Here is a 138,736-nt window from a genome sequence, read left to right as displayed (position 1 = left end):
AAAAAAAAAAATATATATATATATATAATATAATATTTCTTCAGAACTGTTATGCCATGTTACTAACAATGTATTAAAAAAAAATCCTGTTTTTTCCTCACACTTTTACTAACACTGTATATTCTCAGTCTTGTAAATCTTTGCCTGTTTCACAAATAGTGACATTATTGTTTTAATTTTTATTTATTTAATAGTTAATGAGGTGGAATCCCTCTTATTAGCCATTTGTGGCAGGACTTCATGAAATTGGTAATTTCCCTTGCTCATTTTTCTTTTTTTATTGAAGTATAGTTGATTTACAATATTGCGTTAGTTTCAGATGTGCAGCAAAGTGATTCAGTTATACATTACATATATATTTTTTCAGATTATTTTCCATTATAGGTTATTACAAGATACTGATATTGTTCCCTTTGTTATACAGTAAATTCTTATTGCTTATCTATTTTATATACAGCAGTTTGTTAATCCCAGATCCCTAATTTATACCTCCTCCTTTTCCCTTTGGTAATCATAAGTTTGTTTTCTATGTCTGTGAGTTTGTTTCTGTTTTGTATATAGATTCATTTGTATCATATTTTAGATTCCACATATAAGTGATATCATATAATATTTATCTTTCTCTGACATACTTCAATTAGTATGATATTCTCTAGGTCCATCCATGTTGCTGCAAATGGCAATATTTCATTCTTTTTTATGGCTGGTTTCAGATTCCATTGTATATATACACCACATCTTCTTAAACCAGTCATCTGTTGATGGGCATTTGGGTTGTTTCCATGTCTTAGCTATTGTAAATAGTGCTGCTATGAAAATTGGGGTGCATGCATTGTTTCAAGTTAGAGTTTTTGTCTTTTCTGGATATATGCCTAGGAGTGGGATTGCTGGATCATACAGTAGCTCTATTTTTAGTTTTTTAAGGAACCTCCATACTGTTCTCCAGACAATACTACAATTGGGAGGGTTATGCCTCCAGCTTTGTTCGTTTTCCTCAGGATTGCTTTGATAATTCTGGGTCTTTTCTGGTTCCATATATATTTTAGGATTATTTATTCTAGTTTTGTGAAAACTTTCATGGGTAATTTGATAGGGGTTGCATTAAATTTGCAGATTGCTTTGAGTAGTATGGCTATTTTAACGATATTAATTCTTCCAGTCCAAGAGCATGGGATATATTTCCATTTCTTTGCATCATTTTCAATTTCCTTTATCAACACTTTATAGTTTTCAGTGTATCGTTCTATCAGCACCTTGGTTAGGTTTATTCCTAGTTATTTTTTGACACCATTTTAAATGGGAATTTTTTTCAATTTCTATTTCTGATTTTTCATTGTTAATGTAAAGAAATGTAACAGATTTCTGTATATTAATCTTGTATCCTGCTACCTTGCTGAATTCATTTATTAGTTCTAATAGTTTTTGTGTAGAGTCTTTAGGGTTTTCTATATAGAGGATCATGTCACCTGCATATAATGATAATTTTACCTCTTCCTTTCTGATTTAGATAACTTTTCTTTTTCTTGTGTGATTGCTGTGACTAGGATACCCAGTATTAAATTGAATAGAAGTGGTGAGAGTGGGCATCCTTGTCTTGTCCCAGAATTTGGTGGGAGGGCTTTTAGCTTTTTACCATTGAGTATAATGTTGGCTATGGGTTTGTCATAAGTAGCCTTTATTATGTTGAGATATGTTCTCTCTATGCCCAGTTTGGTGAAGAGATTTTATCATGAATTGATGTTGAATTTTATCAAATGCTTTTTCTGCATCTATTGAGATGATCATGTGGTTTCTGTCTTTTCTTTTGTTGATGTGGTGTATCACATTGATTAATTTGCATCTGTTGAGCCATTCTTGCAATCCTGGAATGAATTCAACTTGATAATGATGTGGTGTATGATCCTTTTTATGTATTGTTGGATTTGGTTTGCTAATATTTTATTGAGGATTTTGCATTTATATCCATCAAATATATTGGCCTGTAATGTTCTCATTTTTGTAATGTCTTTGTCTGGATTTGATATCAGGGTGATAGTGGCTTCATAGAATGACTTTGGGAGTGTTTCCTTCCTCTTCAATCTTTTGCAATAGTTTGGGAAGGATAGGTATAAGTTCTTTGTATGTTTGGTAGAATTCCCCAGTGAAGCTATCCAGTCCTGGACTTTTTTTTGCAGGGAGTTGGGTTTTGCTTCGTTTTTTGTCAGCAGTGCCACATTATAGTGGGATGGGTTCTCAGTTCCCTGACCAGGGACTGAACCTGGGTCATGGTAGTGAAAGCTCAGAATCCTAACTACTAGGCCACCAGTGAACTCCCTTGCAGGGAGTTTTATTATTATTATTATTACAGTTTCTATTTTACTTCTAGTGATAGGTCTATTCAAATGATCTTTTTCTTCTTGACTCAATTTTGGTGGGCTGTATGTTTCTTGAAACTTGTCCATTCCTTCTAGATTGTCCAATTTGTTGGCATATAACTGTTCAGAGTATTTTCTTATGATTTTTTAAATTTCCGTGGTATCAGTTGTTATTTCTCTTCTTTCATTTCTTATTTTGTTTGTCTTTTCTTGGTGAGCCTGGCTAGAGATTTGTTGATTTTGTTTATCCTTTCAAAAACCAGCTCTTGGTTTTATTGATCCTTTCTATTTTTTATCTCTATTTTATTTATTTTCTCTTTGATCTTTATTAATTCCTTCCTTCTGCTGACTTTGTTCTTTTTCTAATTCTTTTAGGTGGTAGGTTAGGTTGTTTATTTGAGGATCTTTTCTTGCTTCTTGAGGAGGGCCTGTCTTGCTATAAACTTCCCTCTTAGAACCGCTTTTACTACATTCCATAGATTTTGTAAGGTTGTGTTTTCTTTGTCATTTGTCTCTGAGTATTTTCTGCTTTCCTCTTTGATTTCACTGTTGACCCATTGGTTTTTTAGTAGCATGTTATTTAGTCTCCATGTGATCTTTTATTTCCCGCTTTTCTTTCTGTGGTTGATTTCTAGTTTCATACTGTTATGGTCAGAAAAGATGCTTGAAATAATTTTTATCCTCTTAAATTTGCTGAGGATTGATTTGTGTCCTAATATGTGCTCTATCCTAGAGAATGTTCCATGCATGCTCGAAAGGAACGTGTATTCTGGTTTTTTGGACATGGTGTCCTATAGATATCAAGTCCAACTGTTCTAATGTGTCATTTAGGATCTCTGTTACCTTATTGATTTTCTGTCTGGAATATCTGTCCATTGATGTCAGTGCAGTGTGAAAGTCTCCTACTATTATTGTATTCCTGTCAATTACTCCCTTTTTGTCTGTTAGTATTTTTTTAATATATTTAGGTGCTCCTACCTTGCTCATTTTTCTACTGGGTTATTTTTCCTTTTCTTAGTGATTTATGAATTAAAATATAGATAGATATCATGTATATTTTATATATTATAGATTGTAAATGTTATAAGAATTATAAATATTTCTTAATTTATTTCTCATTTGTCTTTTAATTTTGTTTATTATGGCTTTTGCTATATAGACGTTTTTGTCTTTTTATATAGGCAAATCTGTATGTCTTTTATGCTTTCTGGGTTTATTTCATAATTATCAGAAATTTCTTACTCTAATATGAAATTATTCTCCAATATTTTCTTCTTTGATTAATGTTTTATACTTTTAAAATTTTAATCCATTATAATTTATTTTTGTGTTGTATAAGGCAGGAATCTAATTTTGTTATCAAACATGCAATTGTTTCAAGACCACTTACTTAAATGTATTTTTCTTCACTAAATAAAGCAATGCCATTTTCATATACTAAATTCACATAATTTCAACTTACAAAGGGCCTTCAATATATTACCACACATAATAGTCACCATATGAAACATGTGTTTCCATTCATTCATTAAGAAAATGTTTACTAAGCACACTTTACACATGCAGGGAAACACTTACATTTACCAGTTTATTGTAAAAGGATATGAAAAATGACAGAGATGAACATTCAGATAGAAGAGATTGTAGGGTAGTCTCATGGGAAGGGACATGGAGCTTCCATGCCCTCTCTGGGAACCCCACTGTCCAAGAACCTCTGTGTGTTCACCAACTCAGAAGCTCTCTGAACCCCATACTTTTGGGACTTTCGGCGGAGGGGGGAATAACTCTACTTCCAGCCCCCTTTCCCCCTCTGGACAATGAAAGGTGGGGCTGAAAGTTCTAAGCTACTAATCATGGCTTGGTCCTTCTTGTGATCAGCCCCCATGCAGGAGACCACCAAGAGTCACATAATTAGAACAAAAGACATTCCTATCTGCCAAGAAATTCCAAGGGATTTAGGAGCTCTGTGTCAAGAACTAGAGTCAAAGAACAAATATTAGAACAAAAGATGCTCCTAGTGCTCTTTCACTTAGGAAATTACAAGGGTTTTAGGAGCTCTGTGCCAGAAATCAGGGCAGAAATCAATCCATACATTCTATTCTTTGTGTTTATCACATAAAAACAAAGTTGAGAGGGTGCATCCAATTGAATGGTCCTAGGTAGGATGAAATTCTCTTAGAGAAATAAAAAGGGAAAATATATTCTGTATTTTGTAAATCATTGTGGTCTCTCCCATGTAATCAGTTATAAAGGTACATTTAAATCATAAGCAAAATTCACACATAAAATTGTACGATAATTATTACCAAAATCTTTAACTAGAAAAGACAATGTATACAAGTTTTACAAATGCAAATAGCATGAGTATTATATTGCTTCACTCAATAAAATGAAAATGATTATTTTAAACAATGGGGAAGGGGAAAATGATCAGTGTTAAAGTGAAAAAAATGTTATACATTTCTGACTTAGATATGAATTAACAACGCTTTTCCTACTGAAAAGCCCCAAGGAAACTTATAGGATCTAATAAATCTTGTCAATGGTTGAGGTGCATATATGGAAATACAAATTTGGACCCAACAGTGATTTTGCTGTGCATTCAACTAGAAAACTAAAATTGTATTTATTCCATTAGTACATTAGGTACCTTTGGAAAATGCACCTAATTTTTCATAGGCCATTCAACTAAAAATAAATTTATATCTTCCTGAGAGAAAATAAAACAAAATAGGAATATATTCATTTAAGAATATAGCTAGATAAACTAAAACAGAGATAGTTATATGTATACTTAACCAATGATGACATAGAAAAATCCATCAAAACACATGCTGTAAAATCCCATGCCACTAGAGAAAGAGCACATTTCACTGTCACCATAACTCCCAGTGTCTGAAGGTTTTATCTCCATGACAATGAGAGCTTGAAATCAACTTGCTCTAAAGCATTGATTGCGTGTGCTGATGCTACAGCTCTCCAAGGACAATTTTTCCAAAACGTTGAAGAGTAACACAAAATAATCTATTAGACAATTTGCATTGTATTTGGGATTCCTCAGTAATGAAAAACTGCTCACCGAGCAAATGCTGGAGCCCAGAGTTTGGGTGATTGGTTTAGAAACTCCCAGACTCTTGGGAGGAAATATGTAGTATGTGAGTGTGCTGCAGCGCACAATTAACCCTGCAGGAGGCCCCGTAGACAGTTTCAAGATCTTGCATCCAGTTAGCACATAAAGTGATGTCGATTAAAGCATAAAGGTGCATCGTCTCAGTAAGACTGCAGATTTTTATGACCATTACAATAACACTGGCAACATTACTTCTGCTTTTTAATGATTTCACACCCATGAAATTCAAATAGAGTACGATTTTTACCTTAGAGCACCCTATTCATGAAAAGGGCCCCTGCTGCTTCATTGTCTTTTTTCTAGTTTATTAAAAATTTATTTAACAGGGCAGTACAAATGGAAAAATTATTCATGAGATCCAGGAATATTTAATGCTCACTCTTTCAGTGTCTCCCTTTATGCCCAGAGGAACAATTCTCACAAATGTGGTCCAGCGACACTGGGAGTCCCTGACACCCTTTCAAGGGATTCCAAAGCAACTTCATAACAATACCAAGACGTTATTTTCCTTTTTCACACTCATCCGCTCAGGTGTACACAGTGGAGTTTTCCAGACACTATGTGACATGTAATATCACGATAGTCTAAATGCAAAGCAGATATGAGAATCCAGCTGCCTTCTATTAAGCCAGTTACTTTTTTAAAATTATGAAAATGTAAACCAATGTTGCCCTTCTCAATAATTCTTTTTGGAAAGTATAGTTAATTTTCATAATATGTGACAACATGGATAAACCTTGAGGACATTATGCTAGGTGAAATAAGCCAGTCACAGAGGGATGAATACCATATGACTCCACTTATTTGAGGTTTCTAAAATACTCAAATTCATAGAATCAAAGAAAGAAATGGTGATTGCCAAAGGCTGGGGACAGGAGGATATGGGGAGCTACTAGTAACTGAGTCCAGAGTTTTAGTTCAGCAAGATGAATAAGTTCTAGAGATCTGTTGTATGACACTATCTATGATCTACATTAGTATACTGTACACTGAAAACTGTGTTAAGACGCTAGATCTCCTGTTAATTGTTCTTCCCATAATAAAATAAAATTTAAATAATTAAGAAAAAATAGAATAAACACTAATAAACAAACAAATCAATAACTAAAAGCAATGAAGGAGTGTAGGTCCTACCAAATATTTAAACATATCATGAGACTACAATCATAACAGATTTTTAGTGAGGGAATCAAGCCCCGTATTAATGTAAATATACAAGCAGGAATTTGGTGTACAAAACTGGTGTATATTTCAATTATATGTGGAGAAATAATCACTTATCAAGCAAAAAATAATTTTAAGAATAAATACACTATTTTTGTTAACATGCAACAGGTTTATTATTGCTATTTTTAAATGGCTATTATTTAAATTCTCATAGGTATAACCACATAAACAAAAGCTCTTTGGTGTCCTGAATAATTTTTAAGAGTGTAAATGTGTCTTGAGATCAAAAACTTCGAAAACTGCTAGCCTAGGATTTATTAAAATAGCTGACTCTGGGCTGCGTCTGTTATTTTGTTCATCATCACTGAGAACAAATTCCCAAAACAGGTGGTGGGAAGAAACTAGGCTTCTGCGTCAGGTAAAACTAATGTCAAATTCTGGTTTTGGTATTACTGGCTGACTTCATGCGAATCATTTAACCTCTCTGAACCATAGTCACTTCATCTAAAACAGAGGTGATATTATCAAACTATTTCCCACAAGAAATTTGCCAATTACAAAAGAAAAAAAAAAAAGGTACGTTTACAGGAGACACCACCTTCTGCAAGGAAGACGCCACCTCATCCAAGTGATCAAGGATGACACATCAACATCACATACTCTACCCGATGTGATACGCTGAGGACATGTCACTTCTATGTTAGTCTTGTCCAGAATGTGCAACCTCAATCTAACTGAAAAAACATCAGACAAACCCACAGTAAGAGATATGCTACAAAGTAAGTGACCATTACTTATCAAAAGTACCAAGGTCAGGAAAGAGGCTGATAAACTGAGGGCTGTCACAGATTGAGGGAGATGAAGGAGACACAACAATAAATACCTTTGGGGAGGGGGGGACTGGTAAAACTGGAATAAGATTAGTATTTAGTTAACAGTATTGTTACTTTTCCGGGTTTTTATTACTGTACTTTGACTAAGTAAGATGTTAACTTTAGGGGAGCTGAGTGAAGGGGATACAGAAACTCACTGTACTATTTTTTGCAAGTTTTCTGTATGTCTAAAATTATTTCAGAATAAACAGTTAAAAAGTAAAGTAATCAAACGGAAGCAATCATGTCTTCCATATAGCACTGTATGGGTTTAGAGGTAACCAGTGTAAAATGTTTTCCACCGCACCTTGCCTACAAATGGAGGTTTTTATTTTCATTCTTTTTTGTTCAGTAGTGATATGCTTTATTTTTTTCCCCTGTGACAATTCATCTTTATTTTATGTTTTTAGCATTTGTTGCAAAGCTGGTCTGGTGGTACTGAATTCTCTTAGCTTTTGCTTGTCTGTAAAGCTTTTGATTTCTCTGTCAACTCTGAATGAGAGCCTTGCTGGGTTGAGTATTCTTGGTTGTAGGTTCTTCCCTTTCATCACTTTTAATATAACATGCCACTCCCTTCTAGCCTGCAGAGTTTCTGCTGAAAAATCAGCTGATAACCTTATGGGAGTTCCCTTATATGTTATTTGTTGTTTTTCCCTTGCTGCTTTTAATATTTTTTCTTTGCCTTTATATATTTTTTAATTTATTTATTTTTGTTTTTTTGGCTGTGCTGGGTCTTCATTGCCATGCACAGGCTTTCTCTAGCTGCGGCAAGTGGGGGCTACTCTTTGTTGTGGTGCGTGGGCTTCTCATTTCAGTGGCTTCTCTCGTTGCGGAGCGTGGGCTCTAGGCATGCAGCTTCAATAGTTGTGGCTCACAGGCTCTAGAGCACAGGCTCAGTAGTTGTGGCTTATGGGCTTATTTGCGCTGCAGCACAGGTATCTTCCCAGACCAGGACTTGAACCCGTGTCCCCTGCATTGGCAGGTGGATTCTTAACCACTGTGCCACCAGGGAAGCCCTGTCTTTAATTTTTGTCAATTTGATTACTATGTGTCTTGGCATGATCTTCTTTGGGTTTATCCTGCCTGGAACTCTCTGCAGTTCCTGGAGGTGGGTGACTGTTTCCTTTCCCATGTTAGGGAAGTTTTCAGCTATTACCTCTTCACATATTTTCTCAGGCCCTTTCTCTCTCTCTTCTCCTTCTGGGACCCCTATAATGCAATGTTGTCCCAGATATCTCTTAGACTGTCTTCATTTCTTTTCATTCTTTTTTCTTTATTCTGTTCCGTGGCAGTGATTTCCACTATTCTCTCTTCCAGGTCAATTATTTGTTCATATGCCTCAGTTATTCTGTTACTGCTTCCTTCTAATGTATTTTTCATTTCAGTTATTGTATTGTTCATCTCTGTTTGTTTGTTCTTTAGTTCTTCTAGGTCTTTGTTAAACATTTCTTGTGTCTTCTCAATCCTTGCCTCTATACTTTTTCTGAGATCTTTGGGATCATCTTCACAGTCATTATTCTAAATTCTTTTTCCAGTAGGTTGCCTATCTCCACATTACTTAGTTGTTCTTCTGGGGTTTTATCTTGTTCCTTCATCTGAGACATATTCCTCTGCCATATCATTCTGTCTAACTTTCTGTGATTGTGGTTTCCATTCTGCAAGCTGCAGGACTGTAGTTCTTCTTGCTTCTGTTGTCTGACTTCTAGTGGATGAGGCTGTCTAAGAGGCTTTTGCAAGTTTCCTGATGCGAGGGACTGGTTCCTGCCCACTGGTGGGTAAAGCTGAGTCTTGTCCCTCTGATGGGCAGGGCTGTGCTCAGGAAGACTTTTACCAGCTTTACCAGCTAATGGGTGGGGCTGTGTTCCAGCCTTGTTGGTTTTCTGGCCTGAGGCATCCCAGTACTGTAGCCTACAGGTTATAGGGTGGGGCTAATGGCAGCCTCTGGGAGGGCTCACGCCAATGAGTACTCCCCATACCTGCCACTGCCAATGTCTGTTCCTGCCATGAGCCACAGCTGCCTCCCTGCCTCTGCAGGAGACCCTCAAATACTAACAGGTAGGTCTGACCCAGTCTCTTATGAGGTCACTGCTTTTATCCCCTGGGTCCTGGTGTGCATGGAACCTTGTGTGTGCCCTAGAAGAATGGAGCTTCTGCTTTCCCCAGCTTTCAAAGCCAGATTCTCTGGGGACTCCTCCTCCCATTGCCATACCCCCAGGCTGGGAAGGTTGACGTGGGGCTCAGGACTTTCACTCCTGAAAAGTGTTGGAACTTCTGTGGTATAATTGTTTTCCAGTTTGTGGGTTACCCACCCAGCAGGTGTGGGATTTGATTTTATCACGATTGCGATCCTCCTACTGTCTTGTGGCTTCTTCTTGCCTTTGGATGTAGGGTATCTTTTTTGGTAGGTTCCAGTGTTTTTTCGTCAAGGCTGTTCAGCAGTTGGTTGTGATTTTGGTGTCTACCTAAGAAGGGGTGAGCTCAAGTCCTTCCACTCTGCCATCTTGAGCTAATCCCCTTTACTTTTTAAATTTTTATTTTATATTGAGTATAGCTAATTTACAATGTTGTGTTAGTTTCAGGTGTACAGCAAAGTGATTTAGTTATACATATGCACATATCAATTATTTTTCAGATTCTTTTCCCATATAGGTTATTACAGAGTATTGAGTAGAGTTCTCTGTGCTCTACAGTAGGTCCTTGTTGATTATCTATTTTATATATAGTAGTGTGTATACGTTAATCCCAACCTCCTAATTTACCCCTCCCCCCCCCCACCCTTCCACTTTGGTAACCAGAAGTTTGTTTTCTAAGTCTGTGAGCCTGTTTCTGTTTTGTAAATAAGTTCATTTGTATTATTTTTTTAGATTCCACATATAAGTGATATCAAATGGTATTTATCTTCCTCTTTCTGACTTACTTTACTTAGTATGATAATCTCTAGGTCCATCCATGTTGCTGCAAATGGCATCATTTCATTCTTTTTCATGGCTGAGTAATGTTCCATCATATATATGTACCACATCTTCTTTACCCATTCATCTGTTGATAGATATTTAGGTTGCTTCCATATCTTGGCTATTGTGAATAATGAGTGCTGCAATGAACATTGGGGTGCAAATATCTCTTCAAAGTATGGTTTTCTCCGGATATATGCCCAGGAGTGGGACTGCTGGATCATATGGTAGCTCTACTTTTAGTTTTTTAAGCAACTTCCACATTGTTCTCCATAGTGGCTGCACCAATTTACATTCCCACCAACAGTGTAGGAGGGTTCCCTTTTCTCCACAACATTTATTGTCCGTAGACTTTTTGATGGTAGCCATTCTGACCGGAGTGAGGTGATGCCTCATTGTAGTTTTGATTTGCATTTCTCTAATAATTAGCAATGTTGAGCATTTTTTCAAGTGATCTTTGGCCATCTGGATGTCTTCTTTGGAGAAATGTCTATTTAGGTCTTCTGCCCATTTTTTGATTGGGTTATTTGTTTTTCTGATATTGAGCTGCATGAGCTTTTTGTGTATTTATTTTCATTCTTCTGCTCAAAACCTTTCAGTGGACTTCCATCCTTTTGTGAGAAAAGTTTCTATTTCTTAGTCTAACATACTCAAGATTCGACATAGCCTGACTCCAAATTATATTTATAATTTTAACTAGTTTTTTATTGTGGTAAACTAACATAAAGTTTACATTTGTAAGTGTACAGTTCAGTGGTATGAAGTACATTCACGCTGTTGTGCAAACCATCACCACCATCTACCTCCAGAGCTTTTTAATCTCCCCAAACTGAAACTCTCTATGCTTTAAACAATAACTCCCTATCCCCCTCTACCCCAGCCCTTGGCTACCACCATCTACATTCTGTCTCTATGAATTTGACCGCTCTAGGTCACTCATATAAGTGGAATCATGCAATTTTTGTCCTTTTGTGTCTGGCTCATTTACTTAGTATGTCTAACCCTGTATGACCGTGTATCCCATAATCTGACTTCATCCCCCTCTGCCCCACTCCTCACAACCTCCCTCCAGCCCACTGGCCCTGCTGCTCCTTGAAGACGCCTGGCAGACTCTTGCCTTGGACTTTGCACTTGATGCCTCCTCTACCGGAAACACTCATGCCCAAGACGCCGAATGGCCCACTCACCCACTTTCTTCAAGTCTTTATTCAAAACTCAACATTGTGGCCCATCTAAAATGTCACCCCCTCCCTGAAGCTTCCTTTCCCCCTTCTTGCATCATTTGTCCTCTTGAGTACCCATCACTTTCTCACGTGCTACCTGTTTTACATATTTATCTTGTTTACTGTCCATGCCACACACCCCTCACTGCATATATGTTCCACAAAGGCCAGAATATAATGGCACTATGAAGGTACAAAGATAATGGCAATAGGAAATTCCTAAAAGGAGGAATTCCAGAATTCCTAAAAGAAAGCCCAGAAAGAAGGGAGGAAAAGTAGTTTTGAAGTTATTTTTTCAGAACAGATAAGGCAACAGCTTTTGAAGCTCAGGGAAGCAAACTGCCACTTAAGAAAATAAAGTATATTATAATAAATCTTTCAGAGGAAAAGAAGCACTACTGGCTAGTTTTTTGATCACTGTAAAAAACAAAATTTCAGTAACATAGGAATTGAAATAAAATGGATATTGTTTAGGCCACACAAGCACCTTGGAGATAGTAACTCACAAAGCACACTTCTACATTCTAGGCTATGTATCGATAATAAACAGACCATCACCCAGCAACACATAAGAAACACACCTACTGTGGTGGCATCCCAGGCCAGCTCTCTGCTGGCCGCACCATCAAGCCTCTATCTGCCTATCGAGGCCTCATGAACTCAGGTTTTGGTGACCTGCTCCACAGATGTCACTAATGACTCTTAACGATTTCACCTGACCCTTCATCTCTAATTAAATCCTATTTCCTCTTTAGTCTTGTGTAATCTGCTGTTGGAACACTCCTGATTCATTGATATGACCCACTGGTTGGAAGGGAATTATTAGATAAAGTCTGAAAGACCTCCACGGCCTTCGCTTGCCATACATTTCATCTGAGGAAAGATAACAGTCTCTCAGACCTGGGCCTTGATGTGATCTGGAGATGATACCATCACCAAACACCTGTAATAACATTGTCTCCTTAGTGGAAAGCTGTCACAACACAGAGGAGAAACCTCTGGAGTGAAAGAGTTATGGGCTTGGGGCTGGATCCCATTTCAAGTTCAAAACCTCTATCTTTACCTGTTTGCATTTCAGTGTCCTCAGCTATAAAAAAGGGTCGCTAATAGGTGTTGTCAGTATTTGAGAATTTCAGCAAACTGATCCTTCCTCCCTAGTAAGAACTAGAAAATGGGCAATAGAGAATTTTTTGTGAGTTTGATTTTTAGAGAACTGAAATATAAGATCAACATTTAATAACTGTAGTGATCACTGAAACAGGCTTCTCACCAGAATTACCTGTGGAACTTTAAAAACAATTTAGGTGCACAGCTTTTATGCTCGGGCAGTGCTGTCCAATGGGAATTTCTGTAATGACGAAACATTCTAGAAATGTGCGGTCCAGCACAGGAGCCACTAACCTCATGGGACTCTTAAAGCACCACCTCCCCGTTTTATTGAGATATAAAAGACGTAAAATATTATATTAGTTTAAGCAGTTGAAGTGTGACTAATGTGATTGAGGAACAGATTTTAAATTTTTATTTACTTCTAATTATTAAAATTTAAATAACCACATGGGCTAGTGGTTATCAAACTGGACAGCATGGTTTTGGACAAATTCTTCTGAGTGTGCACTCCTCAAACCAGCAGCAGCCATGTCACCAGGGAACTTGTTAGAAATGCGGACTCTTGGGCCCTGTCCCAGACCTGTTGAATCAGAAGCTCGGGGGTGGGGTCCCACCCTGGTGTGCTGGTGAGGGTTTAATGAAAGAGAAGCACTGATTAGTAGCATTTGCCAATGCTCCTGGTGTAAATACTCAGCATAGCAGATTTCAGGCAATTACTGGACGAAAGATTGGCTGGAGAGGTACCCATGAGCTCTGAGAGCCCAGGCAGGCTAGCTCCTGCATGCCACCAAGCCAGCAATCTGCATTTTAACAAGCTCTCCAGGTGGTTCTGATGTTCGGTTGAGAATCACTGATGTAAACCAGAGCCTAAGAAGACAGAGACGACGGCATTTGTGTTTTACATTTTTCATGAAGGATTTCAGTGAGCAGCCTATTTGGAAAGCCTGACTCAGAATACATACGAGCAAGGGCACTTGACTTAAGGAACCAGGTGGCCTCCTCAGCCTCCTGTGCGTGAGGCAGCCTGACACAGACTATTAAGACCTGCTCCCTCCTGAGCGTGGAGAAGCCTGTGCCTCGGCCCCTCAGATGGAGGGTCACAGCCAGCCTGCCTTCCCTTCCCTTCAAGCGGCCATTCCAAACCCCCCACCTTCTGATATGATGAGCGACATCACAGGCATAGCCCACTCTAGGGGCAGACCCAAGGTGTAAGCAACCCTGGCCCTCTAACCACAGCTTCTGCTTTACTCTCCCACTTAAAAAGAGGATTGAGAATTGAGAATCATATTATTTCTAGGACAATCTAGAATTTTTACTTTAAGAAAATATCTTACAAATTTCAGAAAATATCTGAAGATACCTTATAGTTGTTTGGACATACAATAGTCCAAAAACACTGTTTTGAACAAGCTACTATGTCACATCTAGGACATACATGCCCTTCTTTAAAATAAATATGGCCTGCCTATCTCACCAGATTTGTGGTAAGAATTAAATGATTTAACTATGCACATAAAATCGTATCTGGAATATTCTAATTCCATGTGCATCCAGCCCTAGGGAGGCAAAATCATACATTCATTAGAAATGAGCACAGGCTCTTCCCTAGTTTAGCAATCTATGCTATGGAAAAGCAGACTGCTGAAATTCCTTTATATTCTAACTAAAGGAGAAAATAATAGAATTCAGAGCAACTTGTCTAAAACCAGGAGGTCACTCATACATACAACCTCCGAGGTAGAGTACAGAACAAATCCCTGTGATTCAGAAAATCTCCCTCATTTCATTACAAACCCAGAGCAGAGAGTTCCATTAAAATAACTGCATGTGGGCTTCCCTGGTGGCGCAGTGGTTGAGAGTCTGCCTGCCGATGCAGGGGACACAGGTTCGTGCCCCGGTCCGGGAGGATCCCACATGCCGCGGAGCGGCTGGCCCCGTGAGCCATGGCTGCTGAGCCTGCACGTCTGGAGCCTGTGCTCCACAACGGGAGAGGCCACAACAGTGAGAGGCCCACGTACCACAAAAAAGTAAAATTAAATTAAAAAATAACTGCATGCGTTACTTGACTATTTCATTGCAAAAGTCATATAGTTATGCCTACCAAGCTCTTTATTTTGATCTACTGAGTTTGGCCTAAATCCCAAATGAGACTACAGTGGAAAAAAGAATGTATATTCTTGTCCTTATTATGCTCCTTAGCACAAAATATTTTTACATTTATAATGTTTTTAGAGAAAATAGCTAGAAATTTTAGCTGCCAGTTTACAGGCTCAGGATGGCTGGCAAAGGAGCATCTTTTAAAGCAGTAACTTTGTCCTAGGTTCTGCTTCCTGGTATAACAACGGCACTCCTGACCCGTGAACAGGAGAACACACATATCTGTAGAGACTCAGCTTTGGCTCTGAGGGCTGCCTATGGTCTTGACAAAGAAGGTAATTTTTCGTGGTGCTAAACTAACTGGTCCAGATGGACATAATTAAGGCCATAATTTGACTGGGGGAACTAATGAGCCTGAGTCATTTTACATTTCCCATATGCAAAAACTAGAGCAAAAAAAGTATTGTATTCCAAATCATACTTAATTCATAGAGTGAAGGTGCTTATAAACTATAATCAGAAGGTCTCCTCGGTGGTTAAAAACTGAATTATCTCATCACCAATTGCAAAGGTTTTATGTGGAACTTGAGAAAATACTGCAACTTGCTTTGACGTGGTATGTTTTCAGTAAGAGATTGTTGTGTGCTTTCTATGTTTCATGTACTATGCCAAGTTCTTTGTGTATCATCTAATTTATTCCTCACTTAACCCCCAAAGATTGGGTATTACTATTACTCCCATTATATGGATGAGAAAGCTGAGGCTTGGAAATATAAATTTTTTGCCCAAGTTCATACAGCTGGTAAATGACAGAAGCGGGGAAAAGATAAGGTCTGGCTCCAAACCTCTTTCAATACACTCATGGCTTCCAGTCCAGTGGAGTTTGGTGAAATATCTGTGGTTATTCCAGAAGTTTCAGTCACTCTTACTTTGAACATATTGGAGGTAAGTTACTTGAAGTTAGAGAAAATTATTGAATTATAGGCTGTTTATGCAAATACTATTGTTTGTCATCTCAAGCATATGGATGACTCAGATGAACTACTGCTGTGGCATCTATGGAGAGTGTCTCTCAGCTCTCCTCCCACAAACTTGCTGCTTAGCTGCATGCAGCACATGCAGCGGGCTGCCAGACTCCACCTGCAGCATCTTGGGGTCCTGCTGAGCGCTGGAGCTGGTGGCGATGGTAAGGCACAACAATTCTGCCCAACACAAGATTCCTCTATGGGAAATCTTTGATCTAGAAGTTCCCCATCTGGCTGATGGAGGCTGTCTCAGAACCTTAATGAAGTCTGAAGCTCTTTCTAACCCCTCCCTCCTTCCTGCTCACCTTTCCCAGGTGTCAGACCTGCATCACAGACTCTCTCTGCCTACTGCTGATCCCCTTCCATTTTTCTTCCAGCAGACGTTACCCTCAATACATCTCTTGTACTTCTGCCTCAGTCTTGGGGTCTGTTTCCCAGAGGACCTGACCCACCAACCATGAAAAGTATTTTCATATGGGGGCCTGACCAAACCTGCTATTAAAAAAGAAAGAGTAATCCACCAACAAATGTCTGCTCAAACTGTCACACGTAAAGTTTACCATGGATTCCATGGGGAGACTAAGGGGATGCATACAAGAGATGTGTGCCCCTGTGACACAGACTATGCTTCCCCAAATCCCGTCATTCCTGCTAATGAGAATACACTCAGCAAATATGTTAAAGAGTCTGAGAGAATTACCTTATGGTGATGTGACCACTTTTATTAAACTAAATACTGATCTATTATTATTGTAGAAGAAGAAACCATATTTTTGGCACTGTTGGTGGCTTCTGTGAGAGATTACTTAAATGTAGGAGTATCTATAAAGAAAGAGGAAAAGGCTAGGCTACTTAAAAAGCAGACATGGAGGATTTCTATTCCCAGGTCTCCAAAACGCCTCCTTTATTTTTCATCTTTCCAGTATCCATCTGGGAAAATTAGATTACAATCTCCCTTAAGAAGAAGGAGACAAAAATTATAGGTGAACACCAATGCACACAAATTAGCCTCTTCTGGTAACTTGTTATTCTACTGTTTGCCCAATTGAATTAATCTGTGCAAGAAATGTATACTGTTTATGACAAAAAGCATTAGTGTTCTTATAGGATTTTCCCCCTAGAGTTAGTCATTCATTCAACAAATATTTACCAAGCATCAACTCAGAGCCAGTCAGCATGTCCACAAGTGAGAATAAAAAGATAAACCATATAGCACAGGGAACTATATTCAATATCTTGTAACAAACTATAATGGAAACGAATCTGAAAAACAATATATATGTATACATACACACACACACACACACTCACACACACTTGTAACTGCATCACTTTGCTGTACACCTGAAATGTTGTAAATCAACTACAATCTTCTAAAAAGTCATGGAAATACAAAAAAAAACTGAAAGATGAACCAGAAGGCATGGTCTACACGCTCACTGAGCTTAGAGCCTAGCCCAGTGCTCTTCAAACTTTAACGTGCAGGGGGGACCTTGAAGATGGCGGAAGAGTAAGACGCGGAGATCGCCTTCCTCCCCACGGATACACCAGAAATACATCCACACGTGGAACAACTCCTACAGAACTCCTACTGAAGGCTGGCAGAAGACCTCAGACCTCCCAAAAGGCAAGAAACTCCCCACGTAACTGGGTAGGGCAAAAGAAAAAACAGAGACAAAAGAATAAGGACGGCACCTGCACCAGTGTAAAAAAAAAAAAAAAAAAAACTTTAACGTGCAGATGAATCACTGGGATTTTGCATCTTCTGATCCAGCAAGTCTAGGATGGGGTCTAAGATTCAGCATTTCTTACAGGTCCTCAGGACGGCAGTGATATGAGTGCAGAAACCATGCTTTAAGTAGTGAGGGACCGGCTTACTAGCTCTCAGCTGCGGGGCTGTGACACATTCCTGTATGTGAATGCCTTTCAGGGGTATCATCAAATGTGAATCAATGAATATTGTCAATACAATAGAAAACATATACTCTCACCAGGATACCTACTGGGTGGAATTTTGAGCTGAGATCAATAAAATGTAGGTGTATGATTTACTGAATAAAAAGTAGGAGGCAAGGTATGGAATGACATCAGGATGGTGCCAAAGAACGCTGGCATTCCCAGGAGCAGGTGTGAACATAGCCTATGAACACGACTGCACAGCCAGGGCACTGGCCCATGTTCTTCATCAACAACACAAAGCTCAATTTAAAGCATTTAAATTTTTTCCCCAAACGTGCTTTTTCTTAACCAGTAGTCACTTTCTAGCCCTCTCAAGTACACCACTAAAATTTCTCATCCAGGACACCATAAACACACAAAGGTTAGCCTTGTTCAAAATGTGTAATCTCACAAATAAAAGGAGGCCAAATGTATAATTAGAGGCCACATGTCATAAGCAACTGCTTGAGCAAACTGTCAAATTATATCTTAAAATGGGGTTGTGGGAAGGTGGAAGGTAGAGGGAAAGAAGGGAGTTAATTTAATTCTAAGCTGTTTGAAGCCAGGAAAACAGGCCACATGGAGTTAAGCTGGGGAGAGGAGTTGGGTTTGCTCATTTTTCCTAGATTCAAAAAAGAAAATTAATCTGAGATATAAAAAGAGTAAAGGCACTTTGATCTCTACAACCCCAAACTTCCAGGTGCAAAATGTAATGAAAGATAGCAGGCATCTTAAAATCATCTACAATTCTGTACTTAGCCGGCTCATCTTTAATAGTAAGAGGAAACTCCCATTAATAATTTAAAGGAGCCATGCCAGAAAATGTAACCCAAACAAGTCCAGAGTTAGCAGGAAAGGATGGTCAAGGTCAGCTGTGAAGTGGAGTGTGTAGGGTCACACTACACATTCATGATTCGTATGACATGCATTCTGACACATGGATGCCAATGCACAGAACGGCAAGGGGAATTTACAAAGACCCCATCCTGCAACCTCAGAAACGAGTCCAGCTGGGGAGCTCTAAATGCTGACAACATCACGAACATTCTGAAGACAAACATGGAAAAATGGGTTTTTTAAGAGTAAGTCAAATTCATATTACTGCTCACACACAGAGATACTACTTTGAAACATGACAATCATTTTGGATATTTTTGTAGATTTCCTATTTTTCTATTTTGAAATTTCTTTTTTAGAAGCAAGAGAAAAAGAGAAGTCAAAGGAAAATGCTGCTAGTCATGAGTGACAAAAGGAACTAGATACTGCTGTAGTTCCTTGCCAGAAAGGTTTCATCATTGTTTTTTTTTTTTTTCTGGATATGTTATTTCACTTGAAAAAAATGAAAGTTCGACAAGCGAATCTAGAGCTGATAGTGAGGAGGCCCTCACTGCCACAAAACAGAACAGAACGCCCCTTTACAAAGATCGGAGAGGACAAATTTAAATGCCTATTACAAATAGCTAAATTTAAGTCTGGCCTTAACACCAAAGCAGAATATTTCAATCACTTAAACAAAAACTTAGCATATGAGTCAAAGACACTCATGTGACTGGAAGTAGGCACTGTCCAGTATTGCTGTGTTTGTTTCCTGTGGCCTCTTAGCTGCCCTTGGGCATCATCACAATGCTCTCCAGGGTGGTGTGCAGGAGGCCTGAGCACAACTGTGTTAACTGCATGCATGGAAAACAATTTCAATGACTAAAGGAAAACCACACCATGGTATGTCCAAAATGCTGTCTGGAGCACATATTATATGAGGTTTTAGTCTATTATATTTTGTGTCTATCTTACCTTAAAGCCATGATGGATGCTTATTTAATTTTCTGCTTAATTGATTCATTCCAAACCTGAACCATGATAGGGCAGGGCAAAAAAGAAACAAAAACAGATGCTCTCTGCTCTACCAGCAGAACCCTTAGGTTAATAACTACTGTCTAATTTATGTTTAGCTAAGGGGTGGATCATGGAATCCACATACAGCTTTCCCAGGTGAGAACATTATTTTGAGAATGTTATTTTGAGAGGTCCATGTTGTGGGGGCTGATTTTCCTCTTATTTCTATTATGCCTTCTTAGGACACAACAGTGAAGTAGCTGATTGGGCAGGTGTTATTCTGCATCCACTTCAATTTTTCAATTGGTATATAATCTTTCAAATTTCAACCAGAGGTAACTACCCAGCTTATCATGCAAACGAAGCACTCTGAGTTATTAAATATGCCTCAGGGTGGGGAATGAGCACATCTTCATTCGATATTAGCTTCATTCTAATTATCCTCTAGAGCTCAGAAAATTAGGGAGTGACTGCAAGGGCCTGTTCCTGGGAGTAAATGTGAGAGTCAGTAGGAAACACAAATGTAACTCAGTGGAATACATGACAAATATGAAACAAACCACCATCAATTTATATTCATCAATCAAGTCTCTAAGATGGTTAGAGCTCTGGAAGTGATGGGACATCTGGAAACATGGACATGGCCTCCAGCACGTGGTCGTCTTTTCCGAGGGCTGACAAGGCAAGCAGACCCAGCAGCGTCTCTGTCTTGGGTGGGTTTGGAGTCTGGGCTGTTATGTTTTGTTCTGTTATCTCAGGCTGCTTTTGTGGGTCCTAGGTCCTCTTAGACCTATTGGTATGGGTCCCCAACCACACCAACATAAGCCCTCCAATCCAAAAGACTGAGAGAGTAGCCAAGGGATTCCAGCTCCTCATCTTCTCACTTCCTGAGAGAAGACCCCAAACTCTATTAACACTCCTTGTGGAAGACAATGCTGCTCGCTTGACATTAGAAGAAAACCCCATCATCATTTTCTGGACTAAAGACTCTGTGCCCCAGATAACATCTAGAGATCCTCCTGATTGCCTTCTAGCTCCACAACTTCAGGCCAGTCTATCAGCCATTCATTAGCTAAAATGTAGGCTAATAGGCATTACTCATGCTTCCTTTTTCCTTTTTTTTTTTCTGGATATTTTATCAATATATTTTTTAATTCATCAACCTTACTGAGGTATAATTTATGGAAAATAAAATGTACTCATTTAAAGTATAGAGTTCAATAAGTTTTGACAAATATATACATCTGGGTAACCAGCACCACAAGAGGCTCCTTGTGTACTTTTGGAGTCGATTTCCAACACCACGATCCCCAGGCAACAATTGGCCTCATTTCTATCACTAGAGATAAGTGCTGCTAGTTCTAGAACTTCATAGAAATACATAGATAAACACATATCCACATATATAAAAATATTCCCACGCATCCTCTCTTGTACAATATTTATATGTAAACATATTCCATAGGAATTCTTTTGTTTGTGGCTTCTGTCTCTCAGCAAAGTGTTTTGATATTTACCCACACTTGTGTGTACTGATAGTTTGCTTCTTTTCATTGCTCAGTATTGCACTGTATGGATAAACTACAAGTTTGTTTATCCGTTCACCTGTTGATTGACACGACTTGTTTATACTTTTTGGTACTATAAATACAACTGCTAAGAACATTTGTGTTCAGATCTTCTTGTAGACATGTTTTCATTTCTCTTGGTGACTATCTAGAAGTGGAATAGCAGTAAGTAAACATTTTCTTTTTTTAAATTAAAACAATAAAAATATATCATTGTCTGACAGAGTTCAAATCACCTTAACATTTAAAGGGAAGAGATGGCACCATAAGTCATACGCCAGCCTACAACTAAAAAAGGGCATGTGGGCTTCCTACGAGCAAGCAAATTACGACCCCCTTGAGGTCTAAGCTTTCTCTGAGCACAGTGAGGGGCTCAGGACTTGCTCAAGGAGTGGCTTAAAAGGAAATTAAGTGACAGCTGGCCAGGCTCTGGGTGGGCAGCCAAGACCGACACCAGTGCAGCCTCTGCATTATGAGAGCCAGGCTCTGGGTGGGTTTGGGGCCCCTGAGTCCCAGGCTATTATTCCAGCTTTGCAAGAAATGCTATTCTGAAACTCAGCTGTGAGTTGCTAAAAATAAGGCTAGAGCGTAATGAAGCTCCTGGCAAAAATTAATGTGCAAGTAATCATCAACATTACATATAAGGAGTTAAATAGGAATAATTTCTTCAACATTCCAGTCATGCTTTCTCATTTGATTATAATGGTTATCCATGACTTCAGCTAGATTAAATCAGCTGTTGTCAACTAAATGCATATCAGATGTAAATAATGTCTCACCCTGTCTTGTTTCTCTGCAACTAACTCCTCAATCCCAGAGGCAATTTCCCAATTCAGCATCTAAAACTGATTAAACATTTGCTGCAGGAGCCTAAAAAAAATGATTGTGTAATTTTATTTTACATATACAAGCTAGATGAAAAATAAATTACAACTTCCTCTGGGTGCTGAAAGTTTGGAGTCAAAACTTGTATAAGGCAAAGAAAATGGGGGTTATAATTAACCACTTCAGAGTTCATCAACAAATTAAAGTTTCCTGTCTCAAAGTTTCATGATGAAGCTATGAGGTCACTAACCATCTTGCAATTACCCACCATCTAACCAATCAGCAACCCAAAGGCTACATTTCATAGTTCTTCATAGTCTCCCTTTTCAATTTAATATTTAAGAAAGAATAGAAATTAGAAAATATGAATTTACAGAGAGGAAAAAATAAGGGAAATGTTTAAAGTATTTTACAAGGCATTTGGCCCACCTAAAACTATGTGTTTTTGGCTCTCACAGCTTATAATGGGCATCTAAGTAGTTTCCTCACGGTGTGAACAAGGTGAGCAAAGGAGTGGATTGGCCCACTTCCAGTTTGGCTGGTAACTCAACACATGGTCTGCCATACCAAAACCTCCTGACAGAAGACAAAGGGCAAGGTAAGGAGGATGCCAACCTGAGAATCCCGGCAGCTCTGTGGTCAGAGATAGCTTAGGAGTAACTTGCACTAGAAAGCAGGAACTTTGGAGTCCTTGAGCAAATTACCTACTGTCTTTGGCTTCTCGTCTGTGAAATAAGTACCCTTTCCTATCTGAAATCTGGAGGCTGGGCCCAGGCCTCTCGGTCCTAGGCCACCCACTAAATTCCCTGTCCTGGGGCTTCCTCTTTCTAGATGGCGATGGCCCTCCAGCAGTGCACAGGCCGTCCATATCGGTGCTACTCAAAGGCCTGCCTAGCCCTTGGTTTTATAGCCTTGGAAAGGAAGGCCCAGGGGACAGTTCTACATTTCCAAATTTTACCTTTGGAAAATAACAAATAATGTATTAAAGAAATACCTGGGGACTTCCCTGGTGGTCCAGTGGTTGGGAGTCCACCTTCCAATGCAGGGGACGCAGGTTCCATCCCTGGTCAGGGAACTAGGATCCCACATGCCATGGGGAAACTGGGCCCACGTACCACAATTACTGAGCCTGTGTGTTCTAGAGCCCAAGCACCACAACTAGAGAGAAGCCTGCGCCCTGCAATGAAGAGCCCGCCTGCCTCAACGAAAAGATTCTGCATGCCACAACTAAGATCCTACGTGCTGCAACTAAGACCCAATGCAGACAAATAAATAAATAAATAAAAGAAATACCTGAAAAGAATCTAAATGCAAATCCATCTGATACACATATTTGTCTGCCAGTAACACCCATTACCAGATGGCTTCCAAAACACCATTTCAAAAGTTGGCAAATGGCAACCTGAAGAGCATCAGGTCCTAGTCTCCTCACAGCTGAAGAAGGCAGCACGAGCTCTAACAGCTCCATCAGGAAGACATCGAATGCAAATTTGGGCTGAGATGACCAGCCAAATCCAAGTTTCACTACCTCCATTCTTGGGAAAGAGAACTCAGCTGCTGCCAAAGAGAGTTCCAGCCATGAGGATGCACCTCAAGACATTCACCCACAAGGAGAGTGAGGCTACCACACCCCTCCGCCATCCCCCCCTCCCCAGGCCCACCGCAGCAGGGACACGCAGCCTCTGACAGCTGAGTCTCCTGAAGCACTTCCTGACGTCCTGGCTGCCTCTGACTGCCTCACAGACTAGGGCTCATCCAGCGAACCTCTCTCTTCACTTGGAATGAGACTCGAATTGCGGTCTGACAGTCCTCTCAGCCTTTCCTAGCTCCTTTCCTAACTCCTTTTATGCAGACATTTCCCCTAATAATATCCTTGCACTTTTAGTCCCGTCTTGGCATCTGCTTCTCAGAGGTCGAGACAACATGTCATTCATCCACACATTCATTCACTCAGAGAATGTTCACTGAGTGCCTATGATGTTCCTAACACTTGTCAGCGGCCCTACAGGACTTCAAGGTCCCACGTTCCCAGCCCTGCCCCTCAGAGTCATGAACTGCTTCCCTCTCTTTGGTTTTTACCACGTGCTGGGCATGGAGCTGAGAGCATGTCACAGGCCTTAGCTAATTTGCTTTATTCTTGTTTCATGGTAAAGGAAACTGAGACCTAGACAGATTGTTGCCAGGGTCTTCCCTGATAGGGCCAGCTTTTTTACTCTAAAACTCATGTTTGATAACATTAGGCTATGACATATCTCCCCAGTTTGGCTGACAGCTCTGAGCACTTTTTTTCTGGTTCATGAGGTCCAGGGAAACAACTTACTTCAGAGCATTCACAGTCTTACACATGTTAGTAGTGATGCTGTTTAACTCATGTAGAAGCGGAGGTCCCTCATCCGGTGCGAGTTTCCAGCTCATCTTTGCTATGACAAAGAAGACAAGAGAGGATGGACAAAGCCCTCGGCTTCTCTTCTCTTCACCACCACAGCCCAGCTCTGGCAAACTGATGGAAGGTGGCCACATACACCCAAGGCTTGTCCCAGAGGCCAGCCAGGCTCACTGGAGGGTCAGCCCCACCAACACACATGTCATCCAAGAGCAGCCTTCTGCAGGCTAATGCAAACTTATACCGTGATCTCCAAGGTCAGCTACAGTGTCCTCTACACTTGATCCAAGTGTGCCAAGGTCCAGGGAAGGAATGGGCTGAGACTCAGGCAGGTTCTCTGAAGCTGGGTCATCAAATTCCTTGCAGAAGGTAATGAACAATTCATGAGAAGCTGATCAGAGGAAACAGCATTACCACAAATGAAACAATATTCTTGTTTAGAAGATGACTTAGAAACAAAAGCCCACCTAATCCTTTCCCTTAAACATGATAACATTTTCAAATCTCAAGAAGGCAGCTTGGAATGAGAGGAACAGCTCTGAATTAACTCGGCAGGTGACCTTGGGCAAATCATATAACCTCCCTTGGCCTGAGTGTCAGGGTCATGGTGAGGGTGAGGCGGGCAGGATGTCCAGCCCTACTCAGCTTCCTCATCTCAAGACTAGAGGTGCTGGCTTCAATAATGTCTTATAAAGCTCTCCTCCAGCTTTAAAAGCTCTGTGATTCTATGAATTTCAATTTCCTAAAAGAAAGAGATCTAAGAGGTGACATGAAAGAGTTTCCACTTCAAAAAAATAAAAGTTAAACTTCTCAAATGTTTCAATAGGCATGTCAACTAATCACTCTGTGTGTGTGTGTGTGCATATGTGTGTGTGTGTGTGTGTGTGTGTGTGTGTGTGTGTGTTTGCCACCCAGAGCTAATGCTGAATTGACCTGTTTTCCTGGGTAAATGGCTTTCATGGAGAACTATTCCAAGAGCATCTTCTTATCAAAAGGAGAAAGTTCAAACTAATCTTAAATGAACAAGTAAAACATAGCTGTGCTACACCGTGATGTGGCATCTGTGGAAATACAGTCATAAAATATTTTTAAGAAGTCCATTTTTTGTACTGTATAATAATTGTTGCAGGAGGTGAAACTTGCTCCAAATTTCAAAGGGTCACTGATAGTGCAAAAAGCAGAGACTGCATGAAATGTGCCTCTGTGTGCACTTCAGAAATTATTTGACAACAAGTATTTAGACGTTCAGTTGACTTTGATTTTCTGAGGTTCTCTTTGAAGAGAACAGAATTGTTATAATTGCTTCTCTTAGAAGGAGCAAGACTTGATCTGCTCTTTGATCCCCAGGACTGTTTCACATTTGGAGGCCTGATCTGCCACACAATTTTCACAGAAACCATCACACCTGCATACACCCCAGGATAAAAGAAAGACTGGGCTTAGTGTGTGCATCGTGGTATCTAGTTGTTTTAAGCTACCATCCTTTAAAGAAATGGTGCCAACATGATTCCACAGTCAACTACGCTTCAAGATTTCAAAGCCCAAATTCAGTGGAGCAGAAAATTCCTTCCAGTGTATAAGGCCCCATCAGTCAGGTTCTGAAAAACAAAGCAAGCCACCCTCCTAAACGCCTCAAAGAATTGTTAAAACATTTAAGAGGTGACACAGCCAGCCTGTCTCTCCCCTAACTGTGTTTCTATCTCCTACAACTGCTTTTGAAATATAATGAGGTTTGCTTCAGCCAGCCAGACAGAAGGAAGAGGACTAAAGAACAGAGCCCCAGTGAGAGGAGGAAGAAATTCAACCACAAATGTGCATCTGGGCAAAGATGGGAATGTGTGCCTCTTCCTTCTTTCCTTCTTAATCATGTTTTTCTTTAGCCTCTTGCATCCAATTAATCCAGCTTATTTCTCACATTGTATTTCATCATTTTCAGCTCACTGATGCCCTTCCATGAGATGTCTAGACCCTTCAGTCCATCTGCAAAGTATCAGCTCCCCCTCCTTGGTTCTCTGAATATATTAGGCCTGCCTCACTCCTGTGCCTGTGAATGTGATCAGACGGGTCTCCTCTCTGCCTGGCCTCCTCTCTCCAACCTCCTCCAGGGGTAACAAGAAAGCCTTCCCTCAGGTTGCCCCTCCTTTTCTTCAATTCCCATTAAATGCTCTTTTTCCCTAAAGAGATTATAGGAAGATCCGCTCATCATGGCTTTTCCAGATCCTCCTTCATCTGAAGCTGCTTTCAAGAACCCCAATTTCTGTCCATTACTAATCAGTGTGCGGTCCTGGCCCAGCAGCATAGGAATCACCAGGGAGTTTGTTAGAAATGCAGCATCCCAGGACCCATCCCAGACCAGCCAAATCAGAATCTACATTTCAACAAGACCAAGAGGTGATTCAGGTACATTTTGAAGTTTGAGAAGCATTGCTAGAAAACATAAGAATTTGGAGAAGGGCTAGTAGACTGAGGTCAAAGACAGTTCTCCTGAAGAGGCAGTGACATTTGAAAGAGAGAAAGTGGGATGCTACTGATGGGTCAGAGGGAAATGGTTGATGTAACTGCACAAAGGAGGGTGAGAGGCCTGTGGTGCTGAACAACGCTGCGCACTGGGCAGAGTCAGCCCAGGGAGTGTCTTCTCTTCAAGAGCCAGGGGCTGCCTGGAGCACTTCCTGCCTACATCAATATGCAACTTAGGAAACTTGCTTCTGGAAAGCTCAGAACCAAAGATGTTGGTGATACTGAATCTTACACGACCAAAGAATGAACCACCATCTCTGGTCAAGACAGCAGCAGGCACCTCCCTCCTGCCTTTGCTCCTTGCTGATGGAGGGGGGTGGAATTGGGAGAAACTAGGCAGACACTGTGGAGGTTATGAGTTCGGACTTCATAAAATCTCTGTGAAATCCTCACTTTCCTCATTTGAACTGGGCCAAGATCTGGACTCCCATGTTCTGTAGGATAATATAGAGCTAATAAAATCTTAAGTGACTAGGATCCCCCAAGGGCCCTAATTTATAGAAGGGACAAGACCTCATACAGTGTTGTTGCTTCACACTAATAGTAATCATATTGGAAATGAAAAAGAACACAGAAATGATTACTTTTAAGGCCAATGAAGAAAAGCAAAGAAGTTAAGTAAGTTGTCAGACAGTAAAATGTAAGATCGTACTTGAAACTACATTTTTATTTGCCATATGCTAACTTTAAGAATAAAGTTATTTAGGCTTTATAAAACAAAATATTATCATGTCTGTACTTCTCAATTTCCAATCTCTGGGGGTAAAATCCCTCAGAAGCAGGGGACCCTGAGCATTCCAAAAAAATATCCTGGTTTTTATCAGCTGATTAAACAAGTATTTTACATATATTAACAAATGCAGAATTCTTATCATCATGCCAGACTCTTGTTGGGGATGTGCGGGAATCTGCAGTCTCAGTCCTGAGGGGAAGATGACCTACCTCCACAAGTCATCATTTCAGGGCCTCAAAAGTATCTGGGGAGCTGAAGGAGGGTGCTCAGTGTTTGCAGGGGGCTTGGTGGTGTCAAGACCCTTCCCCGAGTAGGGGTCTGACACTGCTGCCCCTCAGCTGGCAACTTCTCCACCCTAAGGTTCTGTGAGCAGGAACCATCCCACCCCTACACCTCTGAGGCCAGCCTCCCTGGGAGTAAGAGATGGTGGAGAACAGGGGTTGGGATGGAGCAGCCTCAGCACCCACATACTGTCTGCTAAAGGGCCTGATGGACAGAGACTCCTAAGGTCAATGTAGGCTGGGCCCCCATCTGCTCCAACTTTGGGTTTTCAGAACTCTAAAGCATTCCCAACCACTAAGTAATTGAGAAAAGTGGATCACCAATCAGAGGGAGGCAGAAAACAACGTTCCCATGCTCTGCCTTGTCTGCGAGCGAGCTCTGCCCAGGGCTCCGGCACACCCCAGGGTGCAGAGCCCTGTGATTACTGAGCTACAGTAGAATGAGGATCATCCCCACAGCCTCAGGGGCTTGGTTCTTCCTGCTAAAGGAAAGAATCTCCCTCAGATACAGGGATGGCCAATGAACAAATAACCAGAATTTGAGGCAATAAAGTTTTCCATAAGAAGGACTCCTTCCCAAATTGTTTTTACCAAAGAGCTAGGAGGTTGGTGTTGATGTCTATTATCCAAATACAACCCTGAAGAAAGACTACCTTAAGTATCAAAGTCCACACCAAGGTCAATGAAGATATTTTTAACCATTAGGGGATGGTATTTAGAGGCTTGGGATGCAGAGGACATGAATTTGGGGTGCATTTCATGTGAGTCTGCAACCCTATTATTGGATATGTATGATAATTCTCCAAAGTTTGAAAGGGGTTATTAACACAACGCACGATGATATGGATGGGCGACAGAAAATAAAGAGGGAAAGAACGAAAAGTAAGACAGAAAAAGAACAGTGGACTAAAGAAGTAAAGCAACAATAGCACGGCTGAAATTCAAAATTAGATAGACACACATTTGCTCTGCAAAGTCATACTTTTAACTCTTCAGTTGTTCATTCGATGCAGATTAAGTCATCCTTACACAGCAGGCACTTGGTACAGCTGCTTTGAATTAGTGCCATCACTAATTGTTGGCCTACGTTCTAAAACAAATCCCAGTCCAGCCTGGAATTGGGCAGAGTTGGTCTGGATGCTTTTTTTCCCTACCTTGTCCCTTTTACTACCCAACTGGCCCCATGAATCTGAAGAATCTGAGGCAAGAAAAGGTCTTTTGTAAAATTTAAAACAGAAGCGCACTCACGTGGAGCACATCCACAGTCAGCTGCTGCAAGTTCCGAGATCTCAGTTCTTGCATTTGTTTGTTGTTTTCTTCATATTTTTCTTCCAAAAGCTTTCTGCATAAAGTGAACATAGAAAAAGAGCTGCAATTTGCTAAAACCACATCTACGTTACACAAGTGTGATCCCTGTTTCAAAAGGCAGACTGGGGTGTAGGGCAGCCAGGCCTGTGGTCTCTCCCTTATCACGTGAGTGCGGTGCAGCCCCACTCAATTTTCCTTTAGAGCACGCAGGATGCTGGCTCTTTGTTCACCCTCAAGAACCCAGAACTCAGGGGAAGAGGGTGGTGCCATTCCTGTGTGCTCTCGGCCTGTGCTGACAAAGGACAGGAGTGTGTCTCTGATGCTCAGGAGAGAGCCCAACACATATGAATAACTGGGTAACAAACCCATAGATGTGGAAAACAGACCTGCATTTCAAAGAATTTATGGAAAAGAATATGAGAGGCACTGTGAAGGGGAATTTTTCTCAGACATTTTCTGTTTCCTCTACAATAGAAGAGTTGAATTTAATAGACCTGCTATTAAACTGGAGGAAAGATTTGAGTTCTTGTGATTATTTGTATGCTAATTTATACTTAGATTTCTTGAAAAATCACTGAATATCCCTATAGTCAAATTTTCTTGTCTATTACGTGGGTACATTATAACCCTCATGACAATGGGGTCATTTTCTACCTAAAACACATGACCTTTCTCAAATCCTAGAAACAATAATCAAAACCACTCCAATGCAATTCATTCATAAAATCAAGAACAAACTTATTTAAAAACCATTGCCTTTAATAACAAAAATACTAAATGCCATGAGGTAGATCTATGACTTTTTTACATATTAAAAATAGTTTTAATTTGAAAAATAAATTGTAATGTGCAAGTTGTTAAATTGCCTTTTTAATCTGTTCCTGTCAGAGATTTAATTTTCCTTTCACCCTCAACCAATGACATGAACCATGGTACCCTGGAAATATTGCCATTCCTGAGGTGTTAGAAATAGATCTGGGACTGTGAGTTGATGCAACAGTCCAAACAACTTTCTTGACTATATTTCTTCAGCAAAATCCACACCTAGTGGTGTACTGGTTTGCACATATCTTCCAACTGAACACTGAATGATATCACATTGGACAGATTTGAGTTTCAGGTCTTTTTTTGTCCCTCTAATTCTTTGTTGGGGCTTCTAAGCCACCAAAAAATTGGCAGAGGAAGAAAGAAGAAGAAAAATTAGGCAATTGGGTCACATACCAGCTGAAAAATCAGTCTTTGAGAAATTGGGAGTCTTGGGCTCTTTGGAACCCCCTTTTCATGTGTAAACTCTAAACACTTGTGATCTCTCACACCAGCAGCATGCCCAGAGCAGACTGTGAAGGGCTTTACCTGACAAAACAGAGTTGTTTCCAGGCTCCTTCCTAAAGCCAGCAATTTTCTGCAGGTACACAGCAGCCAGGGCTCTGGGCAGAGGGGTTTAGCAAACACCTGGGGAGTGTGGACAGAATAGTGAGGCCACCTTATCACCCCCTCACGGTGCTGTGTACAGAAGGTGTCAACAACAAAGAGGCTTCGTCTGGAGGCTGACCTTATATTTTCATTCCTAATAACCTCCCTGATATTCAATCCTTCTTTTCACACAAGACTGAAAGCCTGCTATTAATAGTGCCTGGCATCCAATAACCATCTATGGCTCAATAACCATCTTTTGAGGGAATGAGTGAATGAATAAATGAATAAACTGATAAATATGTGCATTTTCTTGTTGTGGTTTTTGCTTTTCTTCAGCAAGTTCCTCTAGAGCCCTGGGAAGCAGCCCAGGGCTCAGGGCACTAAGGGAAGGTCACTTACTTTAGCTTCCTGGCCTCCTCATCAGCTGCCTGGACCTTCCTCAGCCGCATCCTCTCTCTTGGTGTCATTTTCTGTACCTCAGACAGCGCCCACAGGGTCTGCAGGTGGATTTTTTCTGCCTATAGATAATAAAGGTTCCCATGTGCAACCCATCCCAAACATGCTCAGAAAAATTAAACAAGTATTTTACAGAAGTATCATTACACTACTGAGAAGGGAAAAGCATCTCAAGACATGCCAAGTGAAAACTAATAAACTCTGGGTAGGTAATTAGCCAAGAAGGACTGTGGTTAATTGGCAATATTTTTTAAACTAGATTTTTGTTTAAAAGCAAATTATGTACTTTGCAAATTTCTGCTCATTTCATTGCCTATGACTGCTTTTCATAGTGCAAGACAAATTAGGATCTTGGCCATTAAGGAGTAAATAGACTGGCAGACTAATTCAACCATGTGGATAAGACACAATTTTGGAATTAGGCAGGGTTTGAATCCCATCTCTACCACTCATTAGCTCTGTAGCCTTGGGCAAGTTACTGAATTTCTCTGAACCCCAATTTTCTCATCCATAAAGAATGGGCTACCCTGAGTATTATATGAGATAATGTATGTACAGTGCCTGACATATAAAAGTATCCCAAAATGATAGTATTATAATAGCTAAAAGTTATTGAATATGCCTTATCTTCTAGGCTTCATACAGTAGGTATTTTTATGGCAGCATGGCATAGTGATTAATTGCACAGTTAAGAACATTCTCTAGGTTCAAATCCTAGCTCCAGGCTACATGCTGTATGCCTTTGGGCAAGTTACTTGACCTCTCTATGATTGTTTAAATAATAATAATAATAGTACCTACTTTGTAGGGTTGTTGTGAGTTTAAATGAGTTAATTCATGCAAAGAGCTTATAGCAGAGCAAAGCATATGGTCATTACCCCTGAAAATGTTAGCCAATATTATTCGAGAGCCTCTTTCTTCAGTTAAAGAAATGTGCTTCCATTAACCATGTATTGAAAGGTCTGCAACCACATTCTCAATGGCATTTGCTTCTGTGCCTGGCTTGGTTAGGGCCCAATAGCGGAATGCCTTTTGCACTCAACTCCCTCCTTAAGAAACACTGTGAGGCGGGGACGGGGAGGGAGGATAAAAATCCCCAAGCACAAGTAAAACAGTTTTGTGATAAAAATCAACTTGTATGTAATCCACTGATAAATATTATAAACATGTCAAAATACATATATTTGTTAAATAAAAAACATTCAAGTTTTAAAATGTGTATAAGATGACCCCACTTACATTAAAATATATGTACACAGGAAAAAAAAAAAAAAAGAAAAGAAACACTATGAGGGCTTCCCTGGTGGCGCAGTGGTTGAGAGTCCTCCTGCCGATGCAGGGGACACGGGTTCATGCCCTGGTCCTGGAAGATCCCACATGCCGCGGCGCAGCTGGGCCCGTAAGCCATGGCCGCTGAGCCTGTACATCCGGAGCCTGCGCTCCGCAACGGGAGAGGCCACAACAGTGAGAGGTCCGCGTACCACAAAAAAAAACTGTAATGACCTCTGTAGGCAGTTCTCATCCCTCTAGAATACAGTTCAGACCAGAGCCTCCAGGGGCCATGCAGTTTTCAGGAATACACATGCTTTATTTTGTAAAACCAGATAGAGCCCCTCAAAACAGTCATAGATCTTGAAAATAACAGTGACGATTTGAAATCAATATCTCATAATGTGAAAGATCACCCGAAGAACTGGATTCAAGCACACTATAATTGTAAGCACAGTCAGGCAAACTGTTTCAAAACTGCAGTGCAAAATGATAGCTAAAGTTATTCCAGTATTTTAAAAATAAGATACCTACTACTCTCACATATCTTGTTAATAAAATAAAATGAGAAGTTCCAGGCATTCCTGAAAAAAATAGGTAGTAACCCAAGAAAACTAGGTTATAGGGGCATGCCTAAAGATGTATCTCCTGAGTTGCAGGGTATTTTAACTGGATATCATGCATTAAACAAAGACTGAATACCTTTGATGGACCAGTTCCCTCAGTTTGAAAGTGGGGATGGAAAACAAACACGGCACAGTTGAGAAACCACTGGACTGGGGGTTAGAGAAGCATATTTGTGTAATTTGGCCTTGAAGATCAAGCTGATGAGGGCTACCATTCTCACTTCACTGCCCTGCACAGCTCTGGGAGGGACTGTCATTCTCATTGGAACAAAATTAAATAACATTTCTTCAGCAAAATTATAGATTTGGTCTTATCAGTGGTGCCCCCTGGAGTTGTGCAGTACACAGCCTGCACAGCTGTACATGGCTGTTCTGACATAACCTAGTATTCTGGGCTCTTGTAAGCTATGGCATAGAAATTTTGAATAGGTAGGAGAGACAAATGAGATCAGGAAAAAATTATGGCTCTTTGTGAAACACACATTCTCTAGTTCTTATGTATATCTCAAGAAAGTAAATTTTGGCTTATTTTCAATTGTCCCAGGACTCTACAGTGTCAGCTTTTCAATAGATACTCTGCCAGTTCCTGTTAAACAACCAACGTGTGAAAGCCATTTATGCTTAATCTGAATGTTCATTAGCATAAATATCACTAAACGTTTGAGAGATGAATTTCTCTATATACTTACAATGCAACTGCAGAGCTACCCTGCAGATCTGTAAGCTGTGCAGAGGTTTAAACTTTTATGATTTCAATTTACTACCACCTGGGGCGAAGGACTTTGGCACGTCAAGTTACTGAAGCTCCTTAATTTCTTGGCAAGACTTAAGTGAATTCTAGGATACTCCATGCTGTCAGCTTAGCACTAATATTTTTTAAGACAAATGCATTTAACATTTACACTCAGTGGGCTTTTTAAAAACAAAGCAATTACTTACACAACATTAATTATATAAGCTGCCTCCTTCTGACGATTCAAATTCTTGTCTTCCAGGGTCATTTCCGAACATTGGCACATCAGGTGCTGAAAAAAAGAACAGCCGTAACATACCTTAAAGACTCCTCAGGGATGAAGAGGCATAAAATGACCAGTAGCCTTTTCTGATGTGTAGTACTACTGAGGCTTGAAATCAAACCCACTGGTAACTATTTTTCCTTCTGTAACAGGTCTAAAACATTACACAGCAGCTCCTGTGGGGTCAGGCTCCTGTCCATCTTTCCAACTTCATATTGCTCTGCCTGCTCTCTTGCTCCCGGTCACCCAGCCACAGGCAGGCCTTCCCTCAGCTCCAAGAACACACAGTTCTCTCCCACCTCAGGGACTGTAGTGGAGGATGTCTCTGCTCCCAGTGAAACCGAACAGGACCCTGTGAGGCTCCTGGGCACGAAAGCCTTTCTGTGTCCCCTATTTGTAGGGAATAGGCTTCAGCCTCCATGACTTTCCCTGAGTTCCAAAGGGTAGGTTCAAACAGTTGCTAATCAATGAAGGGAGGGAATGCAGAGAGAAGGGAGGAGCAGTTAAGAAACAATAGTGCAGCCTTGGGACAGGGTCCTGGTTCTGCCTCAAAGGATACACATAACAATACCTTTGAGTTCTTCTGCAGAACTAAAACCCCCAACAAATGGAGGATGTTAACTACTTGATGAAGCATTCTTCATTCTAGAGAGAAAGTCAGAGTTTGATAACCTGGAGAACCACAGAAGCTCATCAGGAGACCACCTGAGGCCAGATTAAAGGCCCTGCACACACCCTGATCCTTAACAGCAACCCTACCCTTGAACCACTGCTATAAAACTCCTCACCAAATCCCCCTGAGTTGGAACACACAGCTTTGAGGGCATGGGTCTTCTGTGTCCCCCTTTACCTGACAAAGCAATAAGCTATTCTTTTCTACTTCACCCAAAACTTTGTCTCCAAGATTTGATTCATCACTGGTGCACAGAGGCTGAGTTTCAGCATCACCAAGGTCAGGACTAGGGTGAGACAAGCAAGGCACTCACCTTAGGTACAAATTTAAGGGGCATAAAAAACTCAGTAACCAAGATAAATAATATTTTAATGCAGTATTATTTTAAAAATCAACATTAATGACAAAAAGCCTTGGAGAATACAATAGCAAAAGTTTAAAAAGCGACAAGACCCGGTCCTGAACTTGCACCATTCTACCTCAGTTTCTAACCGAGCTGAACTTAGGTCTGCTCGCCAGCAAAGCCAATTTAATGATACCAGGTTGTGGCGAAGGAAAGTACAGCGTTTATTACAGGGCACCAAGCAAGAAGAATGGGTAGCTAATGTTCAAAAGACCAGAACTCCCTGATAGCTTTCAGGGAAAGGTCTTTAAAAGCAACATTTGGGGTGAGGGTTGCAGCTCATGGACTTTCTTCAGATTGGTTGGTGCTGAGGTAACAAGGTGGTGTTTTGGGAATCTTAATCATCAATCTCTGGTTCCAACCAGTCTGGGGTCTACATGCTGGTTTTCATCATATAGTCACCACCTGGGTAGGGGTCCTAGTTTCTGCAGAACAACTCAAACATATGAATTAGATTATTATATATATCCCTTGGGGAGGAACTAGCATTCTGTTTTATCACTGAACTGTTGTTGAGGCTATCATTACTTTTCTTGCTTGACTGCTTTTCTTTTGTTTCTACATTCCCTCAATTCTCTAATTAGTAACTACCTGAGTCTGTTTCTTGGAACTCAGGAAAGTCTTAGGAGACTAAAGCCTTTTTCTACAAACAGTGGACACTGTTTCAAGAAACAGTGGACATGGAGGGACTTTTATACCTGAGACGGCTCTGCAGGGTCCTGCTTGGTTTTAGCTCCACTTTCATCCTAGCCCCATTGGATCCTGTCCTTGAACGTTTGATATTTTGTTACTATGGACTTTTTTTTAGCATTACTTTTGATTTTTTTAAAAAACACTACATTGCAACATTATTTATCTGGATTACTGAGTTTTTGGTGTCCTCTTTAATTTTGCACCAGGGAAAATGCCTCATTTGTCTCACCCTAGTCCCAGGGGATCTATTGGATGCCTTTTGACTTTTTTGTTTGTTTTTTTGCTCACACACCCTTCATGGTGGTTTTGATCCCAACAACCAGCCTCTTTTCAGAAGTCTGCCCTCAGGCAAGTGGAGAGCTATACTCAGGGAGAGCTGAAAGCACCAGGGACCTCCCACCACTTCCTCCTCTTGTCCTGCTTATCCCGTCTTTAGTGCTTCCCCCTCCAGGGGACATCACCTAAGTCAGAGTTTTGTACGAGCCACTCCCTGTGATCACAACCCTCTCCCTCAGGCTCTTTGTAGGGCACGCTGCTTCTCACCATCTCACTGATGTCACAATGTCACCTGCTCCTTCTCTGACCACCAAAGCCCTTCCCTTCCCTTATTTCACAGCATGCTATATTTCTTCCTAGTTCTTCTGATAGTTTACAATTATTTTATTTACTTGCTTACATTTTCTTGGTTACTGGGTCCTCTTACTAGCAGCCAAGCTTCAAAAAGACAGGAGCCATATCTATTCCTATCATTTTGGCACCCCCCAGTGTCAGTACAGTGCCAGAGCTCAACTCATGACTGCACATCAAGTCAGCATCCCTGTTTCCTGTGCCTGAGAACTGGACACTGATGAAAAGGTGTGCCCATTTGTGAAGGTGAATGGCTGCTCTGTGGGTCCACTTAAAACTATTCATAAAAATTAAAGGAAATCTGCCCAAGGGATTTGTATTGTAAAAGCCTATGAAGTCTAAAAACAAGGAAACAAACAAACAAAAAAACATCCTGAGAGGACACCATTTGCTTTTTGCTTACCATTAAAGGCAGATTCTCTGAATTGAAATTTTTAATCTACAGGAAAACAAAATAAACTCAGCTAATCAATAAAAAGTATTAGTAGGATACAAAATAAGGAATGGAATAATAAAGGCCCAATGAAACCCCCAGATTTTGTATCATTAGTAGTACATTCTTGCACTAGCAGGGATACACGTACAAAGGTAAGAGGTAGAGGTAAGATTTGTAAGCCAAGAGCTCTAAGGGTGGATGCTGCAGTTAGGCAAAAAATCACAATCCAAACTTCTCACATCTGGGGCACCAGGGAGCTGGAGTTCACACACCTTCCTTGGCAGAGATTGCCTACTAATAATTTCCCCCAACTTTTAAAAAAAACCTTGTTTCTCCTTTCTGACTGATTCTTACTGCATCTTATTCCCACAGCACATCTACAAGTCCTAGAAGGTATATAAATGCTAATATGTGCTTCCAGGTATCCCTTTCATTTTAAATACCTGTAGTTGTTCAGCAATGTAAGGAATTTTTAAAATTTCTATAGCAAATGGTCTCAATGAAGGACTCTTATTCAACATGCTGTAATGTTTAAAAAGAAAATTATTGTTCAAATGAACTAAAATATAAGTACAATTTAAAATTGCTTCTGCAGCAATACATTTCTTTCCGTACCTTTCCATGATGGCATTAAGCTGTCTTGGGTATCTCTCAGGGAGAGAAGGAGTGTCGCCTTCAACAATTTTTAAAACGATGGATAAGAAACTGGAGCCAGTGAATGCATGATTCATACAGCACATCTCATACAAAATGCATGCCAGAGACCTGAAGACACAAAGAATTTGAATGAGGAATAAATGTCCTCTTTTAAATTTGATCATCATACAAAACCTCAGATGTGTTAAGGCATTGGTTGTGAGGCACTAACATACACTTTATTTTCTATTTAGATACATGTTTACTAAAAAAAAAGGAAAAAGTGAAAAAAGAAAGCACAAAATGTAAGTCTGAATGAACACTTTTTGTCAGAGGAGAGCAAACAATCCAACAGGAATATGCCTACACATAGTAGGGACTCAATAAATATTTGATGAAGGTAGTAAGAAATTTTTGAATCAACCTCTTTGAAGGAAAAGTAAAATGCAGGTAAATATTGTCTTCCTAAGGCAGTTCAATTAATGTTATATATGCAAAATAAAATTTAAATTTATTAGCCTAGCCTTCCCTCTAATGTGTATCCAAGCATTCTGAAAAGGAAGCTGGCATCTTTATTAGTTTTCTAAATAGAATCCATTTGCAAGTAGAGTGGGAGAGTGGCTGCCTGCAGCACTCATTAATGTGTATAATTCTCCCTTCAGGAGTATGAAACAATATTAAAGTTCTAGATCAGTCCAACACTAATTTGTGTTAACTATGCAAATCAGTCATCTCTAAACTAGCAGAAAAATCTTTTAAATAATCTACATCATTAAGAAAACCAAGGAGAAATTTCTGCCTGAACTGAGTGTTAAGAAAGAACTTTTCTCCTGAATATGGGTTATTTTTATCTTCTAGCTATTCTGAATTATATAACTAGCCAGGTCTCCCTTTTCTTATTATTTGCTTGAAAGATCAGAAATAAATTTGCCGTTGACCTTGTGTAAGCTGTGTTTTATATAACTTCAAACACTGTCCTGTTTTCTCATGAAAGGCAAGATATATATCAATACATACATACATGAATACCATCATTTTAACCATTTTGTGGGTGTTCAAGAAAATTCTGGATATATACACTGAAAGCGTTTCTGTTCCAGTAAATAATAATAACACTAAAAATTTCAAACGGATTGGTACTTTACATATTACAAAGCACTTTCATATATATCTCAACAGAGCATCATAACTTCCCAGTGTCATGGAGCCAATATTATATTTTTCCCATTTTATACATGATGAAACTGGCTCAGAGAAGTTAAGTGACTTGGCCAAGGTCACACAAGTGGCCCTGATTGACTCTTGAGTTATGTATTTTTCTTTCCAAATCCGAGACTATTTCCATTATAGAATGCTAGAAAGAGGCAGACATTAGGAGAAATCTCACGATATTGACTAGAACACCAAGATCAATGTCAACCTTATAAATTATGAAAATTATTTGAAGCTCAATAAATTTTCATCCATCCGTAAGACTATTAAATGGTATTTGGTATAGTAGCACATATTTAGATTTCTATACCCAGAAAAACAATTTCCTTCAAATAAAGGTGAAATAAAGACATTTTTAGACCAAGAAAAACTGAGAGAACTCATGCCAGCAGGAAAGCACTAAAATCCTAAAAGGGAATTCTTCCAAAAGAAGAAAGATGATCCCAGACAGAAACAAGGAATGAAAGAAGGAATGAAGAGCACTGGAAAAAGTAATTTTCTGAATATGTTTAAATCAACATTAACTCTATAAAACTTAACTATCTTATGGGATTTAAAATTATGTGGAATAACATTTCATGACAAAAATAATGCAAAAGACAGAAGAGGGTAAATGGAGTTAAAGTATCATAAGGTCATAATATTACTGGGAAAGTGGTAAAAGCAGTAATTTTTACTAGACTGTAATAAGTCAAGAATGCATGTTATAACTGCTAGGATTACCACCAAAAAAATAGTAAAATAATGTATAACTGAAAAGAATAAAACTAACAAGTTACTAGAGAGAAAAAATATCAAATAACAAAATTCAAATTTAAAAAAAGCAAGAGGGACTTCCCTGGGGGCGAGTGGTTAAGAATCCAACTGCCAATGCAGGGGACATGGATTTGAGCCCTAGTCCAGGAAGATCCCACATGTCGCGGAGCAACTGATGCCTGTGCACAACTACTGAGCCTGTGCTCTAGAGCCTGTGAGCCACAACTACTGAGTCTGTGTACCACAGCTACTGAAGTCCATGTGCCTAGAGCCTGTGCTCCACAACAAGTGAAGCCGTAATGAGAAGCCTGCGCACCACAACAGAGTAGCCCCCGCTCACCACAACTAGAGAAGGCCCGCGAGCAGCGATGAAGACCCAACACAGCCAAAAATAAATAAATAAATTTATTTTAAAAATAAAAAAAATTTAAAAAGCAAGAAAGGACAGAAAAAGGAACATAAAACGAGTGGTATGTGAAGACTAAAAAAGAAGACAAATTGTCATTAAGCATTTCAACATGATTGTATACATTAAAAAGGTCAAAAGACATTACAAGCTATTAGAATTCACAATTGAATTTAGCAAGTTGTTGGATACAAAGGTCGTTTCTATAAGCCTGCAGTAAACACATTTTAAAAACAAAATTAAAAATGTCATTTACATTAACATCACAAAATGTCAAATATGTAGGAATAAATCAAACGTAAGATGTGCAAGACCCTACACTGTAACCTCAGTACATTACCGAGAGAAACTAAAGAAGATCTAAAGAAAAGAAAAAAAAATAGGGAGGGATAGATCCACACTCTTGGATTGGAAGGTTCAATTTATGAAGATGTCCATTTTTCCAAGAACGATCTAGTGCAATATTGATTCAAATCCTAGCACACTTTTTTGTGGGAGTTGACAAGCTGATTCTAAAGTTTACATGGAAATGCAAAGGGACAAGGGTAGCCAAGGCAACTGAAGAAGAACAAATTTGGAGGTCTTGTATTACCAAACAGCAAGATTTATTATGAAGTTTCATTTCTTATGAAAGTATGATATTGGCGAGGAAGAAAAAATAGACCAGTGGAACAAAATAGAGGGCTCAAAAACAGATCTGCATGTATTCAATCACTTGACTAATGCAAAGATGAACTGCACTGTGGTAGAGGAAAAGAGGATCTTTTTAATAAATTATGCTAGGCCAATTGAATAACCATATGGAAAATATTGTATATTGACTCCTGTCTCACATCATACACATGCACAAAAATCAATTATAGGTGGATCTAACTGAAAGATAAAATCATAAAATTTTTAAGAGAAAACAGGTACATGTCTTCCTGATCTTGGCATAAGCAAAGATTTTTTAAATAAAATGCAAAAAGCACTAACAATAAAGTTAGGGACTGATAAGATGGACTTCATTAAAATTATAAACTTCTGTTCACAAAAAAACACCATTTGGAAAGTAAAAATGAAGATACAGAGTGGGAAAAGATATTTGCAATTCAAATATCCATCTAAGACTGGTATCCAAAAAATTCCATAAATCAAACAATCAATCTTCTACAAATCAATAAGAAAAAGGAGAGAATCCAAGAGAAAAATGGCCAAAAGATTTGAAGAGACACTAAATGACCCCAAGTCATGAGATGTTTAACATTATTAGTCATTAGGGAAATCAAAATTAAAACCACAGTGCACAGTCATCAGAATGGCTAAAATGAAAAAGGCAATTATCAAGTCAGTACCTGTTAGGTTTCGAAAGAGTTTTCTTGAAAAGAAGAAAGGGTAGGGCTATACACTAATATAATCATCAGATTGAACCAAATACTTTTACCTGTGTGGGTATGTATAAAATATTTGTGTGCTGTGAACTGCCCCAATATACTTCTTATTTCCCCAGAGAAGAGTCTAATTCTAACTTCAAGAAGTTTTCTTATACTGACACAATATAGAGCTACAAAGGACTATCAAGATTTGCTAATTCCAAATTCTCACTGTATTGATGAGAAACCAAAGTTCAGAGAGAGGGAAGGACTTTGCCTGGAAAGGTGTCATGTTAGAACAGCTTGTTTGATACTGGTACTAGTTCTCATTCAATATTTCTTAAAAATGTTTTCTAAAAAATTTATATTGACTACCCCCTGCTATATAATCTATTGTATAGGTAATAATTTGAACACTGAAAAAAAATACATTAAATTCATAGGTCCAAGAGGTAGAGGCTATCCAGGCACCCACACATACTCTTCTGAGGATGTCACTCAGCCTTGTGGGCTCTTAGTCTTCTTCAGGACTTGAGCTGAAGCAGAACAAAGCCAGACAATCTCTCCTGGCTCTGCCAGGTCTGAACAGTTAGATGGGAGCAATGATCCCTGACCCAGGACACTTTGAGCTGTCTTGGGAGCAGACTTTTATATTGTTTCCACCCATAATACAAATGGCAACAATAACAACGATAATAATAATGAAAATGATAGCTGAAATTTTAATGATGGTCTTTATTATAAGCCAGGCACCCTGTTCTATGTTCCCTACATACTCAAACTAATTTAATCATCCTCACAACAGTCCTAATGAAGTATGAACTATTATTATCATTCCCATTTTCGAGATGAGGAAACCCTAAAACTGGGTAAATTGTTCAAGGTTCCATACTGAGTGGGTGGTAGGGCTAGTACCGCAACATAGGCTGTCTGGCTCTAGAGACAGAAACTCTATGCTGACTCTTAGTGCTGTACCAATCAGAGCATTTCAGGTCCTTAAAGATGTCCTTCAGTAGGAAATCTTGGCTAGCCCTGAGAGAAGCCTTTCAGGCAGAGGTTGACTTCCCTGATTTCAGGTCCCATCTGGAACCATAATCCACCATCAAAGATCCCTGGGGCTTTAGACAAGCCATGCAGTGTATCAGACCCCAGCAAATATAGAAAACACAGACAACTAGATGTTCTGGGGCAGAAGGAAAGGAAGGCAGGCAAGTTTGGCCTTTGCTTTTCTGTTGCTTGGCAGGGAAAGAGGGTTAGTGGTCTATTAAGCACAGTGAGTTGATTACAAAGTCAAACCCTAGTTTTATGGAGACATAATTCTACCTGAGTCATACTTGATGAATATATTGAGGATTATAAAAAGATGTGGAATTATCTGGCTAGACAGACTACAGAACAATTAGATCTAGAGAACAACTCAGTAATCAATTTTGATGCAAAACTATTCTTTTTTGGAAATCCTCTCAGCTACACTGAAGGCATGCTGCTTTCCATTTACCTATTTTATTTTGATCTACTGATATTTGCTGGGCTGGAGCACATGGAAAAGACTTCATTTATTACCCAGTAACTTGTGGAAAGGGACCTGCTATGGTCCCAGTGCACATGCCTGGCATGGGAGCCAGTAACTGAAATATGAGACAATCTGGTTGTAGAAACTACCATGACACTTGGAGCAAAAGATTTTTTGATTATCCTGTACCAGTTTTACAATCTATTTTCTATGAATACTTTTTATTCTAATAACTATATGTCTGTGTATCTGTATGTCTATGTTTTAATTTTCTCCAGTTTCTAACCAGGCATTTCTACATGGGAATAATTACATTATCTCAAGCTCATCACTTCTATCCTTTTTGAAGACTTTTCTCTTATTTGACTCCCAGGTCTTAAATATGGCAATGCAAGAGCAGGGAAGGGTGGGGGGCCGGGAGACTAATTGAAAAAAACAAAAGGTATATTTAACTTAGAAGTCTGTAATTTGCATTCCTTTCTTTTTCCAAGATAGAGCCAACTGTGAAGAAGTAAGCAAATAAATCCCTGAGGGGGTGAATGTGGCAGTGAAAGGGAAAACTGGGATCAGGTGAGAGCGAAACAAATTATACCTGAATTCCATAAACTTGCCATCTGTCCAAGTTCAACAGAACTGCCCAGTGGATTTCTGAAGCACAGATTGATAATAAATTGCAAATTTAACTCCGACTTTGTCTTGTCTCAAGGTAATTAAATTTACCCTTTGAAACCTGCCCTGACTCTGCAAAGAGAAACTTACCACACAGTGGTGCATGACTCTGGTTAGGGCAATTTTATTGATCTTCTAGATAATATTTTTACTTGATGTAATCCTAACATATCCATCTAGAAAAGAGTATACATAATTCATGCAGGCGAATAAATAGAGTAATAGAAATTTAATACAAGAGTAGCAGGCTTTGCTTTAGTGTGTTACCCTAAATAAAAGTCTTTACCGTGGTAATGTTGAATATCAACAAAAACTCAGTCTAGATATGATAAACAACACTGAGCTGCTTGAACAAATTTTAAGAAGCATATTATGTTAATAACTAATGTTTATTAAGGGCCCATCACATCCCAGAACCTCTATCAGTTCTTCACAAGCTTTCATACGCATACAACAAATCTACCAAGGAATTTGTTAGAATGCTGATTCTGAGTATTTGGGGGGAAATGGTGGTTACACTGGAGCATAGTTTCTGTATCTTCCTTGAATCCCCATGTAAAACAGAGCAGCTAGATAGAAAAACTATAATCCAGGGCCAACATTTTCAACAAAGTTAGGTGACAATGTGTCTCCTTGAAACTCAAGGTACAAGTACATGGAGACAAACCACAATTACCACATGACCTGCACAATATCAGCATCTGTGTGAGAAGAAGCAGAGAGAGTCAATGGAGTGATTGAAGGACCCAACAGTAGAAGACCCTCAAAACAGTCAACAGGTACTCACTGAAAAGCACAGGAGGCCAATCTAAGAACAGCAGCTAAAACTCATAGGAGTTCTGCCCAATCCAAAAGCAGGGTGAATGCAAGAAAACCTTAGGGTAAGGCCTGAAGGGGCTGGAGCAGAATAGCTCAGGACTATCCAGTAGAACTTTCTGCAATGATGGAAATGTTTTGAATTTCTGACTACAATAACCACTAGCCACATGTGGCTATTGACCACTTAAAACATGGCTAATGTGTCTGAGGAATGGAATTTTTTAAAAAGTATTTAAAAGGAAAAGTGAATGCAGGTGCGCTCACCCCTTTTTACAAGAACACTGGAATCACAACTAACTGCTGAACAACCATTGATTAAAAAAACGCTGGAACCTACCATAAAAGACACCCAACATCCAAAGACAAAGGAACAGCCACAAAAAGATGGTAGGAGGGGCACAATCGCAATAAAATCAAATCCCATACCCGCCAGGTGGGTTACCCACAAACTGGAAAACAGTTATACCCCAGCTCTCCCACTGGCGTGAAAGTTCTGAGCCCTATGTCAGGCTTCCCAGCCTGTGGGCCCGGCAATGGGAGGAGAATTCCCAGAGAATCTGGCTTTGAAGGCCTGTGGGATTTGACTGCAGGACTTCCACAGGACTGGGGGAAACAGAAACTCCACTCTTGGAGGGCACACACAAGGTCTTGTATGCACCAGGACCAAGGGAAAAAACAGTGACCCCATAAGAGACTTGGCCTACCTGCTCAGCAGACCTACCTGCTAGTATTAGACAGTCTCCTGCAGAGGCAAGAGGTGGCTGTAGCTCACAGCAGAGACAAATACATTGGCAGCAGCAGTTCTAGGAAGTATCCATTGGTGTGAGCCCTCCTGGAGGCTGCCATTAGCCCCAAAAAACAGCCTGTAGGCTCCAGTGCTGGGACACCTCAGGCCAAACAAGAAAGAGGGAGGGAACACAGCCCCACCCATAAGCAGACAGGGGATTAAAGTTTTACTGTGCACAGCCCTGCCCACCAGGGACAAGACCCAGCTCTACCCACCACCAGTCCCTCCCATCAGGAAGCTTGCATAAGCCTCTTGGATAGCCTCATCGACCAGAGGGCAGACAGCAAAAGCAAGAAGAACTACAATCCTGCAGCCTGTGGAACAGAAACCACAATCACAGAAAGTTAGAAAGAATCAAATGGCAGAAGAATATGTCCCAGATGAAGGAACAAGCTAAAACCCCAGAAAAACAATTAAGTGAAGTGGAGATAGGCAACCTTCCAGAAAAAGGATTCAGAATAATGATAGTGAAGATGATCCAGGATCTTGGAAAAAGAATGGAAGCAAGGATTGAGAAGGTGTAAGGAATGTTTAACAAAGACCTAGAAAACTAAAGAACAAACAAACAGAGATGAGCAATACAATAACTGAAATTAAAAATACACTAGAAGGAATCAATAGTAGAATAACTGAAGCAGAGGAATGAATAAGGGACCTGGAAGATAGAATGGTGGAAATCACTGCCATGGAACAGAATAAAGAAAAAAGAATGAAAAGAAATGAAGACAGTCTAAGAGATTTCTGGGACAACATTAAATGCACCAACATTTGCATTATAGGCATCCCAGAAGGAGAAGAGAGAGAGAATGGACCTGAGAAAATATGTGAAGAGATAATAGCTGAAAACTTCCCTAACATGGGAAAGGAAACAGTCAATCAAGTCCAGGAGTGCAGAGAGTCCCAGGCAGCATAAACCCAAGGAGGAACACACCGAGACACATAGTAATCAAATTGACAAAAATCAAAGACAAGGAAAAAATATTAAAAGCAACAAGAGAAAAATGGCAAATAACATACAAGGGAACTCCCATAAGGTTATCAGCTGATTTCTCAGCAGAAATTCTGCAGGCCAAAAGGGAGTGGCATGTTATACTTAAAGTGATGAAAAGGAAGTCTCTACCCAGCAAGGCTCTCATTCAGATTTGACAGAAAAATCAAAAGCTTTACAGACAAGCAAAAGCTAAGAGAATTCAGCACCACCAAACAATGTCTAATGTCTAAAGGAAGTTCTCTAGGCAGGGAAAGAGACCAGCAACTTAAAACAACCTTGCACATATATAGACTGTTATATCGAAACCTCATGGGAACAGCAAACCCAAAAACTACAATAGATACAGACACAAAAAAGAAAAAGCAACCCGAAAACCATACTAAAGATGGTCTTCAAACCACAAGAGAAGAGAACAAAAGAGAAAGGGAAGAAAAAAGACTTACAAAACCAAACCCAAAACAATTTAAAAAATGGCAATAGGAACGTACATATCAATAATTACCTTAAATGTATATGGATTAAATACTCCAACCAAAAGACATAGACTGGCTGAATGGATACAAAAACAAGACCCATATATATGATACCTACAAGAGACCAACATCAGACCTAGAGACACACACAGACTGAAACTGAGGGGATGGAGGAAGGTATTCCATGCAAATGGAAATCAAATGAAAGCTGGAGTAGCACTACTTATATCAGACAAAATAGACTTTAAAATAAAGACTGTTACAAGAGACAAGGAAGGACACTACATAATGAGCAAGGGATCAATCCAAGAAGAAGATACAACAATTGTAAATATATATGCACCCGACATAGGAACACCTCAATATATAAGACAAATACTACCAGCCACAAAGGGAGAAATCAACAGTAACACAGTAATAGGAGGGGACTTTAACACCACACTTTCATCAATGGACAGATCATCCAGAGAGAAAATCAATAAGGAAACACAGAACTTAAATGACACATTTGATCAGATGAACTTAATTGATATTTATACAGCAATCCATCCAAAAGCAGCAGAATACACATTCTTCTCATTTGCACATGGAACAATCTCCAGTATTGACCACATCCTGGGCCAAAAAGCAAGCCTCAGTAAATTTAAGAAAATTAAAATCATATCAAGCATCTTTTCTGACCACAATGCCATGAGATTAGAAATAAACTACAAGAAAAAAAAACTGTAAAAAAAAAAAGAAAACACAAACACGTAGAGGCTAAACAATATGCTACTAAACAACCAATGGATCATTGAAGAAACCAAAGAGGAAATCAAAAAATACCTAGAGACAAATGAAAATGAAAGCACAATGATTCAAAACCTGTGGGATGCAGCAAAAGCAGTTCTAAGAGGGAAGTTTATAGAAAGACAATATTACCTCAGGAAATAAGAAAATGTCAAATAAACGACCTAACTTTACACCTAAAGCAACTAGAGAAAGAAGAACAAACAAAACCCAAAGTTAGCAGAAGGAAAGAAATCATAAAGGTCAGAGCAGAAATAAGTGAAAAAGAGACAAAACAATAGCAAAGATCAATGAAACTAAAAGCTGATTCTCTGAAGAGATAAACAAAGTTGATAAACCTTTAGCCAGACACATCAAGAAAAATGGGAGAGAGCTTAAATCAGCAAAATTAGAAATGAAAAAGGAGGTGTTACAACTGACACCATAGAAATACAAAGGATCATAAGAGACTACTAAAAGCAACTGTATGCCAATAAAAGGGACAACCTGGAAGAAATGGACAAATTCTTACAAAGGTACAATCTCCCAAGACTGAACTAGGAAGAAATAGAAAATATGAACAGATCAATCACAAGCACTGAAACTGTGATTAAAAAACTCCCAACAAACAAAAGGCCAGGACCTGATGGCTTCATAGGCAAATTCTATCAAACATTTAGAGACGAGCAAACATCTATCCTTCTGAAACTGTTCCAAAAATTTGCAGAGGAAGGAAAACTCCCAAACTCCTTCTGTGAGGCCACCAACACATTTGGTATTCTATGAGGATACCAAAACCAGACAAAGATACTACAAAAAAAGAAAATTAGAGACCAATATCACTGATGAATAGAGATGAAAACATCCTCAGCAAAATAATAGCAATCCAAATCAACAATATATTAAAAGGATCATACACCATGATCAAGTGGGATTTATCCCAGAGATGCAAGGATTTTTTGATACCTGCAAATCAATCACTGTGATACACCACACCAACAAACTGAAAAATAAAAACCATATGATCATCTCAATAGATGCAGAAAAAGCTTTTGACAAAATTCAACACCCATTTATGATAAAAATTCTCCAGAAAGTAGGTATAAAGGAAACCTACCTCAACATAATAAAGGCCATATATGACAAACCTACAGCTAACATCATACTCAATGGTGAAAAGCTGAAAGCATTTCCTCTAAGATCAGGAACAAACAAGGATGTCCAGTCTCACCACTTTTATTCAACATAGTTTTGGAAGTCCTAGCTATGGCAATCAGAGAAGAAAAAGAAATAAAAGGAATACAAATTGGAAAAGAAGAAGTAAAACTGTCACTGTTTGCAGATGACATGATACTACACATAGAAAATCCTAAAGACACTACCAGAAAACTACTGGAACTCATCAATGAATTTGGTCAAGTTGCAGGTTACAAAATTAATACACAGAAGTGCATTTCTATACACTAACAATGAAAGATCAGAAAGAGAAATTCAAGAAACAATCCCATTTACCATCACATCAAAAAGAATAAAATACCTAAGAATAAACCTACCTAAGGAGACAAAAGCCTGTAATCCAAAAACTATAAGACGCTGATGAAAGAAATTGAAGACAACACAAGCAGATGGAAAGATATACCATGTTCTTGGATTGGAAGAATCAATATTGTCAAAATGACTATACTACCCAAGGAAATCTACAGATTCAATGCAATCCCTATCAAATTACGAATGGCATTTTTCACAGAACAAAATATCTTAAAATTTGTGTAGAGGGGCTTCCCTGGTGGCACAGTGGTTGAGAGTCCGCCTGCCGATGCAGGGGACATGGGTTCATGCCCCGGTCCGGGAAGATCCCTCATGCCGTGGAGTAGCTGGGTCCGTGAGCCATGGCCGCTGAGCCTGCGCATCCTGAGCCTGTGCTCTGCAACAGGAGAGGCCACAACAGTGAGAGGCCCGCGTACCGCAAAAAAATAAACAAATAAAATAAAATTTGTATAGGGACACAAAAGACCCCGAATAGCCAAAACAATCCTGAGAAATAAAAATGGAGCTGAAGGAATCAGGCTCCCTGGCTTCAGACTGTACTACCAAGCTACAGTCATCAAAATAGTACAGTACTGGCCCCAAAATAGAAATACAGATCAGTGGAACAGGATAGAAAGCCCAGAAATAAATCCATGTTCCTATGGTCAACTAATCTACGACAAAGGAGGCAAGAGTAAACAATGGTGGAAAGACAGTCTCTTCAATAAATGGTGCTGGGAAAACTGGACAGGTACAAGTAAAAAAATGAAATTAGAACATTCTTTAGCACCATACACAAAAATAAGTTCAAAATGGATTAAAGACCTAAATGTCAGACCAGACACTATAAAACTCTTAGAGGAAAACATAGGCAGAACACTCTGACATAAATTGCAGCAATATCTTTTTTGACCCACCTCTCAGAGTAATGGAAGTAAAAACAAAAATAAACAAGTGGGACCTAATTATACTTAAAAGTTTTGCACAGCAAAGGAAACCATAAACAAAATGAAAAGAAGAGAAAATATTTGCAAATGATGTGACCAAGAAGGGATTAGTCTCCAAAATTTACAAACAGCTCATGTGGCTTAATATCCTCAAATCAAACAACCCAATCAAAATATGGGCAGAAGACCTGAATAGATATTTCTCCAAAGAAGACATACAGATGGCCAAGAGGCAAATGAAAAGATGTTCAACATCACTAATTATTAGAAAAATGTAAATCAAAACTACAGTGAGATATCACCTCACACCAGTCAAAATGGCTATCATCAAAAAATCCACAAACAGTAAATGCTGGAGAGGGTGTGGAGAGAAGAGAACCCTCCTACACTGTTGGTGGGAATATAAATTGGTACAGCCACTATGGAGAACAGTATGAGGGTCCCTTAAAAAACTAAAAATAGAGCTACCATATGATCTGGCAATCCCACTCTTGGGCATATATGCAGAGAAAAACATGGTTCGAAAGGATACATGCACCCCAATGTTCATTGCAGCACTGCTTACAATAGTCAGGACATGGAAGCAACCTAAATGTCCATCTACAGAGGAATGGATAAAGAAGATGTGGTACATACATACAATGGAATATTACTCAGCCATTAAAAAGAGTGAAATAATGCCTTTTGCAGCAACATGGATGGACCTAGAGACTGTCATACTGAGTGAAGTAAGTCAGACAGAGAAATATTGTATGTTACTGCTCATATGTGGAATCTTAAAAAAAGATACAAATGAACTTATTTACAAAACAGAAACAGACTCACAGACTTACAGAATGAACTCATGTTTCCCAGGGGAGAAGGTGGGGGGAGAGATAGTTAAAGAGTTTGGCATTGATTTGTACACACTGCTATATTTAAAATGGATAACCAACAAGAACCTACCGTATAGCACAGGGAACTCTGCTCAATATTATGTAACAAGCTAAATAGGAAAATAATTTGAAAAAGAGTAGATACATGTATATGTATAACTGAATCACTTTGCTGTATACCTGAAACTAACACAACATTGTTAATCGGCTATACTCCAATATAAAATAAAAAGTTTAAAAAAATCCAAACTGAAAAAAAAAAAAAAGTGAATGCAATCCTTCTGCTATATCATCCCAACATTCTACCATGTTTTGCGGGAGAGTCATAAAATTTTAGAAACAAAGTTTGGGTGAATTTCAGATCCTGCTCATATCAGCTCTTTCTAATTACTTTCTTCCCCAATTGAGCTTTACAACGTCTGAAGGAAGGTCAGCTCTTCGCCCTTCCCCATGGTGGTCCCATGCCCTCCACACCCTAAGCATCTGGCCACAGAAGAACTGAGGACAAGACCAACAGCAGGGGTAGAGAGAAGGCAAGGAAGATCACAAGGGGGCAGAGGGTAAATAAAAGGGAAAGATTTTTTGCATCTTTAGCTATCCTTGGGGACATGGTCATAGACTCCATACAAACCATAAAGTCTGGGAAATAAACATGGACAGTGTTCAAAGCTGGGTCGAGAAGCGGGTTGGCAACAATGATGAAAGCATCTTTCCACCACCAACTGTTACTAACTCAGCCCCCCACTGAACAGAGGCTGGATGTGGCAACAGCATGCGTTGCTCATGTGGCATAAGAGACTTCACACTTTGGAATCTAAAAAAAAAGGTACAAATGAACTTATTTACAGAGAAACAGAGTTTCAGATATAGAAAACAAATTTATGGTTACCAGAGGGTAAGTGGGGGGAGGGATAAATTGGGAGATTGGGATTGACATATACACACTACTATACATAAAATAGATAATAAGAACCTGCTGTATAGCACAGGGAACTCTACTTAATACTCTGTAATGGCCTATATGGAAAAAATAATCTAAAAAAGAGTATATATATATCTATATCTATATCTATATATATGTGTATATATATATATAGCTGATTCACTTTACTGTACACCTGAAACTAACACAACATTGTAAATCAACTATAGTCCAATAAAAAATTTTTTTTTAAGATACTTTACACTTTGAGTGAACAGCTTTCATCACCTTTGATAGTCTCTGGAGGCTCTTTTAAGATGGACAGAGCCTCAGAAGTAGCAGAATACCCCAAATTAACAGAAGGCCTGCCTTTCTCCCATTTTTCTCCACCAGACTTTTCCCCATTCCCGTCTGTTTTCTGTCGCAGAGTTTGGTATCACTATAAGACAATCTCTCCTGGTAGATTGCCTACTCGTTGCAAATACCCCTTCCCCTTCCTTCTCCTGGTGGGTGGGCTTCCTTCCTTGTTGATATTGGGGTTGGCCACATGACTTCCCCAGTCTCTGGTGTGAGATATGAAGGGGAAGCTTCACATGCAGGTGCAGATATAGCACAGCCCCTGCTCTCTGTCTTAGCACTAGGCAGGCTCATTCCAGACCAGGACACAGCCTGAGTCCTGGACCTGGGGCACGGGAGCAGAAGCAGAGCAGACTTGCAACCTGGAACAAAGGCTCAGGTAACCTGCAGTCCTCATGTAACGTGAAAATGAAATACATTTTATAAGTACCAGAGATTTTTGGAGCTCTTTGTTATTTCAGCAAAGCTGACTTATATACCATCCCCTTGTTTAACAGCTATCAGCAGCTTCTCATCCCACAGAAGGTAAAGTCCAAGCTCCTTTGCATGGCTCCATGGCTCATTCACCACGTGAACACTGACTGCCTCCTTAGCCTCGTGTATTTATTGCCACACCTGCTCTGCCACACACACGCACGCGCACACACACACACACACACACACACACACACTTCGTCCTCAGCTAGTCGGAGGACACAGAGCATTACTACACTTCCATGTCATTACAGTGCTCCCAGGGGCTTTCAGGAGTCAGAGAAGGCCCAGGTCACTTGCAACTACTTTCAAATTCTCAGTATATTTTCTAAAATGAAAAAATACCAAAAAAGAGTTTCAAAAATTATGATATATTATGAAAATTTTACATTTACTAGATTAACACCTTTAATATATATAAACTCATTTGGATATAACTGCAAACACATACATTTGAGGCCCATTGTGAGGGAGAAGGCTGAGGGGAAATGGCTCTTTGGGCCAGCCTTTTTCCCTGCACAGTCCACCCCTCCCCCCACAGTGAGCATCCCCTACTGTCAGTCATGGGCACTGGATCTTTCTTCCTGAAACGCATTTTGTCAAACTTTTCTCCATCCTTTCCCATGCTAAGCAGCATTATCCACACTCTGAGACTGTAGCTGATGCTCTGCACCCTCACCCTAGCAGTGAATCACTCACTCCTTTATACACCAGAGCCACATACACACTCCTTGTATTGCACTATAACAACATATGGCAATTTGTTTATGTCTGCCAATCTTTTGAGGACAAAGACCAGAACTTACACGTCTTTTTTTTTTTAATTGGAGTATAATTTCTTTACAATGTTGTGTTAGTTTCTGCTGTACAGTGAAGTGAATCAGCTATATGTATACATATATCCCCTCCCTCTTGGACCTCCCCCACCCCATCCCACCCATCTAGGTCATCACAGAGCACCGAGGTGAGATCCCTGGTGCTCTACAGCAGGTTTCCACTAGCTATCTATTTTACACATGGTAGTGTATATATGTCAAACCTAATCCCCCAATTCGTCCCACCCTCCCCTTCCCCCCCAGGTTCACATGTCCATTCTCTATGTTTGTGAAGAACTTACACGTCTTGATGTTTCTTTCTTTCTGAGAACAACCCACAGGCAAGAGGTAAACTGGCTTTCTGGGTGGAAAGGTACACCCTGATTTGTAGCATTTATTGATTTCTGTGGGGTTGAGAAGAGATGTGGATAGCAGAGCCTTGCGAGCTGGTCTGAGCTGGCTGCCACATGCTGCTGAGTTATGTGAGTGATGGAGAGATGGTGCTGGAGTCAGAAGGTGGTCCAGGGCTGGGATGAGCAGGAGAAGGGAAGCCAAGAGGAGTGGAGGGAGAGTCTGAGGCACATGCAAAAGCTGCTGGTCCATCTCTCAACTGAGGCCCAGGTTCTTGGGATCCATCCATCAAATGCACCTGTAAGGAGAGTACCAGACTGCTTTCCTGGCACAAGAAGTGTGGCCTCCTCTCCAGCCATTTCTTGAACTTCTTAAGATAAAGAAAATGAACAGTGCCAGCTTGTCACAATGGAGATCCAGACTACAGGCTGTGTCTCAACTCTATTTATTTTCCTCCTGACAAAGCCCAGTTCTACTCACTGCTATAAATAATAAAGCACCTCAAAACTTAGTGTCTTAAAACAACAATAGTCAATAATTTTGCTCATGAATCTATTCTCTCAGAAATTGACAAGGAGGCCTTGAATCTTCTCCCCATGGCATTTGCTGGGCAACCTCATTTGAGGCTGGAAGATCCATTTCCAAGTCACTCACATGATTGGCTGATTGGTGTTGGCCATTATGCAGAAGCTCAGCCAGGGCTAAAGCCCAGAGGTCTCGATTCCTTCCACACTGTACTCCCAGTGTGCTACACAGACTTCCTCACAACACCATAGTTGAATTCCAAGAGCAAGGATCTCAAGGGAATCAGACAGAAGCGTTGTCAACTTTTTATGACCTAGACTCAGAAGGCACATAGTAATAATTTTGCCATAATCGCAGTCTTACCCAGATTAAAGGGGTTTATTCACTAGGTGAATAAACAAGCAAATAATAACAAGTCCCAGAGAGGTGGGGGAGTGGGGAGAGTAAGTGTCCAGAGTTGCTCCAATATATCATCTAAAATGTCCAGTTTTCACCAATTATGAGACATGCAAAGAAACAGGAATGAATGATCCATACGTGGGGAAAAACAGCAGGCAACATAAACTAACTGAGAGAGCTCAGATGTCAGATCTAACAGAAAAGGATTTCCAAGCAGTCATTTTAAATATGTTCAATGAACTAAAGGAAACTATTTAAAGAAGTAAAGTATGATAAAATGTCACATCAAATGGAGAATATCAGTAAACAGAGAGAAATTACTTTAAAACTCAAGTAGAAATTCTGGAGTTGAAAAGTACAATAACTAAAACAAAAAATTCCCCAGAAGGGCTCAACAGTAGATTTTAACTAGCAGAATAAAGAATCAGTGAACTTGAAGACAGACTGACAGATATTATGCAATCTGAAGAACAGAGAGAAAAATGAAGAAAAATGATCATTGCATCAGAGCATGTGGGAAACCAGAAAACACACCAGCATACACACAGTGGGAAGACCAGAAAGATAGGAAAGAGGGAAAAGAGGAGAAAAAAATACTCAAAAAAAGGAGGGCTGAAAACCTCCCAAGTCTGATCAAGTTTGATGAAATATGTTAATTTACATGTCCAAGAATCTCAACTAACCCCAGGTAGGATAAATGTAAATCCACACCTAGTTACATCAGGTAAAAATGCTGAAAGACAAAGAGAAAATCTTCAGAGAAAACATTAAGGTCTTGGTTGAATAAACTATTGTGTCCAGGAATAGAATGCTATGCAAACATTTAGATGATATGTATATATATTTTGTTGCTACAGAGCAATGTTCTATTTTGCTAAATTAAAAAGAAACAGGTTATAAAATTATACACAGTGTGATTTTTTTTTTTTTTTGGAGTAACAAATAAACTTAGATAGGTACATGAAGAATTTAGCACATTAAATGTCAATCACGGAGTAAGCGCTCCACAGAGGGTAGCTATTCCTGGTTCTTTTGCTGCTGTTGTATTATGCCCTTTTAAAAATCCACCAGGCCAGACTAACATTATCTGCAGAGTTTGTATCAATCATTTCATGCTCATCATTGGAAAAATATATTAATACTCAAATTTACTGCTGCTGACTTAAGTGTTTCCCTACCTCAGCTTCTGCTGAGTGAAAATAATGATGCCAGTGCTCACTCTCCAAGAAGCCTCACACCCCAGGAAGTTGAAGCTGTCCAACAGCTTGCTCTGAACCCACACAGGAAATGCCCAGAACATGGGCAGGTGAGAGCTTGCTTCCCCGAGAGGCAGCTGATGGGGCTGCTGGCTGCCAGCTACTCGAGGTCCCACATTAGCTACAGAACCTGCTGTCAGGTTGGCCTGTTTCTCCCTTTTCCTAAATCCTTCACCAGAAAACAAGCTTGTTTTCCTCTCTACCCCCTTACCCTGTCAACCCTGGGAATGCTCTTCTGTGAGGATACTTTCTTAGTCCTGGCAGACCAGGCAGGTGCTGGTTCCTCTTTGTTTTCTTCCACCTGAAGCTAAGCCTTGTCTAACATTTCCATCCAAGGTCACTACACCCTGACTCCAATGCTGGGTGTGAACTAGACTCCTCCAGTGTCCCCTACCCAGCCAACTATCATACCAGACCCCTGAACAAAACTTTGAGAGCATCCCATTATACTTTCCCCACCACCATTAACTCCACTTAAATCACCCAAAGAATGTATGGCCATCTGGTGACCTCTCACAGCATGACAAATAAGGCCAACAATGAATAGTCTGTTTCCTTTCTGCTTACAGTACCATTATTCCAATAATATTGTCATTGTCCTTTATTTGTTTCTCCTACAAGAATAATAAGTTCTAACTATTCATAGTTTAAACCAATTTAAAGAACTAGTCTAGGAACCCAACTCATATATTATATTTTTCCTTTGGGGGGAAAAAGATGTTCAGCAATAGCTTATACAAATCAGCCATGTTCAAAGTATTGTCCTCAGTGAACCTAATTATCCTAACTTTCCAAATAATTGTTTATAAACTTTTAGAACCTAACCCAGTTTTAAGAAAGGGACTTCCTGTACTTGATTGCTGTAAATAAATGAATCCCAAAAGTTTTAAGCAGGTTGAAGAAGGAGGACAAAGTTACATATGGGCGAGTATTAACAGATGAAAATATAGTTAGTATTATAACAATTCTTCTTCTTTAAGCATTATAAATAAATACGTACAGCCATTAATGCTAAAGCAAAACACCTGTCAATTATTCATAAGTGTTTCCAATCCTAAGACAATATTCCACAGTAACAGATGTTACACGCTGAGATTCAGGGGAAAAATTCTCAACCCCATTCAATCTAAATTTTCTAAGAGTGTCTCCGAAAGATGACTCACTACACTTATATATCTGTCACTATAATTTATATTTCTCTGTTATTCTTTCCACTTTAGGTTCAACAGTAGACATTTCATTACCAGATACGCCCATTTTCATTTGGATACAACCAAGGTAATTACTAAATTCATAATAAGGTGGTTATTCGGGGTCATGATGATGATAAATCCTTGCCGAGAACTTTCTGAGTAGTTGGTAATCTCTGCAAGGAGAGCTGACCTAATGCTTGCAAAAATATATAAAAATTCTCCTGCATTTCTATATTTGGGAGATGTTGGCTTTTTAAAGTTTTGCCTGAGTCCCATTTTTGTAAGCCTAAAACATTATAGCAATATTGTTTGATATTCCTATGACTCTTCATGCAATACTAGGAACAGTTTTAGGTTTTTTTTTTAAAGAAGTAAGACAGACACAACTGAAACAAAAGACTCTATGCCCTCCTCTCTGTGGGCTCCTTTGCCTTGGTTTTCTAGGTGACGTCCATCCGATTTGGCAAGCAAATATAGACACCTGTCAAAAGGAGTCAGCTTTCTTGCTATACATAATTCCAAAGACTTAAATGATGAGCTTCATAAAATTAACTTACTCTTCATTCAAATGACATGATGTAACATCTTCCTGAGATACCATGTAAACTTAATCATGAAGAAATTTTATATTTAAATTATTTTTAAATGTCCATAATAATAATAATAAAAATAAGTGTGAAGAGATATTTAGGTATGTTACCTCAAATTCAATCCAAAGCCCAAGACTAGTTTTTCTCTAACTGGAGAAAAGTACACCAAAAAGAGGAAGAAGATTTTTCCTGAGGGTCAGGGATCCTATCACTTTTGATTTTATATGCTAAGGGCTATTGAACAGCCATGGGCAAATAGTAGATGTTCAATGAAGCGAAGTTTAAAGAAACTCATTCATCTGAACATACCTTGAGGGTTTTGTCTGGTTTTTGTTTTCCTTTTTGGAGGGAATCAGGGAACGTCGTGATTGAGAAAAGATGATAGGTGAATTGGAAAAGACCACCAGATTAGAAACTAGTTAACAATGAAAAAAACCACTGAAGAACCTAGAAATGTATAATCCCAAGAGTGATTGAAGGCACAGGATGGATAGGGATCTGCCCCAGCCAGACCTAATCGTGACAGTGTTCTCTCCCACTTGGGAGGGACCAGAGCAAGAACAGGAGTAATGACCTTGTTGAAAATCCCAAGGCATAACTCCTGCTGTGCTTATTTTTCCCTAACCAGAGAAAAAGTAATTTTCTACTTTATCTTCTTTAGAACAATGAAGCAGACACAATATTTCACACTGCTCATCTTTGAAAGCTCAGAACTACTTAAGTTGATTTGCATACAATAATTATTTACTTAATTAACAAGTTCTCAGCTAAATTGTCCTTTCAACCCTTAACAAGTTGAAAATTATATAAGATTCTCCTTCAAAGGAAAGGAAAATTTCCCCAATTAGGATCTATTGCTATCAACAGAATACAATTTTCCACATGGCTTTTTGCACTGAGATTTAAACTGATTCCCCAATGAGGAAGCAGAAATTCCTTTGGAAAAGAGCTCAAAGAAGCTGAGAAATCTCAAATGTATCTATCACCGAAAACCCAGAATTTTTTTTAATTTAAGTTGATCCTTAAAGCTAATATCTTTAGTAAAAACTCTTAAAAGCAACAAGAAGACAAAAAATAAAGGTAAGCTATATATTCCCCACAGAGGTGGAAGTTAACCTTAAAAAAAATAAAGCAGTGTTTAGAATTACAAATGCTTTATGTAATAGACTAGCAGAAACATATCAAAATTTAATGTTTATGATACATTAGGAACTTTCCTTCGTGGTTCAAGAAGAAAAAATCCAAACCAAGCATTTAATCTATGAATAAAGAGAATTTTTGAAATCAATTTAATGGAATATATCAAGTTTCTAATCCAAAAGACCTTCTTTTACACTGCTTACAGAATAACTAATATTTGAAAAGGATAAAGTGAGTGGACGTAGTAAGTAAATGAGCCTAAAATCAAAATGCACTGTCTCTCAGGGTAGCAAATGAATAAGGAGCCTGGACCAGCCCATGCCCACTCACCAGATATCCGACTTTGTGTCATAACCTTTGTGTTTCAGAGCCTCTGGGCTCATATAATGGGGAGTTCCAGTAAAAGTGGTGGCTAGATCACAGGATCCCATTAAGAGTCGAGAAACTCCAAAATCCCCTTGAAATAATAATTGTTTTTTATGAATACTTTAAATCACAAAAATCAGTACTGTACTAGAAATTAACAACTGTCGAATTTGACCATTTTAATATGCAATGATTCATACCATTTTAAAGGGAAAGAAAAGTCACACATTTTAAATTATACAATACTGGTGAATAGCTTTAAAAATAAAAGCCTTATAGGAGAAAGAAGACTTTGAAAACAGGAAAGTGAATTATGTAAGCTAAAACTTTATTTCCTGGAATTATGGAAAACCAGCAACTTGAAACAAAAAGCTATTTCAAGTCTGAATAACAACAAACAGAATGATTCTGGAAGCACTGAATATTATGACTTGCAATTTTATCTGGGTGGGGGGGAGAGTTTGTTCTTCATTTACAATAAAGAAATTTCAAACAAAAAACCTGAGATTTTTCAAGAACATGACTATAAAAATTTGAATCTATCAGCTTCAGTATACTTGTCTAATTAGTTGCAAGCTTTTATGATTCCCCCTCTAAGAACACCTACATAAGATCAAACAATCCAGTAACTGTTGTGAGTGTGGGTACAGTTCTAAAGGAGAACTAACTATATCGACATTTTAATTATCTGTGATAACTGTTAATTACCTGTGATAAAATAAGTAGGGGAGTGGGAAAGCTGTAGTAATCAAACTAGTAAAACAAGTCTAATCATTTATTAATGGTTAACGCATGGCATGGAATAGGAACTCAAAAGATATTTGTTGAATCTATCTAATATGTAGCAAATGTTTTATACCTCAGTTTATATCAGGTAATCAGAAACAAAATAACTGTTTTTTTTGTTGTTGGGCACAACCAATCAAGAGCAAAAATTTAGTAAGTTTGAATAAACCAGTGATTATTCTAACACTTTTAGGTACTTTATACTCCAATTTGATATACTAATAACATCTAGAATATACTCTCTCATAGAATACATATTCTTAAAATCTTACCAATTTTAAGTAGATTATTTTTCAGAAATATATTCTTTGATTTCAAGTCTCGATGGAAGTACCCTCCTACAAAAGGAAAAAAGGATATACAATTTCATGCAAATATAAAATTTTAAAATCCAAATATAAATAACATATATGAGTGAATGTGAAGTGATTCACACATAAATATACACTCCCAGAGATATATCTTTAAATGTTTAAAAGCTTCAAAGCCACAACATTTTCTAATTTCACTGAGAAAATCAGAGTTTTAAAACAAAGGTTTTAAAGACAGAGAAACATGTAGTTGAGAGAAGGGTGATGTACTTCCAACTATTTCAATAGGCCAGATTTTATTGTGTTTTAGTAGCATAATCTACATTGTACTATATCCAGTAACCATACACCCAATTCACAGAGGAGTTATCACAAAGCTTTATAATCTATTATATACTATATATAATCTATTACATGCATATATATCTTTATATTTATAATATATATATTATAATCCAAATGTTCACATTTTATATATATGTGGAAATAATGTTGATGATGATATTTAATAATAGATAACACTTAAGTTTTACTGTAACCCAGCAATGTAAATTATGTCAGTTAAGACTTTCATTTCTGAAATTATGAAAAATTAGACAACTTGAAAACTTTGCCTAAAAAAACACCCAGAAATGTTGAATAAAGTATGTAAGTCTCTTCACATATAACACAACTGAACCCCCAAGAAAATGAGGCAAATCCTTTGGGATTATACAAAAAGAAAACTGAAAATCAGAGGGAGCAATAGGTGCTGATGTCTCAGCAGCCCGAGGAACTCAGAACTCACAGCAACCAAGACCTTGAGGCCATGTAATGTGGAGAGTTGGAACTAATATAAACACCTAAAGTCAGAATCCTATATGCAGTCCATATCTTAAGTGAAAATATGACCCAAGAAACATTCACTCACAGGTAAACAAAATGGAGGAAAAAAATCTCTCCCTTCATATTTTGCAACCATGTCTCTCTGCTCACATTTGGAATTCAAATATGCAGTAGCTGTATGGCTTAAGACATCCCAAACCAAGAAATTAACATAAAAATTGGTTCTCAGCTGTTAATACCCTCTTGAGGCATCTGGCAGAAGCAAATGTAAACTGAATCAGCAGATAATATATAATAAAACTATACTTCAAAACAAATCAAGACAGTATGGTACTGGCCCAAAAACAGAATTATAGGTTGATGGTACAGGATAGAAAGCCCAGAGATAAACCCACACACATATGGTCAACTAATTTATGACAAAGGAAGCAAGAACATACAGTGGAGAAAAGACAGCCTCTTCAATAAGTGGTGCTGGTAAAACTAGACAGCTACATGTAAAAGAATGAAATTAGAACACTACCTAACTCCATACACAAAAATAAACTCCAAATGGATTAAAGACCTAAATATAAGACCGAACACTATAAAACTCTGAGAGGAAAACACACTTTGACATAAACCACAGCAAGATCTTTTTTGACCCACCTCCTAGAGTAATGGAAATAAAAATAAACAAATGGGACCTAGCTAAACTTAAAAGCTTTTGCAGAGCAAGGGAAACCATAAACAAGATGAAAAGACAACCCTCAGAATGGGAGAAAATATTTGCAAATGAAGCAATGGACAAAGGATTAATCTCCAAAATATACAAACAGCTCATGGAGCTCAATATCAAAAAAACAAACAACCCAATTAAAAAATGGGCAGAAGACCTAAATAGACATTTTACCAAAGAAGACATACAGATGGCCAAGAGGCACATGAAAAGCTGCTCAACATCACTGATTATTAGAGAAATGCAAATCAAAACTACGAGGTATCACCTCACACTGGTCAGAATAGCCATCAACAAAATCTCTACAAACAGTAAATGCTGGAGAGGGTGTGGAGAAACAGGAACCCTTTTGCACTGTTGGTGGGAATGTAAATTGATGCAGCCACTATGGAGAACAGTATAGAGGTTCCTTAAGAAACTAAAAATAGAACTACCATGTGACCCAGAAATCCCACTACTGGGCATATACCCTGAGAAAACCATAATTCAAAAAGAGACATGTACCTCAATGTTCATTGCAGCACTATTTACAATAGCCAGGACATGGAAACAACTTAATGTCCAACAATAGGTGAATGGATAAAGAGGATGTGGATATGAAATTCAAATATGCAGTAGCTGTATGGATGTGGAATTACTCAGCCATAAAACGGAACGAAATTTGGTCATTTGTAGAGATGTGGATGGACCTAGAGTCTGTCATACAGAGTGAAGTAAGCCAGAAAGAGAAAAATAAATATCATATATATGTGGAATCTAGAAAATGATATAGAGGAACCTATTTGTAGGACAGGAATAGAGACGTAGACGTAGAGAATGAACATGTGGACAAAGGGGGGAAGGGGAGGGTGGGATGAATTGGGAGATTAGGTTTGACATAAATACACTACCATGTATTTAGTGTATTTATGTCAAATAGATAGTTAGGGGGAACCTGCTGTAGAGCACAGGGAGCTCAGCTCAGTGTTCTGTGATGACCTAGATGGGTGGCATGGGGGGTGGGGGTGGGAGTGGGCAGCAGAAACTAACACAACATTGTAAAGCAATTGTACTCCAATAAAACAAATAAATAAACCCCTGAGAATTTCAAATAACTTAATAGGATATAAACTATAAAATAAGTATATTTCAAATGATTAAAATAATAAAGAATAGAAAACACGAGATAGAAACAGAATATTATCAAAAAAAAAGATGATGCTGATTTGAGAAACAACCAAATAGAATATCTCAGGGGAAAATGTGACCATTGAAATAAAAAACTCAAGATTAAGACCTCAGCTTCCAACTATGATGAAGTAAGCTTATACACTAAATCGCCCACCTTCCACAGTTGTATCGAGACTACTACAAAATTTAAACAACGTAAAATTTGGGTAAATTTTTTTAACAGCTCTTTGAAGATATCAGAGATCAGTCAAGGTGAACAAAGGCAGGCAGCACTTGAGGGGCCAAAACCTAAAAGAAAAGAGATGCACTGAGATGAGCAAGCACTTCCCACTATGTTTTTGTCTCAGGCATTTGGCAGAAGCAGAGTGTCGTGGCCCAGAGCTTCCAGCAGTTTCACTGGGGATGGAAAACAAAATCTGTAGTTCAGAGATACAAAAGGCAACCAGGACTCGAGGGGCAAATTTTCCAGAGAAAAGGGAACAAAAGAGAAGTAAGTCTGACATTCTGAATAGATTTTATCCTGAGGCATTTGCTGAATCCTAAGCTGTTCCGGGGCAAGACATTCAGGAGAAAGCAGCTGCTAAGAGGTAAAAAACTAAGCAGAGTTTTCAGTAGACTCACAAAGCTGAGGAGGGGTCTTGGTAAATAACTAAAGCCTTCAGCTGAAAACCCTGAACACTGGAAATAAAGGCAAACTGGAAATAGACCAGCCCTCACAAACCTAGCCTTAAACTATCTCAGTCCTAAATGGATCAAGGTGATCTGCATCTACTACCAGCCAGCAAAAAAAATCAAATCCTCTCCAGAGGAAGATAATATCATCCAACATCTCTACACTATTTTACATATATTGTCCAACATTCACTCAAAAACTACAGGCCTGCCAAGAGACAAGACCAAATGACCAAAAACAAAACAAACAAAAACAAACAAATAAAAAAGAAACAAATCCTTATGTGATCCACCTACTGGAATTATTGGACAAGGATTTTAAAGTAACTATGATATGTTCAAGGAAATAAATGACACAATGAGAAAACTAGATTCTATAAACAATTTTTTAAAAGAACTGAATGGAAATTCTAGAATTGAAACAAATATAATTAAAATTAAGAATTTATTAGATATGTTTGAAAGCAGATAAGATGCAGCAGAAACAAAGATTTAGAAACTGGAATAATGGTTAGTGAAAATTATTAAGTCCAAGTAATGAAAAATAATATTGATACTTAGACTAGGCAAGTAGAAGATGAGTTATAGATATAATACATTAACAGTCCCCACATATATAAATATGTAAATAAGTAAATCACCACTAGGTATTTTAAGAACAAGGCAAACAGTATGTTAGAAAGCAATTATGGGAAGTAGTTGGCTGGTGCTGTGGTAATAGAACAATAAAATGTATGCAACAGACCAGATATCAAGCTACCTGGTAAATTTTTTAAGTATAATTTGACTTTGTGGCTACAGTAAGCAAAAATGTTTCCAGAAAGAAAGTCCTTTCATGTGCTTTGTTAATATTTTTTCCTTTGAAGTATTTAGAAATCAAGTCCAAGAAATAACAAGGTGACTAGCAAACAGACAGTTGACATAAAATCTTTCTTCTAAAAAACTCAAGTAGCTCTCCACCTATGTCCCCATAATTTCTATTTTCATGATGCCCAAGAGAGTTAAGTGCCCTGATTAAGAATGGATGACAGTGGTGGTCAAACCCATGGTCGAGTTCCTGCCTCCAACTCCCCATCAGGCCATTGTCCAAACCCTCAGCCTCCAGGACCACAGCAGAGTGAGGTCTGTGGAGGCAGCCACAGCAAGTGTTTCTCAGGCCCCGAGCCAGAGTAGGACTGTGGAGACAGTATGGAGAGTTTAACCTTCATTTCCTCTTAAGCCCTTATCTGAATAGTTTCTGAAACCTCAGCTCCCTCCCCACAGGTCTGTATTTGTCCGGCAGGGTCTCAGGGTGGCCTGCAGACTCTTCCTGCTGAAGGTGCTGGCATGAGCAATGGCTCCGTGGTGATGCACAGCCCAGGCAGCTCCTGTTGCTGGTCTCTGCCATGTGGCCTTCATCCTAGACTCTGAGGCGGCTCCTGCCTGGCTTCCTCATTGGTGTCCTGGGACCCCAGGACCATGATAAGCCCTCTGTGCTATAAGCCAGGAGTGATGCCAGGTCCTTCTCAAATGTAGCTACACAGTAGGAGTTTCTGACACCTGGTACTGGAGTGGGGTCTCCTTGAAAAAGTGACCTCAGGACATCCCAAGAAGTGGGAGCCAGGAGAAAGCAGGAATCTCCCACAACACCACAGACAGAACTACTCTCTGCTTTTCCATCTCCAGACCTGGGGGAGCACACCTCCATCCCCTGTCACGTTTAGTAGGTCCTTTCCCTGGGAGCCTCACTATGTTAAAAATGAATTCCTCATACCACATTTTGGGAAATGTTTAGCCATTCTAATACAATACCTCACCAAGTGGCTGGGGAAAGGTGTGGGTTGCTAGGTGACAAGGTACTCATCTTAGGGAAAGTGCCCCAGCCCTGTTCTCTCCTCCACTGTGAAAGCACCAAGAACACCAGCAAATGAGATCCCTGCAGAGAAGCTGCTCTGTGCTTCATTGTAAAAAATCTAGAACCCCTTCAACAGAAGTGAGTTGGGGGTGTGTGTTTGTTTTGTTTTGTGTTTTCTGTGTTAGCACTGGGGGCAAAAAAGGAGGAGACTTTTTTGCCCCCAGAGCTTTCTTTTCTCTGCCCCTAAGAAGTTCCCTCGTGCCCAGTTCTGCTGTGGCATCCAGAGACATTTCAAAGATTAGCTAATTATTTGGACCAAAAAGAAGAAAGGCTCTAAGTCACACAAATACTGGCCCAGTTTATGGAGGCTTGGGGGACTTGGTGATGAGCCTCTGGACACAAACAGCTTTAACAAACTTAGCTCTGTCTACTTGCCAGAGGTTCAGGCCCAGGGGGGAGGAAGGAGTCTTAGAGCTACATTCTCAAGACAGCTTTCAGTGAACTGTGAAAATTCTCAGCTTTTAACAACATTATTTATAAGTGTGTATGCCATATGCCATAGTTTTAGAATATTACAAATGTATAAATAAACCAAATTAAAATAAGTACAGGAAAGCTCCAAAGGAGTAAACAAAATCTTCATTTCTTCTGTAACTTCATTCTTCTTAGTTTTTCCAAGGTCTTCTTTATCTCCTCTGCCGCTGCACTGTATCAGTCAGGGTTCTCCAGAGAAACAGAACCAGTAGAAGATACAGATATGGATATAGATACAAATGGAGATTTATTATAAGGAACTGGCTCAAGAAATTATGGAGGCTGAGAAGTCCCAAGATCTGCTGTATGCAAGCTGAAGACCCAGGAAAACTGGTGGTATAATTCAGTCCTAGTCTGAAGGCCTGAGACCAGGTGAGTCAATGATCTGGGTCCTTCAGTCCAAGGGCAGAAGAAGATGGGATGAGACACCCCAGCTCCCCAGTGAGGCAAGAAAAAGGGGGCAAATTCCTCCTTCCTCTGCCTTTTGTTTTTTTCAGACCTTCAAGGGATGGATGTGTCCAACCACACTGGAGGGGGCAATCTACAGAGTCTACTGATCCAAATTCTAATCCTGTTACGGAGTCCAAGCTCACTCTGCTCGCTGCCAACAGGCCAATAAATCAGGAGACGAGGTATTGAGGTAAGGAATAGTGACTTTATTCGGAAAGCCGACAGACTGAGAAGATGGCAGACTAGGGTCCTCCCAGAACACTATCTTATCGGGGTCTGGATGCCAGTTTCTTTTATAGAATTAGAGGGGGAAGTAAAGTAAAAAGGCAGAATAGAGAGGGAGAGTAAAAAGGGCCAACAGCCTTGCAAAACATCTCCTGGAATGGCCAGCCTCAGGAAGGGGATGTGTAATTTCTTCTTTCTTGCAGCCATTCACACGTGGGTAGGGTTCCTGAGGCAGGCCATTATGTGTGATTACAGTAACAAAAGCAACAAAAAGCAAAGGCTGAAGTCAAAGAAACAGATCCAACATGGAGTCAAAATTGGCTCTTCCCTGTTACAATCCCATCTGTAAACACCCTCACAGACACACCCAGAAGCAATATTTAATCTGGGCAACTCATGGCCCACTCAAATTGACCCATAAAATTAACCACCACATGCACTAAAAAAATTTGCAAGGAAATTTGCAACAGAAGAGCCAAATCCATCTTCTTCTTTATTCCAATTCCTAACTCATTTGTAAGCAGTCTATGTAATTTTCAAAATGCATTTGAATATATACTCTAGACCAGCGGTCCCCAACCTTTTTGGCACCAGGGACCGGTTTCGTGGAAGACAATATTTCCACGGATGAGAGGGGAAATGGTTCTGGCAGTAAGGCGAGCAATGGGGAGAGATGGGGAGCAGCAGATGAAGATTTGCTTGCTCACCCGCTACTCACCTCCTGCTGTGTGGCCCGGTTCCTAACAGTCCACAGACAAGTACAGGTCCATGGCGCAGGGATTGGGGACCCCTGCTCTAGACCATAAGAGGAAAAGGCTGGAATAATCCTTCATAGACAGATCTATTTTATTGGTTATAGTTTGACAGATTTAAGTAGAAAGCTGAGGGAGGCACTGTGGTGGGCTGTATTCTTGTTCCCAAATATTTGCACCTCTTGTGCCTGGCAGCAGGTGTCTGCCTTGGGAGGAAGAGGCACCTCCACTGGGCTTGGTCACGTGACTTGCTTGGGTAAATGGCATGCAAACAGACCAGGCAACTGTCATGTCTGAGCAGAATCTTTAAGAACCATTGAGTGTTTCTCCTAACTCTCTTGCTTTTCCCTCTTCCAGGAGAAAGCATGTCCCAGACAAGAGCTTCCCCTTCAGAGTAGGCAGTGGGACGGGAAGACTCGCAGCTGATCTGCAGCCAAAGCAAGAAATGACTGTCCTAAGTCACCGAGGTTGGGGTTTTGTGTTAACACAGCATGAGGAAGGAGTTTTAGTGCTACAGTCTCAAGGTAGTTTTGAGTGAACTGTGAATACTCTTAGCTTTATACATTATTATTTATGTGTCCATGCCATAGGCTAAAAGAACAACTCATGGACCACTCAGATTGACATAAAATTAACCATCACATGCACAATGACAACTCTTTGTTTCCCCAAGATCTAGGCCCTCACTTCTAATGTTTTCTTCTCCTTCTCCTTGCCCTTCCCCTTCCTCTGCTTTCCCTCCCTCTGTCTCCTCCTCCTCCATCTCCTTTTCCTCCTTCTGTATCTCTTTCTCTCCACATTCCACTCAGCATATTCGTAATTAAACGCAGCACTACTGCTTCAAACCTGTCTTTCCAACTTCTTGCTCACCCTCAGGTGATGAACAGGTTCATCTTTGACCTTCTCCTAGCACATCTCACAATCTGCTTAATGTCAAGTTTGGTCATTTCAGCTTGTCGAGTTCACTCTCACCCTTCCATGCTGCCCAGTGCTGTCACCTTGGCTCAGGTCTTACAACCTCAGGCATGGATTTTATAAAGTTTCCAGGTTGATAACCAAAGTCCCCCTCTCTCCCCTCTATAATTTATCATCTAATCCTCCCAAAGGTCTGGTCACACTACAGCTCCATTCAGAAGGCTTCTGTGGTATCAATGTCTATGCTACAAAACAAAGCCCTCTACAATCTGATCTACTTTGATCATATCTACAATCTGATCTACCTTGACTCACAGCTCCATTCATGTACTCCAAGAGCCTTTCTGATGGGACCACTCATCATTCACCCTAAAAGTACCATGTTTCCCAGCTCTGTGACTTTGCTCACTCTGTTCCCTAAGCCTGGAAAGTTCTGACCCATCTTCTACCATATTCAAAATGCACCATGGTTCAAATATCACTCCTTCCAAGAAGCCTTCATTGATTCTCCCAAGTAAAAGCATTATTCCCTCTTCTGAGCTCCTATAGCAGGGATTCCCCAATCCCCGGGCTGCGGACCAGTACCAGCCTGTGGCCTGTTAGGAACTGGGCCGCACAGCAGGAGGTGAGCGGCAGGCTAGCGAGCGAAGCTTCATCTGCCACTCCCCATCGCTCACATTACAGCCTGAACCATCCCCACACACCCCCACACACCCCTGGTCCGTGGAAAAACTGTCTTCCACAAAACCGGTCCCTGGTACCAAAAAGGTTGGGGACTGCTGTCCTATAGCACTTAAATTGTACTTTTCTTGGCACTCTTATCACCTGTTTTAAATTAAGAGTATAATTTACATTAAAGTATATAAATCTTAGGCTTGATGAACTTTTACATACACATCACACTTGTAATCCTCCACCCAGATCAAGATGTAGAACATTTCCAGCATCCCAGGAGGTTTCTTTGTTCCCCTTCCAGTTGAAATTCCCTTCCAAACGTAACCTCTATTCTGATTCACCCGACATTGGTTTTGCCTGTTTTTGAACGTCATACAAATGGAGCCATATAGTACCCACTCTTTTGTGTCTGTTTTCTCTCATCCAACATCACATCTCTGAGATTCATCAGATTGTGCATATCAATCATGTGGGTTGTTTTTTTTTTTTCGGCACGCGGGCCTCTCACTGCTGTGGCCTCTCCTGTTGCAGAGCACAGGCTCCAGACGCGCAGGCTCAGCGGCCATGGCTCACGGGCCCAGCTGCTCCATGGCATGTGGGATCTTCCCTGACCGGCGCACGAACCCCTGTCCCCTGCATCGGCAGGCGGACTCTCAACCACTGCGCCACCAGGGAAGCCCAATCATGCGTTAATTTTTATTGCAGAGTACCCCATTGTAAGACTATACCATAATTTATTTAACAATTGTACTGTAAATAGACACTTTTCTGTGTTTTGGCTATTACAAATAAGGCTTCTATGGTCATTTTTGTACATGTCTTTTGTTGGATACAGGTACTCATATTTCACCTCACAAATAGAATTACTGGGTCATAAGGTATTTAAATGTTTGTATTTGGAGGTATCAATACTACCAAACATTTTTCCCAAGTGGTTATACTAATTCACACCCTAACAGCAATGTAAGAGGATTCCAATAGCTCCACCTCCTTGCCAATACTGCTTATTGTCAGAGATTTTTAACCCTTTCTGGTGGCTAGGTCCTCATTCCATATTGAATTACAACCACAAACGATAACACTTACACAGGGCTTGACAGTTTGCAAACTTTCTAAGTGTGTAATATCTTAAAGCATATTCCCCACAGCTCTATAAAGTAAGCAAGGAGAGTCCCATTATGATCCCTATTTTATAGATGAGGAAACAAAGGCTCAGAAAGTTTAAGCAGATCGCCCAAGGCCATAAGTCACACGCAGTAGAGACCATGAACTCTGTATGTCCATCATGCTATACGGTTTACAGTTATTGGGGGACATGTTTTATCTCTGCTAGCTTACTAACAGCTCTTCGAGGTTAGGCTTTATTTTAACTTAACGTTATTTAATAAATGAATGAATGAACTTAAATATAAAATTGAAATTTCTCCATCTATAGAGAAAAACTTTACAATAATTGATTACAGTAACATAATGAGAGACTTCCCTGGTGGCGCAGGGGTGAAGAACCTGCCTGCCAATGCAGGGGACACAGGTTCAAGCCCTGGTCCAGGAAGATCCCACATGCCACGGAGCAACTAAGCCTGTGTACCACAACTACTGAACCTGCGCTCTAGAGCCCGTGAGCCACAACTACTGAGCCCACGTGCCACAACTACTGAAGCCTGTGTGCCTAGAGCCTGTGCTCCACAATGAGAAGCCACTGCAATGAGAAGCCCCCACACCGCAACGAAGAGGAGCCCCCACTCGCCACAAACTAGAGAAAGACCGCTTGGGAAGACCCAACGCAGCCAAAATAAATAAATACATTTATTTTAAAAATAATAACAGGGTCTTCCCTGGTGGTGCAGTGGTTGGGAGTCCGCCTGCCGATGCAGGGGACGTGGGTTCATGCCCTGGTCCAGGGGGATCCCGCATGCTGCGGAGCAGCTGGGCCCATGGGCTATGGCCGCTGAGCCTGCGCGTCTGGAGCCTGTGCTCTGCGGCGGGAGGGGCCGCATTGGTGGGAGGCCTGCGTGCCGAAAAAAAATAATAAAAAATAATTTAAAAAAATAATAATAACATAATGAAAGAAGCATCATCATTTGTTACCTGAATCACAAAGGGTGGTATTTCAGATCCACAGATCCACAAATACCGAAACATTTAGCCCTATTTAATGACTTTCTTAGAATGCTGAAGGATTCAAAACAAATTTAAATCCTCTCTTTGAAGGATTTTTTAAACACTTTTTTCTTTTATTTTAAATTCGCCCAATTACTTTACACACAGCACAGTGGAGCTCAGCTCTTTCCCCTCCTGTCAGTGGTTACTGAGGAAACTCTGCTTTCAGTGCTTTAACTATTGTCCGGCTGTGTTTATCCTTGGCACCACGCAAGAACAAAATCCTTCTAAAGGGCCTTAACTTTTATTACATTACCTAAATTCTACCTAAAAATTGTCTTTATTATATTATATTACATATTTATAGGTACTTGCATAAAACTAGGAATAATTCTCCTTATGCTTAGAGTTTTATATAACTATAGAACTCTAACATGTATACAAATTAAAAACACAAAGCCAATAAAATTCAAATTAGTGAAGTTAATTTAGTATCAAGTGGTGATGTTTTGGTGCTTACATTGTGCATATGGTGCTGGTGCTGGAGTATCGATTCTTTTCAGTTTGTCAAGCCCTGACTCTTGCGTCCTGGAGATGGCCTATCTCTCCTCTTCTCTATTTAACTACAGCAGCTCTCCGGAATACAGCACCTGCTGATTGCTGCGGGGCCCACACACATCATTTAAGCATTAGCAGTCTCTGTCCTACTACTCACTGCTGTTCAGTTAAGGAATAACACTTGGTGCCAAAAACTAATCCAGATCACAAATGACAAACACCTAAAATTGCCTGGCAGTGTCTCATACAAGACTCTTTCTGATCATGCTGATATTAATGTATGTAAACTACCATAGAAATGAAGACACAAAATGTTAAATCCTCTTAAAGAACTGCTATACCTTATCCCTTTTACCTTAAAACACTGAAAAATTAGAGACAATTCAAAAAGCTTTCCACTGAAGAAAAGGATGGGTTAAATGCGACTGTGTTTGGTCTTTGGAGGATGCCAACAACACAGGCCCACAAAGAGAAGAGGTACTTGCTCCATCCATAAGGAGCAACAGAGCCAAACATTAAGCTACTCAGACTATTCCTGACAGAGTCATCATCTTTAGAATGCAAAGGAAAAGCATTCATCGGCAATAAAACAATCAAAGAAAAATAACTTCTAATTGAACAACATCAGTTAAACTGACTAACTCATATGTAATGCATTTATATTTCCCTTCAGTGCAATGTACAAATATTTGCCTAGCATTTTCTCTCCTTCTACACAGGGCATGACGAGTCAAAAGTGGCTTAATTAAACAACTCGCACCCTCACTCAAACTCGATATCTGGCTGGATTTTCTGGGCCAAGGCAATCAAAGTTTAAGGAATGAATGGAATATTTGACTCCTTGTCAAAAAGACCTGCATTCCCTTCTCATTCTCCAAACCTGACTTTATAGCCTCTCTTTTTAATCCTAGATTTTATCAAAATTCTGTTGGATCATACAAGTTGTAGTGTCATAATGTTTCTAGAAGTTGCACAGAACGTATTTTGACATCAGATTATTATAGCATCCTATGAAGTAGACATTGAAAAGTTCTTCAGATGAAAGATGAGCTGTAAATGTGTGTATTTTTCCAAACCCAGATTTCCTTTTCTACCCAAGAGGACTCTCACACAAAAAAGAAAAAAAAGTTTAATAAAAAAACAAGATCTCTTTTCAATATCCCATTTACATTCTCAGAATATGATAAAAGAACTTCAGTGGCAAAAAGATAATTATCTACACGTTGTCATCCCCTTCCTGAATAGCTTGAGATAAGAAGTGACAGGAAGGAAGCCAAGAAAGCAGGAAGGAGGGAGAAAAAGAAGGAAGGAAGGTAAAAAGGAAAGGGGGAAGGAGGTAGAGAGGGAGGGAGGAAGGAAGGTTGGAAGGAAGGAAGGTTGGAAGGAAGGAAGGAAGGCCAGAAGGGAGGGAGGAAGGAAGGAAGAGGGAGGGAAGAAAGAAATGAAAAGAAAAAGAAAAAGAAGAAAAGCTTGTCTTAAAGAAATATCAATGAAGTTGACAGCTTGAACCCAATGTTTTCTACTTCAGGAAGGTCATACATAAGTACAGTCACCCCTATGAAAATGGCCTTTGTGACATAATTGTCTGCCTCAATAATACTGAAATCTGGAGAAATTTGTCTGTACATTCAAATAACATTTCTTTCAGGAATTTGTCTCCAAACCTCGATGCTGCTTTTCATTTCCTACGGTCATTTTAAAACTATATTAGTTAAAGAAATACAAATTCCTACCCGCATTTGTATCAGCTTCGGTATTGTTTTCCTTGTGAGTGAGCAGAATTACGTTCCCTGTGAGTCGTCTTGCCGTAGACGGGCACACTCCCTGGGTGACATTCATTGTTAGTCTGACTATCACCTCCTTATGCTCCCCCCTCAAGTAGTGAGTAGAGGTTGCTTATCTGTTTCCTGCATTGATGTTAAGTGTGTGCACATTTCCTGTGACTAAAGAAATATATACTTAGACTATTGGGGGAAAAAAAGGAACAGGGACTTCAATACTAGGCCTCAAAGTGAAATGTCAAAAGAGGGTACACAAACATCCCCTTCTCAGGTAGAACCATAAGACGAAGAAATGTACTAATTCTTAGTGTTAAGCAAGGGACACGTTCTATTGACAAGAGGACAGAATGCCAAAAGATCAAATTAATTGGAGAGCTGGGTCTTATCCCCCTGCAGTTTTCATTCTGCAAGAAAAACTATTTGTTTTGTATTTACTTTGTTCTTTAATAAACACTCTGTAGATTTTTGTAGGATTTAATTAAGTTAGTCAAGTCACTCACAAATTAAGACACAACAAATTTCATATAAAAGCAACAATTTTTTTGTGAAGCAGTCTGATTTTAATTCAGCAATATGAAAAGCATTTATTTCTTTTGCCAACCCATCATAAAAGTAAAAAACATTTTGGATGAAATGTCACACCTTGGTTTAAGAAGTTCTTATTACAATATCTGTAGGCTCATTCTGTTTCCTTGACTTTGAGAAATATTTAATGATGACATTTATTGCTAAGGCAACTCTAATGAAAATGGTATTGACTTTAATTTGAACCAATATTAATATTGCCCTAAATCTATACTGCTGACAGAAAATACTTTCCTTTACTAATATCACCCCTCAAAAGTTTCAATAAAAGCCTTGATGTTAACTTCTAAGGTTTCAAAAATCTGTAACCCAAAATGTGCCATTTGATGGATTAATGGTCTTGCCTCCTGCCATCCAAGTTAGCCAACATCAGATTGACTTTGAAACACCAAGACCTTGAAGAAATGAAGAGCAACTCAAATACAGTGTCTGAACTCCATCTTTAATTGACATTAAAATGTTTTAAAACCTAAAAGTATTTGATTTTAAAAATTAATCCGTGTTTTTAAAGTCATCAATAGAAGCACTTACATCCAGTTTAAAAGACACAGGAGAGGTGGAGGGGAAGATGGCGGAAGAGTAAGACGCGGAGATTACCTTCCTCCCCACAGATACACCAGAAACACGTCTACACGTGGAACAACTCCTACAGAACATCTACTGAATGCTGGCAGAAGACCTCATACCTCCCAAAAGGCAAGAAACTCCCCATGTACCTGGGTAGGGCAAAAGAAAAAAGAATAAACAGAGACAAAAGGATAGGGATGGGACCTGCACCCATGGCAGGGAGCTGTGAAGGAGGAAAGGTTTCCACACACTAGGAAGACCCTTTGCTGGTGGAGACTGCGGGTGGCGGAGAGGGGCAGCTTCGGAGCTGCGGAGAAGAGCGCAACCACAGGGGTGCGGAGGGCAAAGCAGAGAGATTTCCGCAAAGAGGATCGGTGCTGACCGGCACTCACCAGCCCGAGAGGCTTGTCTGCTCACCCGCCGGGTCGGGGGGCGCTGGGAGCTGAGGCTTGGGCTTCGGTCAGAGCGCAGGGAGAGGACTGGCAGCGTGAACACAGCCTGAAGGGGTTAGTGCACCACGGCTAGCTGGGAGGGAGTCCAGGGGAAAGTCTGGACCTGCTGAAGAGGCAAGAGACTTTTTCTTCCCTCTTTGTTTCCTGGTGCGCGAGGAGAGGGGATTAAGAGCGCTGCTTAAAGGAGCTCCAGATATGGGCGCAAGCCGCGGCTAACAGTGTGGACCCCAGAGACAGGCTTGAGACGCTAAGGCTGCTGCTGCCGCCACCAAGAAGCCTGTGTGCGAGCACAGGTCACTATCCACAGCCCCCTTCTGGGGAGCCGGTGCAGCCCGCCACTGCCAGGGTCCCGGGATCCAGGTACAACTTCCCCGAGAGAACGCACGGCGTGCCTCAGGCTGGTGCAATGTCACGCCGGCCTCTGCCGTCACAGGCATGCCCGACACTCCATACCCCTCCCTCCCCCACGGCCTGAGTGAGCCAGAGCCCCCGAATCAGCGGCTCCATTAACCCCGTCCTGTCTGAGTGAAGAACAGACGCCCTCTGGCGACCTACACACAGAGGCGGGGCCAAATCCAAAGCTGAGCCCCTGGGAGCTGTGAGAACAAGGAAGAGAAAGGGAAATCTCTCCCAGCAGCCTCAGAAGCAGTGGATTAAAGCTCCACAATCAACTTGATGTACCCTGCATCTGTGGAATACATGAATAGACAACGAATCATCCTAAATTGAGGAGGTGAACTTTGAGAGCAAGATTTATGATTTTTTCACCTTTCCTCTTTTTATGAGTGTGTATGTGTATGCTTCTGTGTGAGATTTTGTCTGCATAGCTTTGCTTCCATCATTTGTCCTAGGGTTCTGTCAGGTTTTTTGTTTTTTTAATTTTTTTCTTAATAATTATTTTTTAAATAACTTTATTTTATTTTACTTTTCTTTCTTTCTTTCATTCTTTCTTTCTTTCCTTCCTTCCCTCCTTTAGACAATGAATCATCCCAAATTGACGAGGTGGACTTTGAGAGCAAGATTTATGATTTTTTCCCCTTTTCCTCTTTTTGTGAGTGTGCATGTGTATGCTTCTGTGTGAGATTCTGTCTGTATAGCTTTGCTTCCTCCATTTGTGCTAGGGTTCTATCCATCTGTTTTTTGCTTGTTTTTTGTTTAATTTTTTTCTTAATAATTATTTTTTATTTTAATAACCTTATTTTATTTACTTTATCTTCTTTCTTTCTTTCTTTTTATCTTTCCTTCCTCCTCCCTCCCTCCCTGCTTTCTTTCTTTCTTTCTTTCCTTCTACTTCTACTAATTCTTTCTTTCTGCTTTTTCTCCCTTTTATTCTGAGCTGTGTGGATGAAAGGTTCCTGGTGCTGCAGCCAGGAGTCAGTGCTGTGCTGCTGAGGTGGGAGAGCCAACTTCAGGACACTGATCCACAAGAGACCTCCTAGTTCCACATAATATCAAATGGCGAAAATCTGCCAGAGATCTCCATCTCAACACCAGCACCCAGATTCACTCAATGACCAGCAAGCTACAGTGCTGGACACCCTATGCCAAACAACTAGCAAGACAGGAACACAATCCAACCCATTAGCAGAGAGGCTGCCTAAAATCATAAAAAGGCCACAGACACCCCAAAACACACCACCAGACGTGGACTTGCCCACCAGAAAGACAAGATCCACCCTCATCCACCAGAACACAGGCACTAGTCACCTCCACCAGGAAGCCTACACAACCCACTGAACCAACTTTAGCCACTGGGGACAGACACCAAAAACAACGGGAACTATGAACCTGCAGCCTGCAAAAAGGAACCCCAAACACAGGAAGATAAGCAAAATGAGAAGACAGAAAAACACACAGCAGATGAAGGAGCAAAATAAAAACCCACCAGAACTAACAAATGAAGAGGAAATAGGCAGTCTACCTGAAAAAAAAATTCAGAATAATGGTAGTAAAGATGATCCAAAATCTTGGAAATAGAATAGACAAAATGCAAGAAATATTTAACAGGGACCTAGAAGAACGAAAGATGAAACAAACACGATGAACAACACAATAAATGAAATTAAAAATACTCTAGCTGGGATCATTAGCAGAAAAACTGAGGCAGAAGAACGGATAAGTGACCTGGAAGATAAAATAGTGGAAATAACTACTGCAGAGCAGAATAAGGAAAAAATAATGAAAAGAAATGAGGGCAGTCTCAGAGACCCCTGGGACAACATTAAATGCACCAACATTCGAATTATAGGTGTTCCAGAAAAAGAAGAGAAAAAGAAAGGGACTGAGAAAATATTTGAAGAGATTATAGTTGAAAACTTCCCTAACATGGAAAAGGAAATAGTTAATCAAGTCCAGGAAGCACAAAGAGTCCCATACAAGATAAATCCAAGCAGAAATACACCGAGACACATATTAATCAAACTGTCAAATATTAAATACAAAGAAAACATATTAAAAGCAGCAAGGGAAAAATAACACACAAGGGAATCCCCATAAGGTTAACAGCTGATCTTTCAGCAGAAACTCTGTGAGCCAGAAGGGACTGGCAATACATATTTAAAGTGATGATGGAGAAAAACCTGCAATCAAGATTACTCTACCCAGCAAAGATCTCATTCAGATTTGACGGAGAAATTAAAACCTTTACAGACAAGCAAAAGTTGAGAAGGTTCAGCACCACCAAGCCAGCTTTACAACAAATGCTAAAGGAACTTTTCTAGGCAAGAAACACAAGGGAAGGAAAAGATCTACAATAACGTACCCAAAAAAATTAAGAAAATGGGAATAGGAACAAACATATCGATAATTACCTTAAATGTAAATGGACTAAATGCTCCCACCAAAAGACACAGACTGGCTGAATGGGTACAAAAAGAAGACCCGTATATATGCTGTCTACGAGAGACCCACTTCAGACCTAGAGACACATACAGACTGAAAGTAAGGGGATGGAGAAAGATATTCCATGCAAATGGAAATCAAAAGAAAGCTGGAGTAGCAATTCTCACATCAGACAAAATCGGCGTTAAAATAAAGATTATTAGAAGAGTACAATAATCAAGACAGTATGGTACTGGCACAAGAACAGAAAGAGTGATCATGGAACAGGATAGAAATCCCAGAGATAAACCCACACACATATGGTCACCTTATCTTTGATAAAGGAGGCAGGAATGTACAGTGGAGAAAAGATGGCCTCTTTAATAAGTGGTGCTGGGAAAACTGGACAGGTACATGTAAAAGTATGAGATTAGATCACTCCCTAACACCATACACAAAAATAAGCTCAAAATGGATTAAAGACCTAAATGTAAGGCCAGAAACTATCAAACTCTTAGAGGAAAACATAGGCAGAACACTCTATGACATAAATCACAGCAAGATCCTTTTTGACCCACCTCCTAGAGAAATGGAAATAAAAACAAAAATAAACAAATGGGACCTAATGAAACTTCAAAGCTTTTGCACAGCAAAGGAAACCATAAACAAGACCAAAAGACAACCCTCAGAATGGGAGAAAATATTTGCAAATGAAGCAACTGACAAAGGATTAATCTCCAAAATTTATAAGCAGCTCATGCAGCTCAATAACAAAAAAACAAACAACCCAATCCAAAAATGGGCAGAAGACCTAAATAGACATTTCTCCAAAGAAGATATACAGATTGCCAACAAACACATGAAAGAATGCTCAACATCACTAATCATTAGAGAAAAGCAAATCAAAACTACCATGAGATATCATCTCACACCGGTCAGAATGACCATCATCAAAAAATCTAGAAACAGTAAATGCTGGAGAGGGTGTGGAGAAAAGGGAACACTCTTGCACTGCTGGTGGGAATATGAATTGGTTCATCCACTATGGAGAACAGTATGGAGGTTCCTTAAAAAACTACAAATAGAACTACCATATGATCCAGCAATCCCACTACTGGGCATATACCCTGAGAAAAACATAATTCAAAAAGAGTCATGTACCAAAATATTCATTGCAGCTCTATTTACAATAGCCAGGACATGGAAGCAACCTAAGTGTCCATCATCGGATGAATGGATAAAGAAGATGTGGCACATATATACAATGGAATATTACTCAGCCATAAAAAGAAACGAAATTGAGCTATTTGTAATGAGGTGGATAGACCTAGAGTCTGTTATACAGAGTGAAGTAAGTCAGAAAGAGATAGACTAATGCCGTATGCTAACACATATATATGGAATTTAAGAAAAAAAATGTCTTGAAAAACCTAGGCATAAGACAGGAATAAAGACACAGACCTACTAGAGAATGGACTTGAGGATATGGGGATGGGGAAGGGTAACTGTGACAAAGCGAGAGAGTGGCATTTACATATATACACTACCAAACGTAAGGTAGATAGCTAGTAGGAAGCAGCCGCATAGCACAGGGAGATCAGCTCGTTGCTTTGTGACCGCCTGGAGGGGCGGGTTAGGGAGCGTGGGAGGGAGGGAGACGCAAGAGGGAAGAGATATGGGAACATACGTATATGTATAACTGATTCACTTTGTTATAAAGCAGAAACTAACACACCATAGTAAAGGAATTATACTCCAATAAAGAAAAAAAAAAAAAAAAAGGAAGTTAGGAGACTAACAAAGCATCCCTATGAGTCCATCTTATAATGATGTTAGATCTAACATTCCATGAGGAAAGCATAGGGGACATTCCATTTTATTACATATTTTTTAACAAAAATTAAACTACAGTAGAGTCTATCTTAGAAACCAGACTCCACTTGGGCTTCCCTGGTGGCGCAGTGGCTGAGAGTCCGCCTGCCGATGCAGGGGACACGGTTTCGTGCCCCGTATGGGAGGATCCCTCATGCCGCGGAGTGGCTGGGCCCGTGAGCCATGGCCGCTGAGCCTGCGCGTCCGGAGCCTGTGTTCCGCAACGGGAGAGGCCACAGAAGTGAGAGGCCGGCATACCGCAAAAAAAAGAAAAGAAAAGAAAAGAAAAAAACCAGACTCCATTTAACCCACTTGCTCTGTTACTCATTAGTGTACGTTCTGTTTGTGAACTGTACTCACCGTTGCCACAAAGGACACAACTGGCACTATTGGCAAACTTTGAATGTGGAAACTTTATTAGAAAATAGTATTGTATCAATGTTAAATTTTCTTAATTTGAAAATTGAATCATAGTTATGAAGAGAATGTTCTTGTTCTTAGGAATAGACACTGAAGTATTTAGGGGTAAGATGCATGATTATGTAACTTTTAAATACTTAGGTGGGGAAAGAGGTGGGGAGAGAATAAAACAAATGAAGTGAAATGTTAACAACCCCCTTGAGTTAAGTCGAGTATACTTTCTGGCCCTCTGTTCCTTCATCTACTAGGAGAGGGAGACTGGGCTGAACTCTTTCAGTATTATTCACACTGTGAGCCATGAAATTCAATGAGGAGTGGAGCCTGGCATCAGAAAATGTTATCCAGTGAATCTGAATGAAGTGTTTGCAAGAGTTCTTTGTATTTAAAATAAATAAATAAATTAATTCATTAAATAAAATAAAAGACAGAGGAGAGCCCTCTCAGAGCCTGAATACAGTGAGACTGCAATGTTCAGAGCATACACAAAGGGCAAAACAATCTCAGGATTTCAGGGCTGGAAGGAGCTTGAAAAATTGTTCTCCCTACTTCTTCATTTTAAAATGAAAGCGCTTCCCCTGATTAATTCTCTGGGCCGACATCTTCAGATACAGTTCCCTCACATTCTTCATCTCCTTTAACTAAGGTTCTGAGACATCCTTCCAGTGGACCTCAAAATTTTGCATGTATCAGGCACATTCAAGTTGCTTGTTTAAAATGCATATTCCTGGGCTGTATCAACATTGACTCTGATTCAGTAAATTAGGAGAGGACCAAGGAATCTGTATTTTTAAAATAAATTTATTTATTTATTTATTTATTTTCTTTTTTGGCTGCATTGGGTCTTCGTTACTGCGCGCGGGTGTTCTCTAGTTTCCGCGAGTGGGGGCTACTCTTCCTTGTGGTACATGGGTTTCTCATTGCAGTGGCTTCTCTTGTTGCAGAGCACAGGCTCTAGGCGTGCGGGCTTCAGTAGTTGTGGCACGCAGGCTCAGTAGTTGTGGCACACGGGCTTAGTTGCTCCACAGCATGTGGGATCTTCCTGGACCAGGGCTCGAACCCATGTCCCCTGAATTGGCAGGCGGATTCTTAACCACTGTGCCACCAGGGAAGCCCGGAATTTGTATTTTTTTAACAAGCATCATAAGTGACTCTGGGACAGGCCATAGACTGCACTTTAAAAAAGTGCTTCTAGATAATAACACAAATGGGCCAAATATTTACTATCTCACCTATTAATGGGAACATTTTGTCCAATAGTTTGAAAAATTCCAAAGGCAAAAGATGTATTTGAGAAAGTCTGGGTTGAATAAAAATTATTTTATAATATATTTTTAAATTTGTAAATGGAGTTCATAAAAAGTGGGGAAAATGTCAAACCATGTTATGCTCTTAAAAGCAAAATAAGAAGATCCAGTTTTTAAATAGTTACTAAAGAATGCCATGTAGTATTGTGACGTGTATGTCTTGAAAATATAACTGAGCACACTTGGGTTTAGTTGCTAATTTTCTTTCAAATTCTTTTAGAGTAAGTTTTCTTCCTGCTGAGGTAAATGTACATAAATAAGAATAAAGTGGTAGAATTTATTTTTTTTTAAGAAGTGACATGAAATAACACTTTCACCTATAAATCACTGGACTGTTTTTTTAAAATAAACTATTTGGAGTGTTTTATTCTGATTCTATTTTTGATCACATATTTATAGAAAGTCATATATCATAGCTAAAGCCACACTCCAAATGCCAGAAGTTCTACTGGGCTTATGAATTGCTTGACATTAGTGCATTCATACATTTCTCTTAAATGAAACTAGTTTTGCTTTTCAATTTTTACATCAACAACTTTAAATAAAAATCAGTGGCCTTATTTTTAAACTTTTTTTTGTGAAAACTTAAAATATTTCATAGTTTAAAAAAAGAAAGTAAATGGAACAAGTCAAATGATTTTACTTATGGTACTTACAAAGATCACGAACAGATCAGTTTAGGTGTATAAAAACACAAGATACGTACTATTTACCATCTTCTTGAGCTGAATAAAGTCTAGACCCATAGAACTGGCACAGTGAATTCAGGGAGGCCTACATAGCCAGGCAGGAGCTGCCCAGGAAAACCGGAGGGCTCTGATGGGAGGCACCTCTCTGAAGATATCTCTAGTTCCCTTAATCAGCAGCAATCCCAGCAATGCAGACCACTGAAGACAGCCCTGATGTGTGGACACCTGGAACTCACACTGGGAAGGATAATGCTATAGACAATGTTCGTGTCCCCAAAAATGCATATGTTGAAATCCTAACCCCACAGTGTGATGGTATTAAGAGGTGAGGCCTTTGGGAGGTGAATAGATCATGAGGGTAGAGCCCTTATGAATAGGATTAGTGCCTTTATGAAAGAGACCCCAGAGAGTTCCCTCCCAGCTTCTGCCATGTGAGGACACAGCAAGAAGATGGCCATCTACAAACCAGGAATTGGGTTCTCACCAGACACTGAATCTGCCAGAACCTTGATCTTAGACTTCCCAGCCTCCAGAACTGTGAGAAATAAATGTATGTTGTTTACAAGGCACACAGTCTACGGTATTTTGTTATAGCAGCCTGAACGGACTAAGACAGAAGGTCACTAATCAATGCCACGAAGATCAATATACCAGGAGTGTCTCTCATTCATGGCCTCAGACAGAGCTTCAGCAGTGGCTTTGAAGGACAACAAAGGGTTTGTCTCTAACGGTAGACCCAAGACATCCAGCATGAAGTTGTAAGGACCCTCTGAGAACCAATAAGCCTGGTGGTGCATGTCATTGCCAAATTCACTTGCAAGAGTCTACAGAGACTCACTAGAATTTCAACATTATAAAACTCAACCCAGTTACTTGGTTTATTTAAACAATTTGCATAAATGAGAAACATAAGAGGAGATTTTAAATGTTCTTTTTATATTACAAACAGATCCTTAGAAAGTATTTGCTTGAATGTTGCTATTGGACCCATTAGTGTTTAAAATTTTCCATGTTTCCTCCTTCTGGCATGAATCCTCACACTAAAGGCTGCAAGCCAAAAACTCAGAGGTAAAAATTAGCTCGCCTTCTAGAGAACAACCTGGGGGAGAGTGAGGTCACACTGAAATAATGAACTATATAAAGACAGCTTCCATTGTTGACAGTCTATTAGGAGGAAAGGTCTGATAGTCCCTTTTTTAACTTTATTTTAACTCATAAAGTTAACAAATTAACTTTATTATTTCAAATACCTATAAAAACCTAATAATATACTAAGTGTTGTTTACTCTATCTTAAAATTAGGATAGGGGTCGGAAAAATGAAATAACTTGTTCAAGGAAATGGACCAAGATTTGAACAGAAGTCAGTGTGATGCCAGAGTCCACACACTTTCTACTGTTTCAAACCCTATCTAGTCTACTATTGATAGAAAATAAAATAATTAATTATATTATCATTACATTAAGACATATGTGTGTGTACAAATTGATATACATGTGTTTTTATGTCTATGTATATGTATGTATTATATAGAGATAGATAAAGATACAGAACATAAGCGAGAATAAGCCAAGGGAAGGAGCAGGTTTCCCATAAACCAGGATGATCTGGTGGACATGTGCACTGTGAGATGTTTACCACAGTCAAGTTGATTGACACATCCAATATCTCACATGATTCCTGTGTGCGTGTGTGTGCATGTGAGCGCGCACGTGTGTGTTGAGAGCACTTGAGACCTACTCTCTGGACAAATGTGAAGTGTCTAAGTGCAGTATTGTTAACCATGGTCACCATGCTGTACATCAGGTTCCCCAGAACCTGTTCATCTTGTAAACAAAAGTGTGAGCTTTATATTTTGCATAATTCACACAGACAGGCTTGATTAATGTAGCTGTGTTAAAATCAATGTTTAGTTTAGTGCCACCATCTGAAACATGTTTGGTTAACATTGTTGATATGAACAATAAAACAATTCATCTCTATTGATTCATGTCCAGGTAGAAGTAGATAATTTCATGCTTGGGAAGGTAGGCACCATGAACTATTTGGTTGACTATATTAAATTTTTTTTTTTTTTTTCTTTTTTTTGCCCTACGCGGGCCTCTCACTGTTGTGGCCTCTCCCGTTGTGGAGCACAGGCTCCGGATGCGCAGGCTCAGTGGCCATGGCCCAGCCACTCTGCGGCATGTGGGATCTTCCCGGACCGGGGCACGAACCTATGTCCCCTGCATCGGCAGGCAGACTCTCAACCACTGCGCCACCAGGGAAGCCCTGACTCTGTTAAATATTAAGGGACGAATAGGAGCAATCCAAGTAAAAGAAAAACAGGAGCAGCTTTCCCTATACCCCTGTGATCCTGGTCCTGGTCCTGGATGAAATCCAACATTCCAGCCATGTGATTGCCAGAAAATCATCTCTCTGGGTTCCCATTTCCTCATCTACAAAATATAGTTTATAGATGAGAATCCACTTCTTCAAAAAGGATGGGGGCATGTTTAGAGGACACAGGAGCCAATCTGAAGGAGCCCCACTAGCCGAAGCTGGACCAATTTGAGAAAGAAAATTAATAATGACAGCATTGGGCTATAACCCATAGAATAAAATAAATATCCCTGAGTCCATACTGATATAAATAATTGAATAAAGACATGAATGGAGGAGAAGGAACAGTGGAATAGCTCTTTCTAACAGGAGAGCCCTAATTAATAAATGTAGAAAGAATGAGGGAAATACATAATCACCATTAGGCAAATATCACAGTAAAAACTGCTCAAGGAAACTACCACTGAAAAAATGCTAAAATCAGGGCATGAAAGTTTGAGGAGAAACAGGATAGAAGGTTGCTCAGGGAGCCCAGAGAACGAGGCAGGTAATTTTCATGAATAACAGCACCCAGCTGGTGGCCTGAGAAGAAAACCACACCCACCAGCAGAGCCAGCCAGACTCCCCTGTTCTCAGCTGAGCCTCATCTTTGCTCAGTGCTCCATAAACACTGACATGGTTTTATTCTATGACTATATTTTTCTGTTTCCACACTGGCCATTCTCCCTTTTTTTGCTGTTCTCCGCCCTGGCTGCCCATTAGAATCACCTGGAGAGCTTTCAAAAATCCTAATGCCTGGGTCATTCCCCAGGCCAATTAAATCAGACTTTCTGAAGGAGGGCCTCAGCCCTCATTAGTTCTGAAAGCTTTTCAGGTGATTCCAGTGAGCAGCCAAGGTTAAGCAGTACAACTATATTGATATAATTTTTATTTAGCTAACTTAATATCACAGTGCAGCAAACAGACAAGTCCAACCTTCCCTGCTTTCTGACAAAGGGCTTTCAACATATATGACAGATAGAAGGATCCAAAATTTTACCACCGGCTTTTGACAGAAATAAGATGAGAGGCAGCTGGAAGCAAGTGGTAAAGAATTCGTCAAAAGAAAAGAAATTTCCTGAGTACTAATTTTTTGTGGCTCATTACATGGGTTCATGATGCAATACAAAAATGAATCAGAAAAAGATCAATCCCACACGCTGAGAGTCTGATCTGAGATGGATGATACTATGTATAATGTGCTGTGTGTCACCGAGTTGAAATGCGATGAGAGTCGGGGATCGGGTGAGAAGTGATTTCCAGCCAGGAGATTATAGGAATCTTTGTAGAGTGGGTGACATTTCAGCGGGCCTGGGAGGATGGGTGGGAACTGAAAACATGGGGCCAGGAGGAAGGACATTCTGAAAGGGCACAGATGAAGAGGTGGGAAACTGTGGAGGAGGGACAGGGGACAGCAAGTTGCCCCATTTCCCTGGCTGGAGGAGAATGGAAGGCACCAATACCTGAAACATTCTGTCACTTTGGTAGTCTGGGTACTATTCCCCATCAAAGATTTGGTTAGATCTTGACAAGAAGTTGTGAGAATTGGGTAATTTGCTTTTTACACTCATAACCTGATGTGATGCGTCCAAAGGGTTGGGTGGTGGACATAGCAGCCTCGTGAATGCATTTATATGTGTGTATTTCAATATTGCAAGGCTCCAAATTAAATTACAGAAGAGGAAACTTGGGGATCAAAAAACCCAGCTATTTCAATGGTGATAACATTTTTCTGTGAGGTGCAAGTCTGGCCATCTGCCATTTCCAATATTATTATTTTACCTCAATAAGAAGAGGATAATGCCAGGTTTGTGTGAGCTAAGCTCATGAAGATGAGAAATATCTCGGTTAACAAGGAAAACTAGCGACCCACACACGTCATTCCTCAGGGAAGCGCGTCCTGACAGCTCAGCAGGTGGAACAGGGAAGCCCAGCAGCTGCTCCCCGGCCAGCGGCCATCACCATGGCAACATCCCGGGGTGGGAGGAGCAGCTCAGCCCTTGGAAACCGCCAGCATTTAAAAAGTAATGCAGATGATCCTGGATTGGATCCTGCGTGAGAAAAAGACATTCTTATAGAAATGTCCTTTCTAAAGACATAACTGGGACAAATGGGCTCAATTTGAGTGTGAATTGTGGATTAGATGTGTGGTCCTCAAACTGCAGTGTGCTTCAGCCTCACCTGGTGGGCTTGTCAAAACAGATAGCCAGATCCCACCCCCAGAATTTCTAATTCGCTGTGGCTGTGGTGGAAGCTAACAATCTGTATCTCTAAGTAAAGATCCCAAATGATGCTGATGCTGCTGGTCTGGGATCACACACTGACAACCATTGGATTACATACCAGCATTGCATCGATGTTAATTTCCTGATTTTGATCTTCGTACTGTAGTTATGTTAAGGAAATGTCCTTGGCCTTAGAAAACACTCATAGGAGGATTTAGGACAAAGGGGCATCATGTCTGCAACTTACTCTCAAGTGGTTCAGGAAAAAATAGACAGATAGATGATAGATAGATAGGTGATAGATAGATAGATAGATAGATAGATAGATAGATAGATAGATAGAAAGGATAGAATAATAAAGCAAATGTGAAAAAATAACAATTGGTAAATCTGGGCGAAGTGTATATGGGAGTTCACTGTGTCCTGTAACTTTTCTAGTAGATTAAAATTACATGAAAATTAATAATTAAAAATTAACATAAGGAGAGAAAGTTATAGCTTATCATCTAGCTCTGTTCAATATGGTAGCCACCAGCTACACATGGTTATTTACATTTAAAGTAATTAAAATTAAATAAAGTTTAACATCCATCTCGTCAACCATACTAGCCATATTTCATCAGGTGCTAAAGGGTCGTATGTGACTAGCAACTACCATATTGGACAGCACAAATATAGAGTATTACCATCATCACACAAAGTTCCACTGGACAGTCCTCACTACAGTGAAAAATATTTTAAGATCGTGAGAGTCTCTTTGGAAAATTCAGTGTGCCGAGAGCAGCAGCAGAGGTAACAGTAATAGGCATAAGCAATAGGAGTCAGTTGCTTCCCACACAAGATAGTTTATTAACTGAATGGGGCAAAAAGAAGAAAATGATTAAATTATAGCTGATGGATCATAGTGTAGCTATATTTGTAAATCCCTGGGTTTTGCATAGATCAGTGACATATTTGCCAGAGCAGCTGTTCTTACCCACGCTCTGCGCACCTCATCATTTTACTGATTTTCTTAAAAATCTGTTGGATGAAGGAGAAGTAAACACCCAAATGTCCTGGTTCTTTTTCTTTTCTTCCCCCACTTCTCCTTCAAGCAGAGGAGGGGTAAGACTGGATGGGGGAACTCCCAGCAAGGCTGTACCAGGGAGACCGTCCTGAAGGGGAACAGCCAAGACCTGGATGATATCAAATTTTCAGATATTCTAACTTTGCTACTGGTTTCATTTTGGATGACACATCAGCTACCATATAAAGCACAGCGAGGCTGGGTTTTGTTGCTATCTTTACTCCTTCTGATTTGCTCCTCCTCCTTCCTCTTCTTTTCCGCACCTCAGACACCCAGCACCCTCTGACCCAAACAGGCCTGCCTCCCCCTCTAAAGAGCATCCTCAGGCTTCCCTGGTGGCGCAGTGGTTGAGAGTCTGCCTGCCGATGCAGGGGACGAGGGTTCGTGCCCCGGTCTGGGAAGATCCCGCGTGCCTCGGAGCGGCTGGGCCCGTGAGCCATACCCAAAAAAAAAAAAAAAAAAAAAAAAAAAAAGGGCATCCTCTTTCTTCCCAGCGTCATTTCTCTTGGACCCCAGCAACACCCAGGTGATGAACTGAATACATTCTAAAGTATGAATAGAACCAGGTTCTCCCAAGGTACATTTGGCTAACACTAGCTCTCAGAATGTTCTGGAAGATACTATCTGAGCAAGCGTGTTTGGGTATTCTCTTTCTGACCCAACCCCTGTAACTCCCCTCTCCCTAGCCTCTCAGGAGTGACCGCCCAGACCCACATATGCTGCACCTTGTCAGCCCCAAGCCCCCTCCACCCGGCACCTTTCTCAGCAGCTTCATGTTCACTTGGGCTCAGTAAAATGCACAGCTATTATCACTTGGGGAGAACATGGAATGGCAGGGAAAACTGCAAATACCTGAAGCCATAATTCACAAATCAGTTAATATGAAGGATTTTCATGGGGAAAATGAGCCATATTCCCATTTCCAAGTTTCCATTGGGGAAAATGAACCACAGAGCTAGAACCCAGGACTCAGGAGGTGTCCCTCTGCTCTGTCCAGGCCTCTGTTGCGGCATTTAAATGTCCATCTAATAATCGAACCGTTGTCGGAGGCTTGGAGAATGCACCACCCCCCCCACACACACACCAAAAATAAATATGCTGGATTGTTTTTCTGCAGCAGTTCCTCCTTAAAATACATTCACTCTGAGTTTTCCAAGAAAGAGAAACCCTTCATCAGAAACAAGTTTGTCAATTACATAGAGATGATCACTCTTAGCAGCAAGACACAACATCCCAGGTATTTATAGTTCACCTTGTGGTTGGCCAGCTAAACTTCTGAGATGTCTCTTTACAGACAGCTTTTTACTATGAAATATATATATATTTTAAAATTTATTTTATTTATCTTTGGCTGCATTGGGTCTTCATTGCTGCATGCGAGCTTTCTCTAGCTGTGGCGAGTGGGGGCTACACTTGGTTGCGGTGCGCAGGCTTCTCATTGCAGTGGATTCTCTTGTTGTGGAGCACAGGCTCTAGGCACACGGGCTTCAGTAGTTGTGGCACACGGGCTCAGTAGTTGTGGCGCACGGGCTTAGTTGCTCCGGGGCATGTGGGATCTTCCCGGACCAGGGCTCGAATCCATGTCCCCTGCTTTGGCAGGCGGATTCTTAACCACTGTGCCACCAGGGAAGCCCTATGAAATATATTTTTATTAAGATTTCAAAAAATGAAGGAGAGTCTCACCTCAAAGTACTCTGTGAAAATGCAGAAATCATCTTGCTCCACAAAGCTCGCATGGAACTTGACGATGGCTAGATGGTCCAGCTTGGAAAGGAGCTGGGCCTCCAAAGTGGCCTGCAGAGTCTCATTTGGATTGAGTTCTCCAGTAGAGATTTCCTTCAGGACCTTTCTGCAGCCAAAAAAAAAAAAAAAATTTTAATACATTTAGAACTCAAAAACATGTTTAATAGATGTGAACAGCGGTGCAGGGCCATCTAATTAATGCCCAGGCTGTGACCTACTCAGAGTTCTGCTATCACTGGTGACTCCTGGGCACCCTGGGTCTGCCTCTGTCCTGGCAGTGCCCTCCACACCTGCGGCCCTAGTTTGGTCACACAGGGCAGAGACAGGGCTAATCTTGAGTGGCGTGGCTGAAGTAGCTCTTCCTCAGCCTCTAGGTGTCTCTGTTTCTGTCATTTTCTGTCTCTTTGTGTGTTTTCTGTCTCTACTTATCTGTTTTCCTGTTTCTGTCTGCTTTTCTATTTCTCTCACTATTCCTATCTTGGTATCTCTCTGTCTCTCTCTCTCTCAATATATATATATATATATATATATATATATATATGTGTGTGTGTGTGTGTGTGTGTGTGTGAATATAATATAATTATAAAATCTGTCACTCTGTCTCTCTGCATCTGTCTTATTCTTTTTGACTCTCTTTTCCTCTCTGACTCTCTCTTTGCCTCCACAAGTGTGTATAAATACACATGCTTCTCTCTGTCTCTCAACTCTAAAATTTTCCAAATCTATCAACTTAATATCAGCAGAATCAATATCTACTTATTTTCTTTTTAAAACTATCCTTGGCATATCATACTTTATTGCTACCAGGATTTAGGAAAAGAAAAAAATCTAAAAACGTTGACAGAGGTATTCAAGCATGTATAAATGGAACAAGAGCTCATTACATCTCCAAATTATTAATTTAAAAATTGTGAGAACTAATGAGGAGTGGACCAAAACATTATCTCTTCCCATCTACAGAAAGAAACAGACTGATGACCAAACCAATTACAGTGCCACTGTGTAAACAGATTGCCGGGAGAAGCACTTTAGAGCACCAATTATGTATGCAGACAGATTCCACTGATTATAAGTGAGCCTTAGCTGTTCATTAAGCTCTGCAGGACCTGTACTAGAAGACATTTTGCAGTAATGTTATTTAAAAGTAACTATCTATGCATATTAATGAAAATGTATTTATAGCAGAAGCTCTCTTAATTAAAGGCCCTTTAACCAAATCCTATATTAACCAGAGCTCTGCAGTCCTTTCTAACAGATGCCAATGGCCACCTTTGTGTTGGGGACGCGGTGGCCAGCAGGTGCTCTCTGGACCACCTTCCAGTTAAGGTGTTTACCCAAGTCATAGCGTCTATTCCCAAACCTGTTTATGCCACTCGTGCCCAGTATTGTAAATCTGTGACTTAAATATGACAAACTGATGAAGGATGAGTGAGTGTTTTCTCTGCTAGAAAAACTAAGTCAAATGCTTACCACAAAGATTAATAATGACAAGTTGCAAAAAACAAAATGCTGTTAAAGAAGTAATTGATAAGACAGTTCTAAAACGTTGGTTTAAAAATGTAAAAATCTAGAATTCTGAACTGAGATTGCTAAATTCTCATTCTACTTTAAAGAAGGTAAACTTGGAAAACTTAATCAACTTAACATGGGTAAGTTTATGCAAAAAAGATGAAGCGACCTCTCATCAGAGGACATCAGATGTTGGCTGCACAACAAAAATGAGAGAAAATGTACAATATGTTTTAAGTTGATATAAACGTTTTAGTTATGTCATTTCATTTTAAAATTGTTCCCTTATGTAACCAAGGACCAGCCCCAATAACACTGGACAGGGGCCATCACATTGGTTTTGTTAGGTCTTGTACGCCCTACCAGGCCCCTACTTGATAATGGAGTGGATTCTGGAGAAATTCTTGCTTGGTAACGTGTTCTATAGAGAGACTGTTCTAGCAAGAATTTGGTTTAAAATGACCTCATGTTATTAAGAGTGGCATCTCAAACTGTTTGGTATAATAAAGGAACTTGAAATGACATGCGGTTGTTTTCCTGCAACTTCTAAAACTGATAAAGCCGTAAGCCAAATGACATATTCATGGTACTTTTCCAGTACTTACTGTGCCCCAGCCAATGTGCAGTTGTAAAAGCCACAGTGGTTAATTTATATAGCACGGCAATATAAAGCCTCACTCAAACTTGCAATATTCTCTTGCTGTGAAGGAACAAATGCTATCGGAAGCTTTAAGATACTTATTTTTTCTTGCAAACATCAACTATTGTGCAACAGGGCATGGGATTTTACATATAGTTACCTGAGCCCCGTCTGGCAGCCTGATGATAAGGCATAAAATCTCATTTGCCCACAGCTTAACAGATGAAGGTAGGGCTATCAAGACAGGTGATATCTAATATAATCACCTCTGGCAGATGCGGAGATATTCCACCTTCCTTACTTAGAACTGATAGAGGAAACTCTCATTGCATGTCACATAATGTGAGAGCCTTATCAGCCAAGCAGAGTGCAGAAACTGACCAAGTCAAGGAAGCTTGCCCCTGGCTCAGTGACACTCAGCCTGTCACCCTCTCCTAAGTAACAGGACAGATATTTATTTTATCAGAACTTCAGCTGTTCAGGAGAAACTTTTTAGCAGCTGCAAAACAGGCACCCCTTCAGACTCACTCATTTTGCAAACTTTCTGTTCTCTTTCCCAAGTGGCATGTTTCTTTCTAGAATCAGTAGTGAACTGACAAACTTTGGAGAATGACTGGAAATTTGGGATAACTATAGCTAATTTCATTCCCTTCAAATTTGGCCCACCTTCCATACAAATGGGGCAGATGATATCTTTGAGAAGTTCAGGGTTATTTTCCCCAAATTTCCCTGTAGTTTTTCACATATTTCAAATTGAACAAGCAGCATAGGTTGCCTCAGGAAAAGGATGACATCACAAACTACAGAGAATATGAGTAAAATCCCTGGCTTTTGATTTTCCAAAGGAGAGACCAAGGCCAAAGAGAAAAGATCTGAAGGAGCACCTGATCAGTGGTGTGAGTGTCCTCCCTGCCCGACGTGAGAGAGACCCTCGGGACCAGATGGAGGGCAGACAAGAACATTAGGCACTGCTGAGCCTTTGAAAATAGTTCATGTCCCCCAGGCCGTGTCCTGAGGGACAGAACTCCCAGATGGGGAGAAGAGCCCCAGAGCAGAAGCCCTGCTATATTTCCAAAGCAGGAACCTCACATTTCCTTGTGTCCAGCAAGGGGTAGGAGTGAAAGAAAGGTCTTCAAGGGACAAGTAAACCAAGGGGCCTAAGAGTTCTGAAATCTCAGTGAGGAGTGCTGTGTGTGTAGTGGTGTAGTGGGCTCTGAGAATTCGTCACCCCTACCCTTGGGTCTCCTGAGGAAGACAGATAGTAAGCAGGACAGTGTGCATAAATGTGTGTATGTGACTATGTTTGTATTTTCTAAAACTTCAAATCGAGCTGGGTGCTACAAAGTTAGGGTAAGTGATGTCTGAGGCCCTCCTGATGTAAGCTGCCGTGACTCTCTAATTTGATCAGCAGCTACTGTACCCACTGAGGGCAAATCCACAGGAAACAGATTTTAACTGCAGCTTAAATAAGACAGTAATTTTTTTGCTTTTTAAAAAATTCAATATTCGCCTGTTTAACAGATTATTAAATCTGCTCAGGACTTTCAAGGTAAGAGTTTTCATCCATCTAGCGAGGCTGCAATTATTTTAACTAATCCTTTCTTAAATGGTCAGATCTCATTTTTTTTCTAATTTACAAGGAAATATAGTGTTATTACAGAAAAATTTGAAAACAAAACATAGTCCTCAATCCACTACAGAGATCATCAGCAGTAACAATTTTGTGTACTTCCTTCACATCTTTTTGCTGCCCACTTTTTTAACACTAGAGGCCAGTTTAGACAATTTGCCTGCTATTTTCATGAGACAGTATCATAGCAGAAATCTATCATTTGTGGCTGCCCAGTGTCTTTAGACAGCCTCCCTACCTTGTAGTAGACCCCTGGGCTGTGGGTCCTGCCTTCCCTAGATAAAAACAAACAGACAGACAAAAACAATTCCTCATCGCCCACCTGCCTTGAGTTGGGGTGCCAGTGTGGGACCTAGGTTCTGCCAGTCAGCTGGACCAAGCCGGGACCTTGCCTTGGGTGTGAGCTGTGTGGTGGGACAGGGCAGGCACAGGACCTCCCTTCACTCATACAGGTGTCCTAAGAAAGAGCGTGGGCCTGGGGGCAGTGGCAGTGGGCCAATTCCAGGCTGACATTCCTGGAAATTTAGCCTCCCCTGCCCTGCAGCCTCCCGCAGCTGTGAGAGCCATCTGTGTTCAGTATAAATCCCCTTCTGCCTCAACCGTGCAGAGGGCGGCTACTCATATCTGCGTCTAGAGCCCTGACCCATGCGATTATGCATCACAGAGCACTGTGAGGTGTTCCCATGAAGCACTCACTTTGGGATAATGAAAACTGAACCTCCGAAAATTTGACTCATTTAGGTTCATTTTTATTCATTTATTTGAGTCTTAAAACTTAGGATCTTCTGAGGGATTTAGGGCCTTTTATGGGTAGAAGTATCATGAGAGTGGAAAAACATCCTTTTAAAAGTAACTTAACCCCCTTTAATATGACATATAACTTTAAAACATAAAGGGACATGAAAAAATGGCAGTGATATTTGTTCCAAAAAGTGGCACATTAATAAAAGGTGGGAAAGCCGGGAACTAAAAGTACCTAAAGGAGTAGCTGAAAAAACATTGTAGGTGTTAGTGGAGAGTATACTACAGATGGAATTTTATTTTATTTCAGTTGTTTTTCCTTCTTTCAGCAATTCAGAAACATTTTTAAGGTCTGTGGCCAGAGAAAAGGATAATATTGTTTTATGGATCATCATCATATACCATAATCTATGAGCTGCCTTTGTTTCTAACAATTAAATCCCTGATCCCAGCTTGTTTCAGGGTAAAAACTCTGATTCATCAGATCTTTTCCTCTCCACCCCTGATCATAGGCATGTTGCAGTTTTTGGACACAGACGGAGCTCAGATGACATCACCATACAGTGCAGGGACAGCAAGACTCAGGTGCCCATGGCAGACACCAGCAACTAAGGAGCAAAATCCTTCTGCTGAGCCTGACTTCAGACTCCACACAAGGTGCCAGGCAGCCACTGCCAAATACCTTCACATCGAAAGTTCCACATTTCTGTTATTTCACCATCTACTGACTGCCTTGGGTATGCCAAACACAGTATCATGTTCTGGGGATAGAAAGATGAAAAAGATAAAACTCCTGCCCTCCAAGAAAGCTCAGTCTCATGGGGAAAGCCAACAAGTACAAAAATAGTTGAACAACTTCACGATAAATGCAATAATAGAGCTGGGGATGGGTTGAGGACCCCTAACTCTCCTTTGAGAAGAAAAAAACATAAAATCTATAGACTAGAGCCCCAGGACATTCACTTTTGCACACAGAAACTACTTTGTAGTAAGCTGAATTGCCTTCTCCCCAGGTGGATTCCAAGTAGCAAAAGAAATGAATTTATCATTCTTTACAATTTGCCCTGTATAAACCAATAGCCAGTAGAGGGACAGCTATATTTGCATTACCTGAATAGGCTACGAAAGTTAATAAGCAGGTGACTTTACAAAAAAAAAAAAACTGCTTGAGAATTTCAATATCTATATATCCTTCTTTAGAGTAACTCATGCACAGACACACACACAACCACAGTATACATTATGGAACGAAGAATGAAAATGTTACGGGGAGGAGTATTTCTTAAAAAACCTGGCAGGTTCACAAAACACTCTTTCCTTCCTTCCACCCCCCACATCACCCCCTGCCCCCTGCCATTTATCTATCCCAATTTTTAATCAGAAAAAAGCATTTGAGCTATATATAACTACATTTTAAAAGATAATGTATCGAGCCATGCTCTGCTCTAGAGGACTCTCTTAGTTTGGGGTCCCCAGGAAGCAAACCCTGAGACAGGATTTGAGGTAGGTGATCAATTTGGGCAGTAAGAAGAGGGGTAGGAAAGTGAGGTGAAGGGAGGGGAGCCATTCAAGGGCCTGTTATCAAGCCAGTTACCACTGTGGGCAACTGGGGCTTAACTGTGGAGGAACCCTAGGGGCAGGCATAGAACACACCTCTGGGCTCCTCTGCCCGAGGGGCGGGGACCGACTCCCTCATCCACTGACTCAGGCTGCTCCTGGGAGTATCAACTCCCCCACTCTCTGCCACACTGGAGCACAGAGGCCCTGACAGCCAGGGAGGCCACAAGCAGAACTGCCCCTGCTGCAGGTGGAGGCTGGGTCCACGTACAGGAAATGCTAATTGGCCAGGAGACATGGGTGGGGCCCCAACACCATCTGTCACAGGGATGAAAATAAAGGCAACTTTTCTCCACTTTAAATTCTGCTCTATTTTACCTTTACTTCTGAAGATAGCTAGGATATAGTGATTCTGAGACAAAGTGTCTGTAACACTGAATAATGAAACTGCAAATCAGTTATAACCTATAGATAAATTCCATCTCCTATGCTTCTCGAGACTTCGTTTACAAACACATTAGCAGCATACGGGAGTATTATGTACAGATAATAAGCAAAAATAACTAATAATAATACAAATAAAAATGAAGAACAAATAACAGTAGAAGTATTTCAGACATTTTTGTTCGGCAAATATGTTTTTCCTGGCTCCTGTTTAGATTATATTTTCATTTGTGGTAACAAGTTCCATGCAGTGTTTCAATGCTGGTACCATAACAAATTAGGCAGGTTGCCTTTTATTTTTAAGGAACAGAAAAGAGTAAACAGAAATTTCAGGAGCAGGAGTTCTGAAGATAAATATTGCCCAAATAAAAAGTATCTAATAATCATGTGAATTCAATGACTCTTCCCATCTGTATAAATTTAAAAAACAGAAATGGCTTGAACACACGTCTCAAGGCTGGAAATGGTGCTGGCGCTCAGTGGAGGTTCTCCGCAGGGAATCTCTGGTGACAGTTCAAGAACAGAACTGGCTTCAGGACAGACTCCAACCAGCCCTTTCCCAGGGGAGCTCCCTGGAGGTGACAGAGAAGACACAAAGTGTCTAACTGCTTTGCTGTGCAAAGCTCTCCTCCCAGGGCTTGACAGAGACTCCACAGCTGAGCCCAGGAATCCATGAGTGAGTGTGAATTGGTCGGCGGGGGACGAGGGGCGGGTAACAGAGGGCAGACTGGGTATCTGTGCCTTCATGGCCAGGCAGCCATCTCCTCCCTGTGTCTAAGTCACAGCCTCTACCAAAGCTGCTGGGACTGTCTCCTGAGAGCTCACTGAGAACAAACTGCCCTCTCCTCTCCTTTCAGCCAAAAAAATGAGTGGGTTCCCTTCACGGTGAGCAGCTTCCTGGAGCTCCTTTCCACAGCCTTGGAAAGTTCTCTTTACCACCAGGGATGTAACGGAGCCAACTCTAGCTCCCCTGAGAACCAGTGAGGGCTCTTCCCCCACCCTCTTTCTCCCACACACCTCCAGACAAGTGGTCAGGCAGTTCTGTCTTTCTTATTTATACAGACGAGCACAGTCATTAAATATTGTGGCTTAATTATTTTAAGAGAGGGTGGCTGTCTCCCCCTCTCCCCAGCCCCTGGGGTGAATCATAACTGATCTAAGCCCACCATGTAATCCTAGTCCCCTTGCCAGTGATCAGTCTAGACATGTGGTGTAATTCTGGCCTGGGAGATGTGGGGAGGGCTCGTGATGGTTTTCTAGGAAAGATGCTCCTCACTGATAAAAAAGGGAAGCATAGGAGGAGAGTCCCCTTCCTCCATCTCTGCAACGCTATCACTCGCCTGTGACTCCTTTGACCTCGGCAGCCAGCTGGCGTCCTGAAGGAACTGTCCTGAGACAACAGGCTGGGTGAAAGGAAGGCACTAAGGCCCCTGACGACTTCATCACGGGGATCTGCTCTCCCTCTGGACTTTTTGTTAGGGAGATGAATCTTTCTTATTGTTTAAGCCATCTTGGTGGCCAAAGATATCCTGATACCAACACTTTGCTACAAGAAGAAAGAGGAGGCTTTTAAAGAAGAGATTAGAAGCAGAGGTGGAGGATATGGTGAACACTCCACATATTTGTACGTGCTTCAGGCTGTGAAAACCCAAAGGAAGGAAGTTAGGTTTAGCTGTGCAGTACATAAAGATTAGAACAGAGAGAAGCCCCTTGAGAACAGGGGCTATGTCTTATTTCCTTAGAAAGTGCTAAGTCTCCTATTATAAACTGGAAAAGATAAATTGGTTCTTTTCTACTTGGACATTTGTATGAATCTTCAAAAAATTATGACAAAGTAAACTACAATGAACTTTACAAAACTGGATGTATAGTGAGAAAAAACTATTTGAATAAAGGACTAGAAATTATCTGTTGTTAGTGAATCTGGAAACTCAGATAACATGAGATTTCTTTAAATAATTTGAAAACAATTTTATTTGTTGATTCAAAATTCTCATGTGTCAAAAATTTTAGCAGTTATCAAAAAGTATCAAGATTCAGAAAGATTAAAATTCCACCACTGTTCCCTTCCTTCCCTTGGGTAGAGATATTGGAGCTGTGATAGCAAACAGGAGGTTTCTAAAATGAGGGACAACAAGGAAAAGAGGGAAGTAAAGGGCACAGATAATACAGCAATCAAAAATAAGATAAAATATACAAATAAAAAAATACTTCCCACCCCTTCTCTCTCCTCCAGTCAGTAACTCTTCTTGCCTGTTCACTTGATACCAGCCCCCGTATGCCAGCTGTTGTACTGAACTACTGTACTTTTCAAGGTACTGTGCTGTAAGATTAAACATGTTTTCTTTTAAAAAAAATACACTGAGATGAAAATGACCAAGAAAAAAAGAATTTCTAAAAGATTTGGTCCCTCTCCTCTCCTGCTCCCCCCCAATTAAGAAAACATACTTTAATAAATATACATTTTTCTATAATTCTCTGGAGATAGAAAAAATTGCTAATATAAGGAATTACTTAGTTTTACATAGTCTGAAGCTTCAAACTTAAGAAATTAAGGATGAGGTCATTAGGTATTAGAGGCACAAGGTTGATCATTATAATTTTTAGAAGGTAAAACAAAGTTCCAAGAACTGGAGGTGACGTTTATTCACATGGCAGCCTTGTAAGAAGCCTCCATCCAAGAGAAGTCTCTCTTGACTCCTCAGGGGTAGGATAGGGGCCCCTCCTCCAGGCTCCCATTGCCCCCTGTGACGTCTATTCACATAGGAGGTCCCGTACTGGCCTGTAGCCACCCAGAGCCAGCTCATAGTCCATTCACTGTGGGATTCCCAGCACCTGGCAGTATGTCTGAATGGAACCAAGCTTGCACACTCATCACCATTCAAAATTCAGCTCATTCACTACCTTCACCATAGGAACTCTGACAATTATGTCTTTTCATAGTTATTTCTTTGTCTCCATCCCCAGACTGAGAGCAATTACATTTTGTTCCTTTCTGTATCCTCGGTGTCTAGCACAAGTCTTAGCACACAGTGGATGCACCATCAATGTTTATTGACTATTACATGATCAAAATTAACACCCCACCAAGCACTGTGCTACAGGTGGTGAGAGACACAAACCCTATGTGTGATTCTTCCCTTTATGGAAGCACATCAGCCTACACGCTGGGCATCCATCAGAAAATGAAAGTTTATAAAAACTGCTTCCTAACATTCTTGCTGGAATGGCCCTTATCCAGAAGTGGCTTATCCATGGGAGTTGACAGTAACACTTGCATAGACAGAGAAAAATGGCAAAAAGATATTTCATCCTGGAAATTGGTTCTGCTCAGAGGTTTCCTAACATCTCAGAGATGATAACTCCCACTGGATGACCTGGCCCATAAGAAGCACAAAGCTGCCCAGTTTCTGATCCTGTCCCCTCGCTCAACCTCTTCCCCAATCTTGGGATGGATTTTATGTATTTATAGAATTTTAAAGCTAGACAAGACCCTCAAGAGTAGATCCATCAAAGCAGCCCAACCTATTAAGGTCCTGAGGATTGAGTAATTATTTTTGGCTGTCATTTAAAAAAAAATTTTATTGGAGTATAGCTGATTTACAATGTTGTGCTAGTTTCAGTTGTACAGTAAAATGAATCAGTTATACATATACATCTATCCACTCTTTTTTAGATTCTTTTCCCATAAAGGTCATTCCAGAGTATTGAGCAGAGTTCCCTGTGCTAGACAGTAGGTCCTTATTAGCTACTTAATTTATATATAGTAGTGTGTATATGTCAATCTCAATCTCCCAATTTATCCCTCCCCCACTTAGCCCTTGTAACCGTAAGTTTGTATTCTACATCTGTAACTCTATTTCTGTTTTGTAGATAAGTTCACTTGTATCATTTTTTTTAGATTCCATGTATAAGCGATATCATATGGTATTTGTCTTTCTCTGACTTACTTCACTCAGTATGACAATCTCTAGGTCCATCCATATTGCTGCAAATGGCATTATTTCATTCTCTTTATGGCTAAGTAATATTCCACTGTATATATATACCACACCTTCTTATCCACTCCTCTGTCGATGGACATTTGGATTGCTTCCATGTCTTGGCTATTGTAAATACTGCTGTAATGAACACTGGGGTGCATGTTTCGAATTATGGTTTTCTCTGGATATATGCCCAGGAGTGGGATTGCCAGATCTATGGTAGTTCTATATTTAGTTTTTTAAGGAACCTCCATACTGTTCTCCATAATGATTGAACCAATTTACATTCTCACCAACAGTGTAGGAGGGTTCCCTTTTCTCCACACCCTTTCCAGAATTTATTGTTTGTAGATTTTTTTTGATGATGGCCATTCTGACCGGTGTGAGGTGATACCTCATTGTAGTTTTGATTTGCATTTCTCTAATAATTAGTGATGTTGAGCATCTTTTCATGTGATTTTTGGCCATCTGTATGTCTTCTTTGGTGAAATGTCTATTTAGATCTTCCATCCATTTTTTGATTGGGTTGTTTGTTTTTTTGATATTGAGATAGCTGCATGAGCCATTTGAATATTTTTGAGATTAATCCCGAGTTGGTCGCTTTGTTTGCAAATATTTCCTCTCATTCTGTGGGGTGTCTTTTCACTTTGTTTATGGTTTCCTTTGCTGTGCAAAAGCTTTTAAGTTTAATTAGGCCCCATTTGTTTATTTTTGTTTTTATTTTCATTACTCTAGGAGGTGGATCAAAAAATATATTGCTGCGATTTATGTCAGAGAGTGTCCTGCCTGTTTTCTTCTAAGAGTTTTATAGTGTCCAGGACTGACTAATGTATCCAAGGTCATAGAGAAGTTACAGCAGAGCCGCCATTCACCTCTTGAAGGAGGAAACAGACCACAACTCCAAAGAACAGAATTCCATCTCAAAGTTTAACAGTTTCCCCTCTTTCATTTGTGTATAGGATCTGCAGTGTCTAGCAGCTAAGACAGCCCAAAACTTTCTCATTTTTCAAACCATTTTTCAAAGAACAAAAACACCCATCACCTGCTCTACTCATGCCCTCCTTAGCATCAAAGAAGAGAAAACGAAATGACTAGAATAATGGTCTTGCTCCTGATGAGGCACTGGTGAAGCTATGTCTGTTTTTATTAATTATCATTTGAGTGTCATGGAAAATCTTACCGATAATCAAGAGTTTGTGCCAGTTACAGAGCTCCAGATTCGGAGGTTTGGAATGAGACCACACAGAAGGGGAAGACAATGTTTCCCAGGACTTACCTTTCCTAGCATTAGATTACATTTCTGAGGTTGTCCTGGGTACCACAACCCTGCAGGTGTGACTGTGTTTGTGTGAGGGCCAGTTTTCAAAAAGCTGAATTGTGCAAAACTCACTTGATTCAAAATTGTTCAACAATGCAGTAACATGTGTTGAGAACAAAAATATCGATAACATAAGATTCAATGCAATCAATCACTCATTCACTCTATCACACTTTGAAAGGTACTGAGCTTAGAGCAAACCAAGGTCCTGTTTGTGTCAGCAAGCAAGTTAAGGAGCATGACAACGTCAGTAAGGATGTGAAAGAATAATTTACCATAGATGATAGTTTAGCTCTTGTTATGACTGTTCTATGCTCCAAATTTACAATTACTGTTAGATTAATATTCAAAATGCAAAATTCTGATACATAATTCATGTCAGGTTTTTATTTTGAACATTACAGAAAAAACCTAGAATTGCGGATTGCAATGAGATAATCAGATGTGACGCAAAGTCTACCATGAAATCAAGACGGGAACAAATTGAGTTTTAAGAAGCAACAGAAACTGATTAGCTCCATTTCCCTGACTAGGTAAAGCCAACAAATGATAAACCCTGTGTAAAGTAAAATTAAATTAAGATCCAGGCAAGAGGGCTTCCCTGGTGGCGCAGCGGTTGAGAGTCTGCCTGCCGATGCAGGGGAAGCGGGTTCGCGCCCCGGTCCGGGAAGATCCCACATGCCGCGGAGCAGCTGGGCCCGTGAGCCACGGCCGCTGAGCCTGCGCGTCCGGAGCCTGTGCTCCGCCACGGGAGAGGCCACAACGTTGAGAGGCCCGCGTAACGCAAAAAAAAAAAAAAAAGATCCAGGCAAGAATAAAGTTGGTGCTCCAAAAATAAAACAAAGAAACAATCTAGGGTTTCAGTGAAATAAAGTCTCCTGATCTTATCTGTAGCAGGTGTTGGTTGGCCTCAAATTAACATGAAGACAGCCAAAATGGAAAAAGGTTTGTATTTCCAGATTTCAGTCTCTATTTCATCATCACAGTAATTATAACATAGGGATTTGAGCTACAAGTCTCTCTTTAACTATAGCACAAAGCAGTTACTGTATTTAACTTTGAGATAGAAAGGGAGGGAATCAAAGCTCTGGATTAGCATACTCCCATTAGAGGGTTTAAGCAACTGATTCTGGGTCTTATATTTTTGCTGACTTGTGTTGAGGCTGAAAAAAATCTGTTTTTATGACCAGAAAGCCAGGGCTTAACCTACTGACAGAGCTCAAATTAGAATTCTACTAGTAGGAAGGATCCAGTTTCCCTGAATGACAGCTTATGGGTTTAGTCAATGATTTGTCACACACGAAAAAGTCACAGTGGGCTGTGTAAGGGGAGGAAGGGATGGGGGACACGGGGCTGGCCTGCCTCTGATCACACAAGGCTTCACTTCCCAGAGTCAGGAGGCTGAGGGGAGCCTGGCTAAGCCAAGTGTTCTGCAAACGTCACGGCTGCTGCTTCTCCCAGCGGTGACTGTGCCGAGCTGTCACACTTGCCCAAGGAGTCCGCAGGAGCTCGGCAGGGAGGCCAACTCCTCAGGAAACCACGCTGAGCAAAGGACACTGCAAAAGAGTCTTGAGCGCAGTTTTCCACCAGCACTGTTTCAGGAGAGTCTGGAACTTATCTGAGGATAAATCAAAGTGTTTTCATGTTCATATAATGAAAGGAAAAAGAACTGTTAGACTCATAAAGTATGATATCTGAGGAAGCCTCAAAGGAGGACACAGCATCTGAGAGCAGTCCTTCTCAAATTGCGCTGTGCACACAAATCACAGGGATCTATCTCAATACCGTCCAGGGTGGGCCCAAGACACATCTCTAACTAGGTCCCAGGCAGCAAGCACCCTGAGCGGCTTAGCCCAGGGAGCACACTTTGAATAGCGAGCTTGGGAGTGGGGAGGGGTCAGAGGGCTGCTGGCCCTGCGAATGCTGAAGGGCCCCAGTGCTCTCGAGAGGCTGAGGGGTTGGAGGGGGCTTTGAAGAGCAGCCCAAGCGAGAGGGCCTGTGTGCCCCTCCCATTACAGGAAACATGAGAGCTCCCCCGGCAGCAAAGGTTTGGGACCCGCTGCTGGCCCAGCCCCTCACTTTCCAGATAAGGCCACTAGAAGCCAGAGAGGCTGTGAGACTCGATCACATGCCCTCCTGAGACCATTCTGCAGCCAACACCCACAGGACCCAGAAACTCCAGTCAGGGTTAAAACACCATGAGGAAAATCACCCTTACACTTTTGGCTCACGTCCTAAAAACTGTGGTTTGTGTGGGTTACCTCTTGTTCTGTTCCCAGAAGTGATAAAGTATAGCTGCCCACTGACCCTCTGAACATGTCCTGCTACGTAGTTTACTACTTGAATGGACTTGTACTCAGCCTCATTCCACAGAGGATTTGACATAACTTATATAATAAAATAGAAAACTGAGACCAGCAAGGGTAGGTGGAAATAAGAATGAGGAAAAGAAGAACACAGATATACTGGCCAAAACTTGTTGCTATGGTTGAGCTTCACATTCAATTCCCAACTTCTTGGAATTGTATGATAATGATTATTACTATTACTATTGGTGCTGTCATTGGTGGTTATGTCGTAGGTGTAAGTCTTGCCTATTACAAGGGGGGATCTCAATCTCTGGATCCTTTGTGACATAAAGCAGTTTTCACTTTAGTCACATAGCAGTGGAGGTGTCCCCAAGGAGACATCAGTAATTCTTTTAAATAGAGCTCATTCATAAACAGAATTCCAACTTACAACAACACTTTGATGTTGAACTTATGAGGAAACCTTCTCAACTCTTACCTCAATTCTAGTCTCTAAACTCGGTACCTGTGTACAGAGCACCTGAGCTGTGCAAGACACTCTCCTTGTCCAAGGCACAGCCTCTGCCCGTGCGGGCTTTGCAATCCAGAGGGAGCGCAGAGACAAAGCATAACAAGCTATCAGAAAGTGTCATGTACCTTAAAGGGATGAAATGAATATCCTAAAAGAGAACCAAAACCAAGATATGAGCCAATCCTGAGAAAACATCCAGCCACTAAAACAGTGACACTGGTGTTAACTGTGACAGCAGCAGGTGCCATATGAGGAGCAGTTACTTGGCACCACAGCCACTGTGCTAAGAGATTGTTACAATCCTCATTTTTGAAATGAAGAGACTGAGATACAGACAGGCTAAGACCCTCTCTTAAAGGCACATAGTTGATTGAGTGACCACACCTGGTAATAATGAAACTGAGACCCCCCCCAATTCTGAACTCTGGGCCCCTCACCACCCTGGGATCCTGCCTTCTGAGTTTATGGAGTCAGACCCAGGTGAGCTGCATGCCAAGAACACAACTTGAAGATACATTCTCTGCACCAAGGTTGATAATCTGAATAATCAGGAAAAAAGGGAGAGGTGCTCTCCTGCCTCCCCCTACCAAAAGAGTACTGTTCTGATTTTCAAGAAAAGTGTCTTTCAGAAATTGTAGAGCAGTACGCCTGACACCAATCTCTGGCCAAGTCGAAGAACTGACAAACAGACTGCTTGTAAGCATTTAGAACATGAAGCAGTGTTCAACAGAGGCTCATGTGGGCTTACAGAGAACAAGCCATACTAAGTTAACCTAATTCCTTTCTGTTAGAGGGTTATTTGAAGCATTAGTCATGGGATATCATGATTCCTGCCCATCTGATGAAGTCATGTTAACAGCTGTAAATGAGAAGAGTCTTGTGACATCCTTTAACATGGGAGAGATGCAGACTCCATGTGGACCCATGGCCGGCTGAACAAGCAACCCAAACATCGTGGAGTCTTGGGTCTCAGGCCGTTTTGCAGGTACGCCCTCTTGTAATGCCCTCAGTTCCATCCCTAACGATATCTTCACCAACATTTTACTAACGACTAAGATGAAGATTCCCAAAAGACATATTTACCAAGTTCGCAGAAGATGCAAAGCCAGGCAGCATCATCGATAGACACAGGCTGAGTCAGTTTTCCAAAGTGATGAAAGAAGCTGAAATGTGATCTGGAAACCACCCAGGTTGGACTTGCAAAGCTAAACCTGAAGTTCTCCAGTCACAGGTGGGAAAATCAAATCCGCAAATCAAAGATGAGTGAAATGTGGCTGAAGAGTAGACTATCTCATCTATAAACATTCTGATGGTAGTGTGTGGGGAGGAGAGTAGTTGCCCCCCAAAGTTCAATACGAGAACGTAATATGATGTGACCGCTAAAAGAGGTCCTGAGACTCTAAGATCATTTTGAAATGTATGAAAGGTTTTAGCATCAATATACTTGGTTCCATCCAGCCCCCTGTGTTCAGGCCTGGGAACCTCATTTCAAGGGGTATATTGTCACCAAGAATGACAATTACAATGTTCAGGGTTCTTAAATCAGGTTACCCAAGGAATAGAGGAATGAGAGGGAACAGAGCTAATATATTTTGAGCAGTAACTTATGAGAATGTGCTAGGGATATTTCCTGTGTCATTCGCTTAATACTTATAACCATACAGAGTAGTTATTACTTTCCCCATTTTACAGATGAGAAAACTGAGAGTTTAGGTTACTGTCCAAAGTATGTGGAGAGACTGAGATATGAACGGAGGGGAATCTGACTTTAAGGCCGAGGCTCTTTCCACTTCAGGACTAATGTAACCTCCAAGCAGCAGTTGAAATATTGATAATATTGAGAAATTAGAGTAAGATAACTACATCATACAGTCCCTGTATATGCCAGGGTTCCATGCTATTTCCTTTGCCTGGGACACCCTCTCTTTACCATTTTTCTGGCAGATTCATATTCATCCTATAAGACTTGGCTCCTACGCGCCCTTCTGCAATGTCTTCTCCACCCTATAAAAATAGGGTAAGTGCACTGGCATCTATCAGGCCCTGCAAGGGGTTGAAAGTGCCTATTTACAACCTGGTTGGCCTGCTTGGCCTGTAAGCTCTTTAAAAGCAAGAGCCGTGTCCAATTTCGTTTTTATTTTTCCTTCCTAACAGCTTTATTGAGATGTAAGTCAGGTACCATAAAATCTATTCTTTTGAAGTGTACCGTTCACTAGTTTTTAGTATACTCTCAGAGGTTTGAAACTATCACTGTGTAGTTTCAGAACAATTTCATCATCCCTCTTATGGACTGAATTATGCGCCCCCCACCACCAAAATTCACCGGTTGAAGTCCCAACTCCCAATACCTCAGAAGTTCTTTAAAGAGATGATCAAGCTAAAATGAGGCCATTAGGGTGGGGCCCTAATCCAATATGACCAGTGTCCTTATAAGGAGAGAGAAAGAGACATCAGGGGCGTGCTATGGTAGCACGCAGAGGAAAGTCCACATGAAGACGATGAGGAAGCTGCCATCTACAAGCCAAGGAGGGAGGTCTAAGAAGAAACAAATCCCACTAGCACCTCAACCTTGGACTTCCAGCCTCTAGAACTGTGAGAGATACATTTCTATTGTTTAAGCCACCCAGTCTGTGATATATTGTTACAGCAGCCCTCGAAAACTAATTCAATCCCTAAAGAAACCCTTCACCCATTAGCAGTCATTCCCATCCCCATGCTCCATGGTTCCTGGCCACCACTGATCTGTGATTTCTGTCTATATGGATTTGCCTATTCTGGACACTTCATATACATGGAATCATACGATGTGGTATTTTGTGACTGGCTTCTTTCACTAATATTTTCAAGGTTCATCCATGTTGCTTTGGTACTTCATTCCTTTTTATGGCTGAGTAGTTTTCCATTCTATGGATAGACCACATTTTGTTTACCCATTTGTCAGTTGATGGACACTTAGATTACTTCCACTTTTTGGCTATTATGAATAATGCTGCTATAAACCTTCGTGTACTAGTTTTGCTGTGGAGATATGTTTTTCTTTTGGAAAACATATTCTAGGAGTAGAATTTCTGGGTCATGTGGTAGTTCTATGTTTAACATTTTGAGGAGTGGGCAGATTGGTTTGCAAAGTGGTTGCACCATTTTACATTCCCATCAGCAGTGTATGAGGTTTACAATTTCTCCACACCCTCATGGACACTTTTATTCTAGCCATCCTAGTGGATATGAAGTTATCTCTCATTGTGGTTTTTATTTGCATATCTTTGATGGCTAATGATGTTGAGTATTTTTTCATATGCTTTATTGGCCATTTGTGTATCTTCTTTGGAAAAATGTATATTCCTATTTGTATTTACTCCAGCCCCTGGTCCAAACTGGGCATACAGTGGCGGCTTAATAAATAGAAGTCACAAACCACTTATAGCAGAATCACCCAGGGCTCCTAGGTCCCAACTGAGACCTACTGGGTCAAACTTTCTGGCCTCAGAATCCACAACGTCCTGGGGAGGTTTCCATCACACACTGAAGTTTGATAACTACTACCTTAACTGAACTAAAGATTCTTTAAACATCTGAAGAGCTGTGATGTATTCAGAGGTAAACATGAGATCTATGCTGTTCTAGATTGTAGGTGTGGGGCTAGTGGACAACAGTCACAGGCAGGAGGACGTCACCTCATTACGTGACATCGACTGAGCTTGGCATTTGGCTGGTCTATTTGCTATGAAAGTTGCAGAAGGGAGTTGCAATTGGCTGAGATGTAGACAGCGTGTGGTCCTTGTAGGGAAAGTACCAGGTAGATTCCATTAATTTTAAAATATTCTGCCTTATGATAACATATCCTGGTATTTGTTGTATCTAAAATGGACTGAGTCTCTACTAAAGAAGAATCTGTATGTTTTTCTTCCCTCTGGATGTTTTTTCTACGTCTTGCTTTTCTCTGATTCCCCCAGGCCCACACAAGCTATCTCACTCTAGAGACCATAATACATGTGTACTTATCTTCCTGTTGTCTGCCAGGTTTCTCGGTTCCAAGCAACAAAATAAGACTTGGCTGAGTGAAGCCCAGAAGGAATTTATTACAAACTTAGTGGGTGGGTCACAGAGTCACCAGGAATTTCAGGAGGACCAGAACAGGGACAACCTCCCTGCTGACATCACCAGCCCCGGGAACTCCATCTTGCTGCCACTGCCACCACCAGAGTGGCCTTCCTGGGCCCCTGATTCTTGATGTCATCGGCACCTAGTCCCAAGTCCAGGGCATCAGGTTGTAGAACACAATGTTCAATCGATGGATGACTGAGTTGATAATGCGTGAGTTTAATGGGCACTGGCAACCCTGGCTGCCATGGGGCATGTAAAAAAACCTTAAGAGCCCAATTCATGTCTTCTAGGAGCTTAGATTTTAGGTGAAGAGCTGCAGTGTACAAAGATTGTTGATAGGAAATAATTACAAGGTTCTCCATAACTACGGAGCACAATTTAAGGTGACAGAATATATGTGAAGCAGTGTAACTGCAGTGCTGTGGGGTAATCTGTACATCGCTGTATAACCAAGGAATAGATGGTACCTGGCAGCTCACCATCAGTCTTGGGGCACTCTAGTCACCAAAAAGACATTTTATAACCTTGTGATCTGAACCAGAAAACCTTCCAGGTTAAAGGCTAAAATGCCTTTGCACATTCTCTCCTAGGAGTGTGGGGAGGGGAGGTGGACTGGTCATGTTGAAGAATAATGACTAATACAGTTCAGACAGAGAGAGAGGGTCCAGTTGACAGAATGCCTTGAATATGAGGTTTAATTTAAATTTTGTCTGACAGGAGAGATTCAAGAGCTGTAAGATCTTTAGCAAGAGAGTGACATTATAAAAAGAGCATTTTGAAAAAATGGTTATCCTTGAGCTTGAGGAAAGAGTAGAGTCGCCCACCAGCCAGGAAGCTACTACAGATGTAAAATTATAAAGGCTTATAGTAAGGTGACAGTGGAGAATAAAGGTAAATTTTGAAGATTCTTAAGGAAGAACTGGCAGGTGACTGGCCATGTGGTGGGCAGAGAAGGCAGTCACATGTGACGCTATTTACCAGTCTTCAGAATTGGGAGTGGTAACTACCAGAAATAAAAGGATGCTTTCCATTTCATTTGCTAAATTTCAGACATTGCCTAGATATTCAAAGGGAGATTTCCTTTAGACCCTAGAAATATGAAACTGCATAACAGGTGAAGGAGCAAAGCTAGAGGTGTAGGCTTTAGGGCCATTTGCTCTCAGGTAACAGGGAAAACAAGGAAAGTAAATGGAGTGAATGTGAAACACCACCTACGCTTAATCTATCATCCTTCACCCCAGAGAACACTGTACCAGATAAACTTCAGCTTAGTTAATCATCAGAACTCTAGATAAATTGCCTCAGTGAGGAAAGCAATGAAAGCCAGTTAACAAGGTTAAGACAAAGAATATTTTCTCTCATTTGAAAATGGCCTCCCAGGTCTTAATGCCTAAGATTTCACGTGAGGTTGTAAAGATACGTTCAAACAAGATGATTTCACCCTTGCTAATTATCTATAGACCCCTGGAACCAAAATAGTAACTATTGTGAAGCTATTAAACTATGCCATGGGGTCTGTCATAAGGGGGAGACTCTATTTGCTTCTCCTCCCACATGGCAATCTCCATGCTATCCTGTGCTCAAGGCTGGCTTCCTGGGCATAGGGCCTGTGCAGGCACACAGGGCGCGAAGATCGGAAGGGCCCTACACTTGGCTTAATGCTCTTTTATCACAGGCTTGAAATTCTTAATAATTTCTTAACAAGGGGCTCTGCATTTTCATTTTGTACTGGGCACCACAAAGTTTGTAGCCAGTCCCACCTATAATATTCAAACATAAAAGCTATTTATAATTGACTCATGCTAAACTAACCAATCTCATTCTTGGTCACTGGATCAATTTTGCTTTTACACATTTGATAAAGTGAGGCAGGGCTCAAATCTGTCAATTCCCTATGTGTCCATCGCTGCTGTGAATGTTCTTAACATGGAAGGGCTGTGAGACCATGGTCACAGATGAGGAAGTCAGGAAGCCATAGGAATATCTACGGGAACTGAAACATCTTTATCTGCCGATGCAAATCAGGTACTCGGAGCAACGCTACCACCAGTGGGCTCACTTAAAAATTGACTTTCTAAAGTCTGTAGAAAAGGCCAATCAAACAGGAATCAACTATGTGCACACTTTGATACAAGTGCTATTAAACACATATAACTCATACCATGTGGATAGATCTTAAGTTGGTTCAGGTCCTAAAGGGACTATATGGACGGGTTAAATGCACATTGACAGAGCTTCCATGAACGATGAGACTCTGATGGGATTTTTATTACACTTCAAGATCAGGTTTTACTTCTTGTGGGTTGCACTTCTAAAATTCTAACTTATGTCAGGGAAATATGACTATTAAGTTAGAATAGTTTTACCCTAACTCTAAGAATGTAGGTAAAAAGCAAAATTAATGTATATAATAAAATTTCCTCTTGTATATGAGTCTCCAGCATCAGAAAAAGTACCTTGAAATAAAATTGAAGCAATTCATAGTAGTTTCAATGAGGTAAAATCTATTTTCATGAGGACCAAGAATAATAATGCTTCTCCTTAAAATAATCTGAAAATGTATTTTTAGTATTAAGGGTTCTCCTGAACAAGAGATCAGTAATACCTTGTAGTTTACCTCGAATTTTTTAAAAAAAACTTTTTATTTGAAGCATCCTCATTGAACTACTGAAAATTCAAATGAAATGATATTGCTGAAGTACTTTGTTTTTTTTCAAAAGAAAAAGTAACACTATAATTAATGGGAAACAATATAGAAAGACAAATTTCTGTGATTTTGGGGATCAACTTCGATCAATTTTATATTCATAGAAAGTTATGACAAAAGAAAATCAAATACTTCATCCTTTATCAATTACAGAGTTTGTTTTCAAAATGTAATGGTTAAATCCTCAGTTACAATATTCTCGGCTCTCTAGCGCACCCTAGGGCTATGCCCATCACTTCTCCTCCGTGACCTCAGCTGTAGTAAGGGAACTGTGATGGAGGCTTTGGGACATTAGGAGATGAGTCCATGTGTTTCATTTATATAGAATACAACAACAAGAAATATCCAGACATTATATCAGCAGCTTTCAACCCTCAGCCTGAAGTGGAGATTCTTCAGTGTCTAAAAAGCCCTGACCCACAGTTGGTTTGGCTTTCCCTGAGACTGGGGACAGAGGACAGAAGGAGGTGCCCACCTGTGGAAGGCATCAGCTCTGACGCCCTTGGCTATCCTTTTTCAAGTCAGAGATGGGGGCCCACGTCTGGAAGCACAGCAGCGAGGCCAGCACCATGGACAGCACCCTGGCCAGCTTTCCCACTGCGAGGGACTTTGCTCCGAGGGAGCATCAAATGCTGCATGCTTTTCTCACTGCAGGGCACAGCCCATCTTCCGGGATGGAGGCACCCATATCTCGGGATGACACTTAAAAATAAAAAACAGTAGTCACTGAGCATTAGACCCATGTGCTCCCCAAGAGAAACCATTAATGCAAGTGTCTGGAGACTTTCAGGCCCCACATGGAGGACTTCCTGAGGGCCTTCATCACTGTCCCCGATCATGGGAAAACCCACGGCATACTGGCTGTTGCTGGAGGCACTGCATGAAGCTGAATGCCCCTCTGAAAACACCCACCTCTTAACATACCCTCTCCTTACCCAAGGGCGGGGGGGTGGGCTATCTCCTTCGAGATCTCTCCCAACCCAACACCACAGCACCATTCATCCATATGAAATCTCTTCAGCAGAGAAGGACACACAACAAGGCAGAGACGGTGCAAACCAGCCAGAGATTTCATAGACATCTCCACTGAACCTCCAGACAGTGAAATGAGGTTAAAGCCCTTCAGAGGAAAACTCAAGGGCCATTTCCCCCACCCACAGACATCCTTCTTCCCCTGTAACATGGTTCCAACCTCCAGAAAAAGGAACCGAATAACACGGTCTCTCTGTGCTATTGCCCAGACTTAGAAACACAAAAATATTGTATCCCTCTGCTACTGGGAAAACAAGAGCTTTGGTGACAGGTTTTGCTCCAAAATTCCTTCTGATGGTCTTTTATCTTGGCTTTTTTTTGTCAGAGTCACTATTGATTACCATTCTAATACCAAACATAATATGAACCATGGACGAGCACACTCAGCACTCCCATTCTCTTTCCCCGTTTTATTCTTTCTATAGCACTTAATCACATTCCAGTGCATTATATAACTTGATTTATCCACTGTCTCTCTCTCCTTAGCTCCACCAGAATGTATCCCCCTGGGAACAGACTTTGCTGTGTTCACTGCTGTATCCCAGGCCTAGAAGAGCACCTGACACAGTGAGCAACCCACCCAGTCATACTGCGGGTTACTTAAGGTACACACCGCTTCCTAACTGCACTGAATGAATGACTCTGTGGCATCAAGCATTTGGCTGATGTAAACTGGGTCACTGTACTTTGTCCTGTGGGACTCGGCGAGATACATCCTCGAATCAAGAGAGCGACCCCCCCTCCTCACCCGGGAACAGCAAGGCATCACTGCCTTCCTGTCCCCGGGAGGGACACAGTCCAGGCAGTTAAGGAAGACATGAGCCCTGCTCTGCTACATCTGGAAAAAGAGGCAAAGCCTTGAAGCGAGGAGGATGGAGGGACAGGGTGGAAAGGCTGCCCAGCTGCACCTCTGAAGGGTCATCAGACTGGTCCCATGTATCAGCAGACACCCGTCAACCTAAGCTATAACCTTTCCCTAGGCCATCTCAGCAATTCCACACCCATCAGGTGGTCCAGGTGCCCTTCCCTGGAAGAGCCTCTCCTCCCTGCAGCTCCTCTGGGTTTATCATTTGCATCAACGCTTCTCATCAAAGTGACCAAAATGGCCTTCTGCTCACGACTGGAGATTCCTCAAGGTCTTTGAATGTTGACTCTTGACCAGAGCTCCAAGACAGATTGTACCCTCTGTCACAGAGACACACTGACAGCTCTGAAAGATGTCCTCACCCAACTTTAAATGTATTTCCCATTTCTGGGCCACTCCAGCTATAACACACTAGGAATTAGAATTTATAGTAATTCTATAATTATCTTGTGAGTATAGTCACATTGCATTGCACTTTTGCATGTTAAATTTTTTGTTTAAATTTCAATTTAAAACATATCCCATTTTTGTTGCCGTGTTTTACAAAGTCTCATATTTAATAGACCTCAAAAGAATGAAGTGGCCCAGATCTCTCTCAACCTCTAAGAGACCCTGATCCCTCCCACCCCATGGCCCTTCTAACAGAGCTATTTGCACTCAAATCCTATTTTCAGCCCTATACCAGTTCCTGGAGGACAGTGGCCATAGCGGCTTCATCTCCTTGATAGCCACCAGCTGGATGTTTGTTGAATGAAGCTGCTCTTGGCCATTCTCAAAGACAGTGGAGAGTGACATTTAGTTAAATATATGGCTTTTTCTTTCGATATAGAGCATGCATACATCTTCGTGTACACCGCTAGGAAATGTCCACCTAATACATAGATGGCAAGAAAAAAACCTATTTCATGCCAGTTAAAACAGTCTGTGAAGATAAAAAGATTTTTCCAAATTTATTTCTCAGCTGACTTGTACTTTTCCTATGAAGAAATTAAAAATGCGTTAGTGACCTATTCTCTTCCTTTTATTCATTTAACCAGTGAAATCAAAATATTGGTAGACTGTAACCAAATGAAGATGACTTTATGGACCTGAGTTAATCCTGCCGGTAGAGATGCTGCCCCCTCGGGAGTTGGTCTGCATGTCACTTTAGCACCACCTGCTGGTCATGATGGTCAATGTTAAAACAGTGACTTTCATTCCAATTCCTCTTACTGAATCTCTTGTAAATTTAAATACCACGTATGCTTGTGACCAATAATTTCAACATGGTGGCACGGTGTCCAACATGGGTAGTAACTCCTAAGCCGGGCTCCTCAGAACACTAGTGCTAATCAGAGGGGCCTGGGGAAGGGAGTTCAGTGGCTGAACACACTTGGGAAAAGCTCTTGAAGGGTCACAATTTAGCCAGCAGATTTCAGGCTCTGAAGAGTTCCTCAGCAAACAAAACTGGTTTAATTTTGTGGAGCCAAGTGTTTTCCAAACTCATTTAATCATGGAACTCCTTTTTACACAGAATATCTATTAACATTTTCAGGTACTCTAGGGCTTAAGGTCAGAGGGCACTGAGGCTGTCCCAAAATATCACAGCTGTAAATGTTTCACTGTATCGACTGCCTGCCTACCCACAAACTAGACAATTTTACAATATGATTTTTGCTTATAAATAACTTGCCAACAGATTTACACCCTTTACCTCCAAGACACACAGGATGGCAAAGTGACATTGTCATCACTATCACTTCACAGCCAAGTTATTTCAAAAAGTGAAAAATCATCCCACCACGAGGCCTCAATAACAAGTTTCCAGCAGCGCTTCTCAAACTTTTCCAGCAAAACACCCCTAGTAGCAAAGAAGGAAAAACTCATACCCTGGAATAGGACTTCCAAAAGCAGAACATGTCTCTGAAATCTCAAGCTTTATTTTCATAAAATTCATGCAAGAAATAGTGACATGTTTGTGAAAGGACAAATGTTCAGGGTTATACACTGCAGCAGTATTTTTAATAACAAAAGATTAAAAACAACCCAAATATATATCAACAGGAAAGTAGCAGACGCACAATAGAATGTACTATATAGTTGTTAAAACAAATAATGGGAACATTCTCTTCATACTGACATGGAAAGCTCTCCCAGATATTTTGGCATATGAAAAAAACATGAAACAGAAGTGTGTAATATGCTAGTTTTTATCAGGAGACAAAAATAATCTATATTCCAGAGTCGCTTATAGATGCACAAAGCAACTCTGGAAGGATCCACGGGAAACAAACTGGTTACGTCTTGGGGAAGAGAATGGGAATTCAGAAAAAGGGGGACAAGGATGAGAGGAGACTTTTAACAGTACAGCTTTTTATATTTACTGAGCCATATAAATATGTAACCTATTAAAATTACAGTAAAAATTCAAAAATTATGCAATTTTAAAATTTTACTCCATGACATTCACACTTGTCCTAAATTTTTTTTAATTACTCATATATTTTCACAATAGTAAAACTAAATCCATATTTAAACTCCTGCTTGGTGGGTCATCTGGGACACCATATGTATGGTCCAGTGTGAAAGGTATGGGTTCAGGCCATTTAAATCTTGCATAAATGTTTAGCCTTCATTTCATTTGGAGAACCAATATCAACACAAAAAAATCTGGAAATGCTACTAAAAAATCCTTGCTCAACAGTTTGGGATTTTTATCTACAGGCTGGGGTTTTTAACCAGGGAAAGGTTAACCCCAGCATCTTAGAACTCTTATGTTCAAAATCAGTACTAACCTACCTTTGGTAAATAAGAAAGTGACACCACACTGAGATGGTGCCCAGAGTGTGAAGCTCACAGACTTCTGCCCATTCTTCAATGACAGTGAGTCCAGGGGCAGCCAAACCCCAAAGGCAAACCTCTGCCTTACAGCCAAAGTAACTGGAATTTCAAACTCTCCAACTATTTTCAACACATTTTTAAAAGCTTGGTAATTATTTTTTAAATTAATCAGTCTGGCTTAAGTCAAACAATTTCCTATTATATTTCCTTAATAGAAAAAATAATTAGGCTTCTTTTGGTTACACTTTCACAACACTTTTTAAAATTTATTTATTTTTGGCTGCGTTGGGTCTTTGTTGCTGCGTGGGTTTTCTCTAGTTGCAGCGAGCAGGGGCTGCTCTTCCTTGCGGCGTGTGGGCTTCTCATTGTGGTGGCTTCTCTTGTTGCAGAGCACGGGCTCTAGGCACGCAGGCTTCAGTAGATGTGGCACGCGGGCTTCAGTAGTTGTGGCTCGCGGGCTCTACAGTGCAGGCTCAGTAGTTGTGGCACACGGGCTTAGTTGCTCCGCGGCATGTGGGATCTTCCCGGACCAGGGCTCGAACCGGTGTCCCCTGCACTGGCAGGCAGATTCTTAACCACTGCACCACCAGGGAAGTCCCACAACACTTTTATTAAAATGCTTTTTATATAACATATGTGAAAAACATATGGCATTTCTTTATATGAAAGATATGGGCTAAAAAATAAATAAAACACAACTCAGATATAACTCTGATGCAAAAAGTAAACGTAGCATGACTAATGTCAATAAAATGTACTATAGGTACCTAGTGCATTTTATCCCAGAAAAGATATTCTAAGGACAAGTTTTGCATCCTTGTTTACCTCCTAGGAGTGGTTTAATAAACCAAAAGTGCTATAAATGTCTCCTAAATTATCTCAAACTGAAATTTTATTTCTAGGTGTAAATAAGGCCAGAATTAAAAAGACAAACAGCGTGAAGAGATGAAGCAGTGCAGCACAACCAGCAGGGAGTCATCTGCTACTGCTTTCATCCACCCTGGTTCCATTTCAGAAGGCTGTTCTCTCTGGGATCCCTTCAGAGAAACAAACAGGCAGTGGGGACCATGAGGACTTCAAACTCTACCGCAATCTCCTGATGATCTGTTGGATATTCATGAGGTGCAGAATGATTCCAACTTTAGGTTTTATTTCAGCTGTAATAATGAGTTATGAATAATTGATCTCTAGGTAATAAATTATTCAGGTAGGCACACAGTTTCCAAGGAATCCTGGAGAGAGTCTAGCTAATGGCATAAGATGGGTCAGAGGCAGCTGCCGAGGGGACATCCCACAATCACCCCACACAGCAGAGGCAGGGTAGTCAGGGCCTCCCAGCGGGGGCTTTTCAATGAGTGGGCCATATTAATGCCTTTTGAATTAGTATAAAGTGGAAGTCCCCACAGGGCACTCCACTGTCTCTCCAATGTATGAAACACTGAGCCCTGATCGCTTCATTCATCAGACCAGGATATTTGTTATCAGCTGAGTACAACCTCTGCTGCTGAAACTAGTGCTGAACTGAAAAACCGTGTACGTGTGTGAACACACACACACATACATATATATACACTTGTGTGTTTATGTGTATATATACACATATACATAGTTTTTGTGTTGATGTACATATATACAAAGACATACATACACACAGGAAGTTTTTATGATTGTGCAGGGCTAGCAAAATAATGCTAAAATAAACTTTACCTGGAGGAAATTATCTACTGTTCTTGGTCTTCAAAACCTGTTGAATATACCTTACCCCTTCTGAGCTCAAAACTCACTCAACCTCTTTAAAGATAGTAAGGCTTACTTCAGGTTTGTGTCAAGTCCCATCCTTATCAAATATCCAAATGCTTTACTTCCTAAGTAATGTTAAACTGCCTTGCAAATAACATCTGTCATTGGACCTTCTTATAATTTTCATTTCTAAAACAATTCTAAAAATAACAGAAATTATTAAGTTAGAGCTCAATAATCATTGTACTGAAATATCTTTCAAAGAGCACGTGAAATAAAAGCAGCTGATCAACAAACTGCAAATCTAATTACTGTAAAAACTGCATTGGCTGATCTTGCCCCCAAACCCACAATATCTGTACTTGTGTGAGGCCCATGAGATGCAAGATGTAGGGAGACAAGGGAGAGAAGAAATGAAGGGCTGCCAATCTTCCTCAAATCTCTCCTGAGGGAAGGCAGATGTAGCTACATTAGGTTTTCAGCGGTTTCTCCAAACTCAAACTAATAGAGAAGTGGAAACATCAATCAAACTTTAATTAAAATGCTGAGTGCCAACTGCATATGGGAAGTTGAGAAAACTAACACCTGAACACATTCTAATCAAAGCTGCAATATTCCAAATTTTCTACTCTTAGAAATTTGGAAACCTAGAATATACGAATTTAACCTTCCTTCCTCACTTGCTCAATAAAGGTCATGAAAAAACAAAGCCTATGATTTTTCTCTGATCTGAAAACAAGAAGATTGATTGGTCTGAACCCAAAGATTAAAAAGCAACATTAAGCTTAAGCTACCAAATTTCCTATTGATTATCACGAGCAGCTACAAAATCAACCAGTTTAACAACCTTAGAGGTTTCATACATCACGGTCCAAGGTTCATATTCCCTAAACACATTTATTAGGGTGTAATTGGCACTGATACACTGCACGTATTTAAGGTATATAATCTGATAAATTTTGACATATGGATATGCCCAGGAAGCCGTCTCCACAACCATGACAATGAGCATATGCACATCAGCTCCAAAGTTTCCTCATGCCCAGGGTTTGCTTTTTCAATAACTAAAATTTGGGGTGGATTTTTCACATGATTACTAAATAGTAGCACTGCTGTCCTATTAAGTATGTTCTACAACATGTCAAAGGTTTCATAACTGTTCATTCATACTTACAATTATCAGGTGACAGGGGCTATGAAAGCAGCTGAGAAATAAAAAGTGATTGTGTCCCTGTTAAACTATGGAACAGAAATTCAATTTCATAGTATTTTAAAGCAATGAGGTCAAATAATATTAACTGCTTATTTTTAATACTATATGAAATTATACAATGCAATATAAATTGTATTATTTATACAATTTATACAATTGTAGTGTAGTACACAAGCTACTTTTAGAAATCTTTGCTATTAACTATATCTCTTGATATTTCCCATATAAATTTACAAATCACTAGTTCTAGAAATAAAGCTTAGGAATAACTGACCAAGAAGCTAATAGTAACATAAGCGTTATTGTTTTTCTCCCTTGTTGACTTTTAAGTCACCTACGTCATGCTAAGTTCACTATTTAGATACGGATGTCATGGCAACCAATTTTTTTTTTTTTTTTTGCGGTACACGGGCCTCTCACTGTTGTGGCCTCTCCCGTTGCGTAGCACAGGCTCTGGACGCACAGGCTCAACGGCCATGGCTCACAGGCCTAGCCGCTCTGCGGCATGTGGGATCTTCCCGGACTGGGGCACAAACCCGTGTCCCCTGCATCGGCAGGCTGACTCTCAACCACTGCGCCACCAGGGAAGCCCAACCAAACGTCTTCCCCAGGAAAATCTGCTCAAGAGTAACAAAGTAAGCCAGAAACTAATTTTAACCTGAGAGTTTTCTGCCTTCTCATTTCTTTGACTATTAACTTATAGATGAATCTCATTTTCCAAGTTATTTAAAGGTGGATGGTATCACAACTCAAATTTTCAGCTCAAAATATTAGAAAGGTGGGTACTAGCCAAAACTGCCCATACCTCCTCCCAGGTCAATGCACGTGTCAAAAAAGGAAGTGGACCAGTTCAGAAGGGAAAGGACTGGGAAAAGAAGATGCCCCTCAGATGGTCCTGCAGGAACAAGTGACAGTACAGGGAACTGCCCACTGTGTGGCAGGCCCAGCACTGGTTGGCTTGTCCTGCCAAAAGCTGCTGGAGGAAAGGATCTCCCAAGAAGGTCGCTTGAATAGAACCAAGAACAAGAAGGGCTAGTTACAAATTATACTCAACGGTGTCATGCTTGCTTTAGCATCAGGTAACTAAAGTTAGCCCAGAAAATATTGGATTTGGTCATCGAGGTTCCTGTGGAATCTATCAAAAATCACCTCATTCTTTGCTATAACACATCTTGCCAGAAAAAAAATCCTTTATTTGTTAGGGGATAAAAACTTGAACTGTCCTATGTCCATAAAGTTTTGTTCTTGCATTTTGTACATTCATCCTTAAAGTATTTTGTTTTATTTACTGAATAAATGAGACAAAAATCACATTTAAAGTAACAGGCTTACACAAATCTGTTTTTAAAACTTGGGGTAGTCAACAATGACAATGTTAAAGGACCAGCATATCCAATTACATTTAAAAATTATTATTTACTAAAATAGCTTAGATATTCCTCCCCCCATCTCATACACTTATGAAGAATAACATTCCTTATTTCCTGGGGGTATTATTCAGTGTTAGCAAAACCATTAGCTTCCCTACTCACAAATCCACCAAAACAATACATTGGAAGAATAGAGTGGGATAAGGAAAGAATTTAAACAACCAGTCTGAAAATCTAATAAATATACTATAGTAATTTATCTACACTCTTTTCCTGTCAACAGTCGTATTTTAAATAAATCACTTTTGTTTTCTTTCAAACAATAGTAATGTAAGAAAAAAGCATTTAAAAAAAGGCTTTTTGTGTGCTGTTGTCTTCCTTCTAAATGCTTCTTGGTGATTCAGTCTTCAAGCAGGCTTGTTTGGCCCCCTGCCCAAGACAAAATGAAATGGAGGGTTTCCCTGCATCCTACTCATGCTAAAATATTTTATTTATTAGTCATCTCTCATCCGTAAATATTAAAAACTAGATAAAAAGCTCATTGCTTCTTTCATGCTAATACATGCAGCAAAGCAGCCTCAGGAAGATGTAAATCATTTACCCCAGAACGTCAACCTCATTACCATGATTGAGGTAAGTCAGTGTGCAACCTGCCTTCTCTTCTCTCCTTTTCCCTTCCAGCTCCCAACCCTTACATGTTGCAAAACTGCCAGAGCTCAGAGGCTTGAGTTACTGCAGACCAAGAACTGGCAAAGCCCAAAGTGAAGTCTAAGTTCAAACTTACCCTGTCCAGATTTACCTAGGTGGAACCTACACACAATATCCTCCAGAACATGAACTACTTTAAAAGAGATTTTAAGATGCACTCATAAGCTCTATTAAAAGACTGAAGATTTTAAGGGGAAAAAGATATGATCACTACAATAAAAAAAAATGAAGAAAACTGTATTTTCTGGTAGGGAAAAATAGAAGGAAATCATTAGTTTCCTCCAAATTGTCTTCATAACTCTCCACTGCATAAACCACTGATTCCTATTAAATTAACTCAGCCCACTCAATAACCCAATTCTACCATCACAGATACCCACTGGGGAGAACTCCTGTTAATACTATAGAAATAACAGCTTTAATAAGAGCACAGAGAACAGGCTCAAAGCTGGACTCATTAAATCTACTGTTTTATTTAGAATGACTCAAAACTGAAAGTAAGGATATGTTAAAATAATTAAGTAAATCAGACAGAAAATCCATAAATAGGTGTTAGTAGGTGCATTGGTGTTAGCAGGTGCAAAATATAAACAGTAGCTTTGCTGAAGGCTATCTGCTATTAAATAGCAGAAATTACTGTCACATTCTGAGTCACTGAAAGCTGTTTCAAATATTATAAAAATCTATGCCTTCTAGTTAAGAACTATTACTCATTTTTAATTATTTTTGACACTGGCAGGCTACTATAATCAATTTATTAATTCTCTAAGAGGAAATAATGTCCTTTTTTGTAAACAGTGAAAACCTATACACAGAAAGGGAGGCTTTTTAGTTCATTCCTTATAATATGAAAACTGACTTCTCCATTTCTCAGTGTCAGAAATAAACTTGAAAATGGAGGAAGCCCTTTTTCTCTAATTACAACTGAGCATCTGAGCAAATGTGGCCATAATCCATAACTGGCTCAAATATTCTTCAACTGAATGCACAGAATGCCCATCACTTCTCGGTGATTGAAGCTCAGTTACTCATTAGTTGTCCAGACTTATACCATTGACAGAAAGGATATGATGAAACAATCATTACATCAAATCTCTGAGGATGCAAAAAGGCACAATAGTTTTTTACTTTTACTTCAAAGAGAGTACCAGAATCTACCTAGCCAACAAGAAGGAGCTAAATGATATTAAAGCCATATGGTGGACTACTATGCAGGCATTTTATATGATGCTTTTAAGAATATTCGATAAGATGGGAAAATACTTATATTTTAGTGTTTCCAAAAAAAGATGCAAAATTATATATACACTGAATGGAAATGTTCTCCCATCCTTTTGCCTAGTTCAGTGGTCCTCAAACTGCAGTCTCAGGCCAGCAGCAACAGCTGTTAGAAATGCAAATTCTCAGGCCCCACCAAGACTTGCTAAACCAGGAAGTTTGGGAGTAGAGCCCAGCAATCCGTGTTTTAACCTGCCTTCCAGTTCTGATGCCCAATAACGCGTGAAAACCACTGGCTAGTTCTTAATCATTCTTGACGTCTCAGCTGAAACGGCATGTTCTCAGGGAAGCCTTGCCTCACCAAAGCTCATCCTGCCATCTCAGACAGGTCTGTTGTACCTACAGCAACCAAGACTTTTCTTTCACAATACTTAATGGCAGTTTGTAATTATTTACTTTTATGATCATACAATAAGTGTTTTTCTCTCCCACTAAAGCAGATACTCTCAAGCCTAGCTATACATTCAAATCACCTGGAAGCTCTCAAAAATCCAGATGCCTGGGGTGTAGCCCAGTTAAAACAGAACGTATTGGGGTGTGACTCAGAGGTGTATTTTTAATATTGTTATTTTACTGTTCAGCCACAATTGAGAACCACCCAAATCAAGCTCCTTAGAGCAAGTGACCAGAAAATGGGGACCAGATTTGTTGAATGAATATGTGAAGTTTCTTTTACTTTTATTATGTGGATTTTTTTCAAGCTTGCACATGGTATAAAATTCCAAATGTACAAAAAGGGTTCAATGAAAAGCAAGTCTCCTTCACTCCTCATCCTCAATCTCTGAGGCAACCACCATGACCAATGCCATGTTTCCTTGAAGATTAAATAAATGTCTGTCAGTGCTTACAGAAAAGACCAGAAATTGGGTGGCAGGATTACAGATCATTTTCCTGCTTTACGCACACCTGCACTTTTTGTAAAACATGCGCACATTACCTTCAATATTGGAAAAGGAGGTAGCCTAGGGTTACCTGTATGTACGTGCCTCTGGAGCTGTTCAGCAGACACACGCTGGCGCTGAGGGTCCCCAGGAAAACAGTCACTTGGAACGATATTCTCTGCTATGAAGAAGAGACCCTTTATCTGGCTAATCAAATAACTGTCTAAATTGTTCCACCTATTTTGTTTTAGTTATATTTTCACTTCTGATTAGATAGTCAGCTTCTCCAGACTCACACCAGAAAACGGTGGAAAGGGACATGAAAGGAGATACTTATTCATTCTAGGCCCAGAATTAAGTGGCATCATGATTTATAGATTCATCTTAACTGAATTTGGTTAATATAAGCCCCTCACCAAGACTGACCATCTCGAAGTATATTAAGATGAAAAGCTGAGGAATGGATCCTAATGTGGTGGCTTAACCATGGCTCTGTCCTTCAAAAGCCCTGACTCCCACCGCCCCACCCCTGTTGGTGGCTACTGCTCAACACAACACTTTGGAAATGGGCTGTAGGCCTGAGATGTCCTCCGAAGGGACTGGGCTAAGGAGAGCCATTTCGCTTTACAATAAAGGACCCAGACTGTTGTGGGGTTTTTTATTACCTCTTTATAACTTTTCACCTCCTTCACTCTTAAGGTCTAAGGCCACTCCTCTCTTGCTGTCAGTGTGACTAATTCTATCAGCAGCCCCCAAACCCCTCTCCTCCATATTGTCTCCATGGCTGGGTGGGAAATCTGCTTGTTAGGACTTTTGAAAATCCACTCTAATACAGGCCCAAGAGCTCTCCTGGGAGGCAGGGTCCTAGGCCTCAGTGTGTGGGCTTGAGGACACTTCTCTAAGGAAATGATAGCCTTTCCTATTTAAGATCCTCATGCTGGGAAGAAATGTCCTGTGGAGAGAGAAAGCATTTCCATGTTAACCATGTTGACTATATGTAGGCAAAGACCAAAGTGTAGGTGCACAGTTAAGGGGGGAAATATTTAGATATTACATGGACAGAACCAAGGGGGGAAAGAATGAAAGCTCTTATATAATGTACAGATACCAGTAAGATAATGACTGTATGTAGCTAAAAGGGAGCTGGGCAGTGGCCATTACAACATCTCTAAGAGCAACCTGCCACACAGATGCTAAAGCACTGCACTGGCTGCTGGTTGTTTTATGTATGTTAATTCTGCCTCTCTTCTAGACTGGAAGTTCCTAAGGGCCAAGCCTTGTATCCTATTGCTTCAGTTTCCTCTCTGGTACTCAGTCCAAAGCAAAGGTTTATTACATAAATTGTATTAAATACTTGAGTTGACAAACTAAAAGATTAGAGCAGAAAATCAACTTCACATAATAATGTCACTGTATCTTAAGTATGATGAAATTTTTTTAAAACCAGCATCATATGCTGATAAGATTCATGTTGAAATTCACCAACTATGGCCATGATTGTGTATTTTAATCATGTACAAATAATCATATAATTCAGGGTAAGCCTATTTCCTTAACATCTCTTTTCTAATAAATTACACACAGTATGCTAAGGGCCAAAGTAACTTACTAGCTTATCAAAATCTTGTAGGTTTGCTTAATAAAAAATTGACAGCTTACATATATATGGAATCTAAAAAAAACCAAAAAATGGTCATGAAGAACGTAGGGGCAAGACAGGAATAAAGACGCAGACCTACTAGAGAATGGACTTGAGGACACAGGGAGGGGGAAGGGTAAGCTGGGTCAAAGAGAGAGTGATAGTGTATATATGGACATATGTAAAACAGATCGCTAGTGGGAAGCAGTCGCATAGCACAGGGAGATCAGCTCAGTGCTTTGTGACCACCTAGAAGGGTGGGATAGGGAGGGTGGGAGGGAGGGAGATGCAACAGGGAAGAGATATGGGGATATATGTATACGTATAACTGATACACTTTGTTATAAAGCAGAAACTAACACACCATTGTAAAGCAATTATATGCCAATAAAAATGTTTAAAAAAAGTGACAGCTTAACAAAAATATAAAATTATGAGCTAGAATTAGAATAATCTTTAGGAATATGAGTTAACATTATCACACCTTCACATCCATTAGTCCAGAGTTTCCATAATTATGAAAGAAAATATTCCCAAATACTGTTTTATGAATTTCATGACACAGAATATAATAAAAACCTCTATCTCATTCACTAATCATTTTAAGCTTAATTTTATTCTACTGTGATAACTAAAAAAAGAATACCAGATATATATATTTTTTTAATTAATTAATTAATTTATTTATTTTTGGCTGTGTTGGGTCTTCATTTCTGTGCGAGGGCTTTCTCTAGTTGCAGCGAGCGGGGGCCACTCTTCATCGCGGTGCGCGGGCCTCTCACTATCGTGGCCTCTGTTGTTGTGGAGCACAGGCTCCAGACGCGCAGGCTCAGCAGTTGTGGCTCACGGGCCCAGTTGCTCCACGGCATGTGGGATCTTCCCAGACCAGGGCTCGAACCCGTGTCCCCTGCATTGGCAAGCAGATTCTCAACCACTGTGCCACCAGGGAAGCCCCAGATATTTTTATGCCAAAAAAAAAAACCCTCTCTCGAAACATACATTAATCAAGTGTAATGCCTGTGGCCTTTTTTTTTAATTCCATAGCGAATGCAGAAAGTCAATAAAAATGCAAAGGAATATGGTATTTACATTGTAATTAAAATTCACAACATCATAGTATATGAAAAATGTCGATGGTAGAGTGGTGCCCTCAAGTGGCACAGTGATAAATTGCAACTGTCTAACGGGACAGTTCTTTGATTAATTAAATCTAAAGTGCATATCGCCTGGACCTAGAGTTCACAGAGGCTGGTAACAAGTGTCCTACAGACCAGCTGGGGCTCACGGTCTACCTAAGTCCCTCCTTTAACAAGGGTACCGCGGGGTAGTCTGGCATGTAAAGGTACCATACACTTTCCTTATTATCTCAGAAGGTTAGGGGTGTGTCTGCAAAACGTGAAGAGAATCAGATCTACTCTGATCTGTTAAGGGAGCACCATTCATAACATTACAGAAATCTTTTTAGATGGTATTTTCTATGCAGCCCTTAACCAATTTCCTATGTTTATGGCCTAGTATGTAAAGCAGAATTTAAAACCTTATCTAACCAAATTGCTTGAAGAAAGGGTGGTACTTGTTGATGTGCTTTGATCACAAACCAAAGGTTCACCTGTCAACACTCTCAGGAAAGGATCCTAAAAATATGAGTTTAGTTTCCTGCCTCTGTATATGCATTAAACACAACAATCGCTGATGAGCTGCTGCCTTACACAGCTAAAAGGTCAACATTCTGAGGATCAGTTTCCTTCCGACAGCCATAGAGATATGAAAGAAGAGATATGAAAGAAGAGATGGCAACAGAAGCATTACAATCTCAAGAAAGATCCTAGAAGAAGGTTTTAAAATCACATACCTGACATCACATTGCTTTGCTTGGGAGACTTTCCTCTCTTAGAAGTGTAATGTAAAAAGAAAAGCTTCCATTTAGTAGAGAGTTCCAGTTGCAGTTATTGGGTGGTGTCTAAGAAAACTGAAGCTCAGGTTAGGAACCTGCATAACCTTAATCTCAGTTAAGAACAAGACTGGCTTTACTTCCTGACCTGTTCACCTCCAAAGCCTGTGGTCTTAACCCGTGACACTGTACTGCCTTCCTTTGAGCATTCTAAGATTTTGTGAGCAACCATATCCATGATTCTTCATGATTTCAGCAGTTCTAAAAGTCAAACGTCTACAAAAGTAGGCAGGTAGTGGAAAGGTGTAAGAAACGGTGAGGAGTGGCGGGAACGTGGTGAATCGGAGCGAAGTCCAGGGTCTGCCTAAAGAGGGCCGCTGCCTGCACTGGCTACACAGGCGGCAGTGTTAGCAAATATTTTGATTTTTTTTCAAGAGAAGATGAAAAGCTCAATTTTATGAAGGCGACCCATTTTTAAATACTGGCAACTAATTTAGATTTAAAAAGAAACAACTCTGCAAGCCAAACAAAAGACATCTGAAAGTTGAATGTGACCAGTACATAATATGTTGTAGAGATTCTGATGATTCCTGTCCAAGAGATTTTAGACTAGACCTTTGGTATCAAATGATTTGTCAATTATCCTCACTATTGAATTTACTCTACACACCTAGGCTTCGTCTGCCATCTTCAGCTCAAGTCATACGTCCTAAGATGAGTTCAGGTACAGTGAAGGTCACTAACAAATCACTTCCCATTCAACAGGCCCCAGCCCCCTCATCTCTCTCATTCTCCTCCCGCCTCCCTACACACACATACACACACACACACATACACACACACACACCCATCACCTCAAGTCTGAAACTTTCAAGTTTCATCTTCGTACATCTTATGTCACATCCCTTTAATCAACTTTTTTTTCCTATTCTCTTAAATTCTTCACATTCCTCATTAGTTGAAGAAACCAAAATTGGATACATTCTTTACATTATGATTTTTATAACTCTTGGGTCAGATTTAGGCCTTACTCTTAATGTTTCCATAAAGGGTCTCTAGTAATTTTCATAAATTTATCATCCTGTTCTAAACAGCTGGAAGAGTATACCTCTAGGATTTAAGGTAAAAAATTATCTTTTGGTAGAAGTCATAAAGCATGTTCAGGACACCAGAAATGTGCCCAGCATTATTCCCATTCTTCACATAGGAATTTATCAAAAATTATGAAGTCTAGATAACTACTTTTTAAAATTCTGGACACAGAGACCATTTAAAAGGCTGATTTTTAAATAAAATAGTAGCATCAGTAACATTTGCTTTTATAGTTCCTATGACATATTAAGAAGTAGAAAAGTTTATCACACTGATTTTAAGTCCACAGTCCTATGGGCAAAAGCTGGAACAATTTAGAGTAGCCTCAAAACCTCTGAATGAAAGAGTAGATTATGGGATGGAAATCTGTTCTTCTCAAGGGCTGATTTCTTGTATCACTCTTCCTTCTCCCTTCTCTTCCTCCTGTGTTTGATGTACAAGTTTCTTACCCTAACTTCAGTTCCAACTAACTTTTCACTGCAGCAAATTCAAACAACTTTAAGCTAAAAATGAAGATTCATCCTTATTTGTAAGAGATGTACTGTCCAACAACATTAGAGTTTTTCTCTACCATGGAAGTTTATAGGGTTTGATAAAAATCAAAGGAAAGGAAGTAACAAGAGGGTCATCAATATAAGATAATTTTAGATGGGAGCCCCTGTGTGGTTTAAATGTCTAATTTGAGGGCTGTATGACTACAGACTTTGAAAAACTCCTCCATGGGAAAAAGCCAAGCAAAGTCAATACCGTATTTCCTTCAGTACACTCTATTCACCTCAAATGTGAATTACCAGCGATTTGTATTTCCTAACATTTCTAAAAATGCAGTCATTATAAACAATTCTTATTTTCTCATTCAAGTGCCAATCAAGTTAAGTGGAAGCAAGGCTGTAATTGAGACTTTGGTATGCATAAAAATCTTACTTTCACATAATCTACCCCATTTCCCTACTCTAGGTCACTTGGGTACTTCACTCACCTTCTGAAATGCCTTTAAAAATCTCATCTGAAGACATCATTCAAGGAGATTTTCTATCTCTTACTAAATTCTTACTTTAATGCAAAAAGCAAAGTAAACAGTACTCCGTGTTTTTAATCAACTAAGAGCTGCACACACACAGCAGCCAACTCAAGATTTGCATTAAGTATTTTTTACTTACAATTCCTCTCCTTGTTTGGCTTTCTTGTCTGACACCAGATAGACGGTTCCAAAAGTTCCACTGCCAAGTTTCTGTTGAAGCGTGTATCTTCTTGCGATCAAGGGCTTTGGACACGTGGAAACAGCTATTGATCCACTCACACACTTAGCAGCCTCTCAGAATTTCAGCATTGATCCAAACAAGAGAGAACTGTTTGCTTGCCTATCGAAACTCAACATGCAAGTCTCCTAGGAGATGGTCAAATGCATCTGAGTAGTGTCGGTCAATGCCTTAAAGAGGAAAAATCCAGTGGTGAGGTCTAATGGGTGCTGAACTATTCCTAACAAAAAGTGTAAGTTTCTGACACTGATACCTGTACCTTGATTAGTGGACTGAACAACCCAATATTGGTTAACCTTAATTGAGAAAATGTTAAAAGGTAGACATACTGCAGATTCCAATAGAAGGCAGTCTTTCACAAAAACAGCCTTCCCTCAGGCATCTAAATTTGGCAAAACTGAGTAACAGTCAAATTTCCCCAAGTTCTGAGATGTATATATGTTTTCCAATCAATAATCTGTTTAAGATTTTATACTCCCTACCTACTTTTTAAAAAACATCCAAGTACAAGAACTTTATAATTTCCTAAAATCTACATATCTTCATCAAGCTTTATGTATTCTTTCTTCCCACCTTATGTCTATTTTGATTAATAAATGGTGAGTTAGGATTAAACCAGAAATTAGTATGTTGCTGGTTTCTTTCGATTTTTTTTCCTGTGGACTTTAAACCATGATATTTGAACTTATTAGATGTGAAGAGGGATATGGATTCGAAATGAATTTTTTCCCATCCTAAGCAAATTCTGATCCAGTGTCTGAAGTTTTTTATTATGCACACTGTGTATAGAGTAATCTCGCTGGATTGGAAACAAGAAGTGTCACAAATGCAGTTCAAATCTAAAATTGTATTTTAATGTTAGCTGAACATAAATTTGTTATAGGTAAATCTGTAATTCCTCAAAAAGCTATAAATGTACAGCGGAATTATGAAAGGCAGGACTGTTTCATATGAGTATGTGTATGGTAAAATCACTTTTATTTCATCAAAATGTAAAATGTTTTGTTAGTAATTATGAAAAGTGGGTATTATTTTAAATCTATAAGAAAAACATGATTTTAATAACTAATGAGAACAGACTGTGTAGTACAGGGAACTCTATTCAATGCTCTGTGGTGGCCTAAATGGGAAGGAAGAGGGGATATATGTACACGTGTGGCTGATTCACTTTGCTGTACAGCAGAAACTAACACAACATTGTAAAGCAACTATACTGCAATGAAAAAAAAAAGGAAAGAAAACATGATTTTAAATTGAAGACTGTGCTCTGGAGTCAGGTCAGTCCATATTCAACAATTCCAAAGCTATAAGACAAAAACCTATTGTGCGTAATGACAAAACAAGATGCTATCTGTGTACTTTGGGGTACATGTCCAGTGGACTTCATCATGGTGGTGGCCAATTACAAATATCCTTGGAACAGAACATAAACAAGGAAATGTCTATTTACAGCATTTCCCTTCTTGAAATAATGTATTAATCAGTTAAGTTTCACCTAATGCCAGTGAGAAGGAAAACTAGTAATCAGAGAAGGAAGGAAAGGAAGGAAGGAGGGAGAAAGCAAATCACCTAAGTGGCTATGTGATCACGACAATACTAAAACATCAGCATTGGGTTGGAACTTCAGAGCTGGGGCCCATACCTCAAAATGCCTGAATTATGTGGGATTATCAATACTACAGAAATTAGTGAAATCTACTGCTGAAAAAACAACTGGAGAGCAGGGCTCCCAATGTGTCTTTGTGTGCTTCCTCTGATCACATAAAAGTGATGCTTTCTGGCCAAATTAAGCTGTTAAAAAAAATGTATGGACTCATGGCCTTTTCAACTGTAAAGGACCCTTTCAGTAATCCTCCTTACTGGAGATAAAGGTCCCTGTCTAGGGAAAGTCAGAATAGTTCTGAGAAGTCCAATTTTCCAGGGGCTCTCATTTGTAAATGAACATTTAAGCCCAGCAGTGTCTAAGCAATGTGGCAAGGCTACAGAGTACCTTGGGACTAAGCTCCCTCTGGCCCAGCCTCCCAGTAGCAGCCCGGCCGCCCCCTTCCCAAACCACTCAGTCTCCTCTGTGCGACCACAGAGCCACCCGAGAACTGGGAAGCGTCCACTCGCCCCCACCTCACAGATGTTGTAAAGGAACCTGAGCGCAAGGAACACGCCTTCTTTATCTCTGTGTCCTCGGTGCCTGGCACACAGTAGGTTTTCAGTAAACTCTGTTAAGGCAGATAAGCGTCCAGCAGACCAGCTTGCTGCCCAAGGGGGGCGGGGAGGGGGGTATGTGGTGGGAAAGGGAGAGACGGTTCACAAAGCTGCACGTTGACTCTTAGGGGGGGAACTGTGGGGCTGGGGCCACAGACAGGGAAGGGCAGTGTTTACCAGTCTCCTCCTAGGTAACAAGAGGAAGCAGATCTGACACCGGATTCTGCTAAAGTAGGAATCTAACCTTAAAGGTAAACCTTAACCCCAAGGTTAAAAGAATAATTCCTTGCCTCAAGTATTTTAAATTTACATTTTCGCAAAGCGGGTTAACACAAACGGAGGAGGCACAAGCTACACATCCTCCCGGGACGGGAACAGGTCCGGGAGGTAAGAGCCGAGGAAAGTGAGGAGGCGTGGGCTCGGAGGCCCGGAGGGGCGGCCCTGAAACCATCACCTTCCCGGCGCCGGGAGCCCGCGAGCCCCGAGGAGCCTCCACGTACCTTTTCGGGTGAGGGCCGAGGGGTGATAGCGCCGCGCGCGCCCAAGGGCCAGCCAGTAACCCGGACGCCAGAAGAGCCGCCTCTCATTCTTGGAGCGGCGCCAGCGAAACTCGGGACCTAGGCTGCCAGGGAGACGGCGCGGGCCGTGCCGGGAAGTCGAGCGCGGCCGCTGGGCGCCGTTGCCAGGGAGACGGCGCGGGGCACGCCGGGAAGTCGGGGAGGTGGCCCGTAGCGGGTCACGGAGGCGGAAGTGTACGCCGACCAAGGTGGGCGGGGAAAAGGAGGCCGGCCCAGCAGGCCTCGCTGCCCTAACCTAAGAGCAGCCATTCAGAGCGTGCTTTCCAGCCTTCCTGGGCGACCTCGCGCCAGGCCCGGGGGTACCTCACCTCTCCGCGAAGTCGGCGCCGCTAGCTTCCTGGAATCGGGCTCCCCGTGACGTCATACGCGGAGACTTCCGGCTCCGCTCGGGAGGTCGGGCTCACGTGCCGGCAGCTCCTGGTCTCCCCCCGCTCCTGCTGGCTTGTGGTGGAGAGGCTGGTCTTCTGGGAGGACGGAGCAGGTGGGCGCTGCCGCCGCGGGCCTGGGGGGCGCGGTTTGAAGGCCTGTATTTGAGGACTTGGAGCAAACGTTTTGCGCGCCTTCCTCCTGTCTAGCGCGCATTTGTTGAACATCTTCTGTAACTAGCTTCGGCTGAGTTGCGCGGTCTCTGCTCACATTTGCTGTACAAGACAGACTTGAGAGAAGTAGGTACCCTACAGGGTAAGGTACTGAGACAGGGCCAAGCCTAGGGTGAAGTGAGTTGGGCACTAAATGCAAGGGGAAGCCCAAAAACTCTGTGATCAAGATAACACAATATCTTTTAAAAAAAAATCAAAACTAATGCAAAAAAAATACATGCTTGACAAAACCTCACGATTTTAAATAAAGACAGGATCGGTAACTGTGCCATGCTGAGCCATATTGGAGCCTGAGGCCAAAGGAGAAACCAGTAATAATTATCCTGTGACTTAGCCAGTTGGGGAAGGATATCTTCAGTTCCTGGGACGTATATGCCAAGACAGATGAGAAGAGCCTCTGGTTAGCGTGAAACTGGAGAGTTAAGTTCCTCCAGGCTTGAAACTCGGAGCTGTGCTAATTAAGACGGGCCCATAAGCCAAGGCCTCAAAGAAATTCCCAGACTCTGATAATCAAAATAGAAAAACTGGATCCATATCATTGACCCTACACACTTTAGTTAACTGAAGCCTAATGCTTTATGATCTATTAATTATGTTATTGAGGTTATCATTTTTATAGCTTAGGATCTTTTACGCTGACCCCACAAAACAAATATTCTGTGTTGTAGGATGGTGACTGTCTCAGTATCAAAGTCTGCAGAAGTTCTGTATGTCAGCAGCCTCCGTCCCTGTCCAAAGAGCAGACTCCATGAAGCCATTGAGTTTGTGCCTTGTAACATATGGGGAAAGCGAGAGAGAATGAAAAAGCACTCAGCTAGGTGGTATTGCCTGAGAATCTAGGTAAGGACTAAGATGTTGACACCTAATGTGTTCTATTTAAAGAGCTGTTCACAACATTTGCTGTTGATTTGATGGTGCTAGAAACAGTAGCTTGGTCCCCCATAAGCAACATCAATTAAAAGTGTGTTCTCTTGTTTTAAACAGGCAATTCTTCAGACAGTCATGGGTATCCGAGGACTAATGAGTTTTGTGGAAGATCATATTAATGAGTTCTTCACAGATTTGAAGTTGCGAGACACAAAAATTATCATTGACGGCTATGCCCTCTTCCACCGCCTTTGCTTCAGTTCAAACTTGGAGCTCCGGTATGGAGGGGACTATGATTCTTTTACAGATGTTGTAGAAAAATTCTTTGAATCACTTTTTGCTTGTAAAATCTGCCCATATGTTGTTTTAGATGGAGGATGTGACATTTCAGATAAAAAGCTTAACACTTTAAAGGATCGAGCTAGGGAGAAGATCCAGATGGCCCATTCCCTTTCTGTTGGCGGGGGTGGGTATGTGTGTCCCTTACTCATCCGGGAAGTATTCATACAGGTTCTGATCAAGCTGCGGGTACGTTTTGTCCAGTGCTTTTCGGAAGCAGATCGGGACATTATGACCCTTGCTAATCACTGGAATTGCCCCGTGTTATCGTCTGATAGTGACTTTTGCATTTTTGACCTGAAAAGTGGGTTTTGCCCATTGAATAGCTTTCAATGGAGAAACATGAACACTATCAAGGGCACACGAGACTACTATATCCCTGCCAAGTGCTTTTCCCTTGATGCACTCTGCTGTCACTTCGGCAATATGAACAAAGTTCTGCTGCCTCTCTTCGCGGTGCTGTGTGGAAATGACCACGTTAATCTGCCCGTCGTGGAGACGTTCTTAAGTAAAGTATGTCTTCCTCTTGGGACTCCCAGTTCTAAGGGGAGGAGACACCACCGGGTGCTGGGACTTCTGAACTGGTTGTCTCGTTTTGCTGACCCTACCGAAGCGTTAGACAACGTTCTGAAACATCTCCCCAGAAAGAGTCGAGGAACCGTGAAGAAGCTTCTCTGTGGCTCCATGGGGGAGTACCTGCAGTCCCAGGGGAGGCTGCAGGACTTCTTCCAGCATGGTGCTTACGCCTGCCCAGACACCTGGAATCCGGGTTTACCGCCTTGGGTGCTCGCGGCCTTGGCGAGCGGCCAGCTGTCCCCTTTCATCAGCGATGCTCTGGTGCTGAGACGGACCATTCTCCACACACAGGTAGAAAACATGCAGCGACCAAACGCCCACAGAATCTCTCTGCCCATCCGGCAAGTCATCTATGGGCTCCTTGTGAATACTCCTCCACATCCAGGAAATGTGGCCTGGGATGCGCTGCCTCCTCAGCCGCCTGCTTTCAGCGAAGTGGAAAGGATTAATAAAAATATCAAAACATCAATTGTTGGTGCAGTAGAACTGCCCAAGGATCATTCTGACTTAAGCAAATTGACTGAGGTAAGTATTTGTAATACCACTGCAATTTCTGTAAAGCATTTTACAGGTTACAAAGTGCTTTCATGTGTATTATCTCTCTTAACATAACAAACTGAGGTTGGTTGCTATATTGCCCCTATTTCATAGCTGAGAAAACTAAGACTCAGCTAAATCCTTAGCCAGGGAATTATTGGAGCTACGACTCAAAACTGCATCTTCTAGCTCCAAATCTGCCATTTCCACTGTACTTCAGTAGCATGTGTTAATCTTTGCGGTTATTACTACTACTCTTGTTGTTAACTAGCTATCAGTAGAATGGGGTTAGTGACTAAAAATAAAGGAAAGGGGAAAAAATTCTGAGATACAGAAAAAAGAAAGCTTGCCTTTAGGCCTTGATCAAAGGCACAACTAACATCTCAGACTGCATTGGATTGCAATTAACAGGATTAATACTGGTGCTTAGGCCTAATTTTTCATTTTTATTGATGGGGACTTTTTTTTAGACTTGAGATTTATGGCATCATGTTGATTTGCTTAGTTTGATACTGAAAACTTGACTCTTAGCCTAACTCAGTGTTGATTAAACCTGAGTAACAGACCAACCCCCTTTTCAAGGTAAAAGCAATTCTCATGGATCCCAGTGTTTACTTAGTTTTTTTAATAATATTACATAAATATATTAAAAATTACAAATAGATGTGAAGCTGCTTATGTAAACACAATTAAATTTACAAATTAAATGCAGATAAACTCACAATTCCAATTGTTATTGGGGTTTTTGTTTTTTTTTTTAATTTATTTATTTTTGGCTATGTTGCATCTTTGTTGCTGCACACAAGCTTTCTCTAGTTGCAGCGAGCGGGGGCTACTCTTCACGGCAGTGCATGGGCTTTTCATTGCAGTGGCTTCTCTTGTTGCACAGCATGGGCTTTAGGCATGCGGGCTTCAGTAGTTGTGCTGCGGCCGCTCAGTAGTTGTGGCACGTGGGCTCAGTAGTTGTGGCTCAAGGGCTCTAGAGTGCAGGCTCAGTAGTTGCAGCGCACGGGCTTAGTTGCTCTGTGTCATGTGGGATCTTCCCGGACCAGGGATTGAACCTGTGTCCCCTGCATTGGCAGGCAGATTCTTAACCACTGCGCCACCAGGGAAGTCCCGGGGGGGTTTTGGATCCAACTCAATATTCAGACTCAGGAGACTCTCTCAGGCCACTCAGGGTGCCAGTCTGCTCCGGAATGTAGGGCCACATAACAGCATCCGTGAAGCTTTGAATCAGGAGCGGGAGTCCTCCCAACGGTCTACACCATTGATTCTCCTGGGGGTGATTTTGCCACCCAGGAGGCACTTGGCAGTGTCTGGAGACACTTTTGATTGCCAATACTTGGGGAGGGGTGGCTGTTGTTGCTACTGGCATATAGTCAGGAGAAGCCAAGTATGTTGCTAAACATCTTACAGTTGACAGGACAGCGCCCCCAGCCAAGAGTTGTGCAGCCCAGAATGCCCACACAGGTGACCAGGAACTAGCCCTTTTAGCCTCCCCATTGGTGACAGCTCAGGCAGGAGGAACAAGATTCACATCATTGGGTCCAGGAGCCTCCTTGGCAATGGGGAATGACTGCTATTAGGAATAGGGTTTCTTTCTGGGGTGATGAAATGTTCTGGAATTAGAGATGGTTGCACAGGCTTATAAAGAAACGAAAACTACTTTAAAAGGGTGAATTTTATGACATGGAAATTATATCTCAGTTAAAGAAGGAAAAAGTCCCACTGGCCTCCTTCCCCACGGGATCTAATCTTTCTTGTAACAATTCCATAGACATAGCTTCTGAGGTCCCTGCAAGGGACATGCCTGATTACAAGTCACTGCACTCAGGGAAGCCCCAAGATAGGGCGTCCCCATCTGGTTTGTACAGTTCATTTATTGTGTAAGTCTAGATACAGTTTTACAAGAGTCATTCTTATCATGCTAAGTAGCATGACTTGACTTTATCATGTTTCCAGGTTTAAAGAACTAGAGAGTTGAGCATAGGTCAAATTCCAAACAAGGAATTTATTAAAACTTTACCCACACCAGAAAAATTGAAATTAGCAACGGTGTGGCTGTTAGCACAACTGACGCTGTCCCGAGCCCTTACAGCTCTTCCTATCCTTTCACTGACCCTACCCAGGACTGTACTGTGCCATCAGTCACTCCTCTGCATCAAGGGCTTTGTGGTTAATAGAGACTGTTTAATAATCGTTAGGACCAGGTGGCCTCTATGCTTTGTTAGTCCCCAAACAATGAAAACCTTTTCTGATGTACTCACTGCGCCCCTGAGACCGGCTAGCTACCCATTCATGAATCTTGACTTAGGAATTGCACGCCCTGTTTCCAAACACCCCCCCACCAAAGGTTAACTATAAATTGTCCCAGTGGCCCCGCAGCCGTGCGCAGCGCAGTTGCACATGCTTCCGATTAATCGTTGTCCACCAGATCCCTATCCCACCCTGACTACGTTACCCGCTGATAAATTGATCCAATGACTACATGGAGCCGCCTGCCTCGTTTTTCAGTCTCAGGATGCCTTCTCAGTTTGGTGGGCACTTCTCATTGCCTCCACCCTCCAACAGCAACATTCTGAAGGAGGTTTTGCTGAAATTACATTTCTCCTCACAACATAAATGGTGCTGTGTTGGAGGGCTTTTTTTTTTTTACTTTTTTTATGGCTTTATTGAGAAGTGTCTTTAATGTGCATACTCTGATGAGTTTTGACGTACATTTACATCCATGAATCCATCCTACAGTTAAGATAATGTACCCATCAGCCCTAAACATTTCCTTTGCCTCTCTGCCCTTCATCCTTCCCTCAGTGTGTACACATAGCAAAGTGCACAGATAATTTACACCTTGATGAGTTCGAAGCAGCTCAGTAGTTCCATGTAAAGGGCACCGAGATGAAGATTCATTATCAGCACCTCTGCTTTCCCCAGTGTGGTTACAGTCACTCCCTCCCTTACCCCTTGTACTCACTGTTCTGATCTCTAACAACCTTGAATACTTTGTTCTTACACTTTATAAATCGTCTGGCTTCTTTTATTCAACATGGTGTTCATGAGATTCATTCATATCACTGTGCATAGTTGTAGATCTTTCATTTCTCATTGTTGTGTATTTTTACCTTGTGGGACTGTACCACAATTGATTGTTGATCTTATAGCTGATGGGCGTTTGTGCAGTTTGCACTTTGGGCTATTATGAATAGTGCTATGAACATCCGAGTGCACAGCATTTAGTAAAAATACATTTCTGTTGCACATATAACTAGGAGTGGAGTTGCTGGGACATAAGACACACGTATGTTCAGCTTAGAAGACACATTGCCAAGTGCACAGTGGTTTTTACCAATAAATATTCCAACCAGCAGTTTATGAGAGTTCTTCTTACTTTATACCCTTGCCCTTACTTGGAATCTTCTATCCTTTTAAAAAATTTTAGCTGTTCTTTTTTTTTATTATTTAAACAGATTTTTGTTAGCTTTATTCATTTTTTGAATTTTATTTTATTTTTTTATACGGCAGGTTCTTATTAGTTATCCATTTTATACATATTAGTGTATATATGTCAATCCCAATTGCCCAATACATCACACCACCACCACCACCCCCCGACCACTTTCCCCACTTGGTGTCCATACGTTCTCTACATCTGTGTCTCAGTTTCTGCCCTGCAAACCAGTTCATCTGTACCATTTTCCTAGGTTCCACATATATGCGTTAATATACGATATTTGTTTTTCTCTTTCTGACTTACTTCACTCTGTATGACAGTCTCTAGATTCATCCACATCTCTACAGATGACCCAATTTCGTTTGGTTTTATGGCTGAGTAATATTCCATAGTATATATATACCACATCTTCTTTATCCATTCATCTGTTCATGGGCATTTAGGTTGCTTCCATGACCTGGCTATTGTAAATAGTGCTAAAGTGAACATTGGGGTGCATGTGTCTTTTTGAATTACGGTTTTCTCTGGATATATGTGCAGTAGTGGGTTCCTGGGTCATATGGTAATTCTATTTTTACTTTTTTAAGGAACCTCCATACTGTTCTCCATAGTGACAGTATCAATTTACATCCCACCAACAGTGCAACGGAGTTCCCTTTTCTCCACACCCTCTCCAGCATTTGTTGTTTGTAGATTTCCTGGTGATGCCCATTCTAACTGGTGTGAGGTGATACCTCATTGTAGTTTTTTGTTTTTTGTTTTTTTCGTTTTTGCTTTTTTTAACATCTTTATTGGAGTATAATTGCTTTACAATGGTGTGTTAGTTTCTGCTTCACAACAAAATGAATCAGTTATATATATACATATGTTCCCATATTTCTTCCCGCTTG

The 138,736-nt window shown here is 40.5% G+C and overlaps 2 protein-coding genes across 6 annotated transcripts in view; one reads left to right on the top strand and one right to left on the bottom strand.

The window, feature by feature from the left end:
• Positions 1 to 24,635: 24,635 nt before the first annotated feature.
• NEK11 (NIMA related kinase 11) lies at positions 24,636 to 128,870 on the bottom strand. Its single transcript, XM_024747915.1, is given in 16 exon segments — positions 24,636 to 24,838; positions 26,542 to 26,653; positions 29,245 to 29,352; positions 31,134 to 31,252; positions 34,027 to 34,110; positions 37,377 to 37,455; positions 37,549 to 37,698; positions 59,017 to 59,143; positions 60,111 to 60,173; positions 80,053 to 80,066; positions 82,692 to 82,727; positions 83,229 to 83,248; positions 84,403 to 84,435; positions 85,352 to 85,369; positions 89,403 to 89,568; positions 128,605 to 128,870. Coding segments are annotated over 16 exon segments (1,479 nt in total). The 5' UTR covers positions 128,823 to 128,870; the 3' UTR covers positions 24,636 to 24,706.
• A 2,537-nt stretch (positions 128,871 to 131,407) lies between these two features.
• The window catches only part of ASTE1 (asteroid structure-specific endonuclease 1), an 18,405-nt gene continuing 11,076 nt past the window's right edge, over positions 131,408 to 138,736 (top strand). For 3 of the 5 annotated variants that reach the window (XR_003003598.1, XM_024747876.1, XM_024747899.1), the window contains exons 1-3: positions 131,408 to 131,961; positions 132,748 to 132,919; positions 133,064 to 134,386. Coding sequence is in view for 4 of the 5 variants with exons in the window: in XM_024747876.1 (XP_024603644.1) it covers positions 133,082 to 134,386 (1,305 nt within the window). In the remaining variant the exon portion in view is untranslated. Of the gene's footprint in view, positions 131,962 to 131,992; positions 132,146 to 132,747; positions 132,920 to 133,063; positions 134,387 to 138,736 lie in introns of those variants that run through there. The other 2 variants (XM_024747884.1, XM_024747892.1) reach the window with 2 other exon arrangements.

The sequence above is a fragment of the Neophocaena asiaeorientalis genome, unplaced genomic scaffold (genome assembly GCF_003031525.2).
Source record: "Neophocaena asiaeorientalis asiaeorientalis breed wild unplaced genomic scaffold, Neophocaena_asiaeorientalis_V1.1 scaffold33, whole genome shotgun sequence".
NCBI lineage: Eukaryota > Metazoa > Chordata > Mammalia > Artiodactyla > Phocoenidae > Neophocaena > Neophocaena asiaeorientalis.
The sequence above is the reverse complement of the archived record's forward strand: the minus strand, read 5'-3'. Positions and strand labels throughout refer to the sequence as shown.